Source organism: Dermacentor andersoni, chromosome 8 (assembly GCF_023375885.2).
Source record: "Dermacentor andersoni chromosome 8, qqDerAnde1_hic_scaffold, whole genome shotgun sequence".
Lineage (NCBI taxonomy): Eukaryota > Metazoa > Arthropoda > Arachnida > Ixodida > Ixodidae > Dermacentor > Dermacentor andersoni.
In genome coordinates, this window is record NC_092821.1 from 57,795,332 (window position 1) to 57,909,402 (window position 114,071).

General features: G+C 46.4%; 1 protein-coding gene across 2 annotated transcripts; it reads left to right on the forward strand.

Moving 5' to 3' along the window:
• The first annotated feature begins 1,197 nt into the window (after positions 1-1,197).
• LOC126526342 (uncharacterized) lies at positions 1,198-107,927 on the forward strand. 2 transcript variants are annotated; one of them, XM_050174244.3, is made up of 7 exons: positions 1,198-1,526; positions 21,199-21,320; positions 46,915-47,143; positions 73,525-73,701; positions 101,664-101,758; positions 102,635-102,851; positions 107,788-107,927. In XM_050174244.3, the coding sequence occupies exons 1-7, from the start codon at positions 1,434-1,436 to the stop codon at positions 107,809-107,811; spliced, it is 957 nt and encodes a 318-aa protein (XP_050030201.3). In that variant the 5' UTR covers positions 1,198-1,433; the 3' UTR covers positions 107,812-107,927. The 2 variants fall into 2 exon arrangements, with proteins under 2 accessions (XP_050030201.3, XP_054924121.2); XM_055068146.2 differs by lacking the exon at positions 73,525-73,701.
• The last annotated feature ends 6,144 nt before the right edge of the window (positions 107,928-114,071 follow it).

Sequence of the window (114,071 nt, forward strand, 5' to 3'; positions counted from 1 at the left end):
TTATACGTGGTCTCTGTTGCGACCATAATTTCGGTATGGCATGAAGAACTTTATTTAGGCCCTGTCTTTTCGGTGCAATTACTCACAATACACGACCGGTGACAGCTGCTCCTGGGCAATACATTGGAACGAAGAAAAGCGTCATTGAGATTTTGACAATGACAAAGTTTAATTAAAATACTTGTCCTCAACTTGTTCATTTCATGTCCTTTACATTTTCGATATCAGCGACATGCACAGCTTTGCTGGTATCGAACTGATATTGTTCTAAAGTTCGTGTGATACTTTCTCTAGCTATTAAACAGAAAAAAGAACATGGAAGCATTTATATCAGTTATTTCGGGTACAATTTTTGGGACATGCGAGTATATTCTTTCATGAAAGAAATACATATTTTACTTGTCTTCAGTGTGTAGCGTTCGAGAATTCGTTTGCAGCATGTTTAGCAATGGCAATGCAGTTATTATTCATACATTTGATCCCTCGACAAATTCATAACAAGGAGGCCTAGCTGCAACGTCAGCCCCCCGCCGAACAAAATTTCTGGCTACGCCACTGCACCGAGTGTTTCTATTTACGCACAAGCACAGTGCTAGACCGCTGCGCCGCCATGCGCCGCCTGAACACCGGCGGTGGCGTCAGTACGCCTCGAGCGTACATCGAATTGTTATCGCAGTACGAAAGAGACGAGGCGATCGAAATAAATTACGAGGTCACCGTTAGGGTGTCGCGGATATTGCAATGTGTAAGCTCCAGAAATTAAAGAACAAAAGGAAAGCAAGGGCAGGCCCCCTCTATTATTTAGGTGTTGCCAGAAAATCTACAACGGGCGAAGACTTTCCGTATATTGAATAAAAAAATATTAACAAGCAAAGCGATTCGCGAATTATAAATGAGCGGAATGGCAAGAAAGACTGAATTATTGGAACTCGGCTGCAGTAAGTTTTCTGCATTGCTCTGTTTGAGAATAATGGAGGGAATAATAAACGGCGACCATCTTCCTAATATATCTGTCACGATGCGTTAGCCATAACCTTCGATTACTGACTATATGCGAACTGCCCAGTGTTCCATTCACACGTCGACCGAGCTTCGTTAGGTACTGACGTTCTCATCTATCATCGCCGACCTAACGGTCGTGCAAGAATGACCGGAAGTGCGTTATCTCTACGGCTTATGCTTCTAGAATGTTCCATACCACGCACGCATTTTTTGTTTTGCAGCCACACTCTGCAGCCGATTGGCGTCGTGTGCCACCACTTTTGCTAGGGTCCGTTTTTGCATCATCTTCCTCGCGACCGGCGGTGAACGAGTAGATTTTTTTGCGAATTCGCTAGAAAGGCTGTAGTCTTCCAACCACCCGTATTCGCACCGATTTCTCGTATTAGTAGTGCCAGTCAAGACCTTTTGCGGTCCAGTAAAGCGAAACAAATATGTCGTTGGTAGAAGCACTGATAGCTGATCCCGTGGTGCTGTCGATTATGTCTGAAGTGAGGAAAGCGAAAGGTGTTCACGTATACCTAGACGTAAGTATCTGACTTCGTGCGTTCTTTCACAGTGTGTTCATGTACGCTTCTTGTGGTGACACGCCCTTGTGAATGTCCGCGATGCTTCTGGCGGCGCCAAAACCACATATGTAATGCCTCGGAAACGGTCCTTTGAGCTACCTGCGATCGTTTGTCAACAAAGAGTAGTTTTCGATGACGAAAACTGGTCAAACAAGAGGCATCTGTGGAGCCAACGTCTCGACAAGGATACGTGCCTTCGTCAGGGGCACAATTGCATTCATTGGCAGCATTTGGATAAGTCATTCTCGCCCAATGCCAATGTCGAGGGATAGAGTAAGCTGGTGCGTAAGATTGGGGCAGAAGCAGCAATGTTTAAGTGAAAAGTGAGCGCGCCAGGCTGACAATGCCTGTTACTTCCACCCTGCAAAAAGGTGGCGCATAATAACTAAGGGAACTTGACCCACATGAGTGGTTTGTTCCTAGTTATAATCGGAAATGAAGTTTTCAGGACAACCGTATTCTGCGGCATGTAGGACGCTTTTTCGTTTCTGAAAATGTTGGCGGTGCATCTTACATGTAAAGCTTACCCTTGTGAACATACGAGATGCCGCATGGCTGTACTGATGGCAAAGGCGAATATGAAACGCACATCAGTCTTGGCAGAGACATGCGCTTGACTAAAACCCCTCAATGATTAAAGGTAGCGCTATTTCCGACGTCCTCCCCTGCTTTGCCTCCTTGTCCGATGCAGCGCAGTAGACGACACCACGCGCTAATGCGAGCGGGGGGATTACTTTTCAGTTTGGTGCTTTTGTTTTAGCTTCTATTCATTTCCTGTCGCACGGGAATTGCATCCGGTTGCCTTATTTCAAGCCTGGGAAGACAAAAAAGCGGCATGAACGGAATTTCAGGGGAGGGGACGGGGAATGTAAAATACGTGTGCTTCGGAGCCACGACAGGGATAGCATGGGCGTACACGTTCACATCTCTTTGTATACGTGTTTTAGTGAGTGCGGTTTGCGAATCGTCGCAAGTAGCCGTGAAGAACGGCTACGCCGAAGTGTTCATCGGGAGCAGAAGCTACAGATCTGTTTCGAGTACCGGCGACTGTAACTGCTGATTTGTACAGCTGCGTCATAGGGCTATAGCTACGTCGTAAGGCTTGCGGAAGCGGTGACTGAAACTCGCTCAGCCATTCGGGCGTGATGGCTTCGGCTCGGGCCTTACAATAAACATGAACGTATTTTTCCGTTGGCACTGACTGTGTGCTCTGGATGATAACTCTGTAGCATTCGGCAGCGCTCGCGCACGCTTGCACTGAGGAGCTACATTATTTATTTATTTGCGCATTGATTTCGTTTATCCTCAGAATGAAAGGGGCTTACTATTTTAGTTAGCCAGATGACGAATGGGGCTCGCGTGTAAGGGCCGGAGCGTGTTTTACACTAATAGTGCCTGAACAACTTCGTACACTTGTACCGTCACATCATTTTCTCAGAATGCAAGTGGTGTTTTCGAGGCCTTAGCGCAACGTTTGCGGATGCCGAAAGTATTTGCACTAAGTACTTAAGCGAATAACACTCCATTACTTAGTAAATCACAGGCTCAATTTTATCGGGCGAAAAATGATCTTCAATACTCAACAAAAGTGGAAGACCCCCTGGATAAATGAAAGATCATACGCCATGAAAGCGATTTCTCGCGGACAAAAAATAATGAAAAAGTTTAGTAAGGTGATCGTAAATCCTGATCGAATGAGCAGCGTTTCCCTTCATTCATTCAATTCAACTAACTACCACTTCATGGATCCCGTCGTTTTCGACTCAGTCGGTATCATTGCCATAGTACAGAAATTAAAACCTAAAGCGTCATGGGGGGTAGACGAAATTAATACTATATTCTTACCAAACACAGTGGAATACTGTTCAATTACACTAGAATGTATTTACTCGCAATCTTACAACTCTGGCACCTTACCGTATGATTGGAAAATTGACAAAGTAATCCTCGTTCCCAAAACTGGACCAACCCATGATCCACAGAACTATAGACCTATTTCACTTACATCTGTACCATGTAAAGTTATGGTACATATATACACGCATCTAGTTAATTTTCTTGAATATAGCAACTTCTTCACAGTTATGCAGCATGGATTCCGTAAAAACGTCTCCTGTGAAACTGAGCTTATCGTCTTCACTAATGGCCTAGCCGCCAATTTAGATTCTGGTTTTTTTACAGACTGTATATTTCTTGGCTTTTCTAAAGCGTTTGACAAAGGGAACCATGCATTGCTTCTTCATAAATTAAACGTTCTAAAACATAGACACCTCAGTAATTGATTGGATTCGCGCGTTTCTTACATCACGTGTTCAATTTGTAACCACTAATGACATTAACTCACCTTTAGCTTCAGTTGACTCCGGTGTCCCGCAAGTGTCTATGCTCGGTCCTTTATTATTCCTAATTTATATTAATGACTTGCCCGCTCGCGTTTCCTCGAACATTTGTCTATTTGCGGATGACTGCGTCTTGTATCGTAAAATAACTAATTCCTCAGATATTCTAGTAATTCAGGAGGACCTCGATAACATAAATGAGTGGTGTCGTACATGGCGCATGGAATTAAACATTAGAAAGTGTAAGACTACGAGGATTTCTCTGACTAACCTGATCTGCCCCACCTAGTCGCTAAATAACATCCCACTAGAATGTGTAACGTCACATCGATATTTGGGAGTTCACATTGCCAGCAATCTATCCTGGAAAACTCATACTGATCACATAACTTCTAAGGCCACTCGTACACTGGGATACTTTCGTCGGAAATTTTCTCTAGCTCCATCATCGCCAAAACTCTTATTGTGCACAACTTACATTCGTCCACAGCTAGAGTACGCATCATCAGTATGGGCCCCTGGTCATGACACCCTCATACAGTCTCTAGAGGCAATACAGAATCGCTCAGCCCGTTTCATTCTCACCAACTACCAAAGAACTGCGAGTGTCACTAACATGAAAGCTCTCCTACACCTCCCGCTGTTATCAACCAGCAGAAAACTATCTCCACATATGTCTTTTCCATAAAATCTACTACCACAACGCATATTTACGTTCTATCTTTGTTCAGCCGCCACCATACATTTCATCTTGCATTGATCACCGCCAAAAGGTAAACATTCCGCACTGCAATACCATCGGCTTTTCATATTTATTTCTTCAATAAACGAGCAAAGATTGGAATAACTTACCCGCAATACTTACAAGCATAACTGACACCAGTAACTTTAAGACCACACTTCAAACTTTCATGTTATAAATTAATGTTGCGTTTGCTTGTTCTGTATAAAAACTGCTCTTATGCCATAATTTTAAGTTATGGCTTGTATTTTTATATGGTACGTTCTTTTCTTTCTTTCCTTTCTTTTTCTGTTACGCCATGTATTTTTGTCACGCTTACAAGTTTCTATTTATCGTTCTTATTATTTTGTATACCATGTTTTGCGATGTCTATGCCATGTTGATGCCTTCCTTCCTCATTTTTCTTGTTCTTTTTTTAATTATTGACTTCCACGTATTTAGCTTTGACGCTTTCTAGGAAAGTTTTTGCTTCTTTGCGCTTATTTTTTTCTATAATGAAGTATTGTCTGATTTGCCTCTGCATTTACCTAGACCCTCCCCTCTGCAATGTGAAACCGTACTTTGAGGGTGTCATAAATAAATAAATAAATAAAAGAAATAAACTTTCAAAGCTGAAACAAACATTTTTTGCTTAAGCATCATCGCGTGCAAGTCTGATTTGCTCCATGATTATTCCAACAGTTTAATTGACGCTGTATAGTTTTCAATGGCTAAACACACAAGCTTTAAAATGCAAATTTCAGTTTTTACGTATAAGAGAATGTGCGCATGTTGCTCAACGAAGAAAAACTGCGTTGGCATGGCGAAGAACGAAGGAGCGCACGACATCCGCGGGAACATCGCGATGTGTGAAATCTTGGAAATAAATACCTCGGGTACAGTGTATAATTTGGAAAGCCTTTACGCATATCATAAAGGCGCGAAGACGGTGCTCCATTGCTGTTTGTGCAACGAATCCGGTGCATTCATATATTCGCTCCACGTCATACTTGCCGGAGTGTAGCGTAAAATGCGTTTAACGCGTAAGCCTTCTTTGGCGAGTAGCTCAATCCCATCACTCGAAAAGCGTAATGCCTTGTATCTACGAAAAAATACGTAATTTCCAAAGCTAAGGGGAAGCTTTAGCTGCTGCCCAACTCCGACGAGGTCTATTCAAATTCATGTAGAACGCAAGAACGCTTTTTCTGAAATAACCCCTTGACTTATTTTAATGAAATTTGTTGCATTAGAGAAAGAAAGTTAAATTGTAGTGACTGTTTCAAGTGGAATTTCGATTTAGGGCGTGAATTTTGTGTAAAGGATTCGAAAATCCGAAAGTTCGAAAAAATAGAAACACGAAGTTTACAAGTTAATGGCTCTCCGTCAAAAATAAATATCGCGGTTCCGTAAGCGGCATCTATTAGATAATCCAAAGCGGACAAGTTCAATATGTGAAATTATATATTACGTGAATTTGTTACGTTGTATACAAGGATTATGGAAAAGCTGTATTTACACATTACTAAATTTTTTAAAATTGATTTGCAACATATCAATTTTGTCCGCCTTAAACGTACTACCAGGTGCAACTCATACAATTATGATATCATATTTCATTGATGAGTAACGGAGTTGTAAACGTGACAGTTTTATTGTATGAAAATTTGCGAGTTTTGCCCATTTTTAGTGAAATATTGACGAGAGCAATAAAAAATTAGAAACCAAGAGTCACTAGATTTTAAGTCTTTCTTTTCAATGCAACAAACCTCGCCAAATTTGGTGCAGTGGTTGCCGAGAAAAACTAATTCTCCTTTTGCATGTATTTAGATAGTGGCATCCAAGCTAAAGCTTCCTCTTCTATCTAAATACATGCAAAAGGAGAAATAGTTTTTCTCGGCAACCACTGCACCAAATTTGGCGAGGTTTGTTGCATTTAAAAGAAAGACTTAAAATCTAGTGACTGTTGGTTTCGATTTTTTGAGTTAGGTCGTAAATTTTTTATTAAATATTGGCAAAATCGTAAATTTTCAAAGAACGAAACTATCAAGTTTACAACTCTGTAACTCAACAACGAGAAATGATAACTCAATTCCGTGAATTGAATCTAATAGCACATCTAAAGCGGACAAAATTGATATGTTACACATGAATATAAAAAAATTTAGTAATATGGAAATACAGCTTTTGCAGAACCCTTGTAAACAACGTAACAAACTCACGGAAGATGTAAAATGACATATCGAAGTGTCCGCTATGAATGACCTAATGGATTCTTTTTACAGAACCGCGATATCTGTTCTTGATGCAGAGGTATGAATTTGTAAACTTCGTGCTTCTATTTTTTTCAAACTGTCGAATATTTGAAAATATTTTAAGCAAAACCCAAACACTAAATCGAAATTCCGCTTCCAACAGTCACTGGAATTCAACTTTCTCTCTCACCTGCAACAAATTTCATTAAAATCGGTCCAGGGGTTATATCAGAAAAACGTTTTTGCGTTTTACATGTGTTTGAATAGGCCGCGTCGGAGTTGGGCCCGAGCTAAAGCTTCCTCTTAAGACGTTTAATCGTCACAATACAATAAATGTGAGCGATTGGCAGCTTTATAAGCGGTAAGCAGCATTTTAAGAAACAAATTATATCAGAAACTGCCCATGGAAACCGGATGGGGAAGCTCATGGTAGGCACTGAAATTGGGGGGTGGGTCAATTTGAAAATTGGTGTTCGTTGAACTTAAAATTTGGGAGTGGGCGAACATGGGGAAAATGTGGGAGTGGCCAAGTGAAATTTGAGGGTGGGGTAACTTGAAATGCGGGCGCAGGCAAACTGAAATTTGAGGGTGGGGCAACTTAAAATTGGGGGAGCAACTTAAATTTAGGGATTATAGCACACAAAAAGACGAGGACACAAAAAAACGTGATACACATAGGCGTTTTGTGTGCCAGTCTTTCTGCGTCCTAGTGTGCTATAAGCCTCATCATGCCTACCAATAGGCCCAAAATGGTGTTAATAAATTTGGCGATGGGCCAAATTGAAATCTGGGGGTGGGTCAACGTAAGGTTAGGAGTGGGCGAACTTGAAATTTTGGGGTGGTAAGCCAACTTGAATTTTCCGGGTGGGCCAACGCAAATGTGGGAGTTTGGGAGTGAGTCAACTTAAATTTCGGGGCAACTTCAGTTTTGTGATGGACCAACATGAAATCAAGGGTTGGGCCAACATAAGTTTAGGGGTGGGCCAACTTCTAATTTTGGGGTAGTGGGCCAACTGTAGTTTGAGGGTGGGCCAACTTAAATTTCGAGGTGGACCAACTTGAAATTTGGGGTGGGCCGACTGAAATTTGGGGGTAGGTCAACTTGGCACGTGGAGGTGGCCCAACTGAAATTTGGGGGTGGGCGAACTTAATATTTGGGGAAACAAATTTTGGGATTGGCAATTTGATATCTGCGATGGGCCAACTTAGGTTTGGGGGTGGGTCGAATGAAATTTCGGGGTGGACCAGCTTGAAATTGGGAAGTGGGCAACGTGAAACGTGGGGGTAGGCCAAGAAAAATTTGGGGGGGTGCAACTTAAATTTAGGGCTTGTAGCCCAGAAAAACACCAGGATATACGCACGTGATATACATAGGCACTGTGCGTACCTTGTCTTTCTGTGTCCTTGTGTGCTATAAGCCTCATCGTGCCATTTCAACATGCCCAAAATGCTGTGTTATTAAATTTGGGGATAGGCCCAATTGAAATCTGGGCATGGGCCAAATTAAGGTTATGAGTGGGCGAACTTGAAATTTTTGGGGCAGTGGGCCAGCTTGAAATTTGAGGGCAGGCGATGTGAAATTTGGTAGGCTAACTTAAATGAGGGGTGGGCCGACTTGAAATTTGGGGTTAGGGCAACTTGAAATGTGGGGGTGGCCCAACTGAAATTTGGCAGTGAGCCAACTGAAAAAAATGGGGCAACTTGAATTTTGGGACAGACCAACTTGCAATCTCGGGGTGGACCAACATAAGTTTGGGGGTGGACCAACTTGAAATTTTGGGGTAGTGGGCCAACTGTTATTTGAGGGTGGGCTAATTTAAATTTGGAGGTAGACCAACTTGAAATTTAGGGTGGGCCAACTGAAATTTGGGGGTATGCCAACTTAAATTTGGGGAGGGCCAACTTGACATGTGGGGTGTTCCCAACTGAATGTGTAGGTCGGCCAACTTAAAATTTGGGGGCAACTTAAATTTTGGGATTGGCAACTTGATATCTGGGGTGGCCCAACTTAAGTTTGTGGGTGGGCAACTTGAAATAGGGGGGTAGGCCAATTGGAATGTGGGGGTGGGCCAACTTAAAATTTGGGGGGCCACTGAAATTTGGGGCTTGTAGCACACAAAAACACCAGGACACACCCAGACATGATATTCATAGGCGCTCTGTATACCATGTCTATCTGTGTCCTTGTATGCTATAAGCTTTATCGTGCAATTCCAGCATGCCCAAAATGCTGCTATTAAATTTGAGGATAGGCCAAATTAAAATCTCGGCATGGGCCAACTCAAGGTTTGGAGCGTGCGAACTTGAAATTTTGGGGCGGTGGGCCAATTCCAAGTTTGAGGGAGAGCCAACTGAAGTTTGGTAGGCCAACTAAAATTTAAAATTAAGTTATGGGGATTTCCGTGCCAAAACTATTTTCTAATTATGAGGCACGCCGTAGTGGGGGACTCAGGAAATTTCGACTACTGGGTTCTTTAACGTGCACCTAAAACTAAGTGCACGGGTGTTCTCCCGTTTCACCCCAGTGGAAATGCAGCAGCCGTGGCCGGGATTCGATTCCGTGACCTCGTGCTTCGCAGACCAGCACCATAGCCACTCAGCAACCACTGCGGGTGCCAACTAAAATTTGGGGGCGGGCCAACTTGAAATGTGGGACAACTTCGATTTTGGGATGGGCCAACTTTATATCTGGGGGTGGGCGAACAAGGGTCTGGAGGTGGGCCAGCTTGAAATTTGGGGTAGTGGGTTAATAATGTCGTGCTTAACGCAAACATGTTATCAATCATTTGTACCTCGCACCTCACAGGACTGGAACCACCTTCCGGGATCAGTCACGTCCACTGCTCACTATTCCCAGTTTCATAATGTTTTAAACACAAGTGTATTGTAATGTAACTAACCAAGTATGTAATTATATTTGTTATTGGTCAATCGCTTGAATTTTTGTTGCTTCCCGCTGTTATCTCATCTTTTTAGCTAGCATTGTATTAACAGAAGAAAAACCTGTATCGTGTCTTTTCTCCCGTGTGTTCTACTCCCCTCTGTATGCCTCTGGCCTTGAGGGTAATACTAATAAATAAATAAATAAATAAATAAATAAATAAATAAATAAATAAATAAACTAAAATGTGAGGTTTGGCCAACCTAAATTTGGAGGAAGGCCAACTTAAAATTTGGCGTGGGCCGCCCTAAATTTGGAGTGGGGCCAATTTGAAATTTAGGGTGGGCCAGCTGAAATTTAGGAATGCGCCAACTTAAAATTTGGGAGCAACGTAAATTTTTGGATGGGCCAACTTGAAATCTGGGGTGAGCCAGCTTAAATTTGGGCATGGGCGAAGTGAAATGTAGCAGTGGACCAACTTTAAATTAGAGAGTGGTTTAACTTGAAATGTGGGGGTGACCCAAATAAAGTTTGGGGGTGGGACAAATTAAAATTTGGTAGGGGTGGCCTAAATTTGGGCCTTGTAGCGCGGAAAAAGACAAGGACACAGAAAGACATGATCCACACAGGCCCTGTGCATACCACGTCTTCCTGTGTTCTTGTCTTTTCGTGCACTATAAGCCTCATCCTGCCATACCAACATGCTGCGTTATTAAATCTGGGGGGTGGGCCAACTGAAGTTTGAGGTTGGGCCAACTTGCCAACTTGAAATTTGGGGTGGGCCAACTGAAATTTGGGGGTGGGCCAACATGAAACTGTGAGTGGGCCGAACTAAATTTGGAGATGCGCCAACTGCAATTTGGAGGTGGGTAAATTTGAAATTTGGAATGTGGTCCACCTTAAATTTGGGCGTGGGCCAAGTGAAGTTCGGGGTCGGGCCACTTAAATTCGGGGGTTGGCCAACGTGAAATTTGGGAGTGGGCCAACTTAAATTTGGCGGTAGGCCAAGTGAAACATGGTGGTATGCTTAGGTATACTTAGACAAGTCCAGCGGAGTTTCTGCATTTTTTTCTTCATTGAAGTGATTACAGCAACCATAGGCACAGCAACTCATGACGAAGAGTAGAAACAGCGCCAAGGGAGCGTGCGTTCTTAACTACGTGGTTGACAGAAGTTCCTCTCACGATATAAACCACATACTGCGTAATGTAGGGAGCGTTTTCATTGATTTGCTACAGGAATGGTGCCGGAGGCACTTCCGAAAGCACGTGCTTTTTCTGGGATGAAAAAACAACAAAATGAGAAAGCGCGCGCTTTCACGTGACAACGGCCGTCCAATCGGAAAGGGGAGACGGGCGTCGGAGGGCGTAGGTAAGGGAGAAAGTCGAAGAGTCCACGCGGCGGCGGAAAAGTTCAAAGGATGGCGCTACTTTCAAACATTGAGCGACATTAGCGCTTGACACAGACAGCGCGCCATCTTGCGGAATGTAATGTATATTAACACTAACGTAGTTAGTGGAAATGGCAGCAGAGGGTTACACTAGGGAACACGCGATAGGTGCTATCGGTTAGGGCGGACGTTGTTTTCACAACTCGTCCGTCTAGGGCAGGGCTTCTGCACGGCCATCTTCAGTGACGTCACACTTCCCGTGCGCGGCAGCCTTGTTTTTTGTTTGCTTGTCTTGCGACACGCATTTCCCCGGCGCGTTTTCGCACGCAGGCTCGTTTGCTTTGCTCCACGTGCGATCGGCTTTATCAATTTAGTGCAAATGGCATTGGCATGTCTACAATGAACGATACCGTTCATGTTCAAACACTCGTTCTTACAAGACACTTGAAAGACTTAGAACATGGCGATGACTTCTAGTCTCCCTTCTTAAAGTTGAACGACGAGTTGAAATAGCTAGAGCGATCACTGACTGCTGTCAACGTGCAACTGGCGGTTCGTACGTCACGAAGAGAATCGCGCAAATGCACTAATCGGTGAAGTGACTCATACCACTGTCAAGGGGCACTTTCGATCGCGGACTACCTCGATCCAAATAGAACTAAATTCGGACCGACTGCTGCTACGCAGTCACTCTCACTCGCGTATTTAGCTTTGACCGTCATTATTACAAATATGATCTAAACGTTTAATTCGGATTGACCTGAATCTGTAATGAAATTTGAGAAGCCTGAAGGCTGTGAACGCTGTTGTTTTCGAGGTGTAATGTTCGCACTGGCTGCGCGTGGCTAGGTGTGCATGCTTGTGGGGATGGGGCGAATAATTTGGGCAAAGGTAGTGGTAAAGGGGGCATGAGATCCAATTTTCGATAATAATCTGTATTGTGTGAGGTAATCTTTGTGTGTTCAAGAACACGTTGGCAAGATTTTAGCGCATTTGAGCCAGCATTTAATTTGTAATTGATATTTTTTATATTGCACTCGAATGGGGGCACAATAGCGGGGCAACACTGGCACGCTCCCGAGCCGTGACATCACAGGCTGCATGCCTGCCGAGCGAGCATGTATATTGTATATTCCCGCGAAGAATCTGTGCGTCAGCAGGGCGCGAATGCGGGAAACTTCTGCAGTGTTCAGTTTGCCATTGGAATTGTTCACTTGTAGCGGCTGAAACAATGCCACCGTGGCGCCTATGTATTGCTGCTGCGTGCTAGAGCGAACGGAGCAAGGAGTTCTCCGTATCGTACTTCAGGTTTCCCAAGGAGCCGCTCAAACGTAAGGCTTGGAAGATTAATGTGGGCAGGAAGGACTGTCAATTATCTGACACTTTTGTTTTGTTCTCATATCACTTCACGCCAGGCAGCTACAACGACGATTTGCGCCTGCTCGCCGAGTTTGGGATAACCGTGAAAAAGCTGAGGCTGCGGCCAGACGCGGTGCCGACCGTGTTCGCGCACCGATCCATACAGCAGGCAGCGCCTCGGCCGAACGTTAGCCTTGCTATTTGTTTTATGGATATCGGGTGCAATAAAGCAAGTTCAAGTGAAGGTTCAGCCAAAGCGTACATCGCGACAAATCCTTGAGCCGCGGACACATATGCGTGGACATTCATTTAGAGATGCTGCACATGCAACTACAGTGGGGAAAAAATGCAGTGGTGGGAACACGCGGCAGCTTAACAACATCGTAGTTTTGTTGAGTACGGATCCTAGAGGAATGCATGCCGGCAAACAATCTATGCACGTAACAATTTGAACTGCGCGAAGGAGCACCAGACTTCGCATTCCGTGAACGGATGACTAAGTAGTGCTCAACGCATGAAATATCAAGAGTGCAGAAAGGCATCAGCAGCATTTAGCGCAACGCCAATGTCGCCATCTATGTTGACCCCGCTTACTACGCGGTCTTCGTACATGGCCTCCAACATTTGCCCAAGGCGCCCGAATCTCGGAGGCCGTGTTTCGTCACTTCAGCTGGTGGCGATGAGGTCAAAGTCATAATGGCGCGACGTATACTGCACCATCGCTGCATGTGCTGCTCAGAGATTCCTCGCTTGCTTCATCACGCGAAGTTGTCAGTCTCGAAGACATGGCAAGCGACATCTGGAGTAAATACGGCCAGAAACGGAAGCTATGCCCGACCTCAATGGCACGGTAGCCGATTTTGTAGCCTACGATGGCTCGGTTCCATGCAGCACATGACGTCATACATGGCTTGGCAACATGGCGCTGGGTGCCGAAGGGTGGGGCTTAGAGCCAGCTAGTCCTAGCTCATATTTTGGACAGATATGTGCTTTCATTGCCCAGTTTTCATGCGTGTATAGCCATAATAAACCCTCTTCTACAATTTCTCACGGGAAACCACAAATTGTTGGGTGACCGTGTCATGCCCCCCCACCCCCCCTTTGATGATACCGTGTGGGGCGGTGTAAATTTGTTCGCTTGTCATTTATAATTTTCATGCTATAGAAACGAAATAATTTCACATTTTATCTCAAGCAAATGTATGCTTCTCTTTTGACGGGTAAATCAATGACATAATCATTTAAGCAACTTTTGTTTGAAAGAATCACCGTTGAGAAATTTCGAATGGCTCAAGTAATGAGGTCAAATCAATTTTAAAAGTTTACCAAGGAAGTCGTTCTGATTCATTTATATACCCCCCACCAGCAGCACCAACATCCCTAGGACAATGTCCGAGAAAGAGGCTCCCATTGTGGTGGTGGCAAATTTTATTGAAAGGGGGAAGGCGAAAGGGGGAGGTGGCTGAGGGATCGGGCTCAAGTAAGGCCCTGGGCCTGCTTGACCTTTTCCTCCCAGTCCACCAGTTCAAGCTGTCGGTCGACGTCCCCGGACCTGAGCCAGGCGGTCCAGCATAGATTTCTATTGCTCAAGAATAAGAAGCTGATGATGATGGCCTCCTTTATGGCTCATACCCACGATAGGGGATTGACCAAGAACTGGGTGGTGAAACATTTACTCAATCTTTTAAAGTATCACACATTCGAATAAAAGAAGAAAAAAGCACACAAAAGAAACAAATGCAGAAAGAACATTATAAAAGTTGTTGGTTTAGTTGATTGTATATAACCGCCAGCGGCATCAAACACGTCCCTGTGGCTTAAAGCTATAACTTACGCACCGAAAGATAGTATTGTTTCCGATGATAAGATTAACCCTAATTTAGCAGGCGGAAGTCTTTTTCTTAACAATATCTATCGGCGACATAACAACAAATAATAATCTAGGGATTCTGTTTCTTGGCAGTATGTACACAGAGGCGATAATGTGAGACCAGTAGTGTGCAAATATAAGTTTAATAGAGGGATACAGCAGCGTAATCTGTCGATCACTACTTCTGATTATCTTGATGGACAGCACTGGATTCTCCACTTAAAATTTAGGTGCTGAAATTCTGCCCATGCTATTATTGATTCAATGACATCTCTATGAATTGAATATTTTCGATATCTAATTGCTCTTATGTGCGCCACTACTGAAAGAACCGGTATTTTAAGTCCACTCAGGGATGCTCGCGCTAATGAGTCCGCCATTTCATTTAACTGTAATTCACAGTGACCTGGTACCCATAACAGTTCTAGAAAATTCAACGGGCTAACGCTCTCAGGGTTAGTTCTAGTAGTAACACATAAATACCCCAGAAAGTGGACCGGAAAACGGCGCCGCGGTAGCTCAATTGGTAGAGCATCGCAGGCGTGATGTGAAGATGTGGGGTCGTTCCCACCGGCGGCAAATTGTTTCTTCATCCGATTTCAATTCCATTAATTTATCATTTCTTTTGTTCAGTTAGTAAATACAAATAATTTCGGCTGTAGGCTGTATTGTGTTTAGTGTCTTGTTGGCTTCTCATGATACGATTAATAAAAATCGGGTCCCTCAGTTAACCACCTTTCTTGTTCATTACATAACGAGGGTCTCGAATCCGGCAACATTGATGCCTCCAGTTAGCAAGTCTGGGTTCATTGACGAGTTGCCTTCACCCTCTAAAAAAAAACGATCACGCACTCGTGACGCCTGCGGCAGAAAGGATGCTTCACATTCGCCGCCAATGTCTGTGAGTGGTGGCACTGGCTAACACTCCCGTGGTTCTACTAGGAAACATAAACACCTAAGAAACTGGACGGGGAAACCGCGCCTTGGTAGAGCATCGCACGCGTATTGCGAAGACGTGAGATCGTTCCACACCTGCGGCAAGTTATTTTTTCATCAACTTTCAATTCCACTAATTCATCATTTCTTTAATTAATAATTTCTCTTGTGTTCTTAGTGTCTGTTTGTTGGCTTCTTATGACATTTCCCTGCAGATGTAACACTAAATTCAGCGTTCTTATATGTTGTTTTGATTACAACACAAAGCTTCATACCTTTCGTGTTTTCACGCTCTTCAGAATAGGAAGCCAAATGTACCTTAAGATTGGATTTAAATTTATCATAATATACAAATACGCGTACCTGAGAGCATCATGACATTATCGAGCAACCAATTTCAAGCACCACTGGAAGGTGGTCACTTGGTGGCCCAGTCCAAAGCTGTCCAGGATGAGCTAGTGAGGGACAAACTTACGAAATTTAAATCCAAGGCTGAGCTGGTCTGATCACAAATAAATTTAAGAATTCTAGAGTTCAGACAAGACAGATTATTATCTACCGTCAAATAACACAGGCGTTTGCCACATTGGTCAGTTTGAAAACCTCAACACGTGTGATGGGAGTTGAAATCAACAAGAATTTTGTCATTACGCCATGAAGTCGCAGAGGAATCCTAACATCGAGTGTTCTGTACATTCGCAGGAAAGTATAAATTTACTAGCAACAAAGGTAGGCCCACTGGTACAGTTACATCGAAGGCAAGAATTTCACATTCGCGAGACATGTTTATATGAAATTTTTGCTTTAAGGCTAATTTTATTAGTGATAAAGAAATCTAAATCTCAGCCCTTCAATGGATGATAATGAAGCAACATTTGCTGGGCCCGAAATTAATCGGTGGTGCACGCAGGCACCAGACGGGGTGGTTCCCTGCTTACAGGACCCATATGTTCCCAGCAGCTCCTGGCCCCTGTCCGTCAGTGCGAGCTGAATGGGTAGGGCGGGGCTGGGTAACTAGGTCTCCTATCGCTCAAGGGGTTGGGGATTGGGGGTGTTGGTGGGAAGGCGAGGAGGGGGGGCTCTTGAGTTCTGTGCTCCAATCGGATAGATCTGTAGTTATTTCATTGAAAATATTAATGTCCTGAAAGCCATGTACTTGAAAAGCAATAGCACCGGGAGAATTTCGATGATAAATACAATAAATATTTTAGTGCAGAGTGAATCGATTGGATACCTATGAAGAATTTTGAGGAATCCGATAGTGTGCAAAAGAATTGACTCAGTAACCGACTTAAATGCTTTCCTTTAAGATATCTTCTTTTGTAGCTTGGTCTTTCAGGTATTTTTTTGGTGCTTGAGTGAGTTAGTGTCGAAGCTTTCTTTTGACAAAGGGGATCTACATCGTTTTAACGATCGAGGATCTATGTCCATTTCATCTGAGCCCTGTGTACTATCACTGGTGCCTTCACATTGACTCTGGTTGACATCGACGGATGGGCCTGCAGTTTGGGCATATTGGCACGTGAAATTGGGAGTTCCTTCTTCATTTGGAAGGACGTGGACAGTCAGTTGTTCGAGAAGTTATACCTGTAGCTGTTGCTGTACCGAATATCTGTGCCATCTGGTTAGTTAAGATTTGTGTCAAGAACTCGCAGAGGTTTCCAGCTAGGTGCTCCAAGGCTTTCTCCATGGCCCTTTCTATAGCATCAGCAATAGAAAGTGAAAGGGCCGCGTCCGTTGCTGCCGTCTGACGGGCTGTGACGCCGGCGTATCCCTGTGTCATTGCCCGAATTTCAGCTGTGACTTCACTACGGGAAAAACTTCTTCATTAAACAATTTCTAGGATCTACAATTCCCGTGTGTTTGCTGAAAAGTTAGAATAATCAGCGGAATGCGCTTCATTGCAGAGGCAACACCTTTCTTTCTCGCTTTTGCACTCGCTGAACTTGTGCTCCGCACCAAAAATTCGGCAGCTGGGAGCAGACATACATCCTTTCAAGGTGTTTCCATAACGCCAACACTTTACAGATTGGAGGGGACGAGGGGTCAGAGGTTCCCCTCTGTAGGTTAAGGGCCATGCCTTAATTTATGATGGTCAAATTGTCCCAGCAAATGTGACTATGACCGACTCGGTTGGGATTCTGTTTTTGTCGACCACACGTCCAGTTCGACAAACTGAAATTACGCCTGCTGGTGAAAACATCTCTAATACTTCAGCCGGTGTCATGTTCACATCGACGCCACGGACAAGCCAATGCGCTCACCAGATTGGGAGTAAGCAGCGAACACTTTAAACTATCTTGTACACAGGAGTGGTCTGCGGAAAAGCAGAGAATACCTCCTTTGCTAAACTGGCGGACCTCAGTGGTGTTCTGGAAATGCGACGTCGCCGATCGCAAATGCCGCCTGAATCACTTTTGGATTCTTCATCCATATGACGCCGTCATTGGTTGAGAGAAGGGCCAGACGAACTGATTTGATGCCGTTGCGTAGAAACAGATCCACAGTTAACTCCTGCGGAGGAATGGAAGACAACCAAGGGAAAGCATCTGGCTTTAGTGAAAAAAATGGCATCTGCGTGGTCTGATCAGCACTACCTAACTAATAATGACACTTGCAAAACAGCTGACCAGCGATGAAAAAAAAAACAGCTACTCAATCCTTGGCCAAAACTCCGAGAGCCGAAAACAGCTCAGAAAGGGCCGACGGAGAAGAGCTTCGCAGGCATCAGGGCTCCAAGATGGCGCGTAGACGCCGGGTGGAGCGAAAAATGAAGAGCCTGGATTTCTTCTTCCAAGCAACTTCTTCGTCCTTTGTTGAAAAGCCCCACACTTCTTTCTCTTCGCAAGAACTTTCCTTGCTTCTTCCTCAGCTACGTTACAGCTATGCTTTACACAATATGTCCGGCTTCGTTTGTAATGTTGTTAGTACATTTACAAATACATTTCCGCCATAAATACTACCAAACACAAATGTTTTACGCACATAGGGTGTCCCCATTATCCTTAATTTAATTGATATTCTAGAAGCTATGCGAAACAGGGTCAGTCGATTTAGTTCAACTAATTACAGTTTACAATCAAAAATAACAAAAATTAAACTGACTGTTTTTCTTCAGCCATTAACCATCCGCCGTGATACTGCCATATTATCACTATTTCACAAATTTGTTCGCACTAGTAAGCGTCATAATCTGCTCATTTGAAGCTTTCCCATTGGTCATAACGCATATTGCACAATAACGTCTGCTTCGCACGCATTCATGGAAGTGCCGATGCCTCTAACTCAACGGCCATACCAGGAGCTATCCGAATGATTTTCCAGACTACATCGCGGCTGAGCGTAACGCCTTTAAATACCTTGATTGCCTTAACGACTATTTCTCAACTAAAAATTATTACGTCTTCGTACCACTTTCTTTTCTCTTAAATAATACTAGCGTAACATTTATATAGCTCTGACTCACGTTTTACTTTTCGCTGTCATCACTGATGAAATATCTGCTTTCTTTTCTGGTTGTTTGCCATTGTTTCAGGAAGCTTTGTCTCTCATTAATGTCGTTGTGTATTTTGCGTCAGATGATCGTATTGACTTGTCTGTATGTGTCTCTTTTAATGACACGCTTGCTTGTAGTTGCAAGGCTGCTCCTCGCTTTGCCTTTAATGTGAAGTGTATATATATATATTCTCAAAACAAATAATATTAATGCTAACTTTAGTTTTATTTTTCATGTAGGCTCAAGGCATAAGTACTAACTCTATTTGTACTTGCATGTTCGCTGTTTACGTTAAATGTTTACTGTTACGTCAGTTGATGATACTAAACCTAGATTATTACGCTGCTCACATTACGTGTTTTCAATCATGATGCTATTGCGGGAAGGCTGGGCTCGGTCTTCCGGGTCTTGAAATTCGTGGGACGCGGCGGGAAGAGATAAGCACCGCAGCCACGGTTCATTTTGGCCGGCCAGCCACAGTGACGCGGGATATCGGGAACGGCCGCCACCGCGGCCGTTCTATCGCGTTCTATTCTGGCGCTCTCTGCACGTCAGCCCGTCTTCTCCTGTCGCCTTCGTTGGAGGCGATAGTCGCGCCGCTAAAGGGCCTGCCTCCTAGTGTGGAGCGCGAGTGAAATAAAATCCAATGGTCAAGGTCAGGGAAAGTGGGCAGATGGTGTCGCTCTTGGTTAGTGTCGGGTTCACGCAATCCGGGAGAGATGCACCAGGCAGCACCAGCAGCGTAGGTTGTGAGCGAGGGGCAGCCACAGTGATACCGTAGTGCGAAATCGTGACCTGCCGCAGTTTCTCGTAGATCTCTGGGCCTGTGAAAGTCAGAGCCCGAAATGTAGACCGTCTAGCGGCTCGGGACTTACGTGGAGATAGCGCGAGTGTTGGTCACTCATGTTGCTGGCGAAGAAGTGATTCTCGAGCTGAAAAAACCAGATGGCAGAGCTCCTCTTGGAAACATCGGTAGGTCATGCATCCGCGGCAGGCGCGAACACAGAACATCGGAAGGCTCGCCTGCTCCTGCTTGCGGTGAAATCTCGAATGCCGATAGCATCAGGGTTGTGGTGGTAATTGAATGCATCGCGAAGGTTGTGCTTGTGGCGTCGCCGTGCCTGCGAGAGTGAAATTTACGCCTTGTGGAGCCTCTGTATCGGTGAGCAATGAGGTTCTCCCAAAGCGGATAGCTTGCGGGAACGTCCAAGGAAGGAGATCGGCGGTCCTTGCAATAGCCGAAAGCGCTTGTGTTTGCCTCAATGAATTCCTTGGAAAGAGTCATCGCGCAGCTGCCTTTGAGCTGTGAAGGAGGCTCCCGAACCGAATAGAAGTCGGATGTTGGGGCCGGCACGGGCTGACGATAGGCACGGGTGGAGGCAGGCGGCGTGGCACGACAATACGTGGGATGACGCGACTGTTGAAATGGCGAGAGGGGTTAGAACTGAGCTTGAGGCGGCGTAGTGAGCAAGGGTGGCTGCCCACAAGTCCTCGTATAAGTCGAGACCGGAGGGTGACAGCTAGAGCCTAGAACTCAGCCGCAGCTTGAAACCTTCTTGAGAAGTAAATGGCTGTCGAATGGCTGTCCAGCTGGATGAACCAGATGTCCAGCATGTCGATAGATAATTATCGGACAACCTGCAATAGCGGGATGTCTGCCAGACCGCGTGAGGCCACGTCCTTACTCGCCTTGGTAGAGTAGGTGCGCTGACGCTGGCGTGGCTGGGCTCGGTCATCCGGTGTCCCCAAATTTGTGTGAGGCGGCGCGAAGAGGTAGCCACCGCCGCCACGGTTTATTTAGGCCGGCCAGCCACGGTGCAGCGGGATTTTGGCCGTTCAGGTCCAGCGCGCTAGCGTGTTCTATTTCGCGATACCTGCACGTGAACTCATTTTCTTCGCCTGCTTAAGATGCGGTAATCGCGCCGCTACACTATGCGTACATTTCACGTATCGCCCCCCTGCCCCTTACTCTATGCCTTACTTGCGCTCTGTGATGTATATTTACGTAAAAAATAACATGAAATATCTTTTTTTACTGCACGTAGGGCAGGATGGCTACGAGAGAGTAGATTATTTACTTAGTTTTGAAAGTGTAAAATCGGCTGTGAAAATGAATGTTTCACTATCGCTTTGAACAAGGAGCTCATATAGTAGCTGTCACTTTAAGCGACGACTTTATTGCTAGTGTCGAAAAAAAAGCCTCAATATAGCGCATGGTGTTCACCAACGCATACGACAGCAGTGGCGTCTGTGGTGTCGTTTAAAAGAATGCAGGCTTGCTGAAAGGTTTGTTTGAAGGTCCGACGCGATGTCTACATACAGCGGCCAAGTTAGGATCAACAGCATCGCTCATAGCTCAACATACCTCCTCTTCTTTCTTGATCAGGAACCCGATCCGGACACTCTCAAAGACCTGAAGTACCACACGCCAATTGACGACCTGGAGAACGCGGATGCCACAATGGTTCGCTACACTGTTCTTGTTAAAGCTACACAGGACGCACCAGTGTAAGTGCATAACATTCTCCTCGAAAAAGCCGTATTTCAGCAATAAAAGCGTTACAGTAAAGAATATACTGATAGTCGGGTTGGTTGTGCGCAGCGTTATTTCTAGCTCATTTGACGAGAGAAAAGAAGTAGACAAGACTGCGTCCTCAGTAGCGTAATATACAGGGTGTTCAAAATTATTCTTTATGGTTTTTTCTTTAATTTAGGCACTGGGAAGCCTGCGATGACCACCTGTGCAAATAAAATAAGCTGTGTGGCCAGGGGTACGCAAGGAGAGATTATAATTATTGCTGTCAACAGCTCAAATAACTAATATTGAATAATTAACTTTTTGTTGACTACAGTAAGTGGGTATGTTTGTACTGAACAGTTAGAGGCAAACGCTTTTCAACACAGTACCAGGTGGAAGAATTCTTCTAGCATGTCTGTGCTCCGACATATGCGACTCCAAATTTTAATTGCCGTTAGCGTAATTACGCATGCAAGAGAGGTAGGATTGGGGCAAAGCTCCTCCGTGATGTCACGTGGCGGTTGCGCGCGGCGTTTAGTCTGACAATCGGGCGGAGGCATTTGCAAAGGTGATAACTGTCCCCTTTCTCCTCTCGGCTGGCGAAATAAAAAAGTCGAAGAACCCGGAACCACTATCGTAATACGCGACCGTGCAGCCTGTAATGGTGGTGGCAGCTGCAATGCCGAGATAATGGCGCGAGCGGAGAAGCCGGAGGGCAGTGCGCGTGCGTAATGGTGACTAGACGAGCGGCGATCGTCCTTGCCTCGGCATAAGCAAATAAAGTGACTGCTGATTTGGGAATATTGCAAGTTTCATTGAAATCAAGAGCAACAACTTCACGGCACACCGCACTGTCATATCTTGATTTCGCCAGACGAGAGGGGCAGGGGAACAGTTATCATCTTTGCCTATGCCTCCGCCCTGCTGTCTGACTAAACGCCGCAGGCAACAGCCGCGTCAAATCAGGAAGTAACTTTGCGCCGATCCTCACTCTCGTGCGTGCGTAATCATGCGAACGACAAGTAAAAATTGGACTCGGATATCGCGGAGCGCAGACACGCTAGAAGAATTCTTCCAACCGATACTGCGTAGAAACACGACTGCCTCTAACTTTTTCCATACAAATATTACCACTTACGGTAGTCAACAAAAAGTTAATTATTCAGTTTTAGTTGATCGAGCTGCTGAAAGCGATACTTATCATCTCACTTTGTGTGCCCCTGGCCACATAACTCATATGCACAGGTAGTCTCGCGTGCGTCCCAGTGCCTAAATTTAAGAAAACCATACAGCTGAATTCGTGGCGAAAGATGAAACACGATAGGCCCATTTCATAGTTCGTAAGTGCCGCACCCAGTGGAATTCGTCCTGTTTCAGGTATCAAACACGGGGCCAGTTCCTTTTAGAGGCGGTGGCTCAAGCATTTGAACCTATCAGTACGCTATCACCCCACCCACAACGATGACGCCCCGTGGATATCCGGTGGACATCCACCGCAATGACATGGATATCCTAGGGATGGATAGAATATGTCCCGCGGACCGGCACACGATTGTTCAGCCGCACTTTCGTTCTTGTGCGGACACCCCTTGCATGTCGGTGAGGAAAGTCACTGGGAGATGCTGCGAGCATTTTACGGACGCAGGCCGTGGCCTTTTGGGCAGTGTTTGCCATACCGTCTAGCTATTACGTTCGCAGCAAACGCATCATGAACATTACGTACCCACGTTAAGCGCGCACGCGCACATGCGGAAGTGCAGTAGACTGCTCATTCTTATAAGATTTGCGTCACGCGCAAGTGGCTCATCAAAGCAGCTAAAGTTTTCAAAGCAAATTCCCCCCCCCCCCCCCCCCGAAATTCGCGAAGTATAAGATACACACGAGCGGCTCCCATGATAGCTTCGGATTGTAATTCGAAAATGTGAGAAAGCACAATTCTGTTTCGAGGAAGATCACGGACTAAGCTTGTTGGAGGAAAAATATTCACGTGTATGCCGAAAAAAGTTCTTGTGCGATATCTTTGGGACGTCCGTTGTAGGATATGCAACACTGTTCGTCCGGCAGATGTTCTATTTGTCTCCAAAATGGTGCACAGACCTTCGGACATAATTTGTAGGACCTACGAAAAAAGGGAAGGAAGAAGAAACGAAAACGCGCGTCAATATTCGCTTCTCTTCTTGTCTGCATGATTAAGGTCGAAAATTTGCTTCAATCTTGTGGATGTCACCACCAATCGACGCCTAAAGTTACAAGGATTACGCCGATACCAAGTTTTCAACGGTGGGTGGACATTTTCCCAATCGTTCGAAGACTTTTCTGTGCGACCTCTCCCCGGCAAAGGCTCGGCGGGCGAGCTCAGCGCGGCTCCGCACGCTCAAGCCATGATGTTTACGGCTATGCAAATCACCGTTGAGGGTGAAGATATCTCTCCCGACGAAGTCAGTGAAAGCGCTAGGTGGACCACGGCATTACACAAGCGAAAACCCATCAGCCAGGACCCGCTCGGGCAGGGCGGCCGAGTCACCGACCCGCCACGTGGTGGGAATAAAAGCCAGGCTCCGGCGAGTGTCAAGACATGGCTAACCACTGCTGTTCGAGTCATAATCCGTCCCCGTGGAGGACTGGACATCAAGAAGATGGGCCTCCTCAGAGTTGTCCAAGCCCTCACTGCCGCCGCTAGACTTACGGAGGCGGATATGGCGGAAGATATCATATGTCCGAACATGGTGCAAAACATATTGGTGGCAAGCACGCCATTAAAGCGCAACGCCATGGCCTACGCCGATGTGAATGCGACACTTATTGGACAAGCAAGTTACGAAGTTAGTGCATATATCGTAGCCCCCGAAAACACATGCGAGGGAGTTATTCGCGACATTTATCCAACCATCGATCGAGAGGAGCTCAAACGCCTCATCATTCAAACCAATAATTCAAGCGCTCTCGAGGTGAGAAGAATCAAGAACACAAGCATGGTTGTCATCCTGTTTGATGGACGCAATGTCCCGGACTACGTAAAATGCGGTCCCAGTTTGGTCAAATGCTCACTCTATCGCAGACAAGCTGAAGTTTGCTATGCATGTGGAAGACTTGGTCACAGAGCTGACGTTTGCCCAACCCCTGAAAATGCAATCTGCCGCGGCCACGGTGCGAGCAATCCGGATGACAAGCATGAATGTACACCAAAGTGCACCCTCTGCGGAGGCCTTAATCCCACGGCTGACAGAACCTGCAAGCAAAGGTTTCAAATTCCATTTGTAGTTAGACAAGGGAGAAGAGAACGGCGTAACCACGAACAATCCAACGAATCAACTGGGTCGCCAACCCCTCTCAAGCCGGCCCTCAGCAGCTTGCACAGATGCATGAGCCGATCCCGAAACCCCGGCGGCGAGGATGGCGGCTACCAGGACTGGGCCCCTTCTACGGGTCGCTCGACGGAACGCTCATCTTGCAGGGGCTGCAAAGCCCCCAGGTCCCGCTTAAGGGGCCACTCTCGTTCCAGGGGACCAGGAGTTCAGATTGAGGAGCCTGCTGATCGTGGTACCACATGGGCTGAACAGGTCAAGGAATCACCGAAAAAGGTAACGGGGGGTCAATCGCCAGAGCATTTAGGATTGATGGCACCCGGCTCGTGGATCGTCTTTCGTCGATGATGGTGACGTCACCAGTGGACTGGCTACAAAAGGAGACAAGCAGCGAGGGAGGCTCCAGAGGGCACGGCACCTGGCCTAGCGACAACATGCCTAAGTGGACGTTACTGCTGTTGCAGGTTCGTTATTTGCCTAATGCTACAACTTTTAGAAGCGATAACCGCTTTTTGTTAGCCCTGCCGTGCCCTCGCAGTTGCCTGAATTTTTTGGTTGACTCTTGGTCTATGATGATAACACTGTTGGTTTCAGGAGATGTTGAAGAAAATCCTGGGCCCAAAACCGCAGAAATGTTGCAATTAATCATTGATAATCAGGCTTCATCAGATGCTAAAATAGATGCATTAAGAGCTGAAATGACCGAAATGAATGAGAAATGCGAAAAAATGAACACTGCACTTAACGTGATTGCAGAATTAAACAAGCGAGTACAAACTCTAGAATCCCTTGTTCGTCATCAGGCGGAGTTAGTAGAATATGAAAATAGAAGACGAACCAATAATCTCTTGGTTTTTGGTATTGATGAGGACAAGGGTGAATCAGACAGCGACCTGAAACAAGCTGTTATTGAGAATGTCTTTAAAACAACCCTGGGAGTGCAAGTGAACACGATCGACAAAATTCATCGCATTGGCAAGAAGAAAGATGGTAGTAATCGGCCGGTAATCATGCATTTTTATGATTCGCGAGAAAAACAGTCTGTGATGCAGAACTGCGGCAAGCTGAAAGGCAGCTCGATAAGCATAAGTCAAGACTACGCTAAAGAAACTGCAGAAGTACGAAAAAAATTATGGCAAAACAGTGAAAAGGAATGAGCAAACGGCTAAAAGGTAAAACTGGTACGTGACAAGCTTAAGATCAACAATCATATCTACGTCTGGGATCGTGAAAGGAATAAACGGTGTCTGTACCGTACTGAGCAAGATAAGGTTCCTCAATTCAAAAAGAGGGGAAATACTGCTGGCCAGACATTGCCTCAGTTGCGAACTTCAGACAAGGCTTCTGACACGGATAGCGATTCTTCTCAATCATAGCTCAAAATTGTACTTGTCAACGCCCGCAGCATAGCAAATAAAGTAACTGGTTTAGAGTATCTACTAATTTCTCAAAATCCTGATGTATTGATGTTGACTGAGACATGGCTACATAGTGCAATTAGTGACAGTAGTATTTTTCCTCCCGACTACAAAGTATTTAGACGCGACAGGGATTCCAGAGGTGGTGGCGTGGCTATTGTTGTGAAAAGTTTTATGAACACAGTCGCTCTTGATTGCAGTCTCTCTGAAATGGTTTGGTGCAAGATACACTGTGCAGACATGTGATATATATTAGGGACTGTGTACAGACCACCAGCCACTCCGCCAGAATTTTTGGATGGCTTGAATGAATTTCTTAGCTCCCATGTAAATGAAAACACAAGACTAATAATGGCTGGTGACTTTAATTTGCCGCATATTAACTGGGAAAGTCTATCAACGGGTAATGTAGAAATAAGGAGCGCCAATAAAATGATCCAGATTATGTTTTCACATAACCTTAAGCAAATAGTTAAAGACTTCACAAGAGTTACACCAATGTCCCAGTCATTGTTGGACGGGGTTTTCATATCCAGTAGAATACCTGACTATACTGTATCAGTTGATAATGGTTTGTCAGATCATAAGATGGTTTGCTTGAATGTACCGCTGCACACAAGAATCTGTAAGCAAGCATATGTCGTGATGTATGTTAAGGATTATGGCCGTGCGAATGACACGTCTATACTAGACGTTCTGGAAGAAAAGTTTAATGAATTTGAAATAGCACCAAACCGCGAAGGTGTAGAAGAACTATGGGACCGACTTAAAGGCATAATCAAATACTGCATAGATCATTTTGTCCCCACACGTATAAAGAAATCAAAGCAAAGAAATCCATGGATTACTAGGAACATCATACATCTTAAGCGTAAGATAAAAAGATTAAGGAAGAAAAAAAGCAGGGCAACAGAACTTTCTATACCCAAACAAATGCTGAAATCTGCATTGGTGGAGTCTAAGAAAACATTCTTCAATAAAACGCTTACAAAGTTCCTCAAATGCTCGCCACAAAAGTTTTGGCGGTATTTCACAGATAGAAAGGATGAAATAGAACAGATAGCGGATGGCGACGTAGTCGTGACAGAAAAAAAAAGATTGCAAACGTACTTAATCAGTACTTCCAATCAGTTTTCACCAAGCATAGATGTGATAGTGGCGATGATCCTTTAGTCTGCGCAATACAATACCCAATGGAAGACCTACGCATTACAAGGGAGGGCGTGTTCCAACATTTGCTTACGTTGGACGCAAAAAAAATCGTGTGGCCCAGATGAAATACCGACGGCATTTATTCAACGGTACGCTGAATGAATGTCGTATTATTTGCAGCTTTTATTCGAAAAATCTTTGCGGGATCGTTCAGTACCTCAGGACTGGCGCGATGCCACCGTCATTCCGATAATTAAAGGTGGCAATAGGCTATGTGCAAACAACTATAGACCAGTCTCGCTCACTTCTGTGTGCTGTAAAGTCCTAGAGCATGTAATAGCTAGACATATTCTGTATTTCTTAGAAAAAAACGATTTATTATGCCCAGTTCAGCACGGTTTCCGATCTGGCCTTTCGACGGTGACACAGTTAATCGAAACTGTACATGACCTTTGTAAAGCTATAGATGAATGCCAACAGATAGATGTGGTATGTATAGACTTTATGAAGGCATTTGATAAAGTTGCACATCATAAACTGCTTTCCAAATTGAGAAGCCTAGGAATTAGTGAAAATATAGTATTGTGGATTCAGGCATATTTAACAAACCGTTATCAAAGGGTCAGAATCGGGAAAAGTGAATCGGGGAAGTGTGTCTGGAGTGCCGCAGGGATCTGTTTTAGGTCCGCTATTGTTTTTATTGTATAATAATGATATTCCTTCTCATGTTGATCCGCCTGTAAAAATTAAACTATTTGCCGATGATTGCTTAATTTACACGCGTGTAACCTGCGTGGAAGATCAGATTAAACTAAACAGCTGCCTGCAATCATTAAACTCGTGGTGCCAAAGTTGGGGCATGGTAATTAATTTTTAAAAATCTACATACACTCACGTAACTAAAAAACAGAACTTTATCAGATTTGAATATAATATAGGAGAAAATGCCTTGGTCGAGGTACAGAGTTTCCGATACTTAGTTTCCGACAGTGACGCATAATCTAGACTGGCGTATTCACATTGAGAATATCTATTCGAAGGCTTACCAAAAGCTCTGCTTCCTTAGGAGAAAGCTTCCAGATGCGACTAAAGAAATTAAATTGGTCGTCTACAAAACGTTTATACGACCAATTCTGGAATATGCGAATGCTGTGTGGAGCCCTCACCAAAAATGCTTAAAAAAGAAGGTGGAAAGGATTCAGCGGATTTCAGCACGCTTTATATGCTCCAAGTATCGCCGTACTGACTCGGTTACAGAGATGATACAGTAGTGTGAATTAGAAACGCTGGAAATGAGAAGAATAAAACATCGACTCAAACGTTTTTTCCAGATAATGCAAGGGGCATTAAAAATAAATAAAGAACATTATGTGAAAGCGCCACTAAAACGTGGTTCAAGAAGAAACCACAGCAGGGTACTACAACCTATTAACACACGTACGGATGTATATCGGTATTCCTTTTTTCCTGATGTAATTGAACTATGGAACAAACTGTCAAGTGACGTTGTGGAGAGTGTGAACGTGCAGCAATTTGAGCTGGGTGTCGATATGTTTTTGAGAAATGGTGCACAAATTTTGAATTCTGATTCATGATTGCTCATTGAAGTGTTTATGAAATGTATATGTTCTTCTTCCCTCCCTGTAACGACCCTCACTGGAGGGTTAACAGTATGACCAAATAAATAAATAAATAAATAAATAAATAAATAAATAAATACATAAATAAATAAATAAATAAATAGGATAGCACAATTTGAAAGAGAAAACGCTTCGTTAAAATACGCCATGAAGCAGCTCACAGCAGAAATTGCAGAACTCAAAAAGGCCAGCAAGGGAGAGATAGTTCAACCCACTCAGGCCCCTGCGGTAGAAATGCCCATGGACATTCCAGTAGCGGAAACGACTGCCAATGGTCTACCCAAAAAGAGGGGGTTGGTAGTTCATGCCTCAGACAAGAGCGCCACTATTCGTAAATTGGAAAAAAACAATAGATAAAATTGGTGAATCCCTCGAAAAATTTAAAGTTGTAAATGCAGCAGAAGGGTTTGACATGTTCGAAAAATATCGAAAATGACGAATATTTACCTTTCAATTGATGCAGTAAGAAGTGTCATACCGGTAAATGTTCTGGTGTCTACAAAAAGAACTTGAAGAAAATGGATAAGGATGAAGCCAAGGCTTGGGAATGCGACACGTGCAAAAGAGAACGAAGAAATTATGACACTGATTCTGATAGCAGTGGCACGGAAACGCCCCCGCGAAACAAATTAACTGAGTCACAAGGGCAGGACTCCTTGGCTATGCTGATCGACGACCTATATAAGAAACTAGTGGAAGTCTTGTGTACGCTTGAAAACATTGAAAAATAAGGTAGGCAAGCAGAGCGCCACAACTGAGACTATTGAAAAATCAACACACTTTTTGGCAGCCAAGTTTGAAGAGCTGACAAAGGTCGAGGATCAGCAAAGAAAAATTGCTCAATTGCAGAAAACCACAGAAGAGCTGGAACAAAATAGAAAAAAGAAAGACAATGGAATCTCAAAGCATAGAGAATGTGTTGAAAGTGCTGAGCAGTACTCAAGAAGGAAAAATGTAGAAATACACGGTGTTCCACATATACAAGGTCAGGATCTGTACCAGGTCTTGGTAGATCTTAGCAGCAAGCTTGATGTCCCCTTGTCTGAAAGGCACTCATTTGAATGGGTACACAGATTGAAGGCACAGAATGACAAAATCGCTCCTATAATCGTCAGGTTTACAGAACAAGCAGCCCGATACTTGTAGCTGTCAAAGAAAAACGTACTTCGAAAATACAAAATTTTCATCAATGAACACTTAACGAAAACGCAAAAAGAACTTTTTTGAAAATGCAGAAAACTTGCCAAAGAGCTCGACTATAAGTTTGTCTGGACACGAAACGGCAAGATTCTAGTTCGAAAGGTGGAAGGCGCGAATGTGATAAGCATTACCGCTGAGAATAATCTTGCAAAAATGCCCTAGATGGCCTCGTTCAGTTCTTTTCATGATTGGGACCTTCACGTTACAAATATCTTAGCTGATAACAAAATAAAACGAGAACTTGGCTTAATACATTAAAAAAAAATATGGGGTTTTACGTGCCAAAACCACTTTCTGATTATGAGGCACGCCGTAGTGGGGGACTCCGGAAATTTCGACCACCTGGGGTTCTTTAACGTGCACCTAAATCTAAGTACACGGGTGTTTTCGCATTTCGCCCCCATCGAAATGCGGCCGCCGTGGCCGGGATTCGATCCCGCGACCTCGTGCTCAGCAGCCTAACACCATAGCCACTGAGCAACCTCGGCGGGTTTGGCTTAATACATATAAATGTGCGCAGCATAAAGAAGAATTGCGATCAAATATGCGCATATGTACGCAACATTGATGTAACTGTGATCACCGCGATTAATCTGAATTCAAGCGAATAAGGTAGATGCACGCTCAGGGGTTACTCACAGATTCTTTTATGCCGAGAAAATTGATGAAGAGGTAGAGTTCTTGTATTTGTGAAAGATAACTGGGTTTTTAATAGTATCGAAGTAGTTTTTGATTATGCAGCAGTTATTGTTGTCACCCTAAGTAAAGTAGCTGTGACCTACACCGTATGTGCGGTATTCAGGCTACCCACATGAACACAGATTTGTTCCTAGAGGAGCTAAACTCTGTTGCAGAAATATATGAATGAGAAGCAGCTTATACTGGTAGGGGATTTGAATATTGACATAATGCAAGTGTTTAGGAAAGCGGGGACAGATTATCTTAATTTACTAGCAGAATATGGACTGGTCAATGTAATTAATGAATTTCTAGCGAGGAATATTTGGGTTCAAGAGTAACGAAAACCCGCATTGATCATATTGTCGTTCGGCTCGGACAGCAGCGCTAAGCAAGCGGCGTAATTAAAGTCAAACTAGCAGATCATTACTTTATATCACTTTTAGTCATGTCTGACAATGACGAGAGGATTGCGAAGTAAGAACAAAAAACAAATTATAGACAACGCAAAAGTTGACATGTACATAAAGGATACAGATTGGATTTCACTTTTACATTTAGACCAAGCCAGTTTATATGCCAAATTTGTTGAAACGTTTAGGATGATATACGTAAACTCTTCTGAAATCATAACAATTAAGCAAAGAAGTCCTAATACGAAATGGATTACGAGTGATATTATTGAGCTGTGCTTTCAAAAAGACAAAGCATGGCAAAGGTGCAGAAAAGAACCGGGCAACGAAAAACACAGAGCGGAATTTCGAACTTTACGAAACGCGGTGACAGCTAAGTTACGCCTGGAAAAAAAAAGAAAATATTTGATGCGTTGATTTTCAGAATGCAAAAAGGACGTGAAAAAGACTTGGACTACGGCAAACGAATTAATGGGCAGATCCAAGCGAGCTAGCGTCAATGATACCGTAAAAATAAATTTCCCAAATGAAAACATGCAGATGCTGTGCAATAAATTTAACGAAACTTTTATTGCTGCAGCAGAGAAGCTGAAAAAAACGGAGAGTGACCAACATTTAGAATACGAGCCGAAACGCACATGCGCGCACTCAGCTTATCTTCCAGCGATGACCGAAGTTGATCTTTGGACAATAATTCAAGGCATGGAAAAGTTCAAATCACCAGGGTTTGATAAAATCCGCCCTCGAGATTTGTACTTCAACTTTCACAGATTCAAACAAGTACTTTTAAAGATTCTAAACGGAATTTTCGAAACACGCATAATACCCAAAGAACTAAAAATTTCAATCGTAAGGCCTGTCTACAAAAACGGAAAGAGAAGTGATAGCGCAAATTACCGACCGATAGCGATATTGCCCACAATAGCGCCTATAATGGAAAAATATGTGGACTCTGTAATGAAGCCATTCTGTGAAAATTATCCCCTGGATAACATGGCGCAGTTTGGTTTCACAAAGAATAAAAACAATTACCCTGCTATAAGAATTATCTGACTATATTAGCACATCAATAGAAAATAATAATGTAGTCTTAGCCCTATTTGTAGACCTATCAAAGGCTTTTGACACGGTAGTACATAAGATATTACTCAACAAGCTAAAGAATCTAGGATTCAGAAGTCACTTCTACAATATTTTTTATAAATTATTTTACTGATAGACTACAATGCGTTAAACTGGGTGATAGCTACAGCAATTTCAAATAAACAAAGTGTGGTGTGCCCCAAGGAAGCACGCTAGGGCCAATACTCTTTAATATATGTCTCAGATCTCGGCCTCCTACAACTGAAATCAAAACTTTTTCAGTACGCTGATGACACTGCGACAGCGCTACAAATGAGTGACTATAACTCGGAATGTCAAATCTTCCAAAGAGACATATCAGTAATCGTATAGACTGGTTCGCACACAATTCAATTTTTATAAATCATCAAAAAACTAATCTGCTTCAGGAATCCACATAAGGCGCTTTCATTTAACATGAATGTATATTTGCACGCCCCACATTGCAACGCATGTATTTGTAAACCATTACAGTTTGAGCGTGTGGTTAAGTATTTAGGATTTTTTGGGGATCAGCATCTTACCTGGAATAACCATGTCATACACGTTTGTGGAAAGCTAAGAGCTGTCGCGGCCACGATGTATAGTCTGCGCGGGAAAACGCCTATCAATTTAAGAGTTACTATATATAAGGAATTAGCAGAATCGGTAATTTTATACGGTATAACGTTATGTGATACATGTTCTGATTATAAAAAGCAAGCTATTGATCGCGTAGTCAAAAGAATTGTAAATAGGATAACTTATGGAACTGGACTAGAACAATCAGACAGAAAAGTATAATAGTCTATGAATACTTCCAGTAAAGGAGCTATTTAAGTATGTTGTTGTAACACGCTATTATTATTATTCAAATTCTTTTAAAGTATTGGTAAAAAAAGACGTTGTGTTACGAAAAACAGAAATGTATTTTAAGCCAAGGGTGTTAACAAACTATGGAAAGAAAACGAGAAAGTATTATGTCCCTGATGTTTTTTATGAACTTGATGCAACACTGTATGACATAAATTCAGAAGGTAAAATGATACAAAATGTGAGGAAGTGGTATTTAAATATTTATTGTAATATGTGATATTTATTGCGATTCTTACGTGACTGAAAAACGTGGTATTAATTCTTTGTGTGTTAGAATATTTTACTTTGAAGTTGTATAATTTTGAACGGTAGTTGTATGTTTCATATCTCTATTGAAAGCTGTACCACCTGCTGCTTGGTCTTCTAACAAGCACGATGTGCTTACTTAGGCGAGCAAACAAGATCTGTCAAGAAATGTATTTGAAATAAACTCTGATTTTCTTTTATTTGATTTGACAAACTCGCGGAGCCGGTCAAAGCACTAGGGGTCAGATGCGATAATCTGGAGCGCCACGTTTCTGCAACGGCTCCAATTACGTCATTAGACAAATTGAATAACACCGACACTGAAAGGTCGGCAGCCGCTGCACTCCGCAGCATTTTATAATACAGGACCTCCACGTCCCACCATGGCGGTACATCACAGGGTAATTAATGTCTGGCAGTGGCACTGTAGAGGATGGCATCGTAAAAGGAATGTCCTCGAACAGTTCATTCGCACCCACCCGGAAAAGATTCATGTGATCCTATCACAAGAAACGCTCACGGAGAGAGAAGTGGCTCTTGTGGGGAAGGAGGAAAGGCTAGCACTATTTTCTGCAACCCATGCGGGAGCACGGCTCAGCGCCAGCAGGGTGGGGGAGATGGGAATAAAAGAGAGAGAGGGCAGGAGAGAGAAAGGTAGAGGCTCGTAGAGATGGAAGCGAAGTAGTAGCGGATCAGGAAGCCCGAGGTGGTGGAATGGCCGTCAGGCCATCCGTCTTTGTAGAAATGTCCTATAGTCTCGCCGAGAGTTCCGACGAGTCGAGGTACTCGACGACACTTAGAAAGGCTGGTAGCTGATTACGACAGGGGAAGAGGATATCTTCCTGTCGTGAACGGATGCAGTCACCGTACCGGTCTATAAATGGCACACCGAATATGGTGGTGGGAAGAGGGGCATCATCACATTAGTCATCAACAAATGTACGTTCATAGCCCACGATCTCAATCTTGAATCCAATAAGGTTGAACACTCGCTCGTTGAAATCATCCCCAGCGGACAGTTCAAGACAAGTTTATTTATACTTAACATATACAGTACACCCAAAGACGTCAGGCAAAGATTCGCAGCAGTTATCAACAGGGCTACTAGCAAGGCCAAGACATTCCCACTCCTGTGGGAATGTCTATGATATCTATGGGCAAAAATACTATGAAATCCCACAACCAAATTTTCTGGTCCCCTATTGCGAACTGTGCTTTTGTACGTCTCCGTTTTTTGCGTTTCCCTACTTTTATTCCACCAATTCCAATCCAATCTCCAATTCCAATCGTCTCTTACTAATCCCTAATGTGGACATGCTTACTTATCCACTGCTCTCGCTGAACCCAAGGGCTTCAAGGAGGCCCGTGGTGCCTCAATTGACCGCTGGGTAGACGTCTTCACAGTCTACTAAAACATGCTCCACAGTTTCATTACCTTTACCGCAGCAAGCAGATGCTTCTTCTTCCTTCTTATATCTCGCTTTATAGGTGCGTGTTCTAAGGCATCCCGATCTCGCTTCGGAAAGTAATGAGCTTCCCTTTGAGTAATCATAAATAGTTTCTTTCCTGATTTCGTTTTTCCCTCTTAAGTAGTTAATCATGGCAGGTTTCTTTTCCATTGCCGCCAGCCATGAGATTATTTCGGCCTCACTGACTTTCCGCTTCACGTTCTTTGTTGCTGTGCTGCCCACCCTACAGGCTGCATACTTGCTGGTAAGCTTAGTTCTTTTCCTCCACTGTGAATCAATGTTTTTTTCTGTACAGATACCTCAACACTCTCCCAGCCAATTTCCTTTCTTGCACATTCCTCAGTCGTTCTTCATACTCAATTTTGCTGCAGCTTCCCTCACTTCAAAACTATTCCAGCCCATATCGCCCTGCGCAGCTTAATTTGTAGCCTTCTCGTGAGCGCCCAATGCGAAGCGACCCACTGACCTTTGGTTCACATCGAGTCCTGATTGTACCCCTGATTTAAAGCAAACAACGGCATTTCCAAAAGTAAGTCCTGGAACCATTACACCTTTCCACATACTTCGGAGCACCTCGTACCTATTGTATCCCCATAGCGCTCTGTGCTTCATTATGGCTGCATTTCTCTTCCCCTTCACGGTTATTGTTTTTTCCTGTGTTTACATATACCTATTGCCTTCGTTTATCCATATACGAATGTATTTATGTTCTGTTACCCGAGATATTTCCTGGCCCTGTATCGCCGCTGTCTGTTCACTGTTTTCATTGAATACCATAACACCTGATTTTCTAACACTAAATTTCAAACCTAAATTGTTGCCTTCCTGTCCAAGATATTAGCCAGACGTTGCAAATCACTTTGCTTGTTAGCTAGCAACACAATGTCGTCCGCATAAAATAAACCTGGAAGCTGCTGCTCTACTACTGTACCCGCCTGTTTGTATGAGAGATTAAACCCGATATTACTTCCTTCCAGCGCCCTCTCCATCCGCACCATGTGCATCATAAACAGGCAGTGGGGATAAAAGGCACCCCTGCCTCAGCCCCTTGTTGATACGAACTTTCTCCTCGTTATTCATCCCTTCCCATTAAACGCAAACGGTACTTTCTAGGTAAATCTCTCTCAAAAGCTGTAGACAATCGTCACCTAAGCCTTCCCCTTCCAGAATATCCCACAATATGTTGCGGTCCACTTTGTCGTAGGCTCCTGTAATGTCTAAAAAGGCCACATATAACGGTCTGCTTTCTACTTTTGATATTTCAATACACTGAGTAAGAACAAATAAGTTATCATCTCAACAACTACCTATTCTGAAGCCATTCTGAAGTTCTCCCAAAATGTCATTATGCTCTGCCCAAGCTTGAAGCTTTAATTTCATTGCCTGCATTGCTATCCTGTATATTACCGATTTAATGATCAATGGTATCCCTTACCTTTATAGGCTCCTGTAATGTCTAAAAAGGCCACATATAACGGTCTGCTTTCTACTTTTGATATTTCAATACACTGAGTAAGAACAAATAAGTTATCATCTCAACGACTACCTATTCTGAAGCCATTCTGAAGTTCTCCCAAAATGCCATTATTCTCTGCCCAAGCTTGAAGCTTTAATTTGATTGCCTGCATTGCTATCCTGTATATTACCGATTTAATGATCAATGGTCTCTCTTACCTTTATAAATTAAATTCATTCTACTTTGTAGCCAACTTTCTGGCATTCGTCTATATCTTAAGGTTTTTTTCCACTGCTTTCGCCAGAGCTTCCTTACTCTTTGGTCCTAGTTCATTTATCAGCCTAACGGGAACCTCGTCTAGCCCTGTGGCTGTGCGCTTAGGAATCTTCTCCTCGGCTTTCTTCCAGTTGAAATTTGTCAGCACCAGCTCCTTTTCCACCTGGGTCTCTTTAATGCTCTTTTTTTCTTCAAATACAACCTCGACGTTGCCTTTAGAAGATTGGGCTGTTATTTTGAGGATGTAATTTATTGCCGCTTCTCCTTCCAGTCTCTTTTCATCTTAGTCGAGGATATGTTGGTGTATTGTTGTTGACTTCCTGCCTAATAATTTTATGTGGTTCCAAAATATTCGAGGTGCGGCCTTCTTTTTCTCACGTATTTCTGACAACCAACGTTCACTTTCACCTTTTAATTTTGCTTGCACCAGTATTTGAACCATAGACTTTTTCTCGTATATTTCCCATTTACTGGCTACTTCATCCTGCGGCAACTGCGCCTTCTTTGCCTGCCTGTGCTCTTGGGATCCTTTCTGTCGTTCGGCGATCGCTTCTCGTATTTTCCTGTTCCACCAACTTTTCTGTTTATTTTTTCCTTTCCAACAAAGATGTTGTTTCTCTTTCCGTATTTCTGTCGTTATTAAACTTAGAAGCTCACTATATTCCCACCCTTAATTTTCCATTTGCCAAGTTCTTCTTCGAATCTAGTGACTATATTTGTTATTTCTTCAGCGTTCAAATTTGGACTGGCCATTTTGCACTCCTTGCTCTCTTTCCCATGTACATATCCCATTTTCAGAAGGATACGTTTATGGTCACTCCCTATGCTGCTATACGCTTCCTCATCAATGATCGTATCTCTAAACTTATCATTAATTCCTTCTGTCATCAGACAGTAATTAATGGTTGATTGCCGGTCTCCCACTTCCCATGTGATCTGCCCTTCACACTTTGGCCCTGTGTTCACTATAACGAGGTTATGTTGCTCACAAAGGTCTAGCATTGACTTCCCGTTGTTGTCAGTATAGCCATCTAAATCCTGTATGTGGGCATTCATGTCACCTAATAGGATAATTTCAGCACCATTCCCGAAACCCTTAATATCAGCGCTTATGCATTCCACTAAACTCCACTTTCACTACGTTCTAGCTCTCGGGAGAATGTAGCGCCACATGGTGTTGTATAAGGGAAGTGCAGCCGACTTCCGGTGTAACTGGCTTCCGGTAGTGGGCCGAGAGAACGTTGGCGGCTGAGTGTCGACTGTACCGACTACCAAGAGTCTGACGCTTCGTTCAAAATGCTTGGGAATGCAGCATTCCGTCTCTCTAATCTAACAGCTCACCAATATTTAATTCAGATATGACGGCAAGGAAAGCAGTGGTTTCCTCTGCGGAGAAATAGGTTCGCGTAAAGCACGCTGCGGCGAGCGAAGTTGCCGTGGGGGACGCCATTTTGCTTCTGCTTCAGGCGTTGCTGTCTCGCAGCTTCACCAGCGTGGCAGTCCCGCGGCTAATTCCTTCCCATAATTCCTAATGCTACGATGCTGAGTTTACATGCTCCGCGAGAGTCGACTCGCTCCCGTAAATCTACCCTCACCTGGCGCATTAATGCGATGCGCTAGAAAGGCGATGCGATGCGACACTGTGACATTCATGTAAACGCGGCTTATGGATCGAAAATCTTTTCGTCGATGCGATGTCTGACGCTGGACGCCGACGTCGGATATCTGCGACACGGGCTCCTTCACGTTATCGTGTTAAAACCTCCGCTTCGACCTTTGGCGCCGCGTATATCACATCGCGTTTCTCCTCGCGCGCTAGGACGCGTTTATAGGGCATTTTTTCACTGCATGCTAGCAAGCACTGGCGTGGCTTATGTGTAGAGCAGATGACTCCCGCGAGGCGAGCCGCGTTTCGATCCCGGCAGACACTGGGTTATTTTTTTTTTCTCGTTCCCGGCGATAGCTGCTACTGGCACCATAGCCAACCGAAGCACTGTTGTAAATAAAACAGGTAGGAAAGACGCCGTTCAGCCCTCGATACCCTCCGGTCACGGCTCGCGCGATTATGCGAAAAATGGTTCTCAAAACAGATGATTTATGACCAGCGCGGGAGTACCTCGTTCAGGAGAGGTTTGGGAGCAATTAGCATGGATACGCGTCCATCACTTGTCAGCCGCACAAATTGGCATGTTGACGCAGGGGACGGAGTCAGTGTACGATTGGAGTCAGCGTACGCTCCCCCTTTCACTGTTTGTGCCCCGTGATGTGCGTGCGTTTCCGACCAAGCTTCCTTCGGAGAGAAAGGGCAACCGACCTCCGGATTGGTGGGACCTGATGTCATCTGTCTCCTGACGCCGAATTGGGGGAAGTGACTGAACAATGACCACGCAGGGCATAAAAGGAGCAACGGACGGCGGGAGTGATCGGCTGCTACAACTTTATCACGAACTTTTTGAGGTATTACTTTGAATTTTCTTGTAAAACGTCCTGAATATCGGGCCCAGCCTCAGGTTCCCTTACTCCTCCACGAGCGAAGTACATTCCCACATCTTCGGACCCCCCGTCGCAACATCGGCTATTGGAATGAGCCCCATAACAGCTTGCGCTGTAAAAATAAACCTTTAGTTGAAAGTTTAGTGCCAGTGTACTTTGTTTCCTCGTCATCTCTAGTTCTACTTTTCGCGCTAATAAGTTCTATATTGGGCCTTGTCAAATAAAAAAAATATATCGAAACAGGCACACCTTAACATATGCTAACATAGGCAGTGACACTTGGAGAAACCAAGAATTTTTCTGTATACCATCTTGCAGGAACCTGTCGGAAGGAAATCGGTAGACAAATGATCCGCTGTTCTTCGCCGCGAGTTCTGGACACGCTAAACATTCTTGCAGAAAATTGCTGCATACGAGATATTAAGCGCCACTTATAACTTGTGTGATTTTCAAACTTCAGGTGTCTATATATATATATATATATATATATATATATGTATGTATATATACGAGTGTGCGCGCGTGATCTCGGGGTACTCTGCGCCGGCAGGGCCTGGCCTGTAGCTTCCATCTCGGACCTCGTTTCACCCTGTAAATAAACATCATTCGTAACATTTTTGGTGGACGTGCGGGGTAAATCTTGGACGATCCTGGACGACTCAGCTCTACCAACTGTCTGACGGAGTGGGCGCTTGGCCGGATTACGACCACAAGCAACGGACATGGCCGATTCCGGAGAAGGCAGTGACGACCCCACCTGTGACGGACCAGACAGCAATCACGCAGGTCAGGCTGGCTACTGGACAGCGCTGCGAGAGCCACCCGCCTTTTTGAGGAAGGCGAACGAAGACATCGACGACTGGCTTAAACACCACAACAGAGTGAGTCGCCACAACCACTGGAGCACTACGAAGCAGCTCGATAACGTCGTTCTTTTTTCTCGCTGGAACCGCGCTTCTCTGGTTTGAAAACCACGAGAGCGTTCTGACAAGCTGGGACAATTTTGTAGAAGAATTCACCAAGTGCTTCGGGGACCTGACCTCTTAGAAAAAGAAGGCTGAGCAGACGCTTTCCCGACGAGCTCAATTACCTGGCGAAACGTGTACAACGTACATAGAGGCTGTCCTGAAATTATGCGGAATCGTCAGCGCTACCATGACAGACGAAGACAAAGTAGGACATCTGCCTAAAAGATTCGCTGAATATGTTTATAATTTTCTTATAACGAAGGAAGATCTTAGTACTCCGTCTGATCTGAGGAAACGCTGCCAGGCATTTGAAGCGCTGAAAATGAGAAGGATTGGGCCAAAGTTCGGACGCTTGGACAATGTTACTACTATTGCAAGTGTGTCCGTCCCAACCAACGACGACATCTCCTCGGTGATTCGGCAAGTTGTTAAAGAAGAGCTTGAACGCCTTAAAGTTGTTGACGACGCTCATGTGTGCCATCAGTGTGCATTTGATCATCGCTCTCGTGTGCCACCGGCCACCTGGGCACCTCAGGGTTACCGAGAACCTCGCAGGACCTATGCTGATCGTACGGAGAGCAGCAACTTGCCACCACAACCGACAAGTCTGGGACGCCGACAAGATGCACCACAACGATTTGTTCCGCGGGCTCTTCCCTCCTACAGCCAGCCTGAGAGTACGTTTCCACCCATAACACCCATGTCACCGGTGTCACCCGCGACAAGCCGCGACTCCCGCATTTGCTACAGCTGCGGTGTGCCTGGACACGTTGCTAGGTATTGCCACCGCCGCCAGCAGCGTGCTCCATGGTTTAATTCCTGCACACCCTGCGTGCCCGCTGACGAGCCCTGGCCGTATCCCAGTTCCTTCCAGCGGCTGCAGCAGGGACGCGGGAACCGCAGTGACTCCCCCGTTTCCGATCGCAGCCTCACACCACCACCGACACGACAACGACGCTCTCCCTCACCTCGTCATCGCTCGTTATCACCGCCGCCGCTGGGAAACTAGCTGGTGCAACCGACGGGAGTGAAGCCGCAATATTTTCATCTTCATCAAGACCCCCTTGTGTAAAATTGTTTAAAAACAAAGTGTGCGTTTTAGTTGACAATGTGAGTGCTTTTGCTTTAGTTGACACCGGGGCGGCAGTTTCTGTTATGAGCCTGTCCTTCAAAAATCGTCTTCGACAAAAAGTTATGTTTTCTTGGGATCGGAACGCTACCTTTCATGGATTTGGTGGGGAAATGTTACGTCCACTTGGGGTCTGTTCTGTTTCAGTTACGATAGGGGACCAGACATTTCGAAATGAATTTACTGTGCTTGAACGTACAACGGATGACACTATTTTAGGAATTGATTTCTTGCGTGAGTGGGGGGCAACTTTGGATTGTGAAAGTGACGCGATTTCTCTTCGCCGCGACGCACGAACTTCAATGACAGATAGCACCAGTGATGCCGCCGACGTTCTCTCCGTGTCACAAGATGTGTGTTTGCCCCCTCAGGCTGCAATGTTTGTACCTCTGAATACTTCTCGCCCACGAACAGGTTCTTGTTGTGGTTTAGCCGAGCCCGACTATAACAATGTGCTCAAGAAAAATGCGATAGTCCCTCGCTCCCTCGTTGTCACCGCTGATGGTTGTACTCGTTTGTGGACAGTGAACGTTTCAACCCAATCCATAACATTGCCGCTAGGACTTAAACTGGCAAGCTTTGATGAACAAGCCATTGTCAGCGTCGGAATGGTCGAAATGTCAACTGCCGAAAAGAAATTCAACCCCAATTCCAACCATGATAATTCTGCTGACTTTAAGCGCATGATTAACAAGTCGCTGTTTTCTAGTGAGCAGTGTCTGCTGGAAGCTGTGCTCCCTCGCTACGCTATAGTGTTTGATTTTGCTCAAGGCCAACGAGCGTCCCATACCGGCCTCTCGGCCTCTCGTATGCAACACCGCATTCATACAGGGCAAGCAACGCCAATTCGTCAGAAGCCCTACCGCGTTTCACCTTCAGAGAGAAAAGTCATCGCCGAGCAGGTCGAAGAAACGTTACAGAAAGGAGTGATCCAGGAATCACGTAGCCCTTGGGCTGCTCCTGTGATCCTAGTGAAGAAAAAAGCCAACTCATGGAGATTTTGTGTGGACTATCACCGCCTAAACACCGTCACAAAGAAAGACGTGTACTCCCTACCACGAATAGATGACGCCGTCGACTGCCTCCACTCCGCGTCGTATTTCTCTTCTGTTGATTTACCGTCAGGATATTGGCAAATTCCCATGCACCCCTCAGACAAGGAGAAGACTGCATTCGTGACACCTGATGGTCTCTTTGAGTTCAACGCTATGCCCTTTGGCTTATGCAACGCTCCAGCGGCATTCGAGCGATTTATGGATACCGTGCTCCGCGGACTGAAATGGGAAATTTGCATGTGCTATTTAGACGACGTCATTATCTACGGCCGGGCATTTCACGAGCACAATAAGCGCCTGTCGATCGTTCTTGACTGTATCCAGCAAGCTGGCCTTATTTTAAACTCGAAGAAATTTCATTTCGGTGAGCGTCAAGCCCTCGTACTAGGCTTTCTGGTCGACAAAGACGGCATACGACCAGACCCTGAAAAGATAGCAGCGGTTCGCGACTTTCAACAGCCACAAACGGTGAAAGATCTGCGAAGCTTTTTGGGCCTTTGCTCATATTTCCGGCGTTTTATCAAGAATTTCGCCCAGCTTGCCTCTCCCCTCACGTCTCTCCTTCACAAAGACACCCAATACTTGTGGGCTGCTGACTGCGAGTCGGCGTTTCAACAGCTGAAATTTTTGTAGACTTCTGGACTGGTACTGCGGCATTTTGATCCGGAGGCGTCAACTGAGCTGCACACTGACGCCAGCGGTGCGGGTGTTGGCGCTGTGCTTGTTCAACTCTGCGATGGCAGTGAGCATGTAATTGCCTACGCTAGTCGGACACTTACAAAAGCGGAGACAAACTACACCGTTACTGAACTCAAGTGCCTAGCAGTCGTATTCGTCATTCAGAAGTTCAGTCCGTATCTACATGGCCGCACATTCACGATAGTGACTGACCATCATTCACACTGTTGGCTGGTTGGGCTGCGTGACCCGTCTGGTCGGTTGGCCCGCTGGGCTTTGCGCCTTCAAGAGTACAACTTTTCCGTTAACTACAAGAGTGGACGCTGTCACACGGATGCTGATTGCGTATCCCGTCTCCCTTCGCCGCATACTAAAGCTGCTGATGATGACTTCGATGACTACCTAGTTTCCATCTCTTCCGACTTTCCAGACCTGCGTACCTTCGAGAGCGAGCAACGTTGCGACCCTACCTTGAAATCCCTACGGGCAGCTGCACGTGAGCCAGCCGGAACCACACCGTTTACTTTTCGTAATGGTTTGCTGTACAAAAAGTTACTCGGCTGATGGTCTTCCATTGCTTCTAGTTGTGCGCGAAAACGTCCGACCTGCTGTCCTTGGTTCCATGCATGACGATATCACGTCCGGGCACCTTGGCTTTGCACGCACACTACATCGACTTAGACAGAGGCTCTTCTGACCCAAGTTCTGGAAAACAACGAAACAGTATGTCGCCAGCTGTACTGTTTGCCAGCGCCAGAAGCAAACGACGACGGCCCCAGCAGGCTATTTACAATCAGTTAGGCCACCGACGCTACCCTTCGAAAAAGTCGGCATCGACTTGCTTGGCCCGCTCCCAAAGACGTCAGCTGGCTACCGCTGGATTAAACTATGCGTACATTATCTTACTCGTTACACGGAAACGGCGGCACTTCTATCCGCCACTGCAGCAGATGTCTCTTCATTTTTGTTGCATCACGTCATACTCCGTCACGGCGCTCCCCGGGTTGTCATCAGTGACCGTGGACGGCAATTCACCGCCGACGTCGTTGAACAACTTTTACTGCTTTGTGGTTCTGCATATCGGCATTCCACTTCTTACCATCCGCAAACCAATGGCCTCACGGAGTGGACGAATCGAACCCTTACCAACATGTTATCAATGTATGTCGCTGCTGACCACAAGAATTGGGACGCTGTCTTACCTTTTGTAACGTACGCGTACAATAGTGCCAAGCACGAAGTTACTGGATATGCGCCGTTCTTTCTGCTATACGCACGCGCTCCCCAGAGCTTTCTGGACACTATTCTACCTTCATCATGCCAAAAAGATCCTTCCATCGGCCAGACTCTGTGTCGTTCTGAGGAAGCACGTCGACTGGCGCATCTTAGGACGTTGTCCTCACAAGGCAACAGCAAGATTCGCTATGATGCGCGGCATATCCCCGTCAGCTTTACTCCCGGTGATTATGTTTGGTTGTGGACACCTGTTCGCAAAAAGGGATTGTACCACAAGTTTCTCGCCTCTTACACCGGACCATTCGTTATACTCAGTCGCTTGAGTGATGTGAACTATGTCGTCGCCAAAGTGACGGCAAGTAATCGGTGTTCACGTGCGACGCAAGTAGTTCACGTGGCCAGACTCAAGCAGTACAATCACGGGTCCCTTTAACTCGCTCAGCGAGCTTCGTCTGCCCCCGGGGAAAATAAAATGTTGCAGCACTGCGCGACTGAGGCAAGGAAAGAAGAAGTAGACTGTACGCGCGTGATCTCGGGGTACTCTGCGCCGGCTGGGCCTGGCCTGTAGCTTCCATCTCGGACCTCATTTCACCCTGGAAATAAACATCATTCGACCCGCCGTGGTTGCTCAGTGGCTATGGTGTTAGGCTGCTGAGCACGAGGTCGCGGGATCGAATCCCGGCCACGGCGGCCGCATTTCGATGGGGGCGAAATGCGAAAACACCCGTGTGCTTAGATTTAGGTGCACGTTAAAGAACCCCAGGTGGTCGAAATTTCCTGAGTCCCCCACTACGGCGTGCCTCATAATCAGAAAGTGGTTTTGGCACGTAAAACCCCATAATTTAATTATAAACATCATTCGTAACAATATATATATATATACAGTGAAGCAGACGCGCGTATGAAGCGGTTTATTGACGTTTCGGCCACGGTCCGGCCTTCATCAGAATACATTGCATGGTGTCAGTACAGTTAATATACATGTGCTTATCAACCAAATGAAGATACGTTTACATGAAAAACGAATAACGTGGGCGAACAAAATGCATCCGAATCGTTCAAAGGATAGCTGACACGTGTATAGACCGATGGCGATTGCAAACATATAATCTAAAATACAAAGCATAAACACGCACCGAAATGAATTGTAAAAACCAATCGCCACGTGACAACAAAACGTTAATATGTGCGCAATATGTGCTATGTTATCAAGCAAACACAGACACAGAAAAAGGGGAATAGCGACATACTAGTAGAAGAAGGGACAGGTGAAGGGCTACAAAGACAGGCAACTCAATTTTCCTACACATTCATTCATGCCACACGCGGCGGTATCAAACTTATGTATAAGGAAGGATTCGCGGGCTTCTCTATCATAATTTGAGCGAAATCCAGTATCAAGCAACGTGACTCTCAGTTTATCAAATGAATGGTCAGGAAGATGTACGTGTCTTGAGATGGGCAGGTTGGGCAACGTGTTAGCGTGGGATTTATGATTGTTAAAGCGGAATCTGAAAGGCCCTTCTGTTTGTCCGATGTACCGTTTTTTGCAGAGCGTACATTCAAGCATGTATATTACGTTTTTTGTGTCACAGTCGAAATCGCCTTTGATTTTTAAACAAAAGTTTGAAGACGTACTAGTAACCTGTTGTGATGTGACCATGTAGGGGCATACTTTACATCGCGGTTTTCGACAAGGATGGCATCCGATGGCATCAGGGCAGTCAGTCTTAGATGATGGCGCTAGTATATCTCGAATATTTCTAGCTTTACGGTATACTGCTTTAGGCGGATCAGAGAATATGTTTTTGAGGCGTTCACTTTGCATAATGTTCACTTGTTCACTTTGCATACGGTTGATACGCACATGTTTATTAACTGTACTGACACCATGCAATGTATTCTGATGAAGGCCGGACCCCGGCCGAAACGTCAATAAACCGCTTCGTACGCGCGTCTACTTCACTGTGAATATCTACCCGGACCCAGAACTGCTTTTTTTCTGGTAATATATATATATATATATATATATATATATATATATATGAGTGTGTGTGTGTGTGTGTTTCAAATAGTTTTAATTTATTTATATAGTTTTATAGTTTTATTCAACTATTGATGAAGTCTGTTAGATGTTAGATATGTGTTGTAAGAATGTTTTTCTTTGTATTTATTTTGAATGGGCAGTGCTGTACTAATTTTGTTGTTGTTGTTGTTGTGTAGTAACACGACATAACAGGCGCAGATACCGGACACGCGCACTGGGCCCTTAATTTCTTGTCTCGTTTGGGCGCTGTTGGCTTTATAATGTCGTCTTGTAGAGAAGTTTTCAGCTACTTTATAGCAGGCCTATACCTTCTTTCTTTTCTCGTCACCCTATCGCACTGCCCCGCGGTTGCCCATAGTGTGGGAGGCAACCACACTATGCCGGGCACACCCGCCGTGGTTGCTTAGTGGCTATGGTGTTGGGCTGGTAAGCAAGAAATCACGGGATCGAATCCCGGCCATGGCGGCCGCATTTCGAGGGGGGCGAAATGCGAAAACACTCGTGTACTTAGATTTGGGTGCACATTAAAGAACCCCGCGTGGTCCAAATTTCCGGAGTCCCTCACTACGGCATGCCTCTTAAATTAAATCGTGCTTTCGGCGCGTAAAACCCCTGATTAAATTTGTTTTACTATGCGGGGCAGGTGTACACCCACCATTCACTTTGCTAATAACTTCCAACACATCCTCTCGATCGTGTTTCAGTTCGATTTGACCAGCTGTTTTTTTCCCTCATTCTTTTTCCACAGCTTTGCTTTGGGGATACTAGACCACTTTGATGACTATTATGCCATTGAAGCGGGCATCAACTCCGAACACAAGGCCTACGGATGTCTGAATGATGGAAATTCCTGGCAATCACTGGCCATTATAATCGATTATAAGCCAAAGAAGGATGATTACATCGCCATTTCTATAAAGTTGAAGACACCGTTTGGCAGTAACGCAGGCGGAAAGACCCCTATAAACCAAGTGCAGGTTTGTATATTACCAGTGCATTATGAAATAAGAGAGCCCTTTGCATCAGAATGGCGTTCACCTGCGGTAGAACAGGCTCACCAAGCCTGCCTAGATATCCCCGATTGCGGACCACAACAGCACCAGCACCGATGACAAAAAAAGCAGCAGCACCAGCAGGGTTACCTCTTCTCGCTTCGTTCGAATGCAGTGCGTTAGGCGTGGTCTTCTGTACCGCAACTTCGCTCCTGGGAAGCTACTTGCTAGGACTTCAATTGTGTCTGTTGTGCCGGAGGAAGAGGACGACTACGCTGGAATGGCAAAGTCGTTTACAGATCTATAACGCGAGTAGCTAACTATAATTACAATACTACACTAATTATGTGATCTCTGACTGAACTCTGCGTCACATGGTGGCGATGCCATCGCTGCTGATCACGTTGGCCTTTGCAGTTTCGCGCAATTTTAGTGCGTAATATACAGAGAGTCTGGGACTCCCTTCGTGGGCTTGTTTAGGTTTGTGGTTAATGCAGAATAATCACACGAAAAGGAATGCCGAAGTTATTCTCATTTTCGTTGAACAAGATCACTCTGTAAAGGTAATTATGACTCATGCTTGGAAGAGACGAGTCACTGTCTGGTGATGTTACAGAACAAGACTGGCACATCTTGGCGTCAATGCCTAGGTCGCGAGCGTATAGCGGAAGCCAAGAGCAAGAACGACAGCTTGGCATTTTTAGGTGGTCGCCGAGTCTGGCAATGAGCTCAGTTCTGGCTCCTTCCAACGGTGAAATCTATGCATATTTTTCAGCTTCGTTTTGAAGCAAGTATTCCAATGAGTGATCGAGAGAGGTCGGGGAGAGGTCGCCGCTGCTCTGCGAAAACTGCCGGTGTGGGCGTAAAGTGCGTAAAGTAATTGCCTCGCGCTTGCTTTTATTGTGACAGCAATTATATGGACACTCAAGAGGCATTTCTGCCGCCGTAGCCGTCGGCATCGCCGTAATATTCCCTATAAAGTCTAGGTGCGATAGCATCTTGGCTGTGCGCCGTATGCTATAGCTGCGAGTAAAAGCATTCGAGGGTGAGCCGACGATGGTGGGGGTTCGATTCCTCCATCGCGCGCAGAGAGGGTGCAGGGCGATCTATTCCGGCGGCGGCGTATGGTGCTGTCTTATATTAAGAGCGATCTGCAATGGGAACAGAGCGCGTCAAGTGCTGATAGCTTCGTGTACGCTGTGTTCTCGCCGCATAGTTCGCGTTAAAGCGAGAGGCAGCACTCAGTTTGCTCGCTACTTCCTCCGGCCAGCGTTTTGACAGCTAGCGTTCATAGAGAAGCATGAGAGCGGACACTGCCCGCAGGAGCCTGTCTTACGCGATGCCGCCCCTGGTCAGACCGCTGATATTGCCTTCCGAGATTTTGGACGCGCGTTGTCGCTCTGTTTTGGTTTCGGTTTCGATAGCAATGCTGTCGATTCTGGTTCGCCTTTGCCTGTGAAAACGTCCGACTACGTCGTCTATAGTGGAGCGCAAGAGCTTTAATATTTCATTTTTAAGCACGCCACACATACAGACGCAAGAAACTTGCGGATGGCAACCTTCTTGCTCGAAAAACAGCCAAGCTTCTCGAAGAAACTAAGCAAGGCTGAATAATTCATGCAGAGTGGAAAAAGAAAGCCTCTACTTATTGCAACTTATTTGCCGTTTTTGAGCCGCTTTTCTCAGTTGCACAAAGTAGGAAGCAGCGCTCGTTGCCGATGCCGCCCCGGGCGGCGCCGCCGAGAACCTTCTCCGTCGGCGTCGCCGCCGCTGGGAGGCGGCCCTCAAAAGTTCGGAGCTGGAACCGTCCGGCAAGCCGAAGATTCCGCCCGAGTCCAAGGACTTCGGGCCGCCACCTGAGGCCACCACAGCCAAAACTGCCTGACAACTCTTCTAATAAAGCTGATTCTTTTCCTTCTTTAGATTGGAAATAGCACAGAAAAAAATACGCGATAACACACTTGCTAAAGATACCGACACAGACAAGCATAGCTCAATGAGACCAACCACAACTAGAATGAATTTGCCACGAAACGCAACGCGTCAAGTAAACGGCACTTGCGAACCGGCCCAGGCATCGCGCACGCACAGCGAGCGCGATGCCTGGGCCCCAAATGCGCGGCACGCTGCTGGACCCCAAATGCGCGGCACGCTGCTGGCGCCGCGGCGCCAAACAGAACTCTTGCGTGACGACACGCGTGAACCAGCGATAAGTGCTGTGCTTCACACCGAAAGTGACTTTTGGCTAATTACACGCTGTAAGTAATGCACATACTTTTCCGCAAAAGACGGGCGTAAAATTAAACGGCTGGCTGCACGGTAAACGGTCACCACGGCTCATGTATTCTATGCTACGTGTGCCAAATACGCTCACCACCTATAACAAATGTCTTGCTGACAATGTTCTTAGCGCAAGAAACAAAAATTATTTCTGCAGGGAGATGGAAACAACTAAGTGCTAAAGCGAGACGGCGCCTTCAAAAGCGCGGTGGGGTGGGCGTAACCAGCGGCACATGACCGGCAAAGCATCGACGTCGTTATGGAAACAGGACGCGCGGGCGCAACTCGCTAGATATATGAGGAGCTGTCTACATTTGAGGTTATTATTATTATTATTATTATTATTATTATTATTATTATTATTATTATTATTATTATTATTATTATTATTATTATTATTGGCATTCCCTTTGAACAGGGGCTGTGACAACTAATCATCTAGCCTGCTTGATTTATTCAGGTATGCTACATGTCTGTTACGTAGCGTTTTTGTATAAATCTGCCTAGTCTATTTGTTTTCCTTCAAAATCTACCTTGTATCGCTAGCTAAGCCTGCAAGAGATCCGGTCGTATCAATCTCTGCCCTGCCTCTTCTACCAATACTCTAAAACGTCTCTAGCTTATCTCGGCAGTTAACCATTTCATGCTTCCATGCACTTTAGAATCAAGTGCTTCTGGAAAGCTAACACCTACGGTTCTCACTGGGTGAATTCCTTAGCCTTCCATCAGGATGTAGTGAGTGGTCTCTAGATTTTTACTGCAGCATACACATGCCTTATCTAGTTTCGAATATTTGCTCTGGCATGTTTTTGTCCTTAGGCAACCGGCTCGAGCCTCAAATAGCAAGGTGCTGCCCTTTGTGTTATCCTACTGATTTTCCCTTATAAGTTTTTCTTCTTCTTCTAAATCTCCATTGTTCTTTTTGTTTTCATTCTTTGCATCCAATTAACTGTCTCTGTTTATCTCAGTTTCTTTGGGATGACTCCTGATTGTCTATTCACACTTCTATATAATGACCCCGAAATTTCTTGACCTCTTCCTCCATTCTGTGTCCACGCTCCTCAACTACACATGCTTCTGCACTTTAGCTGCCACTTTATTTGCATTCCTGCTCCTGAGTTTGCCTTCAAGATTAATTTTACTCTGTGCTTCTCTGACTTCAAAAGCGGTCCAGCCTTTCTCACCCTGCACTGCCTCGTTTGTGGTTTCACTGTGGGCTCCCGGTACCAACCTGCCTATCGATCTTTGGTTAATTTGCAACCCCGAATATATGTCCAATTTTAGCATAAGATGGAATTTGTGAACGTTGGCGCTGGTACTATTACCGCTTTCCAGATAAAACGCGCCACCTCGTACTTATGGTGGCCACACAGTACTCTGGGTTTCATTACTGCGGCATTCCGCTTCCCCTTTATTTTTCAGGTTATCTTGGTGGGTGCTAGAGTAAGTCTTTGCTTCGTTTATGTGTATGCCGGGGCATCTATATTGCTTGACTACGGGTATGACCTGCTGTTGTGTTGACACTACGTAACTACTCGTTTCTTCATTAAAGATCATAAGTCCCAATTTCTCTGTGCTAAACTTGAGGCCTAGATTTGTCGCTGTCTTGCCACAGATATTTGCAAGTGTGTGTAAATCTGTTTTATGGTGCGCTAGTAGCACTTTGCCGTCCGCATACATCGATCCAGGGACCTTCTCTTGCAACATTTGTCCATCACGCATGTACGATAAATCAAACCTTAGTTCCCTGTGTTGTAGTTGTCTTTCTATGCGCTTAACATAAAGCGTGAACAATAATGAAGACAGAGGACCTCCTTGCTTCAGTCCTTGGTGAACACCCACCACCTTTCCGACCTTCACATACAAATTGTACTCGGTTGTCTCTATATATATACCTCATAGGCTCCTTTAATATCTAGAGATGCTGTCAATAAAGGTATATTCTGACCTACTGAAATCTCTATGCACTGAGTTTATACAAACATGTTATCCTCTAAGCATCTGACTTGCCTGAACCCATTTCGCAGTTTCCCCAGTAAATAATTTTTCTCCATCAATTATATGGCTTTCCTTGTCATTGTATATATCATCGACGTGACTGTAGGTGGCCTGTACGAGCTCGTCTTATCCTTATCACATTCGCCTTTGTAAATGATGTTCATGTTGCTTTCACGTCATCCAACCAGAATTTTATTCGTTCGAATCACTTGCTCTATGGCATTAGTGAGCAGTGCATTGCTCTTTGGACCAAGTTTTTTTATTAGCTGTATTGGGATTTCATCGGGTCCCGTTGCGGTGATATTAGGGACATTTTCTGCTTTCTTAAAAAAGAAGCTATCTATCTAAATTTTGATCTCTCCGGCCTCTATGTTGTTGCTGGATCAGTTTGAGTGTGAACTACGCTTTCTTTCGTGCCAAAGTAATTCCTAATAACGTCTGTGATCTACCGCAGCGCATCATCTCCTTCGTACATGTTACCGTCTTCATTCCTTGTAGCCGTTTGCGAATATTTAGTTGGAACTCCGAGTGCTCCTATATACGGTTCCAGAATCATTTTGGGGTGCCTTTGTCTCTTTTGCGAATGTTATGCACCCAATTTTCAATTGCGGATTTAATTTTCTCTTGTGCAAACTCACTCGCCACTCTTTTCTCACTATTTGTTCCATCTAAGCAACACCTCTTCTTCGCGCAGTCTCAACTTTCTTGCTTCTCGATGATCCCTAGACGCCTGCAGACGCTCTTCTATAGCTTGCTTTATTTCCGTGTTCTACCGCTAACGGGGTTTCCTCTTTCCAATCCAACAATTTCTTTTTCCTGTCTTATTCCCTGTTGCATAATGTCTACCAGTTCCTTATATTCGCAGACTGCTGTAGGAAAAGTCTCCATTTTCTTCTCTATGTTTTTTTTGCGATCTCTGTTATTTGCTCTTCATCCATTTTTAGAAATTGTGATGTGATTTGTTCGTGTTTTGCATTAGTGTCTCTATAAAAATTTACTGCTAAATGTCTATGATCGCTACCCAGGTTATCTTTGCCATATTCGCCTATTATCCTTTGGTCTGATTGTGCGTAGACCATTTCTCAGACCAAAGCGTATAGTCTATACATCAATGGCTGTTTCCGCTTTGCGACGTTACCTGTCCATGACACTTATTCTCCCTGTTAACTGCTATAAGGTTCTGTTTATCACCCAGATCCAGCACTAGGGAACCATTGTAATCAGAACTGCAAATAACGGGAGTGGACATCGCTACGCCCCCTGGCGGGTGGTCAGGCTCTTGGTCGGCAGCGATACGACTCGAGTGGCCGCTCTCTGCGCAGGTATGCTTCTCTAGGGAGTATTCGCGGTGGTCCAGTGAGATCTGCTCCTGTTTGCTGATGCACGGTTGACAACACGCTTGTTAATTTATTTAGTAAGCGAATGTTCGCAAGTTTATATGGCCGCTAAAACTGATTTTGTCACTTTGTATAGCTGCCTAACAATTTGCTATCGCAATCGATGCTTTGCCTTTAGGGTCAAACTCCAACTTCTTTTTTTGTTCTTTAGCTGCTAACTGCACTTAATGTCACCGTGGAGGTCGTGACTTTCGTAGCAGAAGTGGACGTCATGAACGACTCGTCGCGTCAAGCACGCGTTTCTCGACAGTGAAAGCTTCGACTCGAATATCTCAAGTTCTAATGAGAGCGACAGACCGGACACAGGCAGCGACGCTGAAGCGGTACGTATGGGCACTCCACAGGATGTTTTGTCTGTGCTGGCATCCGCCAGCAGATGCCGGTGACCACACGCAGCCTATCCTAGCTAATTTTGGATGCGGTAGAGAGCTTCTGTTTTCAAGCTATGCAGCAGTTGGCCGGCTCCTCCGAATCCGCCATTGTAATTCACTAGTTCCTTCAAGTCCCTTTTCGGGACCATGTGCACTGTAGTCGCAGCGCGCAGGCTTGTAATCATGTGTCGCTTTTCGTATTTGCGTGCTACGAGTAACGCATGCGAAAGAAGTCATTACACAGCAGATAACAGAGTGGGATGTTTTCTGGCGATATAACGACATTCTCAACTGAAGTCACAGTGTTAACTCAAGGAACAAAAGCACAATTAAAGGACAGCTGGGAGCAAACGTTTTTAATGCGAACAGCATTATTTGTCTACTTGATGCGTTTTGAGCTTATCTATCTATCTATCTATCTATCTATCTATCTATCTATCTATCTATCTATCTATCTATCTATCTATCTATCTATCTATCTATCTATCTATCTATCTATCTATCTATCTATCTATCTATCTATCTATCTATCTATCTATCTATCTATCTATCTATCTATCTATCTATCTATCTATCTATCTATCTATCTATCTATCTATCTATCTATCTATCTATCTATCTACCTTGCTCAGTGACCCAAGTTGTATACCTGTTTGGACCACTAGGTCTATCGTACGTGCTCCTGGTATTAATGCCGTCGGGCCGTTTTATGGTCGTCAATCCAGCTACGTGATCTCACTTTCGTTATGCCATCGTCGGTACGCCTTCTACACCGACATAGTGACCCAAGTTTTCAGTGTATGCTTAAGCCATGATCTTGTAGATACAGTAGATTCTGTCAAAATCATTGGCGTCAAATTTTGTAGGCGCTTGACTTCGAATGATCATGTTGATTACATCACATCAAAAACATATTCAGCAGTCGGTATTATGTTACGCCTGTGCGCTATTCTTACTGCTAAAGTTAGGCTGTTGGTTTATATTTCTTCAATTCTCCGCCGCTTACAATATTGCAGTACCATTTGTAGTACTACAGGTATTACTATTTTGTCCAAGTTACACCTTCTTCAAAAAAGAGCTGTGAGATGCATTGCCTGGTGTGCCTTACTATTTCCCCAACACGGTATCTCTTTTTTAAGTATGAAACCTTACCTGTCTCTGCTTTATACAATTAGAGACTTTTAATGACTTTCAAATATTCTTCACGAAGTGTTACAAATTATATTCGTCAACTGGCAGAACTTGCAAAACACACCAATATTCCGCATACTAAACATAAGGAAATGTGGTTAGTTCCGACACGCAAAGCATATTACACCGAACAAGGATATTATACTCTGCCAGTGTTATTAAATAAGTTAAAGCATTAAAGGTTTGACCCTTCTGTTTATTCAAACGCTGTTCATAAACAGTATTTTATGAACTAGATTTTGTGAGGATACTGCAAGCATCTTTATAATTATGTGGTTTCTCCCTTTCCCATAGCGCGTAGCTTTTTCTTTTGTAGTGCAATGAATACCACCTTTTCTTATAAAGCGTTTTCTATTCTCTTATCCCTCGATTGTTTGTTTGTTTGTTTGTTTGTTTGTGTGAAAAATTATCTTTTGTTGTGGTCTCTTGTACTGCAAAGTTGAAAAAGGGGGCAGGACCTATTCAAGCTTTCGAGCATTTAGTTCTGTCTGCTTTCTCTATATAGATAAGATAGATAAAAGACTGATTTATTCATTTATATGTGATACATTTTGAACAATCCGACTAACCGCCACAGCTTCTAAAGCAACGTACACAGTACAAAAAATGCTTGTTTTCTTCAACCAACAGGAACTAAGCATTCAACCATATGAATTCTCTCACATGTACAATATAACTGATTTTGCTATACTGAAAGATTTCATGCGTGATACTGAAATTGTCATTGGGCAAAAGCGCCGAGTGGTAGCTTCTGCATCTGTTTAACAACTCTGAAAAGCCTGATGAATAAAAATGTTGTTAAAAGCGTAATCTAAACAAGGGCCAGAAATTCGCTCTCCCTGATGCTGAAAGTTACCCAGAGTACCAGAAATAATTCGTTGGAGTAAAAAATTCAATTTCCGCCAAATAATATCCGATCGCTGTTCAGTCGAACTCCAAAATACATTTTAATGTAAGCATCCTGAGACATCTTTATTTTGGATGTAAGATTATTTCTGTACTTTTGGAATTGGCAAAACAATTTTTCATCTATTGATTTTACGAATTGTGCGTACAAGCTATTCTTATGCTTAATCATTTGTAGCAACTCCGACGTCATCCAGGGTTTCCGCGTCCTTGATGGGGTGGTAACTTTTTTTAGTGGGAAGTGCGCGTCATAGACTGTATTGAATGGAGTAATAAAATTATAGTAAGCAGTATCACGGCTGTCTGCCTCAGAAACGTGGCTCCAGGTCCGCTGACTGACAGCACAACGAAATGATTGAATACTTATTAGTTATAGACTGCGTATACATTACTCGCGTCTTCTTTTTTAATAACATGCCCAGACTTATCACTTAACACGAACGCTCCAAGGCGATCCATAATGTCGGTGTAAACAGCGTCTGCGCTTAATGAGTTACTGTCAACATTTGTAATGAATACATTTAGTGTGAGCGCAACACATGCCAAAGATTCATCTTCATTTTCTCATCATCCGTTGTACACCTCCTTCATCTGCATATATCATCACCAGCTGCACAGCTTGATCCTCGTGGTGGCAGCACGAGCTCGGTCGGAATAAAGCGGTTCCTTACAAGCGGTGGAGGGGCGGGGTAGAGAGAGAGATTCTTGTTGGTGGAAGGAAAAATTGGGGTAAAGGGCAGCGCAGTAACTGTCTCTCAGATGAGGACACCTCAACCGCGCTGCACAAGAGGGACAGGGAATTGAAAGAAGGGTGAAAGAGACGCGGCGGCGGCGGCCCGAACAGCGCGCGTTGGCAAGTTGGCGGCCTTCGCTATGTGGCGCGGTGACGCGCCTAGTCGTGGTGAAGGAGAGCTTCCTGTGCAGCGAGAGCCGCGTCGCACATTTGTCGCACGTTGTTGTCGATAGCTGGGCACTGGACCAGCAGGGCACGGAGTGCAGCCGCGAGAGCGGCTATGAGCGCGTCCCTGGGGTCGCTGCTCGGAGCGGTTTGTGGGCCGCGTAACGGCTCAGGAGCGGCCGTCTGGGTGTTGTAACGCTGCGCATTCATTGGCGGTGGCAACGAAGCCACTGGAGTGCGGTCTAGGCAGAGGGACGGCAATGGCTGGAGGGAGCGTCGCAGCGTCGGCATACGCTGCTGCCTGCTCAGTGCACGGGCCGTCAGAGCACGGTACACGCGGACCTGGGGCCCTATAACGTAAAACTATTTCAATATGCTTTGGTTCCCATCTCCTGACGTCAAATTTGCGTAACTGTCGGTTCAAGCATCGGCCGGTGACCTGCCATGGTCCATGGTCGAAGGCAGACAAGCGTACGGGTATCGGCGTATAACCGAAGGGACTGGAGCTCTTCAAGTCACTGGCTTAATGACCGTGTCGCTTTAAAAAAATCTGCTATCTGGTGAGAAAATTCATGGCTGGCACCAAGCACAGTCTGCTAGAAGACTTCCCACGAATGTGTATTAACTTTACAGCCTCTGGGATTGTGCACCGGTGAGTAAAAATGCATTGCTTCGCATTGTCAACTTTGATTTTTTTTGCGTGGGAGGTGGATAAACAGATTCCGGTAGTCATTTCGTAAAAGTGGAAATTGTTATACAAATTATTGCTCTTTAAAGGCAATTCAAACGGAGCTTTCGTTATTTTGTCGCGTAGCGAAAATTACTAACACGGAATACAGCTTCAATAATTAATAGTTTTGCTGTTTCGGCGTAAATGATACACTGTGATAAACTCATCGCACATTAGTGGCAAACGTACTTCCGGTTAGTTACATTGTTGCATTTGAGACATATTGAAATTACTGGTGCCAATTACCTAGTATCTGGCAGAAAAAGTTGTGATCTAATCGAGGCTTCACTAAGCACACCCCACACAATGACGCCATTGAAATAAATGCACACGCAAAACAGTCTTGTGTGTGTGTGTGTGTGCTTTCCTGTCATGGAGCGTTTTGCACGCTGTTCTTAGTCATACATGGATCACAAACTCACTCACACTTACACCATAATAATTGAAGCTCTTTTTGTTTCGGTTCCACCTTCCAAGACGCTGCTCATATTTGTTCACCCCTTTGGACCAGTGGCAGTAACATCAAGGGCCAAAATCCTCACAAGGTATGTTTCAGAACACCAACTATAACCATGATTTCTTAATTTATTAGACTAACTTATGCTTCACCATATTTTGTTTGCCTGTTTGTCATGGCTTCATCATTTCTCTTTTCAGGAAGACGAACAAAACAGAGAATATTGGTCTGCAAGCTGCCCACACCGAACCATAAGAAGCTCAACGGTCACCATAATGAGAACAGGTCCTTTTGAACTATCTGCCTCACTGTGAAATGTTTGCAAGTTTACCAGATATAGGGGTATGAGCGCTATCAGGAAAGCAAGTCTACAGTTTTGTATTGAACCGTGCAGAAATGCTAAAATTTTGCGCACAAGCTTCTTGCTTTTAAGTTCGTTTCATGACAGACGGAGAAGTGACATGTTGAGCCCAAGTAGTTTCTTTGTGGTTATTATAGCCATGACGACCGGGACAGAAACAATATAGCCAGCTCCTACTTGCTAATGTACAAGCTCTGTCATCTTTCCAAATCAGCTTGACGGGCATTACCACCAAGTATCAGATGCTCCCTCGCAACAATAATTTGTTACATGAAAATGCAAAGAATTCTGAAATAATCACGCATGCTCAATGCCTTCTTGAGGAAGTGGTAGTTCACGCTGACTGAAACTCTGCCAGTCACTGTTTATTTAATTTTTTATTGAAAATACCCCCAGGGCCGTGTGGCATTAAAGAGGGGAGTGGTTAAAAAGTAGTAAAGCAAACAAACAAACAAGTGCTGTGAGTTCTCGTAATATAATAATTCTTCTGATTATACAATGTTAGCTAATGTTTTGCGAAAAAGTTTCTTATCGGTGATGGCTGCGATACTTGAGGGAAGCTAGGTCCATTCCTAAGATGTCTAGCTGACGAAAGATTGAAAGAAAGGCTTCGTATAACATGAATCAATTCCTACCTTGCTGCAATGATCGACGCGTTTCGAAATGTACTGAGGTCGCAGTATGAAGTCGTCGCGAAGACTGGTGTAATTAAAAATTTCATGGCATAGTGAAAGACGTGTGACTTATGGCGGTTAGCTAGTGGAATAAGTGCACGGTTTGTTTTCATTGATGTTATATTCACAGCACGGTTATAATAAGAAAGAATGAAACGAGTAGAGTTATTTTTTACTAGTTCAGGTGAAGTAATAAGATTAACGCCACTGGTATCCCATATTGCAGATGCATGTTCAAGTTTAGAGTTTATTGTAGTCTTGTAAAGCTGTACTTTTAACGTAGACGGCGCTTCGGAAAAGTTGGGCCGTAAGTACCCGAGCATATGATTAGCATAGTTAATGACGTACGCTATACAAATGGTCCACTTTTAGGTATTTGTAATGTGTACAGCAAGATATTTATATCACGCGATGAAACTTGAGGCAAAGTTGTTAACAAAGCAAGTACTATGATTAGAATTAGATACGTAAACGCGCATTATTTTACATTTGTTAATTACAAATGGCTAATCTACAGTTTGCATGAAATCAATTACTAGGCTATCCCTGAACGGTAAGAGATGGCTAGAAAAGGTATGCTCACACGATTGGCCTATTCCAAAAAATGTTTGAAATGTGCTCGGGGTAAGTTTTGTTTAACATTCAGCCAATCAACAGTGGACGAGCAAGGGAAGCCTCAGTGTGGGAACTTGTCTTCGTCACGGCCCTCGCAGGTATGTTTGCTCGTTGAAACGTTGGATCCAGGCTGAGGCTTCCAAGCTTGCTCACTTCTGTTACGCTATTGAAGTGTTCATCTCCTTGCAACCTCTTTTGCCGTGCTTTAATACACAAACCATGCTGTGTATTTCTTTTTTTTTTTTTCAAAATGGAAACGTGAATTGCATTTTACAAGGTTCTGTGAGCATTAACGTGGCTTACTTATATGTTTATTTAAGTGTTCTTGTTTATTCATAGAATATTTGCAGGAGTCCTTGTAAGTACTGTTTTCTTCATAACGTTCCTTGCTTTTCTAAGAGTACTCCATTTGAATCGAAGCCTTTACTGCCGCACATGAACACTAAATTTGCAGCAGAAGTATCAAGAACAGGCAATATGTGCTGCAAAATTGAGCATGACAATTTCCCCCTAGACTATGTGCCTCTCGTCAATGCGTTACGCAAACAATAGCACATTGCAGCTCAAGTTTATCTTTGCCGAGCACTTTTCATGTTTTTTTTTCATGTCTAGCTGAAATCTTCGAACAGACAATATACGTGTATTATGAAACACGTCAAGCCGCACTGTACGCAAATACAAGTACGAGGACAGGCCAGCATACATATCACTGCCTGAAGTATCGCTCTCTCTGCGCTAAAGGCCCGCCAAACACGACGAGAAAGCTTCGCTCGATTTTAGCTTTCAATGCCATTAAGTGGATGGCTATCTGTGCTTCTGTATGTTGCAAATTTAGTGACTGATAGCATTCAGTCTACCTGACCTGTACGAAAACTGTGAGCATGCATGTACAGCTTCATTCACCATTGACAATAAACAATGTAAGCTTACTTGTTTCAAGTGCATTTTTTGAGGCCTCTCGGTCCTCTGGCGACGTAATAAAGGTATCTGTAGCCATGTTACAGTACCGTACACACGAATGCCGCTCGAAAGCGGTTACATATCGCCCAGAACCTGCAAGCGTGCAGCGCGACGAGCCCCACCAGCCGCAAACCGGGGGGGCGTTATTGCTAAGTAATGATGATGACATCAGTTTTAATTTTGTCAACGCCATCTCTCGGTCGTATACACTAGTTCACAGGGCCACCGCTATTCTTATTCCTGTTGCACTGTGGAAGGTACAGTTTCCCTTCTATAAGTCTATATAGATGTTCTTTGACGCAACGGCGCCTTGAGCTAAGGAAGGTCTGTTGCCTCGACTTGGCTGAGTCGAGGAGAAGCGTCGAGTGAATTTAAGAATACGGGGCTGAGCCGTGATCGTCAGTTCCCCTTGCTCCCGGTCTCAAAATACGCTCTTGCTGCTTGAGATGGGTCGCTGAGGAGCGAGCCGAATCTGTTTAACCGCTCTTTTTAAAGAACGAGTGAGCCGTGGTTCAGTAAAAGCAGGGTCAAAAGTATTTAAGGGCCCTGGTAAAAGTGAACGGCGGTTCTTTTGGAGAAAGGAAGCCGGTTCGACCTTTTTCAGTGAGCCGCGCCGAACTATTCCGTCAGAGCCGGGTGTTCTGTTGGGTGCAACCTCCACGCCACCTATTAGTGGTGCCAGATATCAGCTGCCATTCCGCCTCTCCTCGCAAGAGTCGCAACCACCTGACCACTTCCTCGCCTTCGATGGTCTTTTGAGCCGCTCTTTATAAATTGACACTAAAGGCAAATAATAAGTCAACGTGGACTGCTTAAATATCATTCCAGAAACCTGGCAACGCTTCCTTCGCGGCAGGAAAAGACTTATATTACGAGAAAATTGCATCTGAAGGGTCCGAATGCCTTTTTAGAAATTCAAATCTCCCGCCACCCAACCGGGGGAATGGTGACGTTGCCTACGCCATCACCGACCTTTTCTCCCGCCATCTGTCGGGCCGACAGACGGCGGAGCCATTGATTCGCTGCTGCAGCTACTTTTTGGTCAAGTGCCTAAGACCGTTCGGGCATCCCGCGGCATAATATGAAAGCTGAATTCTCTGCTACTTGCAGTTTGTGGGAGTTACGCGAGCCAGCAAAACCAGCGCAGCACTACGCGACAACGAAACTGATTAAACGCGAAAACGTGGGCGGCGCGGTGTCGAGCGAAAATGAAACCTTTCGACCGCACGCGTCCCGCCAAGGGCAATTTCAATGAGTTCTTTTTTCTAAAAATGAAACAGAACTGGATAAGTATAATTTTGTTTCGTCTTGTAATACAATGCAATGCTGTTTTGTGCAACGAGTGGTTGAGTACTAATGAAAGAATTTAACGGAGGAGCGCTTTCGTCATCGAGAAAGTGCTCGAATGTCTCCGGGAGTCTCTAATCATGTCCTACCGAAGTTTCTCGATTATTAACACCATGTTAGCGATAATATTGACGCCTTAGAGATTCTCAAGCACTAATCTATCACTTTTCTTTGACCTAATATTTGCCTTTAGTGTCCCTTTAAAGAACGAGTGAGCCGTGGTTCAGTAAAAGTGAGCGCTGGTTCTTTTCGAGAGAACAAGCCAGTTCTCCCGTTCAGTGAGCCATGCCGAACCGTTCCGTCAGAGTCATGTCTTCTGCTGCGTTTCGTGGTTTCGCTTTGTTGCCGACAAGTGGTGGCTGGCGTGGGCAGACTCGCGCTACTCGTACTCGCTCGTTGTATGCTTTGCGCGCGACATTACCTTTGTTTTTGTGCGCATGCTATAGAGTGGCACCCGACGCAACGGAAGGGAGAAGTAAAGAAGCCTTAATTGGCAAAGCATGGCGCCGTTCATTGCCTGCTGCTGTTCGAACAATGTCTCAAGAGTTTCGCCGATCGCGCATCGTGCGCTGGTGCAACAACACTTCGAAGACGACGTCTTTCCTGTCTTCAAAGACAGCAGCGAACGTATACTTTACGTTCTGGCCTTCATTTGTGCTAATTGTGTACTCACCAAGATGTCGCCCAGGACATCCACTTCTGTGCATTTTCCTGAGCGCGTATCATTAGCACGTCAATAAAACGAGACCAATGATCTGTTGTGTTGAAATAGGACTTTTCTTGGTCCTGGCGCATCATGGCATAATTGCCAGTATCGCGCGTGCGCTCAAAAAAAAAAAAAAAGAAGAACGAAAGGTACGCGCGCTAGTGAGCGGTAGGAGCGAGCCGTCATGAAAACTAGACAGAGCGGAGGCGCCGTGCGGCATAACAGAGGTTACAGATTTAAGTGAACCGGTGAGCCGTTCAAATGAACCGGTTAATTTCAGTGAGATGAGCCATTCCGAGCCGTTCACAGAAATGAGCCGTTTTGTACGGAAGGCGGCGCCTTTGCTCTCCGTTTTGCTCCCTCGCGCGCGCCAGATAGAGTCGCGGTCGTCGGCTCATACCACCATCCCTCCATCCTCCCCCCCTCTCTCCACAGGCTTTTGCGCGACGGAAGGCGGCGCGTTTGCTCTCCGCTTTGCTCCCTCGCCCGCGCCATACAGAGCCGCGATCGTCGGCTCATACCATCCTCCCTCCCATCCCCCCTCCCTACGGTTTCTCGCGCGACGGAAGGCGGCGCGCTTGCCCTCCGCTTTGCTCCTTTGCGCGCGCCAGATAGAACCGCGATCGTACATAAATGAAAATGACCAGTTTCGCCGCACCCTCACGCCAGTGAGACTGCGGAGACTAATTTCAAGTTTCATTGTGACTTCATTTGAAGACTTATCCGGAGCATAAGTGGATATGTGCGCGTAGTAGTACTGTCGTACAGCTTGTTGAACATCCTGTTTTCGAAAGAGTAAAAGGGCAGCGTTAACAAGAAACTATATAAGTACCATGTTGAAAACATGCTTCCAGTGCGTTTGTACCATTTGCCACATCGTGGAGGCACAGGAGAGGATGTTGTAAAAAGGGTAAAGAAAATGCCAGTATCCACATCATGTTAAGGGCTGGCTTAACGATAAGGTCATCTTGATACCTTCGACAACCAATTTTTTATGCAACAAACTGGAAACAATAGAGCACATATTCATAAATTGTTGGGAAGCGATTTTTCACTGGGACATGCTACAGCGCACATTAGAGAAACAGTTGCCGCTTGACCCATATGACATACAATTCTTACCGTTAAATACATCAGACCGTACGATCTAATTATGGCTCCGGGCCTCCACGCTTTCTGGAAAACGAGGAAGAACATTGTGCATGCAGACCCAGTTGCTCGTCCTCTTCGCGAACACTTCATTGAAGGTGTGGTATGTCCGGTAGATGTGTATCTTGCACACTCTGAATCACTAGAGAACATAAGGTTTCTGTACTTGATGGTTTGGCCTCGTTGAAAAACGTGGAGGATGCTTAAGCTTCGCCTTTAAGAGTGGAACGCCATAGCATTCAAAGATCCCTGACTGTTTCTCACGCTTTCCGGCAATTGGAGCGTATGTAACCGCAATGTTTACCGGGAAACGCTGGCCGCGAACCCTTTGCACGCAGGCTACCATTCTGGTAGAAACGCGGCCTTTTTGCGTGGGCCGCGATGGGTGTATGCATGTTATGAGCGTCCCATGTGGAACAGGGCGGTAGGTAGCAGCACCAAGCTCTTGCTATTATACTGCCTAATGTCCTAGCTAGATTAAATATGAAAGAAAAAGAACCCACGATGAATTCCAATAACCAAATTTCCTGACTCACTATTGGGAACTTTGGTTTTGTACGTCTCCGTTTTTTTTTTGTCATTTCCCTACTTCCGACAATCTTCCAATCGCCTCTTACTAATTTCCATTGCGCGCTTGTTTACCTTCCCCCTGCACTCGCTGAACCCAAGGGCATCAAGGAGGCCAGTGGTTCCTATATCGACCGCTGGGCAGACATCTTTACATTCTAATAAAACAATATCCATCGTTTCCCTAGCTTTACCGCAGCAAGGACATGCTTCTTGTTCCTTCTTATATCTCGCTTTATAGGTGCGTGTTCTAAGGCATCCTGACCTCGCTTCGAAAAGTAATCAGGTTTCCTTTGAGTTATCATAAATTGTTTCGTTCATGAATTTCTTTTTTTCTCTTAAGTAGTTATTCATGGAAGGTTACTTTTCCATTGCCGCCACGATGAGATTATTTCAGCCTCTCTTACTTTCCGCTTCACGTTCTTTGTTGCTGTGTTGCTCATACTACAGGCCACATTCTTGCTGGTAAGCTTCCTAGTTCTTTTCCTTTGCTGTGAATCGAAGTCTTTCTTGTACAAATACCTCAACACTCTCCCAGCCCATTCACTTTCTACCATATTCCTCAGTCGTTCTTCACGGTCAATTCTACTGTGAGCTTCCCTCACTTCAACACTTGTCCAGCCCATATTACCCAGCAGAGCTTCATTTGTAGTCTTCCCGTGAGCCCCCAATGCTAGGTGTCCCACTAACCTTTGGCTGCCATCTAGTCCTGCTTGTACCCATGATTTCAAGCAAACAACCGCATTTCCAAAAGTAAGTCCTGGAGCCATTACACCTTTCCACGTCATTCCGCGTCATTGAGCCCACCTACTACTATGACAAGATTGGGCACGTGGGAATTTTCCGCGAGCTTTGCTTTTGCTCGCTCCATGACAGAGCCCAGTGACCAACCTGGAAATGTCCCTACCACCCGGTAGGGAAATGCCCCTACCGCGATGCGGCGGAGGCGAGCGCCATCTGGAGGTATTGCAAGGAACCAGACGCGCCACTCAGTAGCCCCCTAGATACACACGCGCCAGCGCGCGCAAATGGCGGACGTTGTGGCCGGTCTCTGCATTGGTAGAAACGCTGGAAAAGTGTTTCTTTTAGTTTTCGCGTAACAAATATGTAGTAGTAGTAATTACGTTTTCTCGTATAGTCAAATTAGAGTCCGACGCTATCATGTCTGTAGGTTGTAAGTCGTACTTTACGATTTTTCTGCGTATTTTAGCGTGAGAAATTCAGTTACTTAAAGGGACACTAAAGCGAAACAATAAACTAGTTTAGAATAATGAAGCATTGTTTGTGAACCCTTCAGGCAGTCATTTAAAAAAAGTAGTTTGATTGTTAGATGAGAAAATGAAGGTCCAAGTCTCAGTATTTGAATTTCGCGCCGAAACCCCAGCGCCGGTGCGTCAGCGTGACGTCAGGGATTCCAAAGTATGTTTTTGCATTTGGGCCACGTTGGCTGAATAAAGGTTCCCGAATATATCCATCCCCGCACGAGACACTGACAAGAATACAGGCCACTAACCTCAGGAGAGTACAGACTAGATCTGTACTTAGTCCAAAAAGGCTAGCTGCAGTGAACGGTGGTGAATATCCACCAAACTGCAAACATTGTAGCTGTCTCCTTGCGGACCAAGATCACATCTTGTGGGGATGCCAAAAGAACCCTCCCCCGAGAGAACTCTTTAGGCGAGCTCCCTCACATGACGAGTGGGAGAAAAAGACGAAAACTTCCAACCCACAAGACCAGATATGGTTGGCGGAATGGGCTGATAGCGTCGCGGCAAAGCAGACGCCACGCTAGCCCACACCGCTGGGAAAGAAAGCTCCACTAAAACTTGACAATAAAAGTTTTCTCTCTCTCTCTCTCTCTCCCGAAACTTGCCATGTTTAATACTTGGTTCCTATAGAACACAATGTAGTCAATCTGTACCGCTATATATGATTAGTAGGCCCTAGAAAATGTCATCAACATCCAAGATGTCACAGCCCCCAGCTGCGGGAACTTAAATAGGCATCGCCACCCGTATTTCGTTTTTGCGCTTTTTCTGGCTTACCGAACGTCTTATCATTGTAAGAGTGGTGTTTTTGGTGCCGTGAAACGGTAATTTACTGATGCAGAAGAAATAATTTTTTCACTTTAGTGTCCCTTTAAGTAGCTTCCTTTCGCCAAATGGAGGCCTGGGTACGTGCGGTTCGAAAGTCTTTTCTGTGCTGCGATATTCTGCGACACGGGGTTCTTAACGTTATCGCGTTAAAATATGCGGATCCCACGCACTGTGGGAATCCATGTAAGCGTATCTGTCTGTGCTGTTCGCGTTGATTGACGATAAGTAGCGGTGATCTTGACGGCGCATATTTAGTTTCTTCAACGGTTAATTCAACACGAGAGAGGTGAGTTTATGTTAAGCGTTAACTTGCGTGCACCACTGCTGTCCGTCTGCGTAGCCCACAGAACACACAGGGGGAAGTGTTTGCTTGAGGCGTTGTGCGCCATACTTCGCAACCTCTGAGAGGGTTGAGCATTGTGATTGGTCCCACATGGCATATCGCACCGCGGCAGAAGCGTTAAACTATAATTAAACAATGGGGCTGTACGTGCAAAAACCGCCAATGGATTATGAGGCGCGCTATAGTGGCGAACTCCAAATTAATTTTGTCACCGTGGTGTTCTCTAACATGTCCCTAAATCTAAGTGCACGAGCGTTTTTTTTTTTCGCTCCTGTCAACATGCGGCTGCCTCGGTCAAATCCGTGACCTCTAGCAATGCCATAGCCGCAAAGCTATCGCGGCGGGCACAGAAGTGTCGATTTGACGTGAGACCGCTTACGTAGCTTTGCCTGGACTCTACGGTGCGCTTTCATGCGGCTCTGCTGCTGCGCGCCCTGCGTAAGTAGTCCGCTTGACAAAGTTGCATGGTGTTTATTTTTCAGAAATAGCGCAATGTACCGTACCGCGCCTTGAACTTAAATTTATACCGTTTCCCGCTGCCGCAGTCAGTCCATAGTGGTAGCCTTTTCTTGCCTTCTCACGTGACCTCTTCCCAGTCCTCCCCCACCCCTAGTATGGGAATGGCGGACGAAGAGTAGCAAGGTTGTTTGTTACCCATTCGTTTCGCAACTGCATTGTTTCTAACCATTTTCTGCCTCCTCTCCCCTTCCTCCTCTCTGCCATTCTATCTGCACGTTAGTATATAGAAAGCCCTGCAATTTCTGCAAAGCTTTTGCGGGGGTCGCGGATAATTACAGCTATCAAAAGGCTGATTCGGCGACACCCTGAGAGCAGCAGAGGACATTGTGCACATTGAACGCGCTGAGGAGCGAGGTGAAAGTTCATATCAATAAAGGACTGAGGCAGGGGTGTCCTTTATCGCCGCTGCTGTTTTTGATCTACATGGTGAGGATAGAGAGGGCGCTAGGAGGAAGTAATATTGGGCTTAATCTCTCATACAAACAGGCGGGTACAGTAATAGAGCAGCAGCTCCAAGGTTTATTTTATGTGGATGACATTGTGTTGCCAGCTAACAATCAAAGTGATTTGCAACATCTGGCCAATATATGTGAACACGAAGGCGAGAATTTGGGTCAGAAATTTAGCGTTAGAAAATCAGGCGTTATGGTACTCAATAAAAACAGTGAAAAGTGGCAATACAGGGCCAGGAAATACTTTGAGTAGAAGAATATAAATACCTTGGTATGGTAGATAAACGAAGACAAAATATATATGGAAACATAAGAAAAGAACAATAACATTGAAGGGGAAGAGAAACGCAGCCATAATGAAGCACAGAGCGCTATGGGGATACAATAGGTACGGGGTGCTCCGGGGTATGTGGAAAGGTTTAATGGTTCTAGGACTTACTTTTGGAAACGCGATTGTTTGCTTGAAATCAGGGGTTCAATTAGGACTAGATGGCAACCAAAGGTCAGTGGGACACCTCGCATTGGGCGCTCACGGGAAGACTACAAGTGAAGCTGTGCAGGGTGCTACGGGCTGGACAAGTTTTGTACTGAGAGATGATCACAGTAAAACTGATTATGAAGAGCGACTGAGGAATGTGGAAGAAAGTGAATAGGCTGGGAGAGAAGCCTTAGAATACGCACTTATAAAGCGAGATATAGGAAAGAAGAAGAAGCATGTGCTTGCTGCGGTAAAACTAGGGAAACGATGGAGCATATTTTATTAGAATGTGAAGATATCTGTCCAGAGGTCGAGTTAGGCATCACTGGTCTCCTTGAAGCTCTTGGGTTCAGCGAGAGCAAGGGTAAAGTAAACATGTCCGCAAGAGATATTAGTAAGCGGCGATTGGAAGATTGGTGGAAGAAAAGTAAGGAAATAACAAACAAAGGAGGCGTGCAAGAACAATGATGATACTGGAGGTTCTGGATAATGGGATAATGGATAAATTTGGTTATGGGAATTCATCGTAGGTTCTGTGGTTTCCTTTCCTTTTCTCTTTTTTAACATAGGTGGCACATTAGGCAGTGGAATAACAAGACCTTGGTGGCGGAACCCACCGCCACATTCCAAAGGGGACGCTCATACCATCCATCCATCCATTCACCCCGCTCTACAAAGGTGCAAACGTGTTTCTCGCGTCGCCTTTACTCTCTGCCGTGCTCCTGGCATGTATACACACGCTCTGAGCCCCCCCCCCCCCCCACCCGAGGCGTTGTGCACGACACCAGCAGCAGCAGCAGCAGTGGGAAAGCCGACAAAAGAGGCAAAGAAAGCTTCGCTTTAAAATTTTAACTCCACCTTAGCCAAAGTGTGGCCGACACGTTTTATATCTTGTAAGGCGTGACTCTAAATGTTGAAATCAAGATTAAAGAAAGAAATATGGTGGATTCATCTTTCGTAGGAATCGGTTGGACACGAAAGTGAAGCGTGTCTTCACCGAAGCTATTGCATGTGTATTCTACGTGAAGAACTGCAAGTAGCCGTCAGCGGCACCCTACCATTGCACAGGGATCCTCGACCATTGTCACAAGCGAAAGTTGTCGAACGACTTGAGACAGAGAAACATCCCCCGAAGCCACTGCATTCCACGCGCTGGAGCACTGCGCGAACCCGCCATAAGCCACAGGCGTTCGCAAACCGCGCAAGGAAACTAGACGGGTTATTAGTGAATCGCTTCGTAAAATCACTGTCTGCTGCAGTGAAAGGTTCACCATCTGTAGGTCGGCGACCGTGCTGCTTGGCCCGCGGTGTCCTGCTGCCGTGTAGCTTCGGCGAAGGTACGAGCATTTTGTTCCGACTCTGTAGTGTCTTGGGCAGCCAGTTGACTTGCGACGCGCTCAGCTTCAGGAATAAGAGTGACAGAGTTTGCAGCGTGCGCCGCGAACGCGCGAAGGCGTTTTGCTTCATGCTGGCGTGTCTGTCGTCGGACCAAAGCGATATTCGCCCGTCGACGTCGTTGCCTTTCTGCGCCGCTGAGCGCAGTAGTTTTCTTAGTTGGTGCCACCGCAAGCGAAGCATTAGGCAGCGTGTAAGCACTGCGGATGCAAGTTGAAGCTGCAGTCCGTAGGCCACGAGGCGTCACAGGCTAATCGGATGTGTGCGGAAACTAGGTCATCAGCTCAGCCTACACGGCGTACACCACGTTAGAACGCGTTGGAGCCTCCGCTGCACTCACTGTGGGCGCTCGCTAGTGTGATGATGCAATACTTCGCTTCACCGCTCCTAGATGGTGGCATCATCCATGTCAAGAATATATATTTTACGCGTTCGCCGCCGACGTCACATCCATTGCAATAAGTTGGTCGCGGATCCCGGCATAAAACACTTTCGCGACACAACGAAAGCGTGTTTGACCCACTGGGTAAGACATTCGACTTCTTAGCATGGGGTTGTAGGTTCGAAACTCACCACCGCGTACGTTTTTTGTAAACTTATTTTGTTTCAGACGTTCATTTATTTACAGCAATGCGTCTTACGTAACAGATAGCCCGACGGGTTTGCTCGTTAGGTAGGCATAAAAATGCTTACAAATAAAAAAGGTTAGTGGCGTTACACTTCGTGAACACCGCAAGCTTATTGGTGCGGTAGTGCACCGGAAGCTAACGGCCCTCGGTGCGCCGAGACGCCAACGCTGTCCCCATCGCAGTATGCGTATGGCAGCCGCGCTATACGCAGCAGCCGCCGGAGTAGAGCGCCCCTTGTAAACATTCGGTTGCTAAGTAAATTGACAAGCATGGTGTCACTGCGCACAGGCAAGCATGAACACATAAGTAAATCTTCTTTGACTGAGGTTTTTTGGCGCATGAAAAGAGACGAAAGACAGTGGCAAGACAGTGGCAAGCGCTTGTTTTACATTAGCAGGCCAGGCGATTCCTGGATAGAGATAAGGGCCCAAGTATATAGTCCCTTATGTGCGTGGGATGTCCCACAACATGAAGGTCGCCAGTAGGTACGGTGTACCAGTAGTTTTTTCGGCGCCGCGCAAACTAGCAGGCCTGAGCCCACGCATTCTTCGCGAACAAAGAAAGCTTGACTGCCAGAAGAGGCACACCAGGTCGTATGTTAAATGCGCAAAGGCGTCGTTTGCATGATACCCCTGTCGTATGGGAAGGCCTACATAGGTCAAACAGGGAGGTGCGTTAATGACCGAGCACGAGAACACTGTCAATAATCAATAAAGGCAATGCACATTTGCCTGCGCATTGCCTGGCCTGTAAGTGTAAACCATGGTTGCGGAAGCTTAAGATTCCGGGTAGAAGTACGGATACTACTGCTCGTGAAGTTTTGGAAGCTTTTGAAACGTATTTGTACGTGCGGGCAGCCGGGAATCCGCATATCCGTGCTTTCTTCCCTGTGGTCTCGGTACAGGCACAGTTGGGGCACTCGGAATAGTCAACGCGGCTTTCCCGTTGGCATTGTGCCAACGGCGTTCACGAATCGTACCCTCTGTTTGAGGATCAAGGCGCGTTCTTGGGCACAAGTCGTTGTGGGTGCCTAGCAGCAAGTTGGGGCTCCGGGTGTGCATGACGGAGCCCTCTTCGCGTGACGTGGCAGGCATGATATTAAGGCTTTTGCCATTGAGAAAATTTCATGCTCTGGACGGCTTTAGCGACGGCATTGTTCTATTTAGTTTCGTTATTCATTTGAGTTCTTTATTCCCCAGGGGGCACTTCTGTTCTTCGTTATATATATGGTTGTATATGTTGAATAAAGGGCTTTTTACATCGGGACGGCTGGAGTCTGACTTCCGTCTTCGGTCAATACCACAGGCATCAGATTTATCTCTTGTATCAATGCCAAGGTTGGATGGAACACTCTGAAAGATGACGTCCCACTCCAGTGCGAGATAAATGGCTGCCAGCTCTGCCGTGGAGGGAATACTCGAAAAAAGGCAGCCTTTCCTATTGAAGCTCGCCTTAGCAGGACAACACGGGCCATTGTCGCAATGCGGAGTCCTGTGGCACCGAGTCTTTCGTGTACAAGTGCTTCCTCTTGCTGAAGCCATCCTCTAGAAGGCTTGAGCCATCCTGCAGGAGACTGCACGCTGGGCTTTTCCCTCGGCTCGGTGTATTGGAGAGGCGGGTGTTGATACGGGTTAATGTACTCGCGTATGGGTTTTACTGGTGACGGTACTGTAGGATCCGGAATGAAGATCGTGAATATACTGATAACTGTGTGAGGTGGGTTCTCTAAGCAATTTAATAGGATGTGTCCAACTGGTGATCAGTGCAGTCACTGCAGTTTTTTCCCGAAGGAAGAGGGGCCAAGTGCTGGCCTCGACAAGGGCGGCTATAAGATGGGAACTCTGCGGTAGACAGAGGCAAAACCGGATGGCTTTGTGGCGCTCCTATTCAACCTGGCTTCCCGTACGAACAGACAGGCACAGGAGGCGCGCTGTCTAGAAACACCATAGCCACTGCGTCAAAGATGCGCAGAACCCATGTCGTAATGCCGCTAACCGTTGCCTCGAGTCAGGAAGAGGATGGCTGTCATCTCGTCTTTTCTGATAGCGTTCGATAGTAAGCTTTATATAGACGACCTTGTCTTGCTACGGCAGATTTTTTACTTGGTTTTGATGTTGGCGAGCTGTCCAGCTCTGAATTGACGAGTGGTGGACGCCCCGTGCACTTAAATCTGAGCGCGCAAGTTTTGTTCCTGGCGGCTGCAATTGAAATGCGGCAGCTACACCCTGTCCTGGAACCCCGACGTCCTGAAGTGTAGCCAAACGCCATAAACACTAAGCCAACTCGGTCGGCTGAAATACTGTAGAGCAAATTACTTGAACAACCTTCAAATATGATCTTCGTGTAACTCACAAATTCAGTACCAACACCGGCGTAAAATTCTGGCAAAGTCCACATATTAGCGATTGCTTCTTTTCTTTTTTTTACATTATCGTTTAGATGCTTCGTGGTCAGCAGTTATACCTAAAATAGCGGTGACGATGAACATCGCTGTGAGATACACCTAGAACGGTGCGGTGCACGCTTCAGCAAGGAGGCTTCCAAGATCTGCGTAGCAGAACAACCACGGGCGCTGTGAATATCGCGCTGCGACTATCGCATTTTTGCAGAAGCGGCTGTGCAACCGTGTGCGGCGCTATACAAGCTGCAGATAAAAATAATCATTTATCCTTATTCGTGGTTATCAGTCTGCACCTTTTATACAATAAGACCGAAATCGAGAAAGTATGCCTTTGATTCACCGATTCCGAGCAAGATAGCTTTCATCCTGCGCTCAATACAATGTTCCTAGCTACTGATATAATGCGGTCCTCTGCTCCCCCTCCCCCTAAAAAATATAGAAAAACAAAAAGAAAAGGGTATCTACCTTGAGACAGTCATTCGTTGTAAAGCAGAACAAAATGGGCTCGTCGAACGCGGGATGTTCCGGCAATCCAGGCAAAGCTGTCTGCGGAAGTTTACGACTGGGGTGCATAAAAACGAAACGCTTAAACAATAGTATTTCTCAGATTTCAACATTTCTTTTCAAGACGCCCTTGTTCCCAATTTCTTCAACAGTTCAATTTAGAGACTACCGATCGTATCTTCGAGTTGAATTTATAAATTCAGTAGCGGTTGTCATGACGGCTGAATACAGGACTAAGTAAACAAAATTAAATGGTTAATCGGTGCAGTAACCATTTCCGCGGCTTGAACTCAAAACGACAGAACAGAAAGCAAAGGAAGACACGCGTCTCCACGTTCCTTTATTAAAACTAAAGGGCTCAAGCTGACATAGAACGCGCTCGCCAGCATCATGCTTCGTCACACTCTTCCAAAGCTGTTAAACGAACTTGATCAATACGGAATGAAATTAGAAACAACTGGGAACCGTGCAATCAAGGCATTTCTTGTTGAGAAAGATTGATCCATTTCTTTTGTGTGAAAGCTACATATTATGTGCAATTTTATTCAAGATTTCCGAATTATTTTTTGCAATGTTACACTTGTATAAAGCATCGATGAATTTATTCTCACGAATGCCTTAGGAAATTATCATTGTTCAACGTGTACACACATTTTTGTATTTCCACGCTCTCACTGTATGCCATGCAAACGGCGGCTCGAAGCTTCTCAAGTAGATAGATCCACTTTTTTTCGAGCCTTCGTCTTCCACAAAACAAGATTTGTGCATGGAATAATCTTATCCGATTGATTGATTGATTGATTGATTGATTGATTGATTGATTGATTGATTGATTGATTGATTGATTGATTGATTGATTGATTGATTGATTGATTGGTTGATTGATTGGCCAGTGTGCACTGGTTGGCGGGTAAAATTAAAATATTGTCTTTTCTTTTCCAGGTCTCAATGAACAACAAATATACCAGGAAGCTTTACTTTACGAAAGATGACCTACGCCATGTGACTCGCCGGTTGTACTACCACGTAACTTCATTTAAAGGGATCCAAGTCCTGGAGCATCACTTGGAGTACACCGGAATTACGGCAGCCCTCCCAAGAGAAGCAAATAAACCTTACGTAAGTTTGCCACAGCAGAAGCGCTCGATCATTCACGCAATTGTTCTCTTTATGTCCGCGTTCATGCACTACTGAGTGACGATTTCAGGGCTAGCTTGAAGATCCTGTGCCTCTCGCGCACAATTGCGCATAAGTTTAATGATCCTCCATTGAACGAACGGTGGTGCGACTTGTACTCGAATATGCTTCTTCGGTGCAATCGCCTCACCACGCTATCATATTAAAAGCTAAAACGCATCTTTAAAGGGAAAAAAATATGGTTGATCCCTCTTTCATATATATAGGAATTGGTAGAACACGACAGTACAACGTGACTTCAGGGAAGCTGTTGCGTGCTTTTATTGTACCTGAATAATTAATTGCGAGTAGCCATCAGCGCCACCCAACCGCTGCACAGGGATTCTCAACAAATGCCACACGAGCGAAACTTCCCGAACGACTCGCGACCGGGAATAAACACCCCAGGGACACAGCATCGCAAGCACCGCAGCACTGGGCAAGTCCGCCATAAAACACAGGCGCTCGCAAACCGTGCAAGCGAAACAGAACGGGTTGTCAGTAAATCGCTTCATGAACTCGTGGTCTCCTGCAGCGAAAGGCGTTCGATTTGCGGGTTGGCGACAGCGTTGCAGGTTTGCTTGCGGCACCCGGTTGGCGAGCGGTGTCCTGCTGCCGAGTCGCTTCGGCGAAGAGGGGTGGGCCTCAGCTTAATCCCACAAGAAGGACGCACACTAGAGGTCAAGAGAGGAGGTGGAGCGGGGAGGAAAAGAGAAATAAGAACAAACAAAAAGAAACTACTGGATGTGACGACGATATTACGTCGAATTATCGCGGCAGCTCGGTTGACGTGTATTAGATGCTTCGTCGGCCGTCGGCATCATTCCACTTTGTTTTGCGATTAATCGAGCACGTAGTGTTGAGAGTGTGCGTTCTATTTGACTTTATCCTCTTTATGGTAGCCCTTTTTCGTGAGTGATTGAGCCTGAACAGTGGACAGAAATGGACTTAGTGGACAGACAGGCGTTTCCTTTCATGAAGTGGTGCTACTGGTGCAAAGCCTGCTCATGCTGCCGATTCCAGTGAACATCTCGCCAGGACACCCTTATTCGCGCAGTTTATCATCTTAATGAAATGATAAAGTTTATCCTGTGTTCCGTATTTACCGGACCTTCTCGAGGAGCGATGGCTAAGCGCTCTGACTAGCTCAGAACTACACGACCAATTATGGGCTATCCAGCGGGCCCGGGCAGCGGTGGAAAGGCTATGCCTCACCGCACACAATGCCCGGGTGGCCTGAGCCCGGGCTGGCAACCTCGCAGGTCCTTTTTCCATTAAAGTTTTTTCCGTCCGTCCGTATTTTAAGCAATGTGTCTGAATCCTGCGTACGTTCCTGCAGTCCTTCTTGAGTCATTGCTCTTCCGGTCAAAAGCTATTCTGTGTTGATCTTATAATCCTGGTGACTGGTATATTATATAAAGTTAAGTACAGATGCCTCTAAAGCTTCCTTGAGATACCTCTGCACGCTGTTAATTGGGAAGCTCGCTACATCGCCATAGACTAGCTGTGTTCTAATTCCGCGACGTACAATGAGCTTTTTCTAACGGAACAAGTAAGACGTCAGAACAGTTCACAATGCATTCGATGAATTAAAGGCGCAAAAGCGATATATATATGTATATATATATATATGCCATTGTACATTCATTTTCACGTTATAAGCTGAAATAAATATGCTTGTTTTCTGTCGGAACGTTACAGATGAGCGCACTGCAATGAACTCGCTCCGGGCACACCTTCCTTACTCTTTATTTTGCTATCGCACTGACGCAGCTATTCAGGTACCATCATGGCGCCATGTAAACACAACACTGACTGATACAACCCACTGCATCTGCAGTAACGGCTGCCCTCCCGCCATCTGTGTTGCCTCCCCACGCTAAGGGCAATTCGTTCTGCGCATTACTTTATTTTAAAGGCCTATCTCAAAACACCCGCACCTTCAAACGTCACGTCGGTGTTGAATCACGTGACTTCCAGTTAGCTTTTAGCATCTTTTTTCTCCTCCCTTCTCCTTCCCTTGACTTCAACTGTGCGCCAAAATCCATCACCAATGTTGCCACGTTTGGCGATTTGTCGCCAAATTAGCTACTTTTAGAGGCTTCTCGCGAACGAGAATCGGGCTTGGCGACTGGTCTACTTTCTGGCTACTTTTGGCGGTGATATTTGGTATAGGTAGTGTCCGAATCACACTCTCCCCAACAGCCCCCTCGAAGCAGCAGCCCCTAAAGGTGAGATCTTAAAGGCCAAGCTTTTGTGTCTTGCAAGCTCTGGAAGCAACTTCAGAGGCTGAAAATATATCAGAGCCGCCATATCATCAATGGGCGTATTCGACTTAACCTGGGCTGTCCAAAACTGCCCAAGATGTTTCATATGCAACGCTTGTTGGCTGAAATCGATTCTTCGGGCAATCCGGGACGGTCATGAATGGATAATTCATCAGGTCCAAGCAACTTCTTCTGACTAACAGGAATTAACCAATCTTTAAGGAAATGCTCTTGCGCCCTTCGTACGACAGAAGCAATAGGTGGTGTCCCGACATAACCACCAGCGACGGTATACCTCTATAGGTAATCTCCATGGTTCTTGGCGCCATGGTTCTTGGCGCCAAGACCATGGTTCTTTGCGCCAGAAACGACTGCAACGACCGAAAACGTATCATGACAGCCCCGACATTACAGGCGTCAATGTCTATGTGAATATGCGACTGCGTACCATGGAGAAAAAGGTGTGACGTCACGGGTAAATGAAGTGAAATCATAGTGCTTGAAGGATGGCGTGCAGCGAGTTTATTGTACTGAAACTGGCGACAGCGCTTCGGCGAGATAGTTGTCAGACCTAGAGGGGGACTGGACATCGTGAAGACCGGCACCAGCACCGTCGCTGCGGCCATATTCACCGGGGCCAAGATCACGAGCGCGGAAAGCGCCGCGGACACCATCTGCCCCAACACGCAACAGAACATCATGGTCGTCAGTACACCGAACGAAGACAACGCGGCAAGGTACGCTAAAATCCAGGAAATCTCTATTCAAGGCAAACCCTACGAGGTCAGCGCATATCGCACGGCACCTTACGACACAGTAAAGGGCGTCATCAGAGGCATCCCCATCGACGCGAGCGCCGACGAGGTAGATAGGTACATCGTCAACGAGAGGAACCCGCTAGCAGTGGGCTCAAAAAGGATTGGAAGCACGACCACTGCGATTGTGGTGTTCCAGGGACGCAAGGTACCGAACTTCGTCCGATACGGAGTCACCCTGATACCGTGCCGCCTCTACAGGAAACAGGTCGACGTTTGCCAGCAGTGCGGCCGAGTGGGACACCGCAAGGACGTCTGCCCGACCCCCACAATCAAGTCGTGCCTGGCCTGCGGACTCGCGAACCCTACAGAAGACCATCGCTGTACCCCAAAATATAAGTTGTGCGGAGACGAACACCCGACCGGAGACCGAACGTGCAAGGCGAAATACAAGATCCCTTACGTAGTGCGCCAGCGACAATAGGAGCGCCTACAGGCCGAACGCCAGCTGCTGTCGGAGAGCGATTTCCCGCCACTCAACAAGCCGCCAGCTAGCGAAAGTCAAGGACCCCATCGGAGAACCGAGCGCCTAAATCGAGAGACAACAGCTGCTGCAAGAGAAGCCTCAGGAGGAAAAGGTCACCATCACGTGAGCGAGTGAGCTGGGTCGACGCAGTGAAAGGGAACAATATAAGGAAGGCGCAGAAAATCACCGAAACCACGAAGAAAGAAGATATGAACAAGGTGCAAGAAGCAAATGAGACCCTAATACAAGAAAACGCGGCGTTGCGAGCAACCATCAACAACCTCACGAGAGAGATCGCCGAGATCCGTCAGGTGCTGCTATGCAACAACAAGCCTCTACAGATACCCACGCCAAGCACAAGCAAGACCGAGGAAACAACCACGAACGTCCAGGAGACAGCCATAGAAGAACCGGCACAGAAGAAGCGAGCCGTGGAAGCCACGCGCAAACAAACAGAAAACGATCGCATCAACAGCCTCGAAGCGAAATTCGAAGCGACGTTCACCAAACTCGAACAGCTGATCACGGCGAACATAGCAGCGGTGACAACATTGAAACAAACAATGGAGACCTACCAAGCCGAGAACGCGAACAGATTCGCCTACATCGAAAGGACCCAACAGCCGATGGTAAGCCACCCGACGTTCGCGCCCCTCTTCGCGCAGCATCCACCCAACTAGGGAGCCCCGTACACGCCAACGCAATCATGGCCGCCAACGCAACACTAGCACAAGCAGGTGTCACAGCAGGGCAGTGGAACTGTCGTGGTCTCGGAAGGAAGAAGGCAGTCATCCAATAGCACATCGCACATGCCGCTCGTAAGCCGGACGTTATACTATTACAAGAAACACTAACCGTCGCACCGTCCCTCCCCGGCTACAGAGTGCACAAGGGCCCACCCGACGGGAGAGGCCTGTGCACCCTGGTCAGGATGGGGTCACCCTGGTCACCCTGGTCACCCTGGTCAGCTCAAGTTCGTCAAACACGAGCTGCAAAGCAATATCAAGTTCCAGCACACACTCACCGAAATTATCCCGGGCAATTGAGAAGAGAAAAGGAAGGATATTTCTGCTCAACGTCTACAGATATCCATCGCAGAGAAAACAGAGATTCAAAACATTACTGCAAAGAGCCGGCACCGCAGCGGGCCGCAACACGCTGATTGCGTGCAACGCGATGAACCCTGCCTGGGGTTACATGTACACAGCAAAGGGCCGCGACCTGTACCAAGACGCCAATGAACTCGACTTCACCCTCATGACGGACCCGACGCATACGACTAGAATCGGTAACTCCGTGTCCCGGGACACCACTCCGGACCTCACGTTCGTCAAGAACGACATCCGGGGCGCGATCGCCTGAAGAAACACGGGAACCGATCTCGGCAGCTACCACACCATCGTGGAAATCGGCATACCGGAACACGACACCAGCATCAAAACACACAGATGGATAGACTGGGATGCCTTTCGTGACGCCAGAGGACAGACGGTGACGACGAGATCGAAGACATCAACTCGTGGACGGCCGAAATCACCAAGAGCGTACGCGACGCGACCAGAGATATTGAAATGGGCGTGGAGATCGACAAAGTAGACAGCCGGCTTGCGCATATCATTGAAGCCAAACAGTCGATACTCAATCGCTGGAAGAAACAATGGCTTAACCGCAGACTCAGAAAGGTGGCGGAGCTCAACCAAGCGATCGAGGAGCACTGCCACGCGCTCTGCACGCAACTGTGGAACGAGATCTGCAACGTGGCAGACGGGTAGATGCACAGCGGGAAGACGTGGAACCTGCTGCGGCGCTTGCTCGACGAAACCAAGACCAAGTCGCACCAAAGTGACAGACTCGCCAGACTCATACATCGGGCGGTCTCGGTACACGGCGCCGACGAAGTCACCAGGCGCATCAGCGACAAATACCTGCCGACTACACCCACCGCGCAACACGCGCCGTACGGCGGCCTACCTAACGCGAAGCACAATCGTGAGATCGATGTCGAGGGGGTAAGCGCGGCCCTGCACAACCTCAACAGCCGGTCAGCAGCCGACCCGGACCTCGTCACGAACAAGGCACTCAAGAACCTCGACGATGGCTCGATTGAGAACCTCGCAAAATACTTCAAGTACTGGAGAGCGGGCGCGCTGCCAAAGCTGCGCAAGTCAGCCAAAACCATCCTGATCCCCAAACCGGGGAAGCCGCCGAGCCGAGCCGCCGAGCGGCCAAGCTACACGACAGAAAAGTAAGACTCAAGGGGTTCCTGGCGCACGCGGGTGACGCGTCGGAACGCAACGAGAATCACAATGAGACGGCACATGCAGCAGCGCGAGCGCTAACCAACCGCGTCCCGGCGACAGACCGTCCGACGTGGTTCGGAACCAAGGACAGCATGACGGACTACAACGAAATCACGAAGGTCTACCGCCTGGCTCGCAGGACTCTCCCACCCCCGCACCCGAGGCTGAGTTGAGCGGAGGCGGTACTACTGAGAGAGCTCCAGACCGGATTGCTACCGAGCCCGGGACTGATGCATCGCGTGTACCCCGAGACATACCCAACCGGTAAGTGCAGAGTCTGCCGGAGGGAGACGGCAGATTACGCGCACATCTTGTGGGACTGCGTTAAAAATCCAGAAGAAGCAAGATCAAGAACGATCTCACCGCGGCTCGAGGCAGCTGCGAAAAGCTACGACCAAGACGAACAGCTCTGGGCCGTCCAGCAGGTCCTCGGGGAGCTCGAAAGGCAGGGACCCAGCGAGCCGGCAACGGCGAGCGGAGACCCGCGCCGAGTAACGGCGACTTCGTAGAAGACGTAGGCCCTCGTGGGGGCGCAGGCACAAATAAACTGCAGGCACAAATAAAGTTGGCTCCAATCCAATCGGCTACGAGGAAGCACGAAAGTAGGCGACGAAAATTATCAAGGAACGTCAGCTGGTCATTATGGTAAATTTTGACACAATGATATGTGATAACATTTGTTTGGTTCTGTTTTCTGTTTACCATTAGTGAAGCAGGAAACTACAGGTCCTTTCGCTTTTTCTTCATTAGTTTCGCTACAGAAAGTGGCAATTGTCGGTTTGTCGCAACGTGGCTACTTTTTAGGCTACTAACTAACGCTTTTGCCGCAGTTGGCGACATTTTTCGCTACATTTCGGAAATTCTTGGCTACTTTTTCTCCCAAGGACTTGGCAACCCTGCCCGTCTCCCGTCACAAGGGGCGCTATTCTCGACACCACGGAGGAAGGAAACTAAGGAGAGGCCCTGACGTCACTCTTTGTGAAGCAAAAGTGAAGCCGGAATTTGGCGTTGCTCATGGCGATGCTCCGCCTTTTGGGCCACCCTCCTCTCCTGTTTACATCTTTCGCGAAACCACGCCGCGCTGCGCGTGGTGTCGCGCGCGGAGCCCGCGCGCTCGCGGAACATCTGGCAGAGCACGGTGCAGGTAACACAGCGCAACAAGACACGGTGACTAACGCAAACCCGCCCACTCAGCGCCTTTGGCACGGCCCGAAACCTACCAGAGCAACACGTGTGAGCGCTCAAAACCATAACAACGGCGCCATTGTGGCTCAAAAGGCGTGGCCATACAAAAAAAAAAAAAAGCAGCAACAAAATGAGAACCTACTACGTCATTTCCGCCACACTTTTCTCCTAGCGCGCGGAGGGGTTAGGGCCTCTCCTTAGTTTCCTTCCTCCGTGCTCGACACGCATGGCAGCTGCACGGTCGTCATTATCCGCCATGTTGACTCTCTGATTGGCTGTGGAGAGTTCACGTGCCTTGAAGTTTGTGCCGGGAAACAGAAGTATTGCGAAAAGCAATTTTGCGTTTTCATCAAGATGACCAAACGTGACGTGGAGCTGCAAATTTTATCGACTAATACATTCATTTTGGTCCTTGGAAGCTACATTGCGACGTTAGCGCTTCAAAAAGACAGTGAGCCGTAGTGTACAGAAGCCAGTGCAATGCAACTGCAATTTTGCGAATATGTGGTGGCGATCCAAGATAGACGTCATGCCAGCTTGCTGATTGGCTGAAGGAATATGCTGTGGGGAGCGTCACAGAAAGGGCCGTTTCGTAAACGTCAATTTGACGTTGCGTGACGTTGCGCTGGGCCGCCATTGCAGAGATTTTCGGCCATAATTTGTGATGTGACAAGCCGCGCGAAATGTGCTAATGAGCAGCCATATTCAATGGCACCGAGAGGAATGCGTATCGCCACATTTTCCCCATCGTTTGGCGCAATGAAAATCTTTTGTTCTTAACGCGTGCTCATAGTATTAGCATCGCTCTCCGGTGGTGTTGGCAGTTGTGTTTTGGGCCACCATATTTTAAGAAGAACGCATTTATACGAAATAATATTGGTTGAACATAGCAAACTTTCTGCAACGTTGTCCACTTTTCGCTGTTGCGTTTACATTGTAATCAAGATTAACGCCTTTGCACATTCAGAAGTTAGGAGAATGGCATCTCTTTGTGTTATCGAAAGAATGTACGCAAGGCGGCGCCTTGAAGTTTCCTCCCGCGGTGCGAATAACCAGCGAACTGAACAAGAGATGGCAGCGCCGGTGCTTGCGTCGCGCTGGCGGATATCTCTGGCGCGCGCAACACTATCGGTGATATTCGGCCGTTTCTCAGCCACGCGAGTCGGGCTGAGTCACTTGCGTCTCGCGAGATAGCGATAACGCGGCCTAGAACGTGTGCTCATCACCACTGGTCGGTCACGTACTTACGTTGCCTCGAGGTAGAAAACAAGCGCGTTGGCGCCAACATACGATGACTCATTCCGTTTCCCGGGTACACGCATCTTAGCTAATGAAGCAGACGACGGAAGCGAGAAACGTTTTCGGCCGAATAATCATGCGCTTTGAGCTAGCTGCTTTATTTTTACTGTGGAGGAAAACTGTTTTGCTTTACTGAGAACCTTAGGTTCAGTGCCTTCATGTCAGTTTCTTACGCAAAACGTCAAGTTGGTGTCACGTTACGAAAGCAAAATGGGGCCATCGGCGCTATTTTATTCGCGTTGCGTCTATGTCACGCAGCGAAGGAAATGGCGGAATGTCCAGAATAGCGCCCAAAGTGGTGGTTGCGCACTCCCCCTCGTTATCTTTTTTCTGGATTGGATTGGCTCGTCTCGCTACGGGCTTAAGTTCGCATTAGCGAGCACCGATCATTGTGCGCCGGGTTAGCGCTCTCGGCTTTCAACAGGTCGCGCGTTGCTTGCGCTAAAGTAAGGCTGCGAGGTGAAGTGAGCGTAGGCTAAAGCAGAAGTGGTTTGGCGCGCGCTTACCGTGTAAGCACGCAGGAATGCCAGAAAACACTCAAAACAAGCAAATGGTCAGAAAACTACGCTTAATTTTCTTTTACTTGGTGATGCACGGCCACACTGGGTTGCGCCGAGCGATGGCTTCGAACAACCGCAGGAAAGATTCTTTGTAGAGCACGTGGCCGCTAAAGGCCGATCCACACGACGGACCAAATTGCTCTTTTGGACCGCGGTCCGCGCATCACGTGATAGGACGTCACCAGTTCGTGCGTACCGCAGTTGGCCCACGCAAGACCGCGGCCCTCGCGGTCCAACAAATCGCCAAGGCTTTTCCCGCTTCAGTTTTGACGGCGGACCGCATGCAAACCGCCGCGATTTTGGCGTAGTCAACGAATGTCGTCCGGCAACAGAGTGTCTTCAGCCAAATCCAATCTAGTTTTCGGCTCAGCAAAAGCCAGTCAAGCCAGTTGTTTCATGTCCGCCATTCCGCCTACACCTGCGTGCAGCAGGTATATTTTTTAAAACACCGTGTCCTTTTGGAGTAACGAGGAGGTTTTTTTATTTTGTATCCCTCGTTGAGCAGTTCCCGGCTTTGTGGGACTCGAGCCGGACTGATAACAATGATAACACTCTGGCCGAGAGTGTAGCTGGTTATTCTGCTCTGCCGTCTGCTATGGCTGTTCGCCGTGTGGATGTGACGTGCGCCGGACCGGGCCGCGGCGGGCCGTGACGTCGCATCACGTGACCGATCGGCCCGCAGACTTGGTCCGTCGTGTGGATCGGCCTAATTGACTGTCACCACATCCACGCCAGTTTCGATTCCAGCAGCAGTACTCGCCCCGTTATTAATACCCACTGCTAAGGGGATGGTGTTTTGTGACCTCCGAGAGGGTCTGCTTGAAGCTCGAACCAGGTTCACCATCAGAGAGGGCTCGACAGGGAAGACGAAGTGATGTAAAAAGGAATAGATAATTTAATAGATCATTAAGGGCGAGCGGTGCGCTTCAAGACAAAAAATACAGAAATGTTCAGCGTGTGTGCACCTGCACACAAGGGCAGGAAGATGCGACCCCGAGTGGCGGCTCGCTGGCTTTCTCATACCCTCCACCATCCGTGCATCTTCATTCTCTACTGCTCCGCGGTAGAGAGCTTTGTCAGGACACGTCGGGTCAACCCACGCAGAGCGGCAAGCGAGGGAAGCCACTCACTGGCGTAGAGCACTTGAACGTAGGATACGTCGGGTCAACCCATACAAACGGGCATGGGAGGGAAACCACTGCTTGCCGTAGAAGGGTTGAACGTAGGACAGAGGGGAGTAGGATCTGCACATGCCGCGCATAATCCCATCGCGCACGCCCGACGGACAAGTCATTTCATGTAGACGAGTGTGACGTTTAGGCACGCCGCGTCCCAGGCATTTACACTGTAAAAATTTTTACACCCTGAAGGGCGTTTTCTTGTCGCACAGGTAACAGCTTCACCGTTAGGGCTTTACAAAAAAGGTTGCAGAGGACGACCACGGAGCTATAACTAGACGTGCGATGACAAAAGACGTAGTTGAAAACTATGTAATCCTTCTGACAGCCTTGGACGCTCCAAAGTATCTGAGAGGAGACTTTTTAAGGGTGTAAATATTTTTCAGTGTAGTATCTGTTCAATTCATAGATGCATAAAAGGGAACTGCAACAGACTGCCCCGCCGCCGAAGGAGATCCCGATGGGCAGGGGACGACATCCGCTGGTCAGAGGGATGACGCAGGTCGGTGCCTGTAGTCGTCGTCGGTTGTCGCACAGCTCTATGGAGCACGAAACACTGCTGCCGTTCTCCAACGTCGCTGTACGTCCCAGTCCGTGTCTACATGTCTCAGAACGGTCAGGAACAGTTCACAGAAAGCGCCAGCAGAACTACACCGAGATTCAGCCGCTCACTCAACAAGGGCGAGCTAAATTCTAGCTGAGCTCCACCAGGCTTATTTCCCACTCAAGAGTGACAGATTTTCAGAACTTACAGCAGCACTTAATACACACATAAACTTGCTACATGTTTCACGAGACATGACTCAATCCATCTGCGTAAACCAAAATAAGACCCTTCCAATCCTACGTCAGGAAGAAAAAAAGAACGCGAGTTTAATTAAACATTTCAGGCTCATTCTCGATCTAGTGGCGTCGACTTAAGCCACCGGCGTTGCCATTGAGAGTTCTCTTTTTATAGCGTACCTCAAGAGAATATTGCTGCAAAGCGAGACTTCAACGCAGGAGGAGGAATAAACTTTATTTGTGCACAGATTTGAGACCTAGGCCTCTCTACCTAGATGACGGCCTCGAGCCCTTGGGCCCTGGCGGCATCTTCGGCCTGCTGGATTGCCTTGAGTTGGTCTTCCGGTGCACAGCTGAGCAACGCGGTCTCCCACTGCTCTCTGGTCTTGTTTATTTTATTCTGTGAGGGTGCCCGAGGACAAGCCCAAACCGTATGTTGTATGTCCGACCTTTGTTGAGAGAATCTACATCTATCCGTGTAAAGGTCCGGGTAGTAGCGGTGGTAGGCCACCGGGTTCGGATGTGTACCTGTTTGTAAGAGGCCCTATGCCGTCGCTCGCCGTCTACTCAGCGAGGAGTGTGCCGGGGGTAAATGGACCCTTCCCAATTTATAATGTTTGGTGATCTCGTTAAAGCTGCTCATCCGGTCTCTCTCCGTTCCCAGTATTTGTTGCGTGTCACCTGCTGCTCGGCCCGTCAGTTCTTGAGCCAGGTTGCGCGCTATTTTGTTCCCGGGAAGGGAGGATCGAGTGTGCGGGTGCCCATATAGCGTGAATGTCGCGATCTTCACGAAAGTTGCTTAAAATTCTCAGTGCTTCCGGCGAGATTCTTCCTTTTGCATAGTTCTTGACGGCTGTCTTGGAGTCGCTTACTATACGATCTTAGCCTCCGTGGAGGCTATTGCCAGTTTTAAGACCTCCGCCACCTCCGCCTTCCCTGTTTTTACCGTGCCTCTACCTCTGCAGTCACCCTCTAGACTGGTACCAACTATCGACATACTCTGTCTATTTGCGTACTCCGCCGCGTCCACAGGACGCAGAACTATTTGGAAGACATCTGCAACTATTTGAGAGGACACTGATCCGTTTCGGGAACGAACTTCGAGCCCCCAAAAAAGCAAGACAATTTTTGAACGGCCCATACGAGACATGCGCGCTCTTTCTTAGAAGTCGTGTACGCCTGTTCTCGACTTGTGAGTTTCCTACTTGCGTAAAGCACGAGCTGTTCCTCGTCGCTCTCTCCCGTTTGGCATAGTACGACGCCCATGCCTCGCTCGCATCGCATTGAACCACAAATCTCCTCACGAAGTCCGGCGATCTTAGCAAAGGCTGACTCGTCAGCGCGTGGGCGTCGAAAGAAGATTCCTTTTTTTTTCGTCCCAGAGGGCACTCCGTGGCTCCGTTTCTCGAACATCCGTCAGAGCGCTAGCTACTTTAGAATACCCAAGGATGCACCGCTGAAAGTAACCGGCGGCCTCCAAGAAAGATCGCATATCGGTCTTTGTGCGTAACCGATTAAGTGACCGAGATAGAACACAGGCGCTTGTGCTGTTTGGCATTTTGGTGCTTTGACGGTTCAGGCTGCTTCCCGCAAGCGGGCCAACACTGCCCTCGTATGTTGCACGTGCTATGATCAGGACGCAGAATGTATTGCGATCCCCGCAAGGGCATCTGCGTCAGCAGGCGTTTGGTGTGTTGCGACACCACGTACCCGAGCACACGAGGGTTGGACCCTCCCGCGTGTAGCCGTGCGCGGTTAGCCGTGTCTGGAGAAAAGGGGATCCTAGAGGTTGAGCCGATGCTGGGTGTTCGGACCGTTAAGCCCCCCCCCCCCCTCCCGGCGGAGGCGACACACCTCTTCGGCCTCGGCTTGACATAGACGGCACCTCCAGACTGACCCACCTGGAGGATGTCGGCAGTCGCCTTTTCCTGTCCTCCTCTCCAATCATCGTCTTTCCCTTCCACTTTTCCATCTTTCCTGTCGTCACTTCTTATTACTTAATGATAATCCAATATATATCCAGTAATATATCCAATCTTGGGTATATATATTAGGTTATAGCGGCGATGCATGGCTGGCGTCTGCAGGTATTCTTCCAACCTTGTACCGTCCCCTTGTTGGGCTCGGTGGTGGGTGGCCACCATCGCCGCCGAATTTTCCTGCTCTATATGGCAAATAACTTTCCTCCGCTACCTGATCACTCCCTGGAGAGGGGGCGCACCAATGAAACATTCACTTTCTTCATGCAGCCAAAGCAATCTTTTCCAAAGTACCACGTTGTACATAGTCAGAACAATAAGAAAACAGTCAGAATGATCTCACCATTTATTGTAGCGAAATCTCTCACTGAAGCAATTGGCCCAGGCTATAAAGTAACGAAGATGGGAAGTGGCGATTTTCTCGAACGCCGCGACAAAGTGCAGTATGACAAACTCTCGAAAGTTGTAGCATTTGGGGAAATTCCCGTCTCAGTGGGCCCACACAGATCAATGAACACAGTGCGCGGGGCCGTCTCAGAAGATGACCTCCTCGAACTGAGCGAAAGCGAACTGCTTGAAGGATGGCAAGACCAGAACGTAGTCAAAGTACAAAGGATAACATTGAGGCGAAATGACAAGCAAATACCAACCAAACACATAATCATTACTTTCGGAACCTGCAACCTACCTGAAACAATAGAAACCGGTTACTGTAAGCTTCGCGTCAGGCCGTATATCCCAAATCCGCGTCGATGCTTCAAGTGTCAGCGCTTTGGGCATGGGTCGCAGAACTGCAGAGGACGTGCTACTTGTGCCAAGTGTAGTTCTTCTGAACACACTTCTGACATCTGTACATCAACAAACCACTGTGCCAACTGTGAAGGAGATCACCCCGCCTACTCGCGATCGTGCCCTACTTGGAAAAAAAGAGAAACACGAATCATAGAACTGAAAGTAACATTCAACCTATCTTTTCCAGAGGCACGTAAACGTTTCTCACGCCAAAATCAGTCTGGTCCTTCCTACACCGATGTGGCGCGCCGGGGGGCAGCGCTACATCTTCTGGCGGCCGCACAAGTTACACGGAGTGTGAGTGCAGTTACGCCATCAGCCCCCCGGGCGGGAGCAGCCACGGCTCTTCCGCCCCCTACCACGAAAGGCCAGCAGACCTCCGAGCCTGCCGGTCCCAGGGCCACTGCTCGTGCAGACAGGCCCGAAAAACCCCCGCGCGTTCCCGCTGAGCGAGCGTCATCCAGCACCTCTGACGAGGCGATGGATGTAACAAAAACTTCTCCGGCGTCTCAGACGCCGAAGGAACGGCGCTGCTCCCTGGAGCGCACCAACAAAAAAGAAATACCCCGCATCAAGGGGCCTAGAAAGGTCCCTTGAGCCAACCTAATTGATATCTCTTGACACACATCATAAAACACTTCCAATATGGCCACCCAGGTAATGCATTGGAATGTGAGAGGTCTAATACACAATCTTGATGACATTAAGGAACTCCTTCGCAAGTTTAATCCAAGGGTGCTGTGTGTGCAAGAGAGACACCTCAATCCTTCCCATATTAACTTTCTCAAACAATATGCCATTTACCGCAAAGATCGCAGTGACGCAGTTGATAAGGGTATCGCCTGTAAGCATTTACATCTGCAAACGCCCCTTGAGGCAGTGGCAATCAGAGCCGTGCTATTTGATAAGCTAGTTACAGTTAGCTCTCTCTACATTCCCCCTAGCCACCAACTTTCCAGAACACATTTCGAGAGCTTTATCGCAGAACTCCCCGAACCTTACATTGTAGTAGGCGATTTAAATGCACACAACACCCTCCGGGGAGGTTCTCGTTGTGGTACGAGAGGGCGCTTATTAGAAAACTTCCTTTTATCTTCCAATGCATGCCTACTAAACAAGAAAGAAACCCGCATTCTACAGCGTGGCGAACAAAACGTTCTCATCTATTGACTTAAGCATAATATCAAGTACACTAGTGCCATACCTGGAGTGGAATGTGATCAGAAATCTATATGGGAGTGACCATTTCCCAATTGCCTTAAAGTTAACAAAAAGTTTTCTCAAAAAGCTTTTTTTCAAAATTACCAAGTTTTCAACACATCTGCCCCGTTGGAAGGTCGACTGTGCTGACTGGAAACGATACAGAAAGCTCACACGTTTGACCTGGGATGATATCTGTACTCTCTGTTGGAATATCAGCGCTGACATCCGTTGTTGCAAATGGGTCGCAAGCCCCAAGGGTAGCGTTGGCCTGGCGGCCTGGGGCACAACTGGAAGCATCCGAAGGTCCCGGCAAAGCATGAGTCGACTGGTAACAGAACAACTTGTTTATTCTAGCATCGCAAAAGAGCGGCCGGTCAGGTCGACCGAAGTGGAGAGACGGGAGAGCACGTAACTCAACGGAAGAAATCGGAGCCTCTCTCTTGGCGTCCGGGGGCAGCTGCTTTTATACTCTCGCAGTTCAGGGGAAGAAGAAACGCCTCGTCAGAGGCGCACGTGATGCGGGGCACGGACAGGCTGAGAGACATGTTGAGACGAGTGTAGTGACGCATCCGCCGAGCCGGCGCCGGTGAGACCTCCTCGCTTCACACTTGGTGAGCTCCTCTCCCCGGCTGCCGCGCTTTGACAAGCGTGGGCACCACCATGCACACACACACACACGCACACTTGAAGACACGTGGCACTGAAACATGTCTGGACGCGCGTGGCGGGGAGGCGTATCGGCGGCGCTGAACGGGCCAAAATGTCCGCCGCTTTGAACGAAGCCCCGGCGTCCGTTGCATCCGCGCCGGCTATACCGCGCGTCGTAGGCGAAACGTAACAGACCGCCCCGCCGGGGGAAGGAGATCCCAATGGTCAGGGGACTGCATCCGCTGTCGGGAGGGATGTCGCTCGATGATGCTCATAACCGAAGTCGGGCGTCCTTCGGCGTTTGTTGAGCGCAGCGCACTGAGAAGGCCTCGTTCTCACGTTCAGGTTCACACAGGACACTGCAAAGTGACTTCGGGAGAGTTGCCATTTTTCTCTCGTTCCCAGCAAGCGTTAGAACTACGCCGAAACTCAACCGCTCAGTCAGCAAGCACGACACAACCCTCACTAAGCCATGCCAGGCTCTTTCCCCTTTTATACCACTGCCTAGTTCCTTACAGTAGTCTAGCAGCACTCAGAACGCGTCCACAAATTGGAAAATTGCACTAGAAAGCACGTCATCACTTTGAAACACTAAACAAAAGCAATATGTTAAAAATCCTGCCTCAGAAAGAAAAACATCAGTAACAAACAACTCTGATGCTGATTCCTACGTTAGGGGCTTCGACTTAAGCCATCGGCGTTATCGTTCAGACTCCACTTTTTGTAACGCACCTCAAAGGAATATTGTTGCAAAGCGAGGCTCCAGCGCAGGAGGCGGCCACTTTTTGGGAGAGATGGTCTGCAGCCATTGGAGAGGGCAGTGATCCGTCTCAATGATAAACCTCGAGCCGGCTAGGTAGCATGACAATTTCTGAACGGCCCACACGAGACACGCACACTCTTTCTCGGTGGCGCTGTACGCCTGCTCACGACTGGTCAGCTTACGACTAGCGTACAGGACGGGGTGTTCCACTTCTCCATTTTCCCGTTGGCACAGTACAACGCCCATGCCTCGCTCACTAGCATCGCACTGAACAGCGAACCTTTTGTGTAGTCTGGCGATCGTAGCACAGGCTGGCTTGTCAGGGCGCTCTTTAGGGCGCTAAAAGCTCTTTCCTTTGTCTCGTCCCATACGACTGTTTGGGGCTCTGTTTTTCTTAGAGCATCCGTCAGGGGAGCCGCGATATCAGAGTACCTGGGGATGTACCTCTGATAGTAGCCGGCGACACCTAAGAACGACCGAATATCGGTCTTCGTGCGCGGTTGCGGGAAGTCTCGCACAGCGGCCACCTTTATTTCAGAGGGGCGGCGACGACCCCGTCCAATCACGTGACCGAGGTAGACAACCTCGGCCTGTGCTAACTGGCACTTGGGAGCCTTGACTGTCAAGCCCGCATCGCGCAGGCGGGTTAGCACTGCCCGCAAGTGGGCCATATGCTCAGGCCAGGATGCGGAGAATATCGCTACGTCGTCTAGATGCGGTAAAGCGAATTCTTGCTGTCCCCGCAACACTTTATCCATGAGGCTTGAAAAGCAGTATGGCGCGTTCTTCAAACCAAAACTCAAAACTTTAGGACGGAACGTTCCCATTGGTGAAATGAACGCCGCATACCTACTAGCCTCTTCTGTAAGTGGAACCTGCCAATAACCCCTGACAAGATCTAGGGTGGAAATAAACTGAGCGCTACTAACTTTCTCAATGCGCTCCTCGATGTTAGGGATCGGATAAATTTGATCCTTAGTGATGAAATTAAGCCTGCGGTAGTCGACGCAAGGACGAGGTTCCTTGCCCGGTACCTCAACTAAAATCAAAGGGGAGGTATAATCACTCTCACCCGCCTCAATAACACCGAGCTGTAGAATTTTCTTTACCTCAGCCTCCATAATATCGCTCTGGCGGGGTGACACCGGGACGCCTTGGATCGTACTGGCTCTGGGGAGGTAAGTTCTATGTCATGAGTAAGGACAGAAGTCCTACCAGGCCTCTCAGAGAACAGACCTTGAAACTCTTGTAAGAGCTGGTGTAGTTCGGTTTTCTGCTCAGGCGACAGCGATGCTTTACTGATTAAGTCACTAATGACTTGATCGGTGTCTTTCCTGTTCGTCACTGAGCCTAGTCCCGGAAGCTCGACCGGAAGCTCTTCGGGAACGTCTACCATCATACACACCACTGCTTCCCGTTGCTTATAGGGTTTGAGCAGATTACAGTGGTAAACTTGCTGTGCTTTCCGCTTTCCTGGCAGACTCACCACGTAGTTAACGTCCGACAGTTTTTGAACAATCCGTGCTGGGCCCTCCCACTGCACGTCGAGTTTGTTCTTTAGCGACGTGCGCAATATCATGACCTCATCGCCCACCTGAAAACGACGGGCCCTGGCTGTCCGATCATAATAAACCTTGGCCCTCTGCTGGGCCTTTGCCATTGCTCCACCTGACAACTCCTGTGCCCTTCTTAAGCGTTCGAGGAGCCTAAGCACGTACTCCACCACGACTGGGTCGTCGCCCCTGCCTTCCCACGATTCTCGAAGCATGCGAAGCGGAGACCGCAGCGAGCGACCGTACACCAGCTCAGCTGGCGAAAACCCCGTAGCCGCATGCGGCGCGGTCCTTAATGCAAACATCACCCCAGGCAGACACAGCTCCCAGTCAGTTTGTTGTTCAAAACACAATGCTCTCAACACGCGCTTCATGACGGAGTGGAGCTTCTCAACGGAATTCGACTGTGGGTGGTACACTGAGCTGTGTAACAGCTTTACCCCGCACCTTTCGAGAAAGGCTGTCGTCAAAGCGCTCGTAAACACCGTGCCCTGATCTGACTGGATTTCCGCAGGAAAACCAACTCGCGCAAATATGGACAGTAGTGCATTGACTATCTCAACTGAGCTGAGTTCTTTAAGCGGCACTGCTTCAGGGAACTTTGCCGCTGGGCAGATCACAGTCAAAATGTGTCTGTACCCCGTGGCTGTTACCGGCAGAGGTGCCACTGTATCAATAACGAGCCGTCTAAAAGGCTCCGTAATGATAGGTACCAACTTCAACGACGCCCTCGATTTGTCCCCTGGTTTGCCCACCCGCTGACAGGTGTCGCATGTCTTCACAAAGTGGTCTGCGTCCCGAAAACACCCTGGCCAATAGTACTCTTGCAAGAGACGGTCCTTAGTTTTCTTAACTCCTAGGTGTCCGGACCACGAACCCCCATGCGACAAGCGCAACAGATCCTGACGGTAGCACTGAGGCACGATCAGCTGATCGAACTCCACTCCCCTGCGGTCTAGATACTTCCGGTACAGGACCCCACCTCTTTCCACAAAACGAGCATTTTTCTTGGCGATACCTTCCTTGACATTGCAGCGTATGTTTTCTAGGCTGCCATCTTTTTTTTGCTCGGCTATCAAAGCCGACCGGCTGACTTTTAGCAACCTATTAAGTCCGTCTGACGTAGGCGCGATGAGCAAATCTGCAGATAGCTCTTCTAACTTTCCCGTGTTGGGCATTTCCTCTCCAGTATCTGGTGCCTTTAGCGCTACAGGCTCAATTTTATTCAGTTCGGGCGTACTCTGAATATCAGCTTGCTGCGCCTCTGACCCTTTCTCATTGTTCGACAACGTCGGCCCCGCAACTACCGCCTTTGCAGCGAGCTCCCGAACCTTCGATCTGGTTAAGGCCTGAACGCTAGCCTCACCAAACAAAAGCCCCTTCTCGCGCAGGAGGTGATCGGACCTGTTCGAAAATAGGTACGGGTACTGGGGGGGCAGCATAGATGACACTACCGCCTCCGTCTCAAGTGCTCCGAAAGGTCCTTCAATAAGCACTTTTGCTACGGGCAGACACACGCTATGAGCTTCCACGGCTTGCTTGATCCATGCACACTCGCCCGTGAACATATCGGGTTCTACGTAAGAGGGGTGAACTACATCCATTGTAGCTGCGGAATCGCGAAGCACTCGGCACTCTTTCCCGTTCACGAGGAGGTCTCGCATGTAAGGCTCGAGAAGCTTCATGTTCTCGTCAGTGCTGCATAATGACAAAAACACGACTTTTGTTTTTGTTTCTGGACACTGCGCCGAAAAGTGACCCGGCTTCTGGCACGTATAACAAACGCGCGCTTGCCTCGTCTCGAACCGCTTTCTGCGTTCGGCTTCGGCTGCCGCCGTCTCCTTACGTTCGGTCGGACTGCTTTCACTCGCATCCGCACTACGTGTGTCCCCTTTTGCTCTCATGGGTGTGAACTTCGGCCTCTCAAACTTCGAGCCAAATTCACCCTTTTGACCGTCCTTAGCTCCGCGAGCCCGACGCGTCACAAACTCCTCGGCTAGCTCAGCGGCTCTAGCCACCGTACTAACGACTGGCCTATCCAAGACCCAGTACCGCACGTTCTCAGGTAACCGACTATAATACTGTTCCAGCCCGAAACACTGCAGAACTTTCTCGTGGTCACCAAACGCTTTCTCTTCTTTGAGCCACTCCTGCATGTTTGACATTAGCCTGTAGGCAAACTCTGTATATGGCTCACTTCCGCCTTTCTCATTTTCCCGAAACTTCCGACGGAAAGCCTCCGCTGACAGCCTGTACTTTTTTAGCAGACTCGATTTCACTTGGTCGAAATCCTCTGCCTCCTCTCTCTTCAAGCGAGCGACTACGTCGGCCGCCTCTCCGGGTAACAAAGTGAGCAAGCGCTGTGGCCACGTTTCCCGAGAGAACCCCTGCTTCTCGCACGTTCGCTCAAAGTTAACCAGGAACAAACCAATGCCCTCTCCAAGTTTAAACGGCCGCATCAGGTCAGTCATGTTGAACTATACTCGTTCTCCTGCACCGTGTGCCTGACTTCCATTACGAGCGCGTTCTATCTCTACCTCGAGACGCTTCATTTCCAAAGCGTGTTGACGGTCGCGCTCTTTTTCTTTCTCTTGTTGCTCTCGCTCTTTTTCTTTCTCTTGTTGCTCTCGCTCTTTCTGTTCTTTAAGTTCGCGCTCCTGTTTCTCTTTTTGCTCTTTAAGGTCGCGCGCCTGTCTTTTTGCCCTCTCCTCAATGGTCTCAAGGCATTCCGACAGCTCGTCATCCTCAGCTTCTAACTCAAGAATAGCCCTCAGCAGTTCTGGTTTTCTGAGTTTGTCTGGGACATCCAGACCCAACTCTCTTGCAAGCTCCAGCAATTTCGGTTTGCACAACGACTTCAAATCCATGGCTGCTCTGAATGCTGCTTTCTCTACTGCCTACTATTGTCTTGCCGCAAACTAACCCGGCAGCAACGACAACCACAATTACCAGCTCTGTTTCTGACACTAACAAAAGCCTGGCAAAACTCAGAAGAAAGTCCCGCACTCACCAAACCTCGCAGCCAAGAATTCAGCGCAGTCGTTCCGCTGCAGGCAACCAGTCATCACACAGGGCTCGTTGCACTGCTCCCGGATGGTCGTTGTGCTGCTCAGCATACAGTCAACCGCATATCTTCGCTGCTGGCCTCCGTTGTCGCGATCTCACCGCTGGCAAACAGTTGTTGGAATCTCAGCGCTGACACCCGTTGTTGCAAATGGGTCGCAAGCCCCAAGGGTAGCGTTGGCCTGGCGGCCTGGGGCACAACTGGAAGCATCCGAAGGTCCCGGCAAAGCATGAGTCGACTGGTAACAGAACAACTTGTTTATTCTAGCATCGCAAAAGAGCGGCCGGTCAGGTCGACCGAAGTGGAGAGACGGGAGAGCACGTAACTCAACGGAAGAAATCGGAGCCTCTCTCTTGGCGTCCGGGGGCAGCTGCTTTTATACTCTCGCAGTTCAGGGGAAGAAGGAACGCCTCGTCAGAGGCGCACGTGATGCGGGGCACGGACAGGCTGAGAGACATGTTGAGACGAGTGTAGTGACGCATCCGCCGAGCCGGCGCCGGTCAGACCTCCTCGCTTCACACTTGGGGAGCTCCTCTCCCCGGCTGCCGCGCTTTGACAAGCGTGGGCACCACCATGCACACACACACACGCACGAACACTTGAAGACACGTGGCACTGAAACATGTCTGGACGCGCGTGGCGGGGAGGCGTATCGGCGGCGCTGAACGGGCCAAAATGTCCGCCGCTTTGAACGAAGCCCCGGCGTCCGTTGCATCCGCGCCGGCTATACCGCGCGTCGTAGGCGAAACGTAACATCTCTCAATCGATGATAGAGTGTCATATTTGACGGCATTTATAACTTATGCTGCATCAATATGTATCCCTCAAACGAATGGATCACCCTCTAACCGACGTATTCCTTGGTGGAATGAGCAGCGTAAGGAAGCCACGCAAAAATCAAAATAAGGCCTGGAGTCGCCTTCGCGACTGCCCAACTACCGAGAACTTGATCAGCTTCAAGAAAATAAAATCAGAAGGTAGAAGAACGCGCCGCCTTGCCAAAAGGGAAAGCTGGCAAAAATACATCTCGAGTATTATTTCATATACAGACGAAAGAAAAGCCTGGAACAGAGTAAACAGAATAAAAGGCCGCGAAACTCATCCTCTACCATTAGTAAACACGCAAACAGATACTCTTGAGGACCAGGCTGACTGTCTAGGAGCACATTTCGAGCACATTTCCGGTACATCTCATTACACAGATACATTCCTAAAATTCCGGCTACAAGCACAACAGACGACTCTGGGTGGGAAAAACACATCCAATTAAGTATACAATCGTCCATTTGGAATGGCTGAGTTCTAAGCCTCACTGAACTGCTGCAACAAGTCCGCTCCAGGAAGTGACAGAATAATGTATGAGATGATCAGACACTTACACTCTGAAATCCAAAAAACACTACTGTCACTCTTCAATTCCATGTTCTCTGCCGGCTACATTCCTTCTGTCTGGAAAGAAGCAATCGTAATCCCTATTCTCAAAGAGGGCAAGGATCCTTCCTCACCCAACAGTTATAGGCCTATAGCTCTGAATAGTTGTCTATGCAAATTATTTCAGAAGATGATTAACCGTCGCCTTATCCATTTTCTTGAAAGCACAAGATACTCAATCCCTTTCAGTGCGGATTTAGGGAGGGTAGATCCACAACAGATCACCTTGTCCGCATCGAGACAAATATCCGTGATGCCTTTGTCAACAAACAGTTCTTCCTGTCAGTATTTTTAGATGTGGAAAAGGCATACGACACAACCTGGCGCTTTGGAATCCTCCGTGACCTGTCTGAAATGAGAGTTCGAGGCAACTTGCTGAACGTGATTCAGAGTTACCTCTCCAAACGGACGTTCCGTGTTAGAGTTGGCAGTACGTTCCATCTCGTCCATTTACGCAAGAGGCTGGTGCTCCACAAGGTGGTGTGCTGAGCTGCACTCTTTTTATTGTCAAAATGAACTCGATCCAGACTGCCATAGCATGTACTATGTTTTATTCTGTATATGTGGATGACATCCAGATAGGTTTCAAATCATGTAACCTAAGTATCTGCGAGCGACAAGTACAGCTTTGCATAAATAAATTATCTAAGTGGGCGGACAAAAACGGTTTCAAGCTAAACCCACAAAAAAGTACATGCGTCCTGTTTTCTAACAAGAGAGGCATACTGGCGGACCCCGCAATAGATTTAAATGGAGAACGGCTATCTGTGAGCCATGAACACAAATTTCTAGGAATCCTTTTAGACAGTAAGCTGAATTTTGTACCACACCTGAAGTATCTGAAATCAAAGTGCCTCAAGTCTATGAACCTGCTGAAGCTCTTGTCACGTACATCTTGATGAAGCGACAGGCGGTGCCTTTTAAAGCTGCACAAAGGTCTAATATTAAGACGCCTTGACTACGGAGCAATAGTCTATAATTCTGCCGGACCTAGTGCTCTGAAAATGCTAGATCCTATTCACCACTTAGGTATCCGCCTTGCTACTGGCGTCTTTAGGGCTAGCCCTGTGCAAAGCGTCTACGTCGAATCAAACGAATGGTCATTGCACTTACCAAAGGACATATTTAACTTTCTCCTACGCCCTAAATGTTAGCTCAGATATTAAACATCCTTGTCATTCCACTATATGCGACTTGTCCACTGCTAGGCTGTTTCGTAAGCGCCCAGCCACTAGGCCTCCTTTGTCCCTCCGGTTGGAAGCACTCAGAAAATACAGGGGTCCCTCTTTTACACAATGTCCTAATGGCTCCTGCACGGCTTCCACCGCCTTTTGGAGTGGCAGACTATCCAATATGACATCTCTTTCTTAGAAATATCGAAACGAGCCCCGGAGGCACACATATATTCGCATATTCTGGAACTCAAGGAGAAGTACTCATGTGATGAATTTTACACAGATGCTTCGAAGTCTCCAGCTGGTGTTGCTTACGCAGCTCTGGGACCCTCACTTTCAACATCTGGACCACTAACCCCACACACCAGTATCTTTACAGCGGAAGCATACGCCATTCTTAAGGCCATTCAACACATACGGCTCACAAATATCGCTAAGGCTATTGTCTTCACAGACTCATTAAGTGTAATGAGAGCCCTAATTAGCTTACGAAAGCATAAGAATTCGGTTTTTAATGAGCTGTATAGCTTGTTATGCTCCGCATATATGTGCGACCAAGCGATTATACTATGCTGGGTACCTGGCCATAAAGGTATAAAAGGCAACCTAGCTGCTGACGAAAACGCTACGTCAGTGAGTTTTAGCGACGCAGATGGAAATATCCCCATACCTGCCACAGACCTAAAGCCCTTTCTGCACCGTAAATTGAGGAATTATTGGCAAGCAGAGTGGGATACACAAACGTTGAATAAGTTACATATTATAAAACCAAGGTTGCGGAATTGGATAAGTGACAAAACAGCACGGTACAAGGAAGTACTTCTTTGCCGATTAAGAATAGGACACACTTACAGTACTCACTCCTACCACTTGACTGGCGGGGATCCTCCTACTTGTAGTAGGTGCGGCGATAGCCTGACAGTCCTCCATGTTCTTATCTAGTGCCCTGCAATAGAAACAGAGAGGAAAAAGTATTTCCCTTCTGCATATTGGGAAAATATACCTTTCCATACTGCATTTTTCTTAGTGACGAACCATTTTTTCAAACTGCAAATAGTCTTAGATTTTTTAGCCGAAACCGACACCCTGAAAATCATTTGGCCAGGCAATTTTTAGCACATGACTAACAGCCCTGCATTCAAGGGCTCTCTTGAAACTCTGTTGTCAGTGTAATGTTTTATTGCATAATGTTTTAACGAAAGACCATTGCCATAGCCCACATCACTGCCTAGTTACCGTCATTATTTTAGCAACTATATATTCTACGCCACTTACAGCTACAGGTTTTAGGCCCTTTTACATCCATGTGACATCTGCCATGAGGAATGCATTTTGCACGCCATCCATAATACATCGTCAACATTACCACTTGTCATGGCGCTCTTTGGCCAAACCTGGCCCTTGCGCCATAAAAAACCACACATCATCATCAGAATGTATTGCGACATCATCTAAGGCAAGACACTCAGTACCAGCCGCTTGGTAACCGTGTACCGCCACCATAACCGTGTACTCGCAACAATTTGTAGAAAAGGCTTGAAAACAGTACGGTGCATTTTATCTCCAAGCGTCGACAAACCACGTTACCTTGGTTCTGTCTAGCTATGTGGCGTTTGCCTAATTTTAATGTTTGGCTAAAGTTATGTGGGACACCCTGTATATCGGTGGAGCGCTGTGCTGCTGATCAAGAAAATTCATATTTGACAGAAGAACTCAGGTAATAAAGACGATGCTAGAGCTCATCAAGTAGACTCACAGGAACCGGTATATAGTGCCACACGTTGAACGTTTTCTTTGCGCTGTCGATTTTTTAGAATTTTTCCCTTTGAACACACGACTACACAATTCTAGACAGTCGTGACGGAGGCTGCACATTGCTCAGCCATATAAACTAGATACTCGGAGAGCATAGCTGCAGGCGCTTTTCGCGCCTCCCGTGAGTGCTCGATGATCACTGAAGGGGCAAATGGAGCCACAGAGTATCGCACAACTACTCTCGTTTTCATGTTGTACAGAAACGCATCAGCCAAATGTACTCAGCGCCCACCGGTGGCGCTGTGCGCCGGCAGCCGCGCGCTCCGTTTATGCTGGTGGAGTCGCGCATGAAGCACCACTGAACAATGCATGACAACACAGAAAGTTTGCAAAGTGTCCAAGGTGTCAAACGCCACCAAGATTTGCAAAAAAAAAAGAAGGAATCGTGAGCCATTCCAGTATGTGAAGGTGGATGACCAGCGAAGCTGTGTCCAGCTCACGCCACAGAGGTGACACCGAATTTTGGACAAAGGTACGAACACATTTGTTGTCCTGATCGGTGGACATCATGACGAAAGGTACGCCGACTCATTTATTTTTACACATCCGCGTTAATTCGTGTTATATATTCGTTATATACATCGCGGTGTTTGCATTTCGCGGTATATTGAGGTAGACAAATTGAGACCGAAATCACCGCACCGACTGGCAATGGGCCAGTGCCGTCAACGCCTTCGCAGAGGGAGGGGCAGTATCGGAACGCTAGCAGGATGAACGGCAACGGAGCCAGCACTGCAAGACGACGACGACGACGAACGCGCGAGCAGTGGCACGAGCCATTGTTCATGACGATAATTTTTGCTCACACAGATTTGTTGACAGACGTAAAAACTGCACAGAACCCTAGCCATAAAGAGGTTCGCTGTAAAAAGGAATCCTTGCGCGCGGGCTTAACGATTCGTCTGTTAGGAGAAACGCGCAGTATTTTGCTGCTCTCCTTAATGAGTGGAAAATTTCCAGGTATCCCAGCTATCGCCTAAGAGAAGCGAAGGCGAAAGCCTTTCGAAGCCCTCTGTAATTTACCCTAATCCACTTTAATCCACCATTATCCTCATTAATCCACCTTACTCCACGCTAATTCATCGTAATATTCCTTCACCCACCCTAATCGAACTTAATCCACCATAATTCACCTTGATCCACGCTAATTAACTTAATCCCCTGTTATCCACTTTAACCGACCTTAATGCTCCTTCATTCTCCTTAATCCACCCTAATCCTCTAGATTCTCTTACTTGCTTTGTAACGTTTTGTCAGCGCACATTATGCGGCACTTGTGTACACACAACCTTAAACATAAACGCACCTACAGGTTCACACAAGAACTTTCTAGGTTCATTGCAATCGTGCTTTCCTCAAAGCGGGTCAACAATATTTTTTTGGACGCAGTGTTTAGCTGTTGTGTTTATAGTCATTTTTAGTGAGAAGGAACATACATGCGGATAGTAGGAAATACTGATCGTAGCCAAAAGGCCCGCGAATCGTTTGTCAGTTTTGGCCCCTTCTGGCTGACCAACGAACCGGAGCCGTTCAAATGCAACGTCAGAAAGGGGAAACTGCTGGCTAACATGGACACGCAATGACGTTGTCTGTTCGAGTAGGTACTTACGGGTCAATTTTTAAAGGGAACACGTGAGCGCAGAGCACGTCCAGCTTTTCCTTTCTCACAACGATACAATGGCCTAGATGGGAAGCAGATAACTTACACTTGGCAGCTCTGAATCCTTTCGGCGCACCTGCGCGGTGTACTGACATTGCTTCCCCAGGCACTTGTTGGGACATTTGCACTCACTGGTATACTGTCTGCCTGGTTCTTTTGTTTGCACCGTGAATTGAGATACTCCAAATGCTCTACCGTAGTAGCGGAATGGCGGTTCCCTCCGCCGACCGCTTTCCCGTAACCCGCTGCTCGACGCTCACCGCGTCCAATGCGGGGCGCGTAGTCGCTGCGCCGTAGCCCATTGTCTTACACCCCTTGGCGGGTCGACGGGAACGCTGTCGCGTTCCACTCTTGAAGGCGAAGCAGAGTAACGCATGAGTTGTTTCTTCGTCTAGCCGAACCAAATATAGCCAAGCAACAGCAGTTCACCAGGCTAAACAGTGGTTCAACAACTAAAATAAAGGCTAGTATGCTTCGCATCCTGGGCTTAACCTTAGCTAAGCCACAGCCATTTTTTTCATAGGCTCCGGTGTAGTAAAGTCATTTTCCTGGATATATCGAAGTTTTCCAAGTTCTTGGGTCGATTAGGGGCACTGGCACAGCAGACAACCTATTCTTGCGAAGGGTGTGGGGACTCGCAGCACAGCTGATCTGTCCTTATGCATGCGTTGCTCATATCAGCAGGCATGTGCGAAGGTTTATTTCTTTTTAATTTCATCTTTAGAAGTCGCAATAAATTTTCGTGAACTAGAGTTAAAACGGTATATTCACGCACACCAAGCATATACCCTCGTGCAAAGACAGCGCAATCGATAATCTCATTACTGTTCTTGATTATGCAGCAGCTGTTACCCTTTATAGATGGCAAGAACAAGTGCCTGCTGCCAATATGCCAATTTAACTTTGTAGAGTTTATTTTTTTGTTGAAAGTGTGATTTTTGTGGGAAAATCTTCTGTCGTCCATTCCAGATAAGCCTGAAATTTGCAGAAGTGTGTCATCTCAGCGCCGGCGGTTATGCCGTAATAGAAGGAAAGTACAAGAAGATTGACAGCACTCTCTCCGGGTGAGTGAACATGGACTGGTGACCTGTAAAAAAACAACGCTTCGACCCAAAACAGGGTGGTCCTTTGATAACACACATGAGGATCAGTGCTCTAAATGCTAGAAATCGACACGCTGAACCACCTGATGTCGATTTCACACGATCATTTATTTATGCGATGCGGATAGGCGACTGGCATAAACATGGCGTAGCGGGATGCCTACGTGAACTGGAGTGCTGTGGCAGTAGACGCTAACGTCGATGTGAATGTTAGTGCCTGAAACCGCAACAAGACATGCTTACTCATAAGCATCACTTGTGTCGCGTTACAGAACGGGTAATTCATCCTTTCTGCTTATTTCGCCATCTAAGCAGTCCCACAGATGATATGCCGTCGTTTAGACGGAAAAATAGATGTTATTAAGGAAGCTCCCGAAGTGTTCTATATATAATGACACTTATGAAAGACATTATACTGTAACTATAGCTATTCTGTTTTCGTTCCCTCTAGTCCGCAAACGTGAAATAAATTACGGGGCTAAATAAATTAAATTACTGCCCTACCGACAGCCAACCAATCCTTTAGCTTTGTCTTAATTCCCAACCAGAAATGGTTGCCACGGGTATACCGCGAAGGGTTCCTTGGATATATAAGGCCATCTCTGTTCTAGAGCTAGATACGGGAAGCCGCGGGACCACATAAATGAACTGAGTGACAATCCGTTTCCTTACTCGCTGTGCCCTATCACGACATTTAGGATAGTACATATCAGAACAAGCGACGACCATCGCGGCCTAGTTGTGCGAAACTCGAGTCGACCATCTCATGTAGGGAAACCTGAATGTGCGGGCAAGATTGACCTCTACATCTGCTGCGGTGCTTTGAAATAATTGCAGGATTCTCATCGGTGTGGACAAGTCTGGCAGCCCGGAGTATCAGACATTCCCCAGCTACAATGACCCTAAGCAGCTTGTGACTATCCTGGTCTCTATTGGCGAGAAGTACTGCGCGGTGTCGAGCGGCTCTAGTCATGTGCAATTCAACAAAGTGCAGCCGGGCGACGACTTCGTGTGGCTGGTGGTGAATAACATCGACATCGAGAAACTTGAAATTGTGAGTGGCCAGAGCAAGGCTCTCCGTAGTTTACCGGGAAGCAGAACCACGCAAGATGTATTTAAGGCGCCTCAGAATTCAGCGCTAATTCGGTGTTCAGTGTTTCTCACTGAAAACATTAATTAACATTCTTGAAGCCATGAGCAGACACTTGAGAACACGCAGATGGTAAACATTGCCTCGCCACGTTTTCACATATTTTTCTGCTTTCATTTCTCCCCGTTCTCTGTTTTCAAAAATAGAAGAGAGAAACAAATAATATCGCAGCGGCGAATACCCACTGCCGCTAGAGCGCCTTTACGCTGGGCTGTCTGAAGCACGCCATCGCTTTGGCACCCAGCGAGAGCGGAGCAACCCATTCAGTAATTTTCCTCCGACTTAGTGTTGCTTCATGCCTCTACGCTAATCGGATTATGGTTGCAGTGGCGTCTAGAGAATGCCGAGTAGCACACACGCAAACAGCGCTGAAGTTACCAGCATTTCTATGGCGGACAACATAGATGACATGCAAGGTGAATGTGCAAGAGGATGTACTATGAGTGATGCATAATTTTCGACAAAACTATCGACACTATCAACACTTGAGTCATTAAGAAAATTATGCGGATATAGTTGCAACACTACAGATAATGCACTATTAACTATAGTATTTAAAGAAGCTCTGTGGTCTTACATGCCAAAATTACTATATGACTATGAGACGATGAGCAAAACGAGAACAAGGTGCGAGCAGGAGCCAACGTTTCGACATGTGGACTTGGCTTCTTCAAGGTGCAGCCTTGAAGAAGACAGGTCCACTTGTCGAAACGTTGGCTTTTGCTCTCCCCTTGTTCTCGTTTTGCTCATCGTCTTGAATTTCTATCCCCTGTCTTCCCCGTGTCTTCCCTATATGACTATGAGGTACGCCGGAGTGGGGCTTCAGAAAAATTTAGACCACTTGGGTTTCTTTAACGTGTAGCCAATGCATGGTACACGGGCTTTTTTTTTTGTATTTCGCCCCTATCGAAATGCTGCCGCCACGGCGGGAATTCAACCTCGCAGCCTCGGCCTTAGCAGCGCAACGCCAAAGCCACTGCGCCGCCACGACGGGTATCTATAACACTTCATGTGCACTATGAATAGTACTGTAGAAAGTGCACTAACGATAATCTAAAACGGCACGTTGTACCGCAAGTAGACACCAATATATAAACTTCGCGAACGTGTCCCTGTCCCGCACACCACACTAAGGTAACCACGGGCGGGATCAAACTTGTTTCGGCGTAATCAGTCATGCGATGAAGATAAAGTCGTGAAAGCCTTTGACCTTCTGGTTGTTAGAGCGCGAGTATTCTAAGCACTTTGCTCAGTGTGAGACAGTATCTGTCAAGTATGTGCAAGAAGGTACAGTATCTGTCGCATTTATTGAGCGGACATTCCAACTTGCAATCAATCAAACAATTTGTATCATTTCATAAAAATAGTTTACAGTAGAGGCATACGGAAAAAGGTCACATAGTAAAAACTGAATTAGGACCTTCTATTCATGGTTAACATAAAAGTTACGTTAGCAAGAAACACCAACTGAATTGGTACAACTACAGAAATGAAAAATAATCAAATGCAGGTATAAGTAAATTAAGATATTATTAGACAACAATGTATCGGCAGTAAGCAATATTGTGAAACTAGGCAAGACTAACATAAAAGAGGAGGAAAAAGAATAAAAGAAATCAATTAAAAAACAAACTTAAGTAAGATGTTGAACTACGTAAGAATGGCAGGTCTAAAACGAAAGTCGGTTGATGTAGTGCATGCACTGTGTCACATACATATCACATAAAAAAAAAATTCTGTTCATGGTAAAAGCGACGGGCATTCTGGAGTTTTATGACAAATGGTAATGTAGTCCATGATAATATGGCTGGAACGTGAACTGTCTGTTTACCGTAATTAGTGCGCACTTTGGGCAGAATGAAGTTATTATGCAGCGTGAAACTTGTTAAGTTAGTGTTTCTTAAAGATGATATAGGAATTAGAAACAATGAGATTTCTTCGTTCATTAGCTTGAAACGAAAGTGACAAGGTTGTACTTGAAAAGAATGGCAACGTCCAGAATGTTATTTGCTTGTAGTAACTGTTTAGCATTGGCGATGTGTGGACTCGACGTGATTATTCTAATCCCGTGGTTCTGTGTGGTCTGTATCAGTTTTAGGCGAGCAGCGTACGTGTTACCCCAGGAAGTTATGCAGTAATTAATGTGATAGTGTGCAAACGCGAAATACAGTGAGAGCAACACATGTCTTGAAAAGAATCGACATGTCCTAATGATAATGCGTATTCCATGTGATAACTTCTTCTTTAAATGAGTTATATGGCGATGAAATTTTAGGTTACAGTCAATAATAACACCTAAGTATGCGCATTCTACACTTGCTGATAATAAATGGCTACCAATGGAAATGGGCGGAATGCATACTGATTATTTATTTTGGGAGGAGAATTAAATAAATTTTGTTTTAGTGGGGTTAATGGTAAGTCTATTCATTTGGCCCCATTCTAACAAGTTATGAAGATAACTATGAAGCCTTGTTATTGCAGTTGCCATCATTTGCCAGAATTAGTAGTTGTAGGGTCATCGGCATACAGTATACACTTAAGGGATATGATGCATTTAGGTAGATCATTAACATAAAGTAAAAACAATAACGCGTCCAAAACGGATCCTTGTGGTACACCTAAATTAGTCATTTTAGGATTAGAATAAGCATCGGAAACACTAACAACCTGCTGTCTGTCTCAGAAGCAGCTGCATAACAGTAGTAAAGAGGACCTGTTATACCTATTGAATTTAGTTCTTGTGAATCAGTGCTATCAAATGCCTTTGAAAAGTCTACAAATAAAGGTGCTGTAAATTTACCATCATCAATGGCTTTCTTTATTTAGTCAGTAAGAGATACAAGTGGTAGGTAAGTAGAGTAGCTGGATCAAAATCCAAGTTGGTCAGGTGAAATAATATTAAATTTGTTTAACTGTTTGATTAATCGTTTTCGATTATTTTCTCGATGACCTTCCTAAGGAATGGTAAAAACACAGATTGGCTTATAGTCAAATAGCAATGAGCGATCACCTTTTCTAAAAACTGGAGTAACCCTGCCACGTTGTAGCTAGCGAGGAAAGGTCCCTATTTTAAACATGAGAATAATAATTTCAGACAGTAGAAATGATATTGATTTAAAATTAATTTAAAATTACCAGGATGAACGTTGTCCAGTCCAGCAGTAGTTATTTTTAAATTGTTAATTACTGATACCACCTCACCAGGAGTGGTTGCAAGCATATAAAGTGATTGTGGAAGACGCTTTCATGCTGTTCAGTTTGAGTGGGGATATTAGGGGAAAAAATCGCTGAAAGCATCCTCAATATCTTAAGTGGTTCTAAAAAGTATTACCCATCGTGGGATATTTTAGGTATACTATCACCTCCTTGCCTCCTATTCAAAAGTGAGCTTACTATTGACGGTTTTTTTTCTTTACATCAGAACCGCATTTGAGTATCTTTCCTTTAATATTTGGTTTTAGGCTTTATAAGCCGAGAAGAAAGTGTGTTGTAGAATTTCTTATACCGCGCAGGTAGGTTTATGTTGAATGATTGTCTCTTTGTTCTTTTTGTAAACGTTTTCTCGTCTGCGCACGGGTTTTTAGCATATTATCGGTGACCCATGGGATTTGAGGTGAAGCCGCTTTCTTTTTGCATTTGCGTATCTGATGGTAGGAATGATAGTGCGATAACAACTTTGTTAGAAATCGCGTGAAGGCTACCTGCGGATCATTGGCGTCAAGAGTGAAAGACCAATCAGTGTGCGATGCAGCTTCCGAGACCCATGGGATCTGAGGTGAAGCCACTTTCTTTTTGTATTTGCGCATCTGACAGTATGAAAGATAAACGAGAAGAAAGGGGGTTAACCGAGGGGCCCGATTTTTATTAGTTATATCATAAGAGGCCAACAGACACTGACACAAAGGACAACATGTGTTGTCCTTGGTGTCAGTGTCTGTTGGCTTTTTATAGTATGAAAGATTGTGTGATAAAAACCTTGTTAGAAATCGTGAGAAGGCTACCTGCGTATCATTGGTGTCAAAAGCGAAAGACCAGTCAGTGTGAGATACAGCCTTCTGAGAATAACTTTTATCGAAAACAAGTTTGGTTCAAGAGTTGGAATAGGAATAGCGTGCAGATGTAGCGCGCAGAAAGAGGGGAGAATGGTCAGTAATGTCACCTTCAAGTACACCTGCATCAGACGGATTCAAAAGATTAGGCAATGCATGATCGATTAGAGTTCTAGAACAGCCAATAACCGAACGTGTATGGACATTAACAAGACATTCGTAACCAAAACCCTGAAAACAAGATTAATGAGTGACAGAGCTCGGGGATGACTCCACTAAATTTATGTTCATATCACGCATAATTATGACATTTTTTGTTTCCTTGCATAACTTTCCCATTATTTTTTCGAGAGAAATACAAAAGTCTGGAATTAAAGAGGAAGGGGAACGGTAAACGCAACAAAACTTCATACTTTGCACAAACCTAGTTCGATTACATACAACAGTCGTATATCAATGTTGAAATTTATGCCCATTGTTTTACATTGACGTGTTTTGCTACTCGCTTTCTCTCGTTATATTTTGTCTAAAAATAATCTACACATTCCTGTTTGGGTTGCAGAAGGTAGCCCAAAATTTTGTTAAATGGAGTTAAGCTTTTTCCACTTCAATACCGATGGATATATTGGATGTAAAATTGGCTATGCGTCTGTTATATAGTGCAGTCAACTGTTCAGTGGTAGCAAATTTTGTAGTAACTACTTTAGCGAACGGAGCGCAAACGTCGCGTCGTATAGCATAATCAAGTTCACGAAATCTAATTCTCCTTCATTTTTCTTGCCTTCCAGCACCGAGGAATAAAACCTCGCTAACTCGAACACACTATTTTCCTCACTTGCAAATAAACGCACCTTCAGAACATAATTTTGTAAACAACTATGTGCCCAAATAAACGTGTGTGCGTGTGTTATTAACACACTTCGATGGCTGTCGTTAGCCCCTTTTCATGCAAGTTCCCGCTGCCACTTGGATGGGTCACATGGCTAGTTAGTGATTCACCTTAGTAAGTAGATGGCACAAATATGGATACTGACGTGTGCGGGCTCGTATCACGTCCGGGTCACCACCCATCTTGCGGCGTGCAAAATCAGCGATGACGATGAACCACAATAAACAGGAGTATGTTTTCACTGAGCACAAGGCCCCTATAGCTGATGGTCATTCGCCTCGGCGGATCAATCTCCCCGGGCCCTCGCGCGATATGAGCCACGCGCCCGCTTCGCCTCCTAGCCAATGGCCTGTCCCTGGCCCAACGTCGTTGTCCTCATCGTCCTCGACGCCGATGCTGCTACACTCGTTTAGGTCTCTCTACGCTTTCGCGCTGTGTTGGCCTACTAATGTCCCGCACTATCTCGCTCATTTGTGCAAAGAACGCCTGCAAATATTCTCCAGATACGGCAGTGAGGAACCCCTTCATCAAGCTACTGATCAAGCCCACCATCAATCACTCGCTTTCAGCCTGACTGTGCATGAAGTGCTAAGAAAGTAAAACTTACGTTGCTGAACGTAACAGAGTTGGAACCCTCGCCGCTGATTGCACGGTCAATGCTTACAAAAGCTTTTACTATAGACAGACTACAAGTTTTCTACAGTCCTCAGACGGACAGCTTTGCCTCGTTAGAGATGTACTTTTACGCGAGTCAGTTATACAGGCTGCTTATAAACAAAATGTGTTAGCAGGTGAGTTTTATCTTGTCTGCAGTAGTACAAATTATTTCTAAGATGCTTGTTTGCAGAAAAACGTTTGATGCAAAAGTTAAAAAAAGCGTAGTGTTGGCACTACAGGCACGCATTGTTTTCAAAAATAGTATTGATTTTAAAGTAAAGGTTCTGAGGCTGCTTTGTAACGGCGCACTTCCAGCGAGGCCGTAACCATCAGTTTGGGATCATGGCTTGAGTACATGCCTTTAATGCGAGAAAAACTCTTGTGAGGGAGCAATTCGCCAGCGAAGCTCTCTTTGCCTCGAGGATTGAATGGAGCGACGCGTCGAGAAAATCCGCGGTCCATTATAACACCGAGAAATACGTGGTGGTTGACTACAGGCAGCCTCGTTCAATCGACATTGACGCAATATTGTTTACATTGATTTCCGCGTTAATGCAAGCGAATAACACCTCATTGTTGAGGGTTGTATGCCCTCACGGCGCAAATGCTTCGACCTAGCTGTAGCCACACGTTGAAGCCTTGCACACATTTGCGGACGCGTGAACCTGGGTCCGCAGTGGTGCTGATTAGCTCTTTCCCTACCGCGGGGAAAATAGGGTTTTTTGTTACGCCAGAGTTTTCGTTTTCTGGAGGAACTACTGCACTCAGTATTTTATGTTATATTTAAACAAAAGGCACGATGAATGCACTTTTCACGCATAACATTTATATTAACGTGATATATGTCATAAGAAATATATAAATTGCCGAAACGAAGATTGTAGGATAAAATGGAACATGGCTTCTAAAGAAACGCTTGTATCTGCTAAGAAACAAATGTAACAAAATTTATGAGATAACCAAAATGTACTGCCCTCTAACTAGCACTACCTCCGAAAAAATAAAAATTTTTTATTGAACAAGTATTCCACTATACAAATTTAGGTTCAAGCACTACAGCTTGGCGGACAAGGCTGCCGCCGTCGATATTCCGGGCTAGCTTGCGTCGTTGTCGGTCCGACGTAAAGGTAGCATCCTCAGACTCGCTGCTGCTCGATCCAGGGATACAGTCAGCCACGAACGCAGCGGAATACCGAGATGTGCGATCTTTGGAGGCGCGCGCGCCTCTCCCGGAGGCGGCCATTTTTGCTTCCTGCTTTGACGATCGCGAAACCGGAGTGCGTTCGAAAATTCGCGCCTCGTGGGGAAAAGGCAAACTGCTTAGAAAATAAAAATACCGTTATTGTCCTTTACGTCCTACGGTGCAGCAGAGTGTCCGTGAACGGCGCGGAAATTATCGAAAGCGGCCTTTCAAATCATCCATAGCGGGCGGCCATTTTTGCTTTCTACTTTGACGAGCGCGAAAGCTTCGCCACGCGTTGAAAAATCGCCGCCTGGGGGGAAAAGGCGAACTGCTTAGGAGACAAAAGAATAGTTCTCCTCCTTCACGTCCGATAGCGCAGTGTGCCCGTGAGCGGCGCGGAAAGTCTCGAAATCGGGGTTTCAACCCATATCGGGCTAACGCTGCCCAATGGGCGCGGTACAGAAAGAGCTGGGTAATGACACTTTCAAACGAGACACTTTACATAGTGCGAGGCAACTCGTGTGCAAAGCACACCAGTATAACATTGAAATATCGGACCATGGGCTTTACCTACTCTGCCGAGCATCCCGGCGAACGTCAAGTCTGCAACTGTCACCGTCTACAGTAGACATAGCCACTGAGATAGCTGGAGAATCACACATATATGCCAGACGGCGGCGTCTTTTCTCATGCTGGACTTAAGAATGCATGTCGATTACATCGTCGATAGATGACTGACGACTTCGGAATCTGTTGATAAAATGAGAAAAGCCATGAGTTATCTAGAGTAGCCATTCAAGCATGCTCATTCGTTCTATAACGGTATCAACCCAGCTTTTCAAGGTTGTATTTCGATAAGACGGAAAATCGTATAGCCATTTGATATATTTCAGCAGAGATAAGAGACGGCTGCTCTTCCAACTGTTGGGCGCAGTAAACGGGTGTGGCATGGAATTTCAGAGCGACAGAGCTTCGACAACGAGATGAGAAACTGTGGGGTACGTAATGCTATCAGTTCCTGCAAAAAGCAGATATTGCGGCGTCAACACCGTGTATGGTGAGTGGCGCATTAAAACCGTCATCACTAAGTGATGGAAAGGCCAACCGTGAGTGTGATGATGGTGTGACGGAGTCATTCACAACTAATTTGCAGAAATATTCAATGAACTCCACTCCACACTGTCCTTCCCGTCGGACCGCAGCACTGAGCAATTGCCACTGCGGCGGAGGTTACCGAGGCCTTCGCACAACGCACCAAATTCTGGAGAAAGCGTTTCTCAATTCGAGAGAGCCACAGAATATCCTTCATTGCTGTTTCTGCAGCTTCTCAAGAAGCCGTAGTACATTTTGTTGATCATAGCCAGAAGTAAAATTATCTGACGGTATTCTGGTCTTGCATTTCACTTCTAGTAATGCTGTATCGCGGAAGTCGCTTGTTTTGGCCATCAATAGGTGGCGTAGGTGCACATACACTGATATATTTTGTCGTGTCACATAAAGGTAATGCAATGACAGCTCTGAATTTGGAAATTTATTACGTTTTCAAAGAAGCAAGGTTTACCGATTCTTTAAATAGCTGCCAAAACTGAACCTCAAAGCATACTAAGCTGGATCTGGAGCTCATGTACTAGGCGTACATAAGCTGAATATATGTTGGAAGATGGTCATTACAAAGAGCGTCGAGATCGGTACACCAACGTGTAGCAGGCAGCAGGCTTCTTGAAACAAATTAAGTCTAAAACACCTGCTGCATTTCACCCCGCAATGACATGCAGGAGACCCACAATTGATCACCATCAGCCCTTCACTAAACGTAAAGTGTGTGAGGTCTCTGCCCCATGTGGTGAATGAAGGTAACGAACGGAGGACAACACCACGAACACGTACAAATTATGCAGTGGCTGTCCTCGCCTATCAAATATCCGCACTAATAGAGCGTGTGACTTCAGTAATAAAGATCAACATGGGACTTTATAAATTCAAATCACAAATATCTTTTTTGATGAATGAGTGAACAGCCCTTATAACACAAGTGCATCTTTATTTTAGACGTTGCTATGTTTTGAATGTACATGAAAACATCTTCGTAGTTGCCATAACTGTATTCGTCTTTATCTTGCATTTTACATTATTTTCACTATTTCAATATACCTGGTGATGTGAAATCTTTCTAACTTTCATTTTGTGAATGTATCAGTTTACCAGCTCTCTGTATGGTCCCCAGGTCCCCTCAAGTTGTCTATGACAACTTTCTTGCCTGGAGGGCCTCCAACTTTGCGTTGGAAATCGAGTGAAAGTGAAAGCCGAGCCCATCGAGGCATTATCGACTATAATGTTGCCGACGACTACGTGGAAATTCCGCAAGCTTGTATGGATGACCGATAAGAATAGTGTATCCTTAATGTTTAAGCTATGCAACCAGAAATGATTGAAAATGTGCACTAATTATAATGTATAGTTAAGCAAATGTTTGTACGGGAAGGATGTGCTCCAACTTCATGTGCTGCGTATGTTACACTGCGAAAAACAAGTAAGTACTCTGCCTGCACTTTGGATTATTTGTTAGTAAGAACGGAAAATAAGGATACCATTTGGTTCACGTATTAAAACTCTGAGATAGCAGTACTTGAACATTCATTGCCCAAAGCTGGTCAGACAGGCTCGTAGGACCTTCGCAATTCGACTGCCTGAGTTTTCGTAATTGCTTTATAATAGCACAATGATGCGTTTTTGCAGGACCGTTAAGAGCTCGTTTCATAACGCATCTAAAACATGTAACATTGTCTCACCAATAAGCATCTCTAAACCGCCTATTAAGCGCATCGTATTCATCAGGTGCGTCATCCTGACTCGTACCTGGTCATTTTAGCATTTGTCCTCCTCGATCGCTCTTAAATAAATTTTGCACTACGCAGTCATGCCGAACAGTTTCGATGGTAACGACGGTCAGCCAATGTCCTTATGAGTTCGCAACGGCGTCGGTCTTCTTAACGAGTGGGACAGAGGTCCTTTAATAAATCTTGGAAAGGTTTGTGTGGTGGCACCCCCAATCTTGTTTGCGCTTTCCTTTCGCATAATGCTGCCGAAGAAGGTAACTTGGCCATATACATCAATGGAAAAAGTAAACTAACGGAGAAGTTTTGAGAAGTAAACAGAGAAGTTTTGCTCCTTTGGTCCTGCTGCATTTGTAGCGTGCACGGCGCCTTTGACGGCCTCCCGACGCGTCGAGCTGCTTGTAAGTGGAATCGTCCCGCACTGCTTTTTGAAACACAAACATATCGTTCTTGATTTTCTCCAAGCCTTCCCATACCGCTTTCCTGGAGCAGTTTGCGCAATTAAAAGGCAGCAGCACCACAACTTTCCTTTCGATGACACTCTCCACACCGCTGGAAGCTCACATAACTCTTATAAAAGCGCCTAATGCGTCCCAGCTCTCTGCCCCTCTGAGCCATCCACCGCCTCAGACTGTGAGCTTACCCCATGCCATCCGGAGAAACATCACTGTACGTCCTCTATCTCGCAATATGCACCCAGTGCACCCCGCACAGTGAAGGGAGGCCCGGGCCCTGGCCATACATAAGCAATACGGGACTTACCCTCTGCAGCTTACACGGATGCGGGGTCTTACCCCAGACGCGCCGTCACAACAGCCACCGTAGTCGTCAACAAAGAACATCGGAGCAGAATTTCGCTCACCCGAAACAATCCCTCCAAGCCGAGGAAGCGGCCATAGCCCTCGCGCTCTCCCAAACAAAGGTTGAAGTCATAGTGACCAACTCCCAAGAGGCGTGCCGCGATTTCGCTAAAGGCAGAATTCATACCACTACGCTCAAATTAATCAATCAAAAGCCGCCAACGAGATCAGACATTATCATCTGGGCGCCAGCTCATCACAGCATTCCTGGCAACGAGGTTGCCAGCCACGTGGCTCGATGTTCGACCCACCGAGCCGACACCGAGGAATCTGAACCCGAGCGCATGCACCCTCTAGTCTCGTACACACAACACTACAAGCTAACCCGCAGAACATATGCACCCCCACACAAGTCACCACCTAGAGAGCAGGAGCTATTCCTCCGAGCTCTACAGGTTAATACAGTCACCATCCAACCAGAGATCACTTCATAGCCATGTAGGAGTTGGAGGACGGACTTCGGGATGAAAACAAACTTGGAGGATTTATTTTACATTATTTACAGTGAGACGTCAATGAACAGTCGTACAGTCATTACGGGCCGGCAGCAACTCGGACGCTGCGGCCCGCGGCAAGAAGTTCGAGAGAGGTCAATCAGGGAATGCTCTGGTCTCTCTGGAATGCTTCTTTTAAAACCTTCGAGGACTGG

Bases quoted from the DNA above. Each gene is read 5' to 3' on its own strand.
- LOC126526342 (XM_050174244.3), top strand. From the start codon at position 1,434: ATGTCGTTGGTAGAAGCACTGATAGCTGATCCCGTGGTGCTGTCGATT. The intron at 1,527-21,198 runs GTAAGTATCTGA...TTTCTTGATCAG, and splicing joins GTGTTCACGTATACCTAGAC to GAACCCGATCCGGACACTCT. The intron at 21,321-46,914 runs GTAAGTGCATAA...CTTTTTCCACAG, and splicing joins GCTACACAGGACGCACCAGT to CTTTGCTTTGGGGATACTAG.